The sequence below is a fragment of the Bufo bufo genome, chromosome 4 (genome assembly GCF_905171765.1).
Source record: "Bufo bufo chromosome 4, aBufBuf1.1, whole genome shotgun sequence".
In the NCBI taxonomy this organism is placed as follows: domain Eukaryota; kingdom Metazoa; phylum Chordata; class Amphibia; order Anura; family Bufonidae; genus Bufo; species Bufo bufo.
In genome coordinates this window covers 301190906-301319700 of record NC_053392.1, presented here as the reverse complement: position 1 = coordinate 301319700, position 128795 = coordinate 301190906, and the positions used below count along the sequence as shown (strand labels likewise).

The following is a 128795-nucleotide window of genomic DNA, read 5'->3' as shown; positions in this document are numbered from 1 at the left end:
AACTGATCCGTTTTGGACCGCTTGTGAGAGCCCTGAACGGATCTCACAAACGGAAACCAAACTCCAGTGTGAAAGTAGCCTAATCTGTTTAATGTGTAGATAGAATGATCTTAGACTTAGTTTCTAATACAGTGTAGGGAGAGGGATGTTAAACATTTTAGTATTTTACTTTTAGGGAAAGATGATTATTTTATTTTTTTATATATCTCTCTTAAAAGTGTATCGCCGTGGCTCACCCTGTATGATGCATTTGGTTCGTCTGCTAGACATGTTGATCACTTTATTTTAATTTTAAACCACCAGTTTGGGTGGGTACACATCAAGTTTTTGCCATCTGTTTAACGGATACGTTTAAAAAAATATAAAAATACAAAGGTGTAGCACACTGCTCTTGTATCCTGCAGGGTCCAGTAATAAACGATTTACGTTAATGGAGATATATATATCCATTTTGCAATGGTGACGGATCGCATTACTCGGAGTCTGAATCTGTTAACGTGTACTTTTTTTTTTTTTTGGTATACGTTAAATGGATGGCAAAAAGTAATGTGAACCCACCCTTAGTTGGCTTACTTGGCAGACATTTTAAGACACACTATTCCCATAATTTACACTTTTTAAAAAAGTCACACCTCCCAAGAGTCTAAAATTCTCAAGGTGTGTACGGCAGGGTTTCTTTTTGGCACAAATAGGCCTACAGTTCTGGAGCATTTAGCTTAGTAAGTCTCCCCCATTGCGATTACCATTTCATAATGTCCTCTTCAGATCTCTTGAGATAAAGCTTCTGTTTAGCAAAGAGAAGAATATGAACTCTGCTGTTGTAGTCTACGGGTTATATTGGGCGGAGCCGCTGATATCTTTTACATTACTCTTATTTGGTGGCAGGTTAGGGTAGATAGGGTATGTGGAATGTATATCTGTCATTTATGTAAATGTCAGACACCCCTTATGTTGTCTGTCCACGTGACATTTGTATTTTAGAAGCAGAAATCCAGTAATGTGTGAATAAAAATGCTAGAATATGTAAAGGAATGTGCGCACCATAGGCATACACAGACCCCCCTTGTTGTAGGTGACCCGCTGTTGTAGGCATGCTATTACAAGTGCATTTAGTTTTTTTAAAACATTTTCAGTTGTTCGGTAAATCTTTTGACTCTTATTTGAATGATTAGCTATGCACTGGTGTATGCTAGTTTTGTAGAATGAGGTGTAGTTGTAAAAATAAAATCAGTTTGTGAGCGAACGTAAAGTTTTTAACTTCAAAATATAAAAATGACCAAAGAGAAAAAAAAAAATCCAGATTAGAAAGTTAGTGGCAATCATATTTTAATTGCATGCTTTAATTTCAATATTGTGTTATTCCATGCATGGGTATATGTTTTGTTGATGTTGATCTCTTTAATACTTTTATTATTATTATTATTATTTATTTTTTTACTTTTCAATGTGTTCTATGTCTAATTGATGCCTTTTGTTACCTGGCTAGCAGGGAAAAGGGGTCGAGGCCGGTCCTGACCTGTTACAATGAAGACTGACTTGCTATGTGGGATTACACCGGAAGCTTGCAATGGAGTACTGGTAAGGAAATGAAGAAACCTTTAAAATGTCTGAGATGTATACGAACATTTGTCGCAGAAGACCTTCAAGCAAAAATCATGGATTCTGATATTGGACATTTGAACTAATATGTGGACTTTTGATATGAATTCCTTTAACATTTTTTTGCAGTGCAAGTTATTAAATTTGTTACCCTAAATCTTCACGTGTTCAGCGGAGTTGCTTCATGGCCTCTGGCATGGTATATTGGTAAAATTCTCTTCTATAAGCAAGATTAAAAATTCTGCATATATTATTTTTTAATACAGGGTCCCAATGGTGTGTACTTTGCCATTTTTAAGCAAGTTGTCCATTTTGCTTGCTTTGACCATTTCGATCTGAGCATCTTAATCAACATTTGATTGTGTTTCTAAGCCTGCAGGAATCCTGCCTTCCTTAAGCTTCAATGGTTGCAGCTGTAGGACTACTGTCCAATGTTAAGGTTACATTGGAACCCAGACCCTGCAGTTTTAGGGCTGATGTACTGCAGATATGCAGGTATTTAAAGCTCACGTTTAATGGAACATCTTGATTAAAAATGGCATGGTGACTTTTGCATTTTGATGGTTTAGGATGTTTTGTTTTTGTTCTCTAAAAAAAAAATTAAAAAAAAATGCTTAATTGTGTGGGAAGCAAGGTTAACTACTTATGTATGTATATCGCCATTGGTACCTGTTTTATATACGTTTTTGCTCCCAAAGGTTAATTGTGCCACATGAATTGTGCTGAAATCTTGAAGTTTCGGGTGTAATCATCAGAGCCGGTTAGTCAGGCATTCCAGATAGTGGTTCTTTTCAGAACCTTTTTTTTAAGGGTTGGTTAACTACCTCAGTAGCAGAGGATTGAACTATACCCTGTGTGTACTGTATATAGAAAATCTTTGTTGATGAAAGCCAGGCTTGTTCAGTGTGCCAATGGGGAAGTCATTTTAAAATGTACCAAATGTAATGTTCCCCGGCCTTTAGTGTTAAAGGCCTTGGAGACTTCGCCATGGGCCCCACAACAAGCCTAGCTTTTGTCGTATTTTGTGGCTGAAAAAGCAGCCTTTGCTCTTTCAGATATATTGTAGTTATTTGGCTGTAAAATAGTTTAGCGAGATGTTACTTTTCTAAGACATCAAATGTTCCCAAAAAAAGTACATCAGCAACTTGTCCTAAACACTGCAGTGTCCCCTCAGGTCGGTCAGGCTTTAGCTGAACATGCAGTTGACCTTTTTCTGATGCTATTTAATATGGTTTTCCTAAATGATTAGATAAAGCATATGGGCAGTCACCAAGTCTGGTCAGCACAATGAAGGGTTTCTCTTCACGCACTCCTTCACCTCTCTGCTGACCAGTTTGTGGACAAGCCTTCTGTTTCTCAGAAAATGGGTCATAGATATATTGTGCAGTACAGTTATTTATGTAGCCTTTTTTTTGTTTTTATCTACTTTTTTCTTAAGCACCTTGATAAGGGGAAACATGGCAAATACATCTTTTAATGGAGCACAGTTTCCGCTGTATAAAACACTTCACCTTAAAGGGACACTGCAGTGAAACTACATATTCATTAGGCACCACAATAGTTGATCAATCCTGTTACTCAATAGTAGTTTCTTATTTCCCCAGCAACTGAAATTTTTAAGCAGCATAAATACGGTAGATCTGTCATCTGTTCAAAATGCTCATGACAAACAATCATTTTTTTTGCATTCCTGCAAATAAAATTGTTTTATACTGTAAGCTGGAGGTGAGTGTAACTTATTTTTGTAATAAAAGTTTTTATTTTTTTTAAGTGTCATTAATATAAGTGTATGTTAGTCCAGAGATTCTTTTGCTTTATAGTCTCACTGCAGTATGTTTTCGTGTACTGTTGTTTTTTTTCTCTCTTCATTTTACCATATTGGTTGCCAGTTAGTCTGCAGAATTAAACCTGTTAGGCCAAACAATCAGTAGCACATATGGTTGAGAACAATGGCAAATAAACCTCCACAAGGTTCAACAAACCTGGTTGCAGAACGTTCTACGTGTCAAAAATACTATGTTACTTTTTCTGGCGAAAAATATAAATTCTCACCATCTTTTGATTTTAGCAATATGCTTTAGCTAGAAGTACTTGAGGAAAAAAAAATGTGCAGCCCCATTCCAGTGGGCAGTAGGTTCCTTGAGGTGTAGATCTGCTGCATTTTCCCTTTTTTAAACCACAATCCAAAATGGATCAAGCCATGGAAGGTAAACTAGTGATGAGCAAATTGGCTTGTACAAATCAAATTTGTTCAAACATCAGCCTGATTGAGCAGCAAGGGCCTGTCCCCGTTGCTCAAGACCGCCCCATTGATCAACATGGCCAGACATGTCACCTGGCCCTGTCAATCTCACTCTTGCTTGGAGTAGCTGCACTTCTGGGTGTCTCCAGACATGAGCAGTGCTTGCTAAGCCGGCATCTGCACTGCACAGGTAGCAGCCGAGCAACTGTGCAGGCCTGAGATGTCTGGCTTTAAGGGGAATCTCTTGAGCGGGGCCAGCCCCTCGCTGCTCAGGCTGATTTTTATTTGATTGGTATGAATTTGCTCATCACTACTCTACACATCAAGGAACTACTAGATAAGGAAGGAGAGATTAGCATCCCTCTTTCCCACCCTTTACAGTTTTTGATGGAGAACTTTTTATATTTACGATTTAAGTATTACATTTCAAGTTCTAAAAAAAAAATTCTCACTTTTGTGATATTATATACTGGTTGTGTGATGTGTTTGATGTCAAAGCATGTGTTTGATGTCTGTCTTAATACTGCCACAGCCTCTTCAATGTCAGGTTCTCTTTCTATTGTGCTCATTTCCAGGATATATCTTTTTTTTTTTTTTTTTTTTTTTTTTTTTTACTACAAAATTAATTAAAAGCAGACGACCAGGATTAACTGTGTTGCAAGCAACATTATGGAAATGTATTTTTAAAGTACCTATAGTATTACAAGAAACTATTATGCCTAACTTTTTTAGTAAAAATGATTACAATAAACTGCCAAGTATTCTCCAAAGTTTCAACAAGCAGGGATTTTGACTTTTTTTTTTTTTTTTTAAATATACACTGCCTGTTAACACTTTGGAAAATAAGTGTATGAGCAGGGTAGAGTAATTATAGTTCCCATGAAGCTACTTGTGCTGCAAAACTTGTTGCATTGAAGTTATTTTACTTTGTGAAATTAATTTTTGGTTGCCCTTATTTGTGCTTGCCAGCTTATTCACTTTTGTGCATTTATACCGAAACCACATCATGCTACAATTGGGGAACGAACTCTCGACTAAACTCAGTATTGAAGTTAGTGTTTCACGTTTTCTTCCTGTATCCACCACTACATAAAGCAAGTGTTTGGATCTTGTGGTTTACTTATTTGATAGACAAACATCTGCTGATAAAATGTCCAAGACGAAATCTGTTTCCATTGATATTATACTAAAGCGTTTCTTCTCCCTCTTTTGGGGTGGGTGGTGGGGTTATTGCTCCTAACCCCTCTCCATCTGCTAGAATATATACATAAGAATGGTTTGGCAGAACTTGATGAGAAAATACCAACCTTGAAAGATTTTTATTAGCTGCCTTTTGCCAGTAGGGTTGTATGACTTTATAACATACATTTGGATTTGGGATTGCACCAGTGATTTGCATTTTACTGGCTTTGAATTTTCCATACATATTTTTAAATGTATATAAAATAAAGTGATTTACAAAAACAAGTCATGTTTTCTTGTTTTTTTTTCTCCCCCCCCCCCCCATAAATATGGCATTTAAATGAAAAAATTTAATTGTTGAAATGAAGTTTTTAAGAATTATTTTATTTTAATTTTTTCCATGTCTTTCAGTTTTTGCTCCAGGCCTGGCAATGGGCTGACGCTTTGTTGTGCTGTAGAGATCAATACTCAGCAGTTATGTAATCACAAGTAGGATTACACTGAAAGGGTTTTCTCCACAAGAGGGGACTAAGTGCCAATTTCAGGTGGCTGGGCTTACGGAAACGGCCAGGTGGCTCCCATTGTACTACATGCTGTTCAGGAGTTACTGAAGCAGCATGTTATGCTACACTGGTCATGTAGCTTCCATTCACTGCAATGCCGGTTACGGAAACTGGTTCATCGGCTCGTTTGGCAGGTTCCTTAAGCCCAGCTACTGGGTCAGCGCTTCATCCCATCTTGCCGTAGAAACGGCAAGATGGGACCGCTCCATTAATACTATACATAGCACTGGATCACACCTTTCACAGTAGCTGGTGGTCACAGCTTATTTACTTACCCTTCCTGCACAATGATCTCTACACAGGTCAGACCATAAACACAACAGACATGTTTGCAGATATTTTCTAGGCAGACATGCTCCATGTGGCTGCTTTAAAGTACATCTCTGAATACTGTTAGCAGCTCAGGTAAGATGGCTGCCCCCTTATAATGAACAAAGAAAATGATAAAAAATGGTTTTAATTAATCAAATATAGATGATGCATTCCCTGTATGTATGATACATGTATAGACAGCATAATAGTGCTATCAATGTCTTAGACAAAAAAAGCGCTTAAAGAGAACCCGTCACCACCCCTGACTTGTCTATTTTTAATAACTGCATTCCCTATAATATAAAAACAATTTAGCATCTTTTCCTAAAATTCTGCATTGTGGTGCTCCTCTGTTATTCCTCCTAGATACTTATAAATAAATTCACAGCTGGGCATTACCGTTGCCCTTGTCAGAAGCGGTGTGTCTTTATGGGCAGCATTAGTTGGACAGTGTAAGGACACAGCCCAACAGGAAAAATCCAGTTGTCCAATTTATAAATATTTCTAGGAGGAATAACAGGAACAGCATAACCGTTCTAAGAAAAGATGATCCAAAATGTATTTAATAGGAAATACAAATATCTACTAAAAGGTTTAAATCATAATGCCGTGCCATCCTGTGAAAGGAGCTGTGTCCATAACTGGAAATCACGCTCACACACAGTGTTTTCCCGAACTTGACACATTCGTCTGAAAGAGGCCTTAAAGTGGATTCTCACACAGGTTTTTGGTGGTTTTTTTCCGCAGTTCTGTGTTTTGCTGTAAAAATGCTTCTCTAGGGAGTATAACATCCAATAATATACACCAACCATGGGATGACTACTCATTCAAGTAGTAACCAAGCCTTTGGCAATAATAATAAATGCACAACCTACATAGAAAATGCCAGACCGCTAGTACTAATTAATCTCTATTACAAAAAATCACAATTTAAATACATACATGATTAAAAGAATTGGTGCAGGAGATAAAAAAACGACATCACTGGTGGAAACATACAGTGGACACAGGTCCTTATTCATCCAACATGATTATTCACAAAAGTGCATGTATAAAGATTCAATGAAACCAGGAAAAAAGGACAATTACCCATACTGTGTCTCCTCCAGGATGGCGCCAGTATGGGTGATTGTCCTGTTTTCCTGGTTTTATTGAATCTTTATACATGCACTTTTGTGAATAATCATGTTGGATGAATAAGGACCTGCGTCCACTGTATGTTTCCACCAGTGATGTCGTTTTTATCTCCTGCACCAATTCTTTTAATCATGTATGTATTTAAAAAAATATTTTATTTTATTTTATTTTTTTTGGTAATAAAGAGATTAATTAGTACTAGCGGTCTGGCATTTTCTATGTAGGTTGTGTATAGGGAGTATAATGCTAGAGAAAAACTGCATTTACACAGAGGAGAATAAGTCACTAAAGCAATAAGCACAAGTACCTTAAAATGTTAAAAACAAACATTTGTCGAAGGGGCCTTTAACCTCTGACTTGATGACCAGCTCCATACATGTACAGCGGGCTGATCAGGCGGGTGCAGAATCTGCGCCTGCCCGGTCAGCAGAACGGGCCCGGCAGTCACTGACAGTCGGGCAACTGCTGCATACGCCAGCATCGGTGAAAATACCGATGCCGGCATGTTAACCCCTTGTATGCAGAGGGTTCGCGGAGGGTACGGGTGCCCTCCACTTCCCAATCGGGTCCCCGCGCTGCAGTGGCTAGGACTCGATGGCAGAGAAGGCAAGCCCAATGCCTTCCATAGGCATCGGGGCTTGCCTTCTACGGAATCCTGTGAGATCCAGCCCTTAGGCTGGGTCTCACAGGCAGGCTGTCAGCATAAAAACTGACAGCCAATGCATTACAATTCGGGATGAGCGAATCGACTTCGGATAAAACATCCGAAAAACATTTCCTGAGTTCGGGAAGTGGCTTTTTACAGTATAAATTAATTTCTGAAGTTATGCGAAAACCAGACATATTGGGTATTGCCGCGTCCGTAACGACCAGCTCTACAAAAATATCACATTATCCAGTCCCTCACCTTAAGGCCTCATGCACACGGCCGTGTTCCGCGGCCGAGAGCGGTCCGTGGTAACCCGGCCGGGATTCCTTCTGACAGCAGGAGCGCACGGCGTCATTGGTTGCCATGATGCCGTGTGCTTCATGCCGCCGCTGCTGTAGTGATACACTCGTATGATCTATACCAGTGTATCACTGTACAGCAGCGGCGGCATGAAGCGCACGGCGTCATGGCAACCAATGACGCCGTGCGCTCCTGCTGTCAGAAGGAATCCCGGCCGGGTCACCACGGACCACTCTCGGCCGTGGTAACCCGGCCGTGTGCATGAGGCCTAACAGTAGAAAAAATAAAAACTGCTAAAACAACCATTATTTTTATTTATTTTTTTGTCACCTTACATCATAAAAAGTGCAACACCAAGCGATCAAAAAGGCGTATCCCCTTCCCCCCCAAAATGGTACTGATCAAACCGCCACCTCATCCCACAAAAATTTAACCCCTACATAAAACAATCAGGCAAAAAATAAACAAACTATGCCTCTCAGAATATGGAGACACTAAAACATGATTTTTTTTTTTGTTTCAAGAATGCTTTTGTGTTAAAAATGAAGAATTGATTTTTTTTATGATTGCATTTTTACTCATTTTTGGCAAAAAAATCACTTTCAGTTGGTCTTTATTAAAAATATTGAGCTGTTCTGTGACAAAGGGTTAACTGTCTTGTCAAAACCAGGTGCTGCTCTAAACACAGAACAGGTGCAGATCTTTCCCTTATACCTTATCTCTGTGGAGGCTCCAATCCTGGTTTTGGCTCACAATCACTGATGGAAATCACTGACGTGTGATGCACGTTCGTGTGCATGAGCCCTAAATCAGTGATGTGTGAACGAGGCCTTACGGTCCTAGTACACTGCGCAATTTTTGGGCCAATTATTCGCAACAAGTGTTCATAGGAATGCTCATTCTGTATAACTGACCCGTACAATTGATCAATGTGCATACGCTTGTTTGTCGGCTGTTGGCATCTTTCATTGGGATGAAAAATGTCTATTGGCAGCACGTCTCCCTATGTAATCAGATATGTGCTGAATACAGGAGGAACGAATCTGCAGTGTAAATTGACCTACAGTTACTAAGTCCATAGCATGTCAATTTGTGCTATGGGCCCGCACCACAGACCTCCTGTCTTTGCAGTGCAGAGGGTGAAATCCATGGCTATATCTGCTTACTTTTTCATGCATTTTACATCCCCCTGCGGCCATTTATTTAGGACATGCTTTCTTTGCCTGGTAAACGGTTATTTCCTGGCAAAGCAGGGAAAACTCCTGAAAATGCTACTAGCAGTGGCCACTAGGGGAAGAGCACTACATTTGTAGACCTCAGAGGGAGCTGTAATTATCAGTATCATCTAAGGCTACTTTCACACTCACGTTTGCGGATCCGTCATGGATCTGCACAGACTGATCCGTTCAGAATGGATCCGTTTGTATTATCTTTAATATAGCCAAGACGGATCAGTTTTGAACACCATTTAAAGTCAACAGAGGACGGATCTGTTTTCTATTGTGTCGTAGAAAACTGATCCGTCCCCATTGACTGACTTACATTGTGTGTCAGAACGGATCCATTTGGCTCAGTTTCGTCAGACGGACACCAAAACGCTGCAAGCAGCGTTTTGGTGTCCGGCTCCAAAGCGGAATGGAGATGGAACGGAGGCGAACTGATGCATTCTGAGCGGATCCTTTTCTATTCAGAATGCTTTAGGGCAAAACTGATCCGTTTTGGACCGCTTGTGAGAGCCCTGAACGGATCTCACAAACTGAAAGCCAAAACGCCAGTGGGAAAGTAGCCTAACTTGCAGGCACGATGTTATACCCCAGATTGATATAAAGTTTTAGAATAGATTCAGTATAACTTCTTATTCATTCATTTAAATATCTACTCATTCTGGTCTTAGTCCTGTGGGCAACCCTACTTGGTGAATGACATGTCTATATGCACGCTTATACGTGGAAGCCTGTCGGTCACTGGACTCTTATAGGGGTGTTCCCAGAGTTTTATACTTATTGGGGGGGGGCAGCTGACTCCTGGCACCCCCACTGATCATCCACGGCATCCTCGCAGCTTGACCTAGACACAGCTCGGTCCCATTCAAGTGAATAGGACTGAGCTGCGATACCAAGCCCAGCTGCTATACAATGGACAGTGCTGTGCCTGGTAAGCTGCGAGCCCGCTCAACAGTGTGCCACAACCTCCTCAAACAGCTGATCAGCAGGGATCCCAGGAGTTGGACCCCCCCACCAATCAGATACACCTGGAAAACCCCTTTTAAAGAGGTTGTCTCACTCCAGCAAATGGCATTTATAATGTAGAGAAAGTTAATACAAAATATGTACTAATGTATTGTGATTGTCCATATTGCCTCCTTTACTTGCTAGATTAATTTTTCCATTAGATTATACACTGCTTGTTTCCATGGTTACGACCACCCTACAGTTCAGCAGTGGTGGCCATGCTTTAACACTATAGAAAAAAGTGCTGGACTAGGCGCACTCCCGCAGTTCTAGCCACCAGTTAGGCCTGTGCTTTGCAGGGTGGTCGTAACCCCTGGAAACTAGCATTGTACACTCACCTAAAGAATTATTAGGAACACCTGTTCTATTTCTCATTAATGCATTTATCTAGTCAACCAATCACATGGCAGTTGCTTCAATGCATTTAGGGGGGTGGTCCTGGTCAAGACAATCTCCTGAACTCCAAACTGAATGTCAGAATGGGAAAGAAAGGTGATTTAAGCAATTTTGAGCGTGGCATGGTTGTTGGTGCCAGACGGGCTGGTCTGAGTATTTCACAATCTGCTCAGTTACTGGAATTTTCACGCACAACCATTTCTAGGGTTTACAAAGAATGGTGTGAAAAGGGAAAAACATCCAGTATGCGGCAGTCCTGTGGGCAAAAATGCCTTGTGGATGCTAGAGGTCAGAGGAGAATGGGCCGACTGATTCAAGCTGATAGAAGAGCAACGTTGACTGAAATAACCACTCGTTACAACCGAGGTATGCAGCAAAGCATTTGTGAAGCCACAACACACACAACCTTGAGGCGGATGGGCTACAACAGCAGAAGACCCCACCTGGTACCACTCATCTCCACTACAAATAGGAAAAAGAGGCTACAATTTGCACGAGCTCACCAAAATTGGACTGTTGAAGACTGGAAAAATGTTGCCTGGTCTGATGAGTCTCGATTTCTGTTGAGACATTCAAATGGTAGAGTCCGAATTTGGCATAAACAGAATGAGAACATGTACCCATCCTCTGATGGCTACTTCCAGCAGGATAATGCACCATGTCACAAAGCTCAAATCATTTCAAATTGGTTTCTTGAACATGACAATGAGTTCACTGTACTAAAATGGCCCCCACTGTCACCAGATCTCAACCCAATAGAGCATCTTTGGGATGTGTTGGAACGGGAGCTTCAACACCGTATTAGTATGGTGTTCCTAATAATTCTTTAGGTGAGTGTATAATGTGATAGAAAAATGAATCAAGCCAGGAAAGGAAGCAAAATGGACAATCACAATACATTAGTAAGTGGCTTGTATTAACTTTCTCTACATGATAAATGCCATTTGCTGACGTGAGACAACCCCTTTTAAGCCCAAAAGCTGAGATTAAAATGAATAAATAAAGTTATGTATTGATAGTGCTCTGTAACATGCCTCCTGCAGATTGTACTGCATTTCCAATGCGACAGGTTCTATTTAATTCTATGGCTGTGCAGAGGGAAAAAAAAAAAATCCATCTTAAAGGTTAGGGCTACATGGCGACACTGGTCGCGGATAGGTTCGATGAGTAGTGGTGATCCCATAGAAATAAATGGGATTGCTGCAGCAGCTGCAAGAAATCCAGCCGTGTTGAATTTCTTGCGACTGCCGCAGCAATCCCATTCATTTCTATGGGATAACCGCAACTCACCGATATTGATGACCTGTGATCATTAATAAACCCTAGAAAACCACTTTCGGCTAACTGCAAACGTGGATTACATGCGGAAAAACCACACCATAATACAGTACCAGCAAAGTGAATTAGACAAATTTTGAATGTACACTTTGCGTTGTTTTTTCCTGTGCGGAAATTGACCTACCGTGCGGATTATGATGGAGGGTCCCTGTGGTCTTTGTAAATGACCCCCGATGTTTCTAACCTGAGATTAAAACATGGCGGGTGAGGAGACTCACCAGTCTCTATAAAGACGCCATAATAGTCCTTCCTATAATGTGTAAAACTTACTAAACATAGATAAATAGCCACAGTGAGAGCCCCAGAGAGATAACCGTAAGTGATGTTACAGCCACGGCCAAATCGCCATCCTGGAATCACTGTAGAATTTTTTTTTAAATGAGATGAAAGATGAGTTTAACAATTTAAATAAAAATGCAATTAACGGAATTTCAGAACCAGTCCGATGTTTTACAGAACAAGGCAGAAAGTGCTGATTCTGCAAAAGTATAAAAAAAATATAATAGAGTTTTAAAATGAGCGTCACATCCATGCACTTAAAGGGGTTGTCTGGGTTCAGAGCTGAACCCGGACATACCCCTATTTTCACCCAGACAGCTCCCCTAATATGAGCAAGGGATTTTTTTACCCCCATGCTTCCACAACGGCACTACATGGAGGATATCCCTCCTCCTCAAGGACAGGAAACAACTAAAAATTCGGCACATAAAAGCCTCCTCCCCCTTACCTGCATCAGTTGTTTCTTGTCCCTTAGGGCTCATGCACACGACCGTATGCCCTCTGAGACATACGGTCCGTGAGCGGGCCATATGTCCCGGAGCGGCATACATTGTGTGCACGGGAGCGCACAGCATCATAGGTTACTATGATGCTGTGCGCATCGGGCTGCCCGCAGGACTATTGTCCCGCACTCATATGTTCTTATGAGTCCAGGACAATAGCCCCGCGGGCGGCCCGTTGCTCACAGCATCATAGTAACCTATGATGCTGTGCACTCCCGTGTACATGATGTATGCCGCTTCGGGACATATGGCCTGCTCACGGACCGCATGTATCGGAGGGCATACGGTCATGTGCATGAGCCCTTAGGAAGCATTAGAAGAAAAGGATGCACTGCCTTTTGGGTTTGGGGCAGCTGCAGGAGGGGGATTCTCGGAAGAAAGTGTTTCTGGGGATACTTTTGGACTTCAGTCTGATGTCGTCTTTTCTCCCAGAGGAGAAACAAGTCTCGTTAATTCAGAATTTAAATAGGTTTTGTCATTCAAACAGGTCTTCCATCAGAGACATTATGATGATTCTAGCTCTCATGACAGCTACTATCCCGGTGGTAAAATGGGCCCAGGCTCATATGAGAATCCTTTTCTGCTGAGATCCTGGGACCGGAGTTAGACATACTTGAACAAAAGAGTAAACATTTCATGGAAGGTAATGCAGTCTTTAAACTAGTGGTGTTACCAAAGAAATCTCTCTCGGGATAGAATGGCGCTAATCAGAAACGATAGTCCTATCTATGGATGCAAGCAGGCAAGGTTGGGGAGCCCATCTGGGAGATCTATTAGCCCAGGGAACTTAGCAGAAACAACTCTCCCAGGCATCCTCAAACCTAAGGGAGCTTTCTGCCGTCTGGCAAGCCCTAAAGGCTTTTTCTACCTCCATTCAAAACACCCACGTAAAGATCCTTTCAGACATTACTACTACAGTAGCATACATCAACAAGCAAGGAGGAACAAGAAGTCTTTCTTTGGTTGCAGTATCTCAGAGGATCTTTGCCTGGGGGGGGTGTCTAAAATCCCTGTCAGCAGTCCATGGGAAGGGGAAAGAGAATCACCTGGCAGACTTTCTAAGCAGAGAGAAGTTAAGAGAAGGAGAGTAGAGTCTGAACAGGTCGGTGTTCAATATGATCTGAGCTCGGTGGGGAGTCCCAGCAGTGGATCTGTTTGCATCCAGAAAGAACAAGAAAGTAAACAACTTCTTTTCCCTCTCTGTTCAGGATCAACCAACCCAGGTAGATGCCTTGGCAGTACCTTGGCCCAAGGATCTGTTATACGCATTTCCTTCAGTTTCCCTGATTCCTAGAGTTCTAACCAAGACAATAGAAGAGAGAGCCAGAGTAATTCTGATAGCACCCTGTTGGCCAAGAAGAACTTGGTTTCCCATCCTCAGAAACCTGTCGTCAGAAGATTTCTGGACTCTCCCGCCGCTTCCTGATCTGCTATCCCAGGGTCCAGTAGTGCACCTGAACATTCCCCAGTTTCGACTGACTGCATGGATGTTGAGCGTTCCATCCTGAAGAAGAAGGGACTATCTGATTAATACTTTAATGAACAGTAGGAAGCTTGTTACATCAAAAATCTACTTAAAAAATTGGAAGGCATTTTTACGATCAGTGAGTAATTCCTAAGATCCTTCCCTGCCACTAAAAGTCAGTACAGTTTTACAATTTTTACAGTCTGGTCTACATAAAGGTCTCAGGGTGAGCACTTTAACCCTATAAGGACTTATGACGTACCGGTACGGCATGTTTCCCGAGTCCTTAAGGACCCATGACGTACCGGCACGTCTTGTGTATTTCTGATCACCGCCGCCCGGTGGGCAGTGATCGGAACCCGGTGCCTGCTCAAATCATTGAGCAGGCACCTTGGCTAAATGCGCGGGGGGGGGGGGTCCCGTGACCCCCCCCCCGTGTTGGCGATCGCTGCAAACCGCAGGTCAATTCAGACCTGCGGTTTGCGGCTTTTACCTGTGGTTGCGGCGTGTGGTGCCATCGGGTCCCCATGCGGCTGTAGGGGGGACCTGATGGCTTGGAAGGCAGCGCGTCCTTATCGACCTGCTCTATGAAAATATCACATGACCTAACCCCTCATGAACACCGTAAAAAATGTAAAATAAAAACTGTGCTAAATAAACCATTTTTTGTCACCTTACATCACAAAAAGTGTAATAGCAAGCGATCAAAAAGTCACACGCACCCCAAAATAGTGCAAATAAAACAGTCATCTTATCCCGCAAAAATCATACCCTACCCAAGGTAATCGCCCAAAAACTGAAAAAATTATGGCTCTCAGACTATGGAAACACTAAGGCTGGGTTCACACTTGAGCGCATTTTATATGCGCGTTTAACGCGCGTTTTTATGCGCGTTTTTTGCAATAGTAAACGCGCGTTTGAGTGATTGACTGCAGTGTCCTATGGCCACAAACGCGCGTCAAAACGCCCCAAAGAAGCTCAAGAACTTGTTTGAGCGTAGGGCGTTTTTCAGCGCGTTCAAACGCGCTGTAAAACGCTCAAGTGTGAACCAGGGCCATAGGGAAGCATTGGTTTTCATGTGTTGAGCGTTTTACAGCGCGTTTGAACGCGCTGTAAAACGCTCAAGTGTGAACCCAGCCTAAAACATGATTTTTTTTTGCTTAAAAAAAGAAATCATTGTGTAAAACTTACATAAATAAAAAAAAAGTATACATATTAGGTATCGCCGCATCCGTGACAACCTGGTCTATAAAAATATCACATGATCTAACCTGTCAGATGAATGTTGTAAATAAAAATGGTGCCAAAACAGCTATTGTCACGGCCATGGCTATGACCGTGACTCCTGAACCGCATGCGGTTGTCAGCGGTTTAGTTTGATTGTCAATCACAGGTGAGGGCTATGGTATTTGCCTCACCTGTGGTTGCCGCTGGCAACGGTATGTTGTGGCAGCATAGCACTCTGAGCTGTATTGTGGCAGCTTGCTATGTTGTGCATGCGGTTGCACCTAGCAATCTTTCTGTTAGATGTGTGTGTGTATGTATGTCTGTACACTCTGTGTTATGTGTGGTGTGCACTTACATCTTCCCCTCACTGTGGTTGCCCGTGGCAACGTTTGGTCATTGTGTGTACATGTGGTGGCAGTGTCCCGGCCTTCGGGCTGACTCCCAGGACACGGTTGCCACCCATGTCGTTGCCTGCGGCAACAGCCACAGTGTGGGTGTTGTTTGGACACTTCTCCTTTTAAGTGTGTGTTTCCCTTCTTTGGTGCTGGAAGGGTTAACTCCCTTCCCAGTGTGTTTGTGTTTCACTGGGTGTGTCCGACTGTGGGGTGTGGCTTCTTGGCCTATATAGCCTCACTGTTTTCCCAGGGCTGCAGGTTGCTTCAGCCATGCTTAGCTGTAGCAGCCTCCTGTGTTTTATACCTGCCAGTGAGAGCCACCCCTGTGGTCATAACCATAATGTCACATTTAAGTTTATGTCTAGTTATGTGTGATGTCTATTTGATGTTTCCTTGTGATTTTGTGCAGCTATGGATCTGGGTCCCTGTGTGGGGATGCGTTGTGATCTGCACCCTGCCAGCACAGGGATCCAGTCAGCAAGGCTGTGGCAGGTAGGTGGAACTCCTTGTTCACCTGCCATATCCATAGAGCTGTTCATTTTCCCCCTTTTCCAGCAGCTTGGCCATTGAGACTCCTGCTCCTCCGTGCCTAGGAGGAGTGGGTTGTCTTACCCTGCTCCTTAGCCCAGGGACCGGACGGAGGGTAAGTCAGGGCTCCTAGGTTCCTGCGCATGGGTCCTCCTACCTTTAAGGTCGGCCCATGCAGATAGGAGTTAGGGTCAGGTTAGGGATGCTGTAGGAGGTGACCTGCTCCCTAATCCTGTCTTCCTGGCCGAGCAGCCTAACATCATCTGGCATCGCACGGCTGAGGATTTCCCCCATCCTCAGCCGTGACAGCTATTTCTTGTTATCTTGCCTCACAAAAAGTGTAATATAGATCAACCAAAAATCATATGTACCCTAAACTAGTACCAACAATACTGCCACCCTATCCCGTAGTTTCTAAAATGTGGCCACTTTTTTGGAGTTTCTACTCTAGGAGTGCATCAGGGGGGGCTTCAAATGGGACATGGTGTCAAAAAAACCAGTCCAGCAAAATCTGCCTTCCAAAAACCGTATGGCATTCCTTTCCTTCTGCGCCCTGCCGTGTGCCCGTACAGCTGTTTACGACCACATATGGGGTGTTTCTGTAAACTACAGAATCAGGGCCATAAATATTGAGTTTTGTTTGGCTGTTAACCCTTGCTTTGTTACTGGGAAAAATAGATTAAAATGGAAAATTTGCCCAAAAATTGAAATTCTGAAATTTCATCTCCATTTGCCAATAACTCTTGTGGAACACCTAATGGGTTAACAACGTTTGTAAAATCAGTTTTGAATACCTTGAGGGGTGTAGTTTATTAGATGGGGTCACTTTTATGGAGTTTCTACTCTAGGGGTGCATCAGGGGGGCTTCAAATGTGACATGGTGTAAAAAAAAACAGTCCAACAAAATCTGCCTTCCAAAAACCGTATGGCATTCCTTTCCTTCTGCGCCCTGCCAAGTGCCCGTACAGCGGTTTACGACCACATATGGGGTGTTTCTGTAAACTACAGAATCAGGGCCATAAATATTGTTTGGTTTGGCTGTTAACCCTTGCTTTGTAACTGGAAAAAAAATTATTAAAATGGAATCTGCCAAAAAAGTGAAATTTTGAAATTGGATCTCTATTTTCCATTAATTCTTGTGGAACACCTAAAGAGTTAACAAAGTTTGTAAAATCAGTTTTGAATACCTTGGGGGGTGTAGTTTATAGAATGGGGTCATTTTTGGGTGGTTTCTATTATGTATGCCTCGCAAAGTGACTTCAGATCTGAACTGGTCCCTAAAAATTGGATTTTTGAAAATTTCTGAAAAATTTCAAGATTTGCTTCTAAACTTCTAAGCCTTGTAACATCCCCAAAAAAATTAAATATCATTCCCAAAATGATCCAAACATGAAGTAGACATATGGGGAATGTAAAGTAATAACTATTTTTGGGGATATTACTTTGTATTGTAGAAGTAGAGAAATTGAATTTTTTTCCCCTTCATTTTACCAGTGTCATGAAGTACAATATGTGACGAAAAAACAATCTCAGAATGGCCTGGATAAGTCAAAGCGTTTTAAAGTTATCAGCACTTAAAGTGACACTGGTCAGATTTGCAAAAAATGGCCGGGTCTTTAAGGTGAAATAGGGCTGAGTCCTTAAGGGGTTAAAAGTTCAGGTGGCAGCTCTTAGTGCTTTTACAGGAGTAAGACTGGCAGAGTTAGATCTAGTTAAGAGATTTCGCAAGGGCGCTAGCAGACTGCATCCTTTTATTAGATAATCAGTTCCCCCTTGGGACTTAAATTTAGTCCTTTCGGCCCTTTATGGAATCTCCATTTAAGCCTATTTCGGACATTTCTTTAAGGTTACTAACATTAGCCATCACAACAGTGAGAAGAGTAGGTGAAATTCAGATCTTCTCAGCCTTGCCACCTTACTTGACAGTATTGGAAGATAGAATTGTTCTAAAACACTCTCCTAAATTTCTTCCAAAAGTAGTGTCAAAATGTCAGTCAACAAAAAATATCTCTCCCTTCTTTCTGTTCACAGGCATTATTAGAGAAAGAAAGAAAGACTGTTCCATCACATAGATGTCAGAAGATATGTCTCGCAATATCTAGAAGCCACAAATTCCTTCAGCAAATCTGACCAATTACTAGTCCAGTTTTTCGGTGCTAATAATGGGAAGGAAGCAAGCAAAGCCTCCATAGCACGGTGGATCAAGTCTTGCATTGTCATGTGTTATAACAGCTCATTCCACCCGGGCAGTTACTACTTTCTGGGTGGAGGAGGCCTTAGCCTCATTGGAGGAGATCTGCAGAGCTGCTACCGGGTCCAGTCTTTCAACATTTTTCAAACACAATAAGTTAGATGTTCTTTCTAACAGAGATTTGACTTTTGGCAGAAAGGTCTTGTCTGCTGTGGTCCCGCCCTAATATGTTAAGTTTCTCTTATTCCTCCAGGTAGTGCCGTTGTGAAGGTGTGGGGAAAAGATAAAAATGACTCTTACCGGTAATTGGATTTTCCTTTAGCCTCCACAACGCCAAGGGGATTTCCCACCCTTAAGGAAAAATCTTGCTTCAATTTTTTATTTTATTTTGTAATCTGTTATATGTGAATGTATATATTGGTATGATCCATTTAAATTTCTTTTTTTTTTTGGCTTCTATATCGAGTCCTAGGTTATTAACCGACTCAGGTAAGGAGAAGAAGGCTTTTATGTGCTGAGTTTTTATTTGTTTCCTGTCCCTGAGAAGGCAGGATATCCTCCAGGTAGAGTCGTTGTGGAGGCTAAAGGAAAATCCAATTATCGGTAAGAGTAATTTTCATCTTTTTTAGGAGATACGGTGATGTGCCGGGCTCTCCATGGGTTTAAAGCTAGCCTATAAGTGAGCCAGGTGATGTCATCAGCACTAATGGGCGGGCTTTAGCGCTGCCCTAGCATGTAAAATGGCTAGGGCAATGCTAAAGCTCGCCCATCCGAGCCAGTGACTTCACCGGAAACACTGATAGGCAGAAGCCTCTGCCTAGTAGTGTTAAAAACATAAACAAAAATGCTCTTGCCCTGCACGATCTATTGCAGGGCAAGGGAGAGCATCAGAGCATGAAATGTTATATGTATTGCTCAGAACCAGGACAACCCCTATAACATGAGCAATCAGAGGTATTCCATGATGGTCCAGCAGGTGGTGCTGTGTAAATATGTCAGCTGAACACCAGTGCTGGTTATGAAAAGTGTCCGGCTTCTTATATATCTGTACATGGATTAGAGATCATTTGTGCGGATAGTAAACCTTTTTTCCAGGCAGTATACTCATCATGGGGCCGGTCCCCTGAATCTTTGGATACTACTGCAAGTTTGCAACTAGTAAAAGTTAAGGAGAACGTGTTGCAGCCCACTGCGAGACACCAGTCACAAAGCATCTAGACCAGTAGAATCGGTTGCATTCAGACCCTAGTGTCTTATGATTTGTCCAAACAGCCAAAAAAATCTGCGACGTATTCGCACAGTCCTGCAGATATGCGGCAGATTTCACCCTAAGCATTGCAGTGCACAGAAAAACTGGATTCCCACTGAAAACAACTTGTGTAATACATGTGGATTTTGCCATGGATCCACGTGCAGATTTTAGGCTCCTTAACCACCTCACATCCACCCATAGGATGTAAACGTCCTATGGGTGGATGTTTAACTCTGAATGGACGTTTTGGAACGTTCATTTAGAGATTGCAGAAGGAAGGGCAGGGCAACCCAGAGAGAAGGCAGGGGCTGTTTCCCAGGTGTCCCTGCCTTCTAAAACACTGTGTGTACAGATCAGGAAGCGCTATGTGACCGCCGGGGCCGGGAGAGTGCAGGAGCTGTCGGGAGTTTCACAGACCTTGATCAGCCCTGCACTGAGGCTGTACAGCACAGTATAGTGCTGTACAGCCTCTCTGGGGGTGTATTTCCCCTGTAACTGGGGCTATGTCAGCCCTAGTTACAGGAGAAATCAATAGTGAAAAAATTAAGTCAAATGTCCCCCAGAGGTGTTTTATGACCTTATGGGGGACACAAAGTGTACAATAAAAAAATAGTGTTTTCTAAAAAATAAAATAAAAAAAGTTTCACATGTAAAAAAATTCCCCAATGAAGTAATAAAAATAAAAAAATATTAAAAATAGGAAAAAATAAATAAAATAGACATATTTGGTATTGCCGCGTCCGTGACGGCCGGCTCTATAAATATATTACATGATCCACCGTGTCCGATAAACACCATAAAAAATAAAAACTGTAAAAAAAAAAAAGCCATTTTTGTCACCTTACATCACAAAAAGTGCAATACTAAGTGATCAAAAAGGCGTATATTTCCCACAAAATGGTACCAATAAATCCGTCACCTCATTCCGCAAAAAATGAGCCCCTACATAAGAAAATCGCAAAAAAACAAAACAAAACTATAGCTCTCAGAACATAGAGACATTAAAACATCATTTTTTGTTTCATAGAAACATACAGTGGCGGAAATAATTATTTGACCCCTCACTGATTTTGTAAGTTTGTCCAATGACAAAGAAATGAAAAGTCTCAGAACAGTATCATTTCAATGGTAGGTTTATTGTAACAGTGGCAGATAGCACATCAAAAGGAAAATCGAAAAAATAACTTCAAATAAAAGATAGCAACTGATTTGCATTTCATTGAGTGAAATAAGTATTTGAACCCTCTAACAAAAAAAGACTTAATACTTGGTGGAAAAACCCTTGTTTGCAAGCACAGAGGTCAAACGTTTCTTGTAATTGATGACCAAGTTTGCGCACATTTTAGGAGGAATGTTGGTCCACTCCTCTTTGCAGATCATCTCTAAATCCCTAAGGTTTCGAGGCTGTCTCTGTGCAACTCTGAGCTTTAGCTCCCTCCATAGGTTTTCGATTGGATTAAGGTCCGGAGACTGACTAGGCCACTCCATGACCTTAATGTGCTTCTTCTTGAGCCACTCCTTTGTTGCCTTTGCTGTATGTTTTGGGTCATTGTCGTGCTGGAACACCCATCCACGACCCATTTTCAGTTTCCTGGCAGAGGGAAGGAGGTTGTCGCTCAGGATTTCACGATACATGGCTCCGTCCATTTTCCCGTTTATGCGAATAAGTTGTCCTGTGCCCTTAGCAGAAAAACACCCCCAAAGCAAAATGTTTCCACCCCCATGCTTGACGGTGGGGACGGTGTTTTGGGGGTCATAGGCAGCATTTTTCTTCCTCCAAACACAGCGAGTTGAGTTAATGCCAAAGAGCTCTATTTTGGTCTCATCAGACCACAGCACCTTCTCCCAGTCACTCTCTGAATCATTCAGGGGTTCATTGGCAAACTTCAGACGGGCCTGCACATGTGCCTTCCTGAGCAGGGGGACCTTGCGAGCCCTGCAGGATTTTAATCCATTGCGGTGTAATGTGTTTCCAATGGTTTTCTTGGTGACTGTGGTCCCTGCTAATTTGAGGTCATTAACTAACTCCTCCCGTGTAGTTCTAGGATGCTTTTTCACCTTTCTCAGAACCTTTGACACCCCACGAGGTGAGATCTTGCGTGGAGCCCCAGAGCGAGGTCGATTGATGGTCATTTTGTGCTCCTTCCATTTTCGAACAATCGCACCAACAGTTGTCACCTTCTCTCCCAGCTTCTTGCTAATGGTTTTGTAGCCCATTCCAGCCTTGTGCAGGTCTACAATTTTGTCTCTGACATCCTTGGACAGCTCTTTGGTCTTTCCCATGTTGGAGAGTTTGGAGTCTGCTTGATTGATTGATTCTGTGGACAGGTGTCTTTTATACAGGTGACTAGTTAAGACAGGTGTCCTTAATGAGGGTGACTAATTGAGTAGAAGTGTCTAACCACTCTGTGGGAGCCAGAACTCTTAATGGTTGGTAGGGGTTCAAATACTTATTTCACTCAATGAAATGCAAATCAGTTGCTATCTTTTATTTAAAGTTATTTTTTCGATTTTCCTTTTGATGTGCTATCTGCCACTGTTACAATAAACCTACCATTGAAATGATACTGTTCTGAGACTTTTCATTTCTTTGTCATTGGACAAACTTACAAAATCAGTGAGGGGTCAAATAATTATTTCCGCCACTGTAGAATGTGTCGGCAGATAAGAACCATTTGGCCCATCTAGTCTGCCCAATATACTGAGTACTATGGATAGCCCTTGGCCCTATCTTATATGAAGGATGGCCTTATGCCTATCCCATGCATGCTTAAACTCATTCACTGTATTTGCAGCTGCCACTTCTGCAGGAAGGCTATTCCATGCATCCACTACTCTCTCAGTAAAGTAATACTTCCTGATATTACTTTTAAACCTTTGCCCCTCTAATTTAAAACGATGTCCTCTTGTAGCAGTTTTTCTTCTTTTAAATATTCTTTCCTCTTTTACCTTGTTGATTCCCTTTATGTATTTAAAAGTTTCTATCATATCCTCTCTGTCTCGTCTTTCTTCCAAGCTATACATATTAAGGTCCTTTAATCTTTCCTGGTAAGTTTTATCCTGCAATCCATGTACCAGTTTAGTAGCTCTTCTCTGAACTCTCTCCAAAGTTTCAAAAATGCTATTATTGTGTTAAAGTGAAAAAAAAAAAAAAATAGGCATATTTAGGTATCGTCCCGTCCGTAACAACCAGCTCTATAAAAATATCACGTGACCCAACCCCTCAGGTGAACGCCATAAAAAAAATAAAAAATAGAATTAGTGCTACAAAAAAGACATTTTTTTGTTACCTTACATCACAAAAAGTGTAATAGCAAGCGATCAAAAAGTCATATGTACCCCAAACTAGTGGCAATCAAACCGTCATCTCATCCCGCAAAAAATGAGACCCTACCTAAGACAATCGCCCAAAAAAAAAAAAACTTTGACTCTCAGACCATGGAGACACTAAAAAAATGATTTTTTTGTTTCAAAAATGATATTATTGTGTAAAACTTAAATAAATTAAAAAAGTAGACATATTAGGTATCGCCGCGTCCGTAAGAACCTTCTCTAAAAAAAATACCACATGACATAACCCCTCAGATGAATACCACAAAAAATAAAACAAAAACGGTGTCAAAAGCCATTTTCTGTCACCTTACATCACAAAAAGTGTATTAGCAAGCGATCAAAAAGTCATATGCACCCCAAAATAGTGCCAATCAAATCATCATCTCACAAAAAATAATACCCTTCATAAGACAATTGCCCAAAAAAAAAAAAATATGACTTTCAGACTATGGAGACACTAAAACATGATTTTTTTTGTGTTTCAAAAATGATATTATGTAAAACCTAAATAAATAAAAGAAAGTATACATATTAGGTATTTCCACATCCGTAACAATATAAATATCATATGACCTAACCCCTCAGGTGAACACCGTCAAAAAAATTAAATAAAAACTGGGCTAAAACAACACTTTTTTTGGCACCTTACATCACTAAAAGTGCAACATCAAGCGATCAAAAAGGAGTATGACCCCCAAAATTGTACCAATCTAACAGTCACCTCATCCTGCAAAAAATGAGCCCCTACCTAAGACAATCGCCCAAAAAAAAATATATATATGGCTCTCAGAATATGTAGACAAAAATACTGTTATTGTGTAAAACTTAAGTAAATAAAAAAGTATACATAGGTATCGCCGCGTCCGTAAAAACCTGCTCTATAAAAATATCACATGACCTAACCTCTCAGGTGAACACCGTAAAAAAAATAAAAACAGTGTAAGAAAAAATCAATTTTTTTTGTCACCTTACATCACAAAAAGTGTAATAGCAAGCGATCAAAAAGTCATATGCACCCCAAAACAGTACCAATCAAACCGCCATCTCATCCCGCAAAAATTATATCCTACCTAAGACAATTGGCCAGAAAAAAAAAAAACTATGGCTCTCAGACTATGGAGACACTAAAATGATTTTTTTTTTTTTTCAAAAATGATATTATTGTGTAAAACTTAAATAATTTTTTTAAATAAATATTAGGTATCGCCACGTCAGTAAAAACTTGCTGTCTAAAAATATCACATTACCTGACCCCTCAGATGAACACTGTGAAAAAATTATAATAAATAGTGTCAAAAAAGCCATTTTTTGTCACCTTACATCACATCACAAAAAGTGTAATACCAAGCGATCAAAAAATCATATGCATCCTAAAATAGTACCAATAAATTTGTCTTCTCATACTGAAAAAAATTAGACCCTACCTAAGACAATCGCCCCAAAAAACTATGGCTTTCAGAATGTGGAGATATTTTTTTAAATGCTTTATTATGTAAAACTAAAACAAACAACCCAAAAAAGTAGTCATTTGGTATTGTCGCATCCGTAACAACATGCTCTATAAAAATAGCACATAATCTAACCTGTCAGATGAACATTGTAAATAACAAATAATAAAAACGGTGCCAAAACAGCTATTTTTTGTTACCTTGCCTCACAAAAAGTGTAATATAGAGAAACCAAAAATCATATGTACCCTAAAATACCAACAAAACTGCCACCTTATCCCATAGTTTCCAAAATGGGGTCACTTTTCTGGAGTTTCTACTCTAGGGGTGCATCAGGGGGGCTTCAAATGTCACATGGTGTCAAAAAAAAACACATCTGCGCTCCTTTCCTTCTGCGCCCTGCCGTGTGCACGTACAGCATTTTATGACCACATATGGGGTGTTTCTGTAAACTACAGAATCAGGGCAATAAATATTGAGTTTTGTTTGGCTGTTAACCCTTGCTTTATTACTGGAAAAAATGGATTAAAATGGAAAATTTGCCAAAATATAGAAATTCGGAAATTTAATCTCCGTATTCCATTAACTCTTGTGGAACACCTAAAGGGTTACCAAAGTTTGTAAAATCAGTTTTAAATACCTTGAGGGGTGTATTTTCCAAAATGGGTCACTTTTTGGGAGTTTCTACTCTAGGGGTGCATCGGGGGGGCTTCAAAAGGGACATGGTGTCAAAAAACCAGTCCAGCAAAATCTGCCATCCAAAAACCAAATGGCGTTCCTTTCCTTCTGTGCCCTGCCATGTGGCCATACAGCAGTTTACGACCACATATGGGGTGTTTCTGTAAACTACAGAATCAGGGCAATAAATATTCAGTTTTGTTTGGCTGTTAACCCTATATTTTAAAAAATATTAAAATAGAAAATCTGCCAGAAAAGTAACATTTTGAAATTTCATCTCCATTTTCCATTAATTCTTGTGGAACACCTAAAGGGTTAACAATGTTTGTAAATCAGTTTTGAATACCGAGAGGGGTGTAGTTTCTAAAATGGGGTCATTTTTGGGTGGTTTCTATTATGTAAGCCTCACAAAGTAAGCCTTCCAACGTCCCCAAAAAATAAAATAGCATTCACAAAATGATCCAAACATGAACTAGACATATGGGGAATGTAAAGTAATAACTATTTTTGAAGGTTTTACTATCTATTATAAAAGTAGAGAAATTGAAATTTGCTAACTTTTCCAAATTTTTGGTAAAAATTTGACTCCATTTTACCACTGTCATGAAGTACAATATGTGACGAGAAAACAATCTCAGAATGGCCTGTATAAGTAAAAGCGTTTTAAAGTTATTACCACATAAAGTGACACGTGTCAAATTTGCAAAAAATGGCTCTGTCAGGAAGGGGGAAATGGTCCGGATGTGAAGTGGTTAAGGGAGCCCTCACTCCTATGAAGACATCACGACTAGTGTTGAACGAATCAAGCTTTGGATCAGAGATCTGAAGTCGATTCCGTTCAAACACTTCCCTTGTAATGCTGCGACCTGTCCAGCATTAAAATGTATTGCTTCTGTGTAGGCAAAATTAGTTTCACCCGAAGTTGCAATTAATTCGGTATTCGTATCTGTGTCTTAAAAAACTTTTTAAAATAGCAATCCAAAGTTGGCTTTGGTACCGAGATAACAGCCAGTACGAAACCTGACTTCGGATTCCTATTTTAAAATGCACAGATATGATTACTGAATTGATTCACTAGAGTCTTGCACGACTTTGGATGAATGAATTTTGCCTACACGGAGGCAATACATTTTAATGCTGTAAGTGGAAACAGGTCTTCGTAGGGCATTAAAATTGAAGTGTTTCAACGAATTGACTTCGGATCTCTGATCCACTGTGTGAACATCTTATTCCGAAGATATAAATATAAAGGTTGAAATCTGCAGCAGAATCCCCAGTTTTGGTCTTTTGTATGATGCGGATCCATCCACTCTTTTTTTTTTTTTCCCGCAACACAATCCATACATCAACAACAGTGCAGATTCCTATTGAAAGCAGTAGGGGCAGATTCTCAGAAAGTCAGAGCTGCTTCAAAAAGCGGAAAATCACATTTTTGTACCATAGTTTGTAAATGCTATAACTTTCACCCAAACCATTTTTTTTTTTACCCAAACATTTTTTTTTTTATCAAAGACATGTAGAACAATAAATTTAGAGAAAAATTTAAATAGTGTAACAATCCGCTGTGCAAAGCAGCATAAGACCTCTTGCACACGAGACATATGGTCCGTGAGCGCCATATGTCCCGGAGCGGCATTGATCGTGCGCAAGGGAGCACACAGCATCATAGATTACAATTATGCTGTGCATGTCGGGCCGCCTGCGGGACTATTAATGCCGCTCCGGAACATATAGCCCACTCACGGACCGTATATCTCGGAGGGCATATGGTCGTGTGCGAGAGGCCTAAGGGTATGTTCACAAAGTGTATTTTCCATGCAAATGTTGATGAAAAATTTATATATAGATGTCGTTTTTAAAAAAAAAAATTTACAACTTAGAGTAAAAAATGTCATTTTTTTGAACAAATTTCGATTAATAACAAAAAAAGTAAAAATGTCAGCAGCAATGAAATGCCACCAAATGAAAGCTCTATTAGTGAGAAGAAAAGGAGGTAAAATTCATTTGGGTGGTAAGTTGCATGACCGAGCAATAAACCGTGAAAGTAGTGTAGTGCAGAATTGTAAAAAGTGGTCTGGTCATTAACCCCTTCCCGACTGCAATCTGTATATATACGTGATAGCTGCACATGCCCCGTGCAGCTATCACGTCTATAAACGTCAAGACACTTCTTTAATCCAAGCGCTGCAAAGCGCTTGGAATAAAGCTTCTGCCCCTGCCCTGGTGCTGTCACGGACAGCATACAGTGCAGTAATGCCGGCAAGGGACCAATCAGAGTGGACCCTTGCCGACAATCGATCCGATTGGTTAGTCTGTGCAGACTAACCAATCGGATCGCGGCAGTGGAAAAAATGCCGGTTTCAGGCTGTGATCTGCGCTCTGTCTCTGTGGCCCCCCCGATCTGCCTCCAACACCCCCCTGTCCGCGCTTGCCCCTGATGCAGTAGTTCCCCCGCCCGATCCATATTCATTTAGTCCCTCCTTGATGCGGTCCGCCCCATGCTGTCTCCCCGCCCCTCCTGCCCCAGCCTCCCTCACCCTCAATGTCAGCCGCCGTACCCCAATACCCCCCCCTTTCCAGCGCTGCCCCCGATCCTGTGCCCCCGCTGTGTGTGATGGCGGCGGCTCCATTCCTGAGCCGCCGCCATCAGCAGCGAGTGTCAGCTCTATGCTGACACTCTGCTGTAACCCCATAGATGCCGCGGTTGCGGCATCCATGGGGTTAATAGAGGGAGGGAGCTCCCTCTCTCAACCATCGGGGCTGCAGCGCTGTGATAGCAGCGCCCGATGGTTGCCATGGCAACCGGACGCTTTGCAAAGGCGTCCGGTGCTGCCACCTACAGGGCATCTAATAGTATTATACTTTGCAATGCAAGAGCATTGCAAAGTATAGTACAGCCATCAGCCCCATTTGATCTTCATGATCCAAGAGGGACTTGATAAAAAAAGAAAGTGAAAATAATAAAAATGAAAAATAAAAAAAGAAATAAAAATGTCAATTAAAAAAAGAAATTGCCTTTTCCTATAAAAAAATGAAAAAATAAAATACACATATTAGGTGTCACCGCGTCCGTAACGACTGTCTCTATAAATATATCATATGATAGACCCAGTCCGATAAACACTATTAAAAAAAAAAAAAAAAAAAACTGTGCCAAAAAAGCTATTTTTGGCACCTTACATCACAAATAGTGCAACAGCAAGCGATCAAAAAGGCTTATGACTAGAGTTGAGCGAACACCTGGATGTTCGGGTTCGAGAAGTTCGGCCGAACTTCCGGGAAATGTTCGGGTTCGGGATCCGAACCCGACCCGAACTTCGTCCCGAACCCGACCCGAACTTCGTCCCAAACCCGAACCCCATTGAAGTCAATGGGGACCCGAACTTTTCGGCACTAAAAAGGCTGTAAAACAGCCCAGGAAAGAGCTAGAGGGCTGCAAAAGGCAGCAACATGTAGGTAAATCCCCTGCAAACAAATGTGGATAGGGAAATGAATTAAAATAAAAATAAAATATATAAAAATAAACCAATATCAATTGGAGAGAGGTCCCATAGCATAGAATCTGGCTTCACGTAAGCAGAGAATCAGTCTTCATGCCATAGCAGAGAATCTGGCTTCACGTCACCCACCACTGTAACAGTCCATTGTCATATATTTAGGCCCCGACACCCAGGCAGAGGAGAGAGGTCCCGTAACAGAGAATCTGGCTTCATGTCAGCAGAGAATCAGTCTGCATGTCATAGCAGAGAATCAGGCTTTACGTCACCCAACACTGGAACAGTCCATTGTCAGATATTTAGGCCCAGGCAGAGAAGAGAGGTCCCGTAACAGAGATTCAGTCTTCATGTCAGCAGAGAATCAGTCTTCATGTCATAGCAGAGAATCAGGCTTCACGTCACCCACCACTGGAACAGGCCACTGTCACATATTTAGGCCCAGGCAGAGGAGAGAGGTCCCATAACAGAGATTCAGGCTTCATGTCAGCAGAGAATCAGTCTTCATGTCATAGCAGAGAATCAGGCTTCACGTCACCCACCACTGGAACAGGCCACTGTCACATATTTAGGCCCTGGCACCCAGACAGAGGAGAGAGGTCCCATAACAGAGAATCTGGCTTCATGTCAGCACAGAATCAGTCTTCATGTCATAGCAGAGAATCAGGCTTCACGTCACCCACCACTGGAACAGGCCACTGTCACACATTTAGGCCCCGGCACCCAGACAGAGGAGAGGTTCATTCAACTTTGGGTTGCCCCGCAATATAATGGTAAAATGAAAATAAAAATAGGATTGAATGAGGAAGTGCCCTGGAGTACAATAATATATTGTTAAGGGGAGGTAGTTAATGTCTAATCTGCACAAGGGATGGACAGGTCCTGTGGGATCCATGCCTGGTTCATTTTTATGAACGTCAGCTTGTCCACATTGGCTGTAGACAGGTGGCTGCGTTTGTCTGTAATGACGCCCCCTGCCGTGCTGAATACACGTTCAAATAGAAGTGGTATTGTAACGCTGATAACGGCGTTATCGCCACTGGCCATGTTGGTGGAGTACTCGAAACAGCGCAACAGGGCACACAGGTCTCGCATGGAGGCCCAGTCATTGGTGGTGAAGTGGTGCTGTTCCGCAGTGCGACTGACCCGTGCGTGCTGCAGCTGAAACTCCACTATGGCCTGCTGCTGCTCGCACAGTCTGTCCAGCATGTGCAAGGTGGAGTTCCACCTGGTGGGCACATCGCATATGAGGCGGTGAGCGGGAAGGCCGAAGTTACGCTGTAGCGCAGACAGGCGTGCAGCGGCAGGGTGTGAATGCCGGAAGCGCGAACAGACGGCCCGCACTTTATGCAGCAGCTCTGACATGTCGGGGTAGTTGCGAATGAACTTCTGCACAACCAAATTCAGCACATGCGCCAGGCAAGGGATGTGCGTCAAACCGGCTAGTCCCAGAGCTGCAACGAGATTTCGCCCATTATCGCACACCACCAGGCCGGGCTTGAGGCTCACCGGCAGCAACCACTCGTCGGTCTGTTGTTCTATACCCCGCCACAACTCCTGTGCGGTGTGGGGCCTGTCCCCCAAACATATGAGTTTCAGAACGGCCTGCTGACGTTTACCCCGGGCTGTGCTGAAGTTGGTGGTGAAGGTGTGTGGCTGACTGGATGAGCAGGTGGAAGAAGAGGAGGAGGAAGCTGAGTAGGAGGAGGAGGAGACAGGAGGCAAAGAATGTTGCCCTGCGATCCTTGGCAGCGGAAGGACGTGCGCCAAACAGCTCTCCGCCTGGGGCCCAGCCGCCACTACATTTACCCAGTGTGCAGTTAGGGAGATATAGCGTCCCTGGCCGTGCTTACTGGTCCACGTATCTGTGGTTAGGTGGACCTTGCCACAGATGGCGTTGCGCAGTGCACACTTGATTTTATCGGACACTTGGTTGTGCAGGGAAGGCACGGCTCTCTTGGAGAAGTAGTACTGGCTGGGAACAACATACTGTGGGACAGCAAGCGACATGAGCTGTTTGAAGCTGTCTGTGTCCACCAGCCTAAATGACAGCATTTCATAGGCCAGTAGTTTAGAAATGCTGGCATTCAGGGCCAGGGATCGAGGGTGGCTAGGCGGGAATTTACGCTTTCTCTTAAATGTTTGTGAGATGGAGAGCTGAACGCTGCCGTGTGACATGGTTGAGATGCTTGGTGACGCAGGTGGTGGTGTTGGTGGTACATCCCATGTTTGCTGGGCGGCAGGTACCAACGTTCCTACAGAGGCGGAGGAAGAGGCCGAGGCTGCAGCAGCAGAAGAGGCCGAGGCGGCAGCAGCAGAAGAGGTAGCAGGGGGAGCCTGAGTGACTTCCTTGTTTTTAAGGTGTTTACTCCACTGCAGTTCATGCTTTGCATGCAGGTGCCTGGTCATGCAGGTTGTGCTAAGGTTCAGAACGTTAATGCCTCGCTTCAGGCTCTGATGGCACAGCGTGCAAACCACTCGGGTCTTGTCGTCAGCACATTGTTTGAAGAAGTGCCATGCCAGGGAACTCCTTGAAGCTGCCTTTGGGGTGCTCGGTCCCAGATGGCGGCGGTCAGTAGCAGGCGGAGTCTCTTGGCGGCGGGTGTTCTGATTTTGCCCACTGCTCCCTCTTTTGCTACGCTGTTGGCTCGGTCTCACCACTGCCTCTTCCTCCGAACTGTGAAAGTCAGAGGCACGACCTTCATTCCATGTGGGGTCTAGGACCTCATCGTCCCCTGCATCGTCTTCCACCCAGTCTTGATCCCTGACCTCCTGTTCAGTCTGCACACTGCAGAAAGACGCAGCAGTTGGCACCTGTGTTTCGTCATCATCAGAGACGTGCTGAGGTGGTATTCCCATGTCCTCATCATCAGGAAACATAAGTGGTTGTGCGTTAGTGCATTCATCTCTTCCACCCCTGGGGAAGGGCTAGGTGGATGCCCTTGGGAAACCCTGGCAGCAGAGTCTTCAAACAGCATAAAAGACTGCTGCATAACTTGAGGCTCAGACAGTTTCCCTGATATGCATGGGGGTGATGTGACAGACTGATGGGCTTGGTTTTCATGCGCCATCTGTGCGCTTTCTGCAGAAGACTGGGTGGGAGATAATGTGAACGTGCTGGATGCACTGTCGGCCACCCAATTGACTAATGCCTGTACCTGCTCAGGCCTTACTATCCTTAGAACGGCATTGGGCCCCACCAAATATCCCTGTAAATTCTGGCGGCTACTGGGACCTGAGGTAGTTGGTACACTAGGACATGTGGCTGTGGCAGAACGGCCACGTCCTCTCCCAGCACCAGAGGGTCCACTAACACCACCACGACCATGTCCACGTCCGCGTCCCTTACTAGTTGTTTTCCTCATTGTTACCGTTCACCACAATAAGAAAAATATTATTCGGGCCAATGTATTGAATTAAAATTCAGGCGTTTTTTTACAGACACCTAACACTGTCTGGCTATCTATTTAGGTACCGTATTACACTAATACAGGCACACAAGTAATGACAGATTTGGTTGAATATAAATGTGAGGCCTATTTTTTACGCGCTGTGTGACAGATATACCTTTAATCACAGAATTAGACTTGTATCTGCACGGTAGCGTGTGTGTTAAGTTTTTCAGAATGACACTATCAGCACCTTCAATCTAAGATATCCTTTTTGGGATAGATTTAAAGTAGGCCTGATATAGCAGAAACTACTAATTTTGAGAATGGCAAATTTGGGAATAGTTTTTCAACCCAGAACAAAAACTGTGCTTTTACGGTCACTAAATATAACTTGACCAGCTAAAACTGTACTGATTTGGAGAAATAGAAATGTCAGGCCTATTTTTTAGGTGCTGGGTGACAGGCTCAACTTGCCCCTGATGTAGTATATGGCCAAAAAATAACCACACTATTGATGGTTAAATGCACTTGGGTGACACAGGCTCAGCCTGCACCTGATGTAGTATATGGCCAAAAAATAACCACACTGTTGATGGTTAAATGCACTTGGGTGACACAGGCTCAGTCTGCACCTGATGTAGGATATAGCAAAAAATAACCACACTATTGATGGTTAAATGCACTTGGTGGTAGCTTGTGCTGGCGCACCACAAGCCACAAAATGGCCGCCGATCACCCCAGAAAAAAGTGATATAAAAACGCTCTGGGCAGCCTAAAAAAAGTGAGCAAGTCAATAATAGCACTTCAATGATCCACAGCTGGAGATCGATCACTGAATTAAGTCTTTTGGAGGAGTTAATCTGCCTAATCTCGCCCTAACGTCGCAGCAGCAACCTCTCCCTATGCTTGAATCAGCAGAGTGACGTGCAGCGCTACGTGACCCAAGCTTATATAGAGGCTGGGTCACATGCTGCACTGGCCAATCACAGCCATGCCAATAGTAGGCAAGGCTGTGATGGCCTCTTGGGGCAAGTAGTATGGCGCTTGTTGATTGGCTGCTTTGCAGCCTTTCAAAAAGCGCCAAGAAAGCGCCGAACACCGAACCCGGACTTTTACGAAAATGTTCGGGTCCGTGTCACGGACACCCCAAAATTCGGTACGAACCCGAACTATACAGTTCGGGTTCGCTCATCCCTACTTATGACCCCCAAAATACTACCAATCAAACCGTCACCTCATCCCGCAAAAAATTATACCCTATTTAAGACAATCGCCCCAAAAATATAAAAGCTATGGCTCTCAGACTATGGAGACACTAAAACATAGTTTTTTTTGGTTTCAGAAATTATTGTGTAAAACTTAAATAAATAAGAAAAAGTATACATATTAGGTATTGCCACGTCCGTAACGATCTTCTCTATAAAACTATCACATGACCTAACTCCTCAGATGAACGCTGTAAAAATAAATAAATGAAAGCTGTTCCAAAACAGCCAATTTTTTGGTCACCTTGCCCCATAAAGTGTAATAATGAATGATCAAAAAATCCTATGTACCCAAAAATGGTACAAATTAAAACCTCAGCACTTTCTGAAAAAAACGAGCCCCTGCACAAGACGATCGGCAGAAAAATAAAAAACATATGGCGTTCAGAAAACCAATCCAGCAAAATCTGCCTTCCAAAAACCGTACGGCATTCCTTTACGTGTGCCCGTACAGCAGTTTACGACCACATGTTGGGTGTTTCTGTAAACCGCGGAATCAGGGTAATAAATATTGGCTGTTAACCCTCAATGTTTCAAAGAAAAAAATGCAATAAAATGGAAAATCTGCCAAAAAAGTGAAATTTTGAAATTTCATCTCCATTTTCCTTTAATTCTTGTGGAACACCTAAAGGGTTAAAGAAGTTTGTAAAATCAGTTTTGAGTAACTTGAGGGGTGTAGTTTCTACAATGGGGTCATTTATGGGGGTATCTACTATGTAGGCCCCACAAAGTGACTTCAGACCTGAACTGGTCCTTATAAAGTGGGTTTTGGAAATTTCCTTAAACATTTTAAGAATTGCTTCTAAACTTCTAAGCCTTCTAACGTCCTAAAAGAATAAAATGACATTTCCAAAATGATGCTAACATAAAGTAGACATATAGGAAATGTTAAGTAATAAATATTTTATTAGGTATGACTTTCTGTTTTAGAAGCAGAGAAATTGAAATTTGGAAAATTGTGAATTTTTCAAAATTTTGGGTACATTTCGGATTTTTTCATAGATAAAGGTGAAATATATTGACTCAAATATATGACTATCATGAAGTATAATTTGTCACGAGAAAACAATCTCAGAATGGCTTGGATAAGTAAAAGTGTTCCAAAGCTATTACCACATAAAGTGACGCATGTCAGATTTGTAAATTTTGACCTGGACATTAGGGCATCAATGACCCTTGGTCATGAAAGGGTTAAGAGGGTTTAAGCTAGGGGAGCTGAGGTGGTTAAAGATCCATCTCGTTTCTGATCTTGACATCTCCTTAATATAATCCCCACCTCTACGGTTTTTTCTAACAATCTCTATCCCAGAGAAAGTTGAACCTGCAAATTTTCCTAGGTGCTTATCCCTATAGTGTCGCGATAATGGATGCCCCTCATATTTTCTTTCAATATTATATATATGTTCTCCTATTCTTTTTTTGAGGAGTCTCTTTGTTCGACCAATATAGATTTTTTCGCAGGGACAAGTAATCGCATAGATTACGCCTGAGCTATTGCATGAAATGAAATCTCTTATGTCATGTACATATGAACCTTCAGTATTCTTCACCTGTGTTTGTTTTTTCATTGTTTTTGATTTTTTGCATCCCGGACATTTTTTACAAGGAAAGAAGCCTTTAATAAAAGGGCTTCTGTCACCCCCAAAACCCTTTTTTTTTCTGGGCTTGTTAAAATCCTTATTTAACTACTATTCCCTATATAGGGATCTTACCTTTGTCTGTGGCTTCTTTTCCTTAAAAAAACGATCTTTTAAAATATGCAAATCGCTTTACTACCAGCAAGTAGGGCGTCTACTTGCTGGTAGCCGCCGCAAAAATCCGCCCCCTCCTCCTATTGATTGACAGGGCCAGCGAGCGCTCTCCTCCTCCGACTGGCCCTGTCATCATTTCAAATCCCGCGCCTGTATTCATTTGGCGCGGGATCCAACGGGCTAAAGCGATTTTGGGTTGAAATGTTCGGATGATTAATTGTCACTAATGGTGATATGGGGGGCATAGTGTTAGGGTTCCTCCTAGTGGTTATGGCACTATTCTCGCTATGAGTTGTGAGGATAGATTCATTTATATCCAGACTATTATCCTTTTCTGCTGTATATTCATCTAATGTCTCAAATGCATTAGTGTTTTCCATATTATCTGTGCTCTCTTCATTAAAACTGGCTATTAATTGGGATAGCGTCCCTATAAAATTTCCTCATTTTCTTTTCTTTAATCTCTTCCTCCTTTATTAGCATTCTTCTTCAAATGCTCTCCACTTCACTAATTTTAAAGGGTTTCTACCACCAGAAATACTGTTATGTAGCTGACTGATATAGCGATTCGCTAATGTCAGCGCTACATAACAGTATGTTTCTAACATTAGTCCCTGCAGCCGTTTTAGTAAAAAAAGCACTTTTATAGATATGCTAATGAGCCTCTAGGTGCTATGTGGGCGTAAAATCAGCACCTAGAGGCTCCGTCCACTCACCCATTATGCCGCCCAGGTCCAGTGTTCTGCCCGCCCAGCTCCTCTTGATTGATGCCACTGTTCCCTGCATCGTTGGCGAAATCCCGCGCCTGCGCCGTTCACTTCTGTCTTCGACGCAGTTGCAGTGAGTGAAGGCCGCTCTCCTGATGCCGGCTTCCTCACTGTGACGTAGTCGGCGCAGGCGCAGTGAGGAATCAGGCACCAGGATCGCATCATTTACTCACTGCGCCTGCGCCGAAGACAGAAGTGAACGGCGCAGGCGCAGGATTTCGCCAACGATGCGGTGGACCGTGCCATCAATCAAGAGGAGCTGGGCGGGCAGAACACTGGACCTGGGCGGGATAAAGCGTGAATGGACGGAGCCTCTAGGTGCTGATTTTACGCCCACATAGCACCTAGAGGCTCATTAGCATATAATAAAAGTGCTTTTTTAACAAAAACGGCTGCAGGGACTAATGTTAGAAACATACTGTTATGTAGTACTGGTGGTAGAAGCCCTTTAAAATCTGCTAAAAAAAAGTTAGATTATGAATTTTCATTTAATTCTCATGGGGCACTTAAAGGGTTAACCAAGTTTGTAAAAACAGTTTTGAATACCTTGAGGGGTGTAGTTTCTAAAATGGGGTGATTTATGGGTGGTTTTAATATGTAAGCCACACAAAGTGACTTCATAACTGAACTTGTCCTGAAAAAGTTGGGGTTTGGAAATGTTCTTAAAAATTTTAAGATTTGCTTCTAAACTTCTAAGGCCTCTTTCACACGGGCGTTGCGGGAAAATGTGCGGGTGCGTTGCGGGAATTTTTCCGCGCGAGTGCAAAACATTGTAATGCGTTTTGCACTCGCGGGAGAAAAATCACGCATTTTTGGTACCCAAACCCGAACTTCTTCACAGAAGTTCGTGCTTGGGATCGGTGTTCTGTAGATTGTATTGGGATGGGGACCCGATCATTATTATTTTCCCTTATAACATGGTTATAAGTGAAAATAATAGCATTCTGAATACTTAGTACAATAGGGCTGGAGGGGTTAAAAAATAATAATAATAATTTAACTAACCTTAATCCACTTGATCGCGGAGCCAGCATCTCCTTCTGTCTTCATCTTAGGCTACTTTCACACCTGCGTTAGGTGCGGATCCGTCTGGTATCTGCACAGACGGATCCGCACCTATAATGCAAACGCTTAGATCCGTTCAGAACGGATCTGTTTGCATTACCATGCAAAACGGATCCGTGATAATGCAAACGGATCCGTTTTGACTTTACATTGAAAGTCAATGGGGGACAGATCCGTTTGAAAATGGAGCCATACTGTGTCATCTTCAAACGGATCCGCCCCCATTGACTTACATTGTAAGTCTGGACGGATCTGTTTGCCTCCGCACGGCCAGGCGGACACCCGAACGCTGCAAGCTGCGTTCAGGTGTCCGCCTGCTGAGCGGAGGACAAACGGTGCCAGACTGATGCATTCTGAGCGGATCCGCGTCCACTCAGAATGCATTAGGGCTGGACGGATCCGTTCGGGGCCGCTTGTGAGAGCCTTCAAACGGAACTCGCAAGCGGAGCCCCGAACGCTAGTGTGAAAGTAGCCTTAGCTGTGTGGAGCAACAGGACCTGTGATGATGTCACTCCGGTCATCACATGATCCATCACATGATCTTTTACCATGGTGATGGATCATGTGATGGACCATGTGATGACCGGAGTGACGTCACCACAGGTCCTGTTGCTCCACACAGCTAAGATGAAGACAGAAGCGATGCCGGCTCCGCGATTAAGTGGATTAAGGTGAGTTAAAATATTAATATATTTTTTCTAACCCCTCCAGCGCTTTTTTAGTTTGCATTCTGTATTCAGAATACTAATAATGATCGGGTCTCCATCCCGATCGTCTCCTAGCAACCGTGCGTGAAAATCGCACCGCATCCGCACTTGCTTGCGGATGCTTGCGATTTTCACGCAACCCCATTCACTTCTATGGGGCCTGCGTTGCGTGAAAAACGCACAATATAGAACATGCTGCGATTTTCACGCAACGCACAAGTGATGCATGAAAGTCACCGCTCATGTGAACAGCCACATAGAAATTAATGGGTCGGTATTCAGTGCGGGTGCAATGCGTTCAACTCACACATGGCATCCGCGCGGAATACTCGCCCATGTGAACTCAGCCTTAGGCTCCTTGCAGACGAGCGTGTCTGGATTAGGTTCGGATGCGGCAAACCCGCGTGAGTAGGTACCCAATTGCAGTCAGTTTTGACTGCGATTGCGTTCCGATGTTCAGTTTTTATCGCGCGGGTGCAATGTGTTTTGCACGCACGTGATAAAAAACCGACTGTGGTACCCAGACCCGAACTTCTTTACAGAAGTTCAGGTTTGGGTTAGTTGTAGTGTAGATTGTATTATTTCCCCTTATAACATGGTTATAAGGGAAAATAATAGCATTCTGAATACAGAATGCATAGTACAATAGGGCTGGAGGGGTTAAAAAAATAATAATAATAATTTAACTCACCTTAATCCACTTGTTCGCGCAGCCGGGATCTCTTCTGTCTTCTTCTATGAGGAATAGGACCTTTGATGACGTCACTATGCTCATCACATGGTCCATCACATGATCTTTTACCATGGTGATGGATCATGTGACGGACCATGTGATGAGCGTAGTGACGTCATCAAAGGTCCTATTCCTTACAAAAGAAGACAGAAGAGAAGCCGGGCTGCGCAAACAAGTGGATTAAGGTGAGTTAAAGGGAACCTGTCACCGGGATTTTGGGTATAGAGCTGAGGACATTGGCTGCTAGATGGCCACTAGCACATCCGCAATACCCAGTCCCCATAGCTCTGTGTGCTTTTATTGTGTAAAAAAAAAAGCGATTTGATACATATGCAAATTAACATAAAAGAGTCATATCTTACTTGTGTGACCAGAGAAGAGTCATATTTTCAAGCTCTGACTCATCTCAGGTTAATTTGCATATGTATCAAATCGGTTTTTATACACAATAGAAGCACACAGAGCTATGGGGACTGGATATTGCGGATGTGCTAGCGGCCATCTAGCAACACATGTCCTCAGCTCTATACCCAAAATCTAGGTGACAGGTTCCCTTTAAATTATTATATATATTTTATTTTTAACCCCTCCAGCCCTATTTTACTGTGCATTCTGTATACAGAATGCTATTATTTTCCCTTATAACTATGTTATAAGGGAAAATAATAATGATCGGGTCCCCATCCCGATCGTCTCCTAGCAACCGTGCGTGAAAATCGCACCGCATCCGCACTTGCTTGCGGATGCTTGCGATTTTCACGCAGCCCCATTCCCTTCTATGCGGCCTGCGTTGCGTGGAAAACGCACAATATAGAACGTGCTGCGATTTTCACGCAACGCACAAGTGATGCATGAAAGTCACCGCTCATGTGAACAGCCCCATAGAAATGAATGGATCAGGATTCAGTGCGGGTGCAATGCGTTCACCTCACGTATTGCACCCGCGCGGAAAACTCGCTCGTGTGAAAGGGGCCTAAGACTTGTAACGTCCCATAAAAAATAAAATGTCATTTTCAAAATGATCCAAACATGAAGTAGACATATGGGGAATGTAAAGTAATTACTATTTTTGGAGGTATTACTATCTATTATAAAAGTAGGGAAATTTAAACTTGGTAATTTGCACATTTTTCCAAATTTTTGGTAAATTTGGTATTTTTTTCCTAAATAAAAATGAAATATTTTGACTCCATTTTACCAGTGTCATGAAGTACAATATGTGACGAAAAAACAATCTCAGAACGGCCTGGATAAGTCAAAGCGTTTTAAAGTTATCACCACTTAAAGTGACACTGGTCAGATTTTCAAAAAATGGCCTGGTCCTTAAGGTGAAAATGAGCCCGGTCCTGAAGGGGTTAAAGAGTTTTGATGACCTATCATCAGACTGATGAGGGTCCGACACCTGGGACCCCTCTATCAGCTGTCTCAGTAGGCCCTAGTGCAGTGACCATGGCATCTAGTGATGCCAATCTGCTTGTGTTACAGTTAGGCTAGCGCCCCCTTTTTGGTAATAATAGTCAATGGGGTCGTGCTGTGACCGACAGTCGCACAAAAATCCAACTTGAATTTTTTGCAACTGTCGCGTCTCAGTCACAGCGCGACACCATTGACTATTATTACCAAAAATTTCACGCGACCTTTTCGTCTTGTAACTGTACCGTAAGGCCTAGGCGACACTGTAGCCTGATTGATTGATTGCAGTCCACAAGATTGCAGCTGTAGTTTAATAATTAAAATCTCGCCGTGCAGCCCTAAGTAGAAGAAACCGCAGCAGCTAACGCCATCCTATATGGCAGTACCGCACTCTCTTTCACGCCCCGGAGGCAGCTACGGGCACGTTCACACCCAGCGGCCAGTCAGATGCAGGTCTCAGAGTGGGCGGCGCCTCGGGCAGTGACGTGTGTAGTCACATTCCAGGAAGACGGCCGCTGAGGCTGCAGTCATGTCCGCGGCCTGGAAGATGTGGCAGAATGTGAGGCAGCTGCTGCGGGCTGGTGCTCTGCGGGACACATGCCGCCAGTACCCGCTGCTGTGCTTTATCCTCATCGTCCTCTCACTGTCCACCGTCCTGCTCCTCAGGTAACGCGGTCTGTACTGCGCATGACAGCCCAGGGGTGCCCTCCACGACGGGATCGCTTTCCGGCAGCGGCTGCCTGTCATCTGGACTAACGCTATGGATGTGATACAGAACAGTGATGATCACACTGGGGATGGGACTGCTATCGTATATAGAGATTTATTATATGCATTCATATAGCGCTTTACAGACATTAGCATCTATTTATCACTGCCCTATCTCAATGTGTACATATATATATATATATATATATATATTAGCAGTCATCCAGATAACTCACTAAGGGCTCATGCACACAGCCGTATGTATTCTGACGACCGTGTGCATTCCGTATTTTGCGGAACGGAACAGCTGGCCCTTCATAGAACAGTCCTATCCTTGTCTGTAATGTTTGTTTTCTCAGGAATTGGGTCTCTCACACGGCTGTTTTCACATCTGTTTCACATACCTGGTGTCATTATCTGAAGACACTCTTCGGGTACTTTCACACTTGCATTGCTGGGTTCCGGCAGGCAGTTCCGTCGTCTGATCCGGCAATCTATGCAAACGGAAACCATTTGCAGATGGATGCGGATCCATCTCACAAATGCATTGCAATACCGGATAAGTCTCTCCGGTGTCATCTGGAAAAACGGATCCGGTATTTATTTATTTTTACATTTTTAAAGGTCTGCACATGCGCAAACCGGATCCGTCAATGCGGCAATTTTAATGCTGGATCCGGCACTAATACATTCCAATGGAAAAAAATGCTGGATCCGACATTCAGACAAGTGTACAGGATTTTTGGCCGGAGAGAAAAATGCAGCATGCCGGAAAACTTTGACGCAAGTGTGAAAGTACCCTTAACCAGTCTTGTTTGCCGTAGTAGCTGGTCATTATGTATGACTTTTATGTTAAGTTAACCATGTTCTCATCATTTTCCAGATACCTCCATATTCTTATGATCTTCTGGTCTTTCCTTGCTGGAGTTGTCACATTATATTGCACTCTGGAACCTGAATCACTCCTTCCGAATATTCTTTTCAATATAAAACATAAGCCCAAGGTACAGCATTTAATTACATTGTATTGCCCTTTTGAGCTCCTCTTAAAGGGTTTCTGTCACCAGATTTAACCCTATTAAGCTAGCTGACATTAGCGATGTGCTAATGTCAGCTAAACCTAACTAGCCTATTCCTACTTTTATCTATGCCCCCGTTACTCCAGAAATCTTACTTTTATCATATGCTAATTACCCTCTAGGAGCAGGGGGGGGGGGCATTGTTCCTGCTCCTAGAGGCTCCGTTCTCCCACCTTTGTCGCCTCCCTCCAAGTCCTGATTGACAGGACCAGGCAGCGCTCACATCTGTCTGCCAGCCCTGTGCTCTGGTGAAATCTCGGAGCAGGCGCGGTGAGAGGAACCTGGCAGCCTGCGAGCGTCTTTCCCTCACTGCGCCGAATACTGAACGGCGCGAGATTTCACCAGAGCACAGGGCTGGCAGACAGATGCAAGCGCTGCCTGGTCCTGTCAATCAGGACTTGGAGGGAGGCGACAAAGGTGGGAGAACGGAGCCTCTAGGAGCAGGAACAACGCCCCCCCCCCCTCCTAGAGGCTAATTAGCATATTATAAAAGTTAGATTTCTGGTGTAACGGGGGCATAGATAAAAGTAGGAATAAGCTAGTTAGGGTCAGCTGACATTAGCACATCGCTAATGTCAGCTAGCTTAATAGGGTTAAATCTGGTGAGAGAAACCCTTTAAAAACCATGTGCCATAAGGGACTATTGATGCGGAGAGGCTCAGATCTGGCTCATTGCAGTTCTGACAATTTATTGGGCTTCTATTTGTACACAAACATCTTCTTTTATCTTAGTGTACTTTCACACTTGCGTTTTTCTTTTCCGGCGCGGAGTTCCGTCCTAGGGGCTCTATACCGGAATAGAACTGATCAGTTTTATCCTAATGCATTCTGAATGGAGAGTAATCCGTTCAGAATGCATCAGGATGTCTTCAGTTCAGTCACTGAACGGCGTTTTGGACGGAGGACATACCGCAGCATGCTGCGGTATTATCTCCCTCCAAAATTCCGGCTCAGTTGCCGGAATGCTGGATTCGGCATTAATATACATTGAAATGTATTAGTGACGGATACGGCATTAAAAAAACCGCAATGCCGGATCCGTCCTTCCGGTATGCGCTGACCGGTAAAAATTTGAAAAAAATATATAACTGATCCGTTTCTCTGGATGACGTACGGAGAGACTGATCCGTTCTTGCAATGCATTTGTAAGACAGATCCGCATCTGGATCCGTCTACAAATGCTGTCCGTTTGCATACAGATTTCCGGATCCGGCAGGCAGTTCCGGTGACGGAACTGCTTGCCGGATCACTCTGCTGCAAGTGTGAAAATAGCCTTATTGTCTCTCCACAGGATAGGGGATAACTGTCTTCATGTCTGCTGCTGCTCCTTTGGGATGAGTTGTCTTAATTGGACAACACCTTTTAAAGGGGTTCTCTATGATTTTGATATTTATGGCCTATCCTCTGGATAGGTCATCAGTATCATATTAGTATATTAGTGGAGATCTGACCCCCCTGCACCCCTACTGATCAGCTGTATGACGAAAACCCGTTTCTCCGTGGGCTCTTAGGTCTCTTCCTAGGCCATGTGCCATCAAGTTCATTAGTCACATGGCACAGTGCAGGGCAAGCGCAGCTCAGGCCCATTCAAGTGAATGGGACTGAGTTGCAATAACAATCCAATAGATGGCGCTATGTTTGGTAAGCTGGTAGGAGGCCACAGCTCTCGCCAGAACTCCAGTCAGCGTTGTGGCTTCCACCCAGCTGATCTGCAGGATGCTGGGAGTCGGACTCCTCCTGATCTCATATCAATCACTCTTTTGGTATACACCAGATAAATGAATCCTGTGGATACTTTTGCATGTGCATCAGGTTCGGTGTGTATGTCAGGAAAGTTCCTAACACTGAAATGTTAAAGGGGTTGTCTCACTTAAGCAAATGACATTTATCATGTAGAGAAAGTTAATATAAGGCACTTACTATGATTGTCCATGTTGCCTCCTTTACTGGCTTGATTCATTTCTCCATCACATTATACACTGCTTGTTTCCATGGTTACGACTGCCCTGTGATCCAGCAGCGGTGGCCGTGCTTGCATGCTGTAGGAAATAGTGCTCATAAGGGCTTGTTCACATGAACGTGCCGTATTTTGTGGTCCGCAAATTGCGGATCCGCAAAACACGGATGCCGCCCGTGTGCCTTCCGCAATTACGGAACGGACGGCCCTTTATAGAAATGGCTATTCTTGTCCGCAAAACGGACAAGAATAGGACATGACTCATAATTTTCAGGGGCCACAGAACGGAGCACACTGAGTGCTGGCCGCATCTTTTGCAGCCCCATTGAAGTGAATGGGTCCGCACCCGAGCCGCAAAAAATGCTGCTCTAAAGCGGAGCCAAACCGCGGTCATGTGAATGAGCCCTAATCCAGCACTTTTTTTCTATAGTGTGCAAGCGCGACCACTGCTGGATTACAACCATGGAAATGAGAAGTTTATAAAGTGATGGAAAAACGAATGAAGCCAGCCAAGGAAGCAATATGGACAATCACAATACATTAGTAAGTGGCTTGTAATAACTTTCTCCACATGATAAATGCCATCTGCTGAATTTGGATAACCCCTCTAAATGATCTCAACCTTGTACTTCAAGGTGGCGAAGTAGTCCAATAGCATATGGGCAAAAATGTAAAGTGTCTCTCCCTTTTTTGTGCTAGTAGATCTTGAATGTGATTAAAGCTTCACCCAACTGCATGTCAATGTCTTCTCTCTAGCAGACAGAACTACAAGAGCTCTTCCCACAAGGCCATAGCTGTGCGGTGTGTGGTAAAGTTAAGTGCAAAAGACATAGGTAAGTTTGAAAGGGATGTGAGATGAAGCTGAACCGTACGTGTGTTTTCTACAAGGAAATACTGTCATGATTTCAGACCAACTCTGCAGCTGGAGAACTATCAGCCATGGCTGGACTTGAAGGTTCCTTCCAAAGTTGATGCATCACTCTCTGAGGTATTGCTGTTTTCTGTATACATTTACTTATATCATATAGAGAGTACTTACAAAGGCATTGAGGTCGCCCCAAACAGGGAAATTTTTTAAAATCTTTTTAATTAGCTTTTAGTCACACTGGGTGGAACTAATACACTGTGTTATACCTTGTACTGTGCATGACAGAGATATGTATGTGGGGCTAGGGTTACACCACGACTCGATGTCGTACTGCTAAATTACAACGAATGAATATGATCACGTTGAAATCCAGCAGGTTTGGGTTTCTGACCACTTGCAGGTTGCAGTGCCACCACATTCGCTATCATTAGTTGTAGAGATGAGCGAGTTGATTTGTATGAATTGATTTGTCTCCTCAACCCTAGTTCTACACCCGCGAGGGGGTTGTCCCTGACATTATTGCATCTGCGCCTCTGCTCTGAGTAGCGGCGCAAACACAGAGGCTGTGCTTCCGCTACTGGAGCAGAAACTGGGCAAGTGCTGCAACACTTCCGAGTGGTGACGCAGTAACAGTTGCTACTCTGGAAGTAGAGCCTCTGCTCTCGAGGCGCCAAGATGTCCTGCTCTGCCAGTCAAACATTAAGAACACCCCCTTGGTGGTGTAGAACTTGATGAGGCGAACTGATTAGTTGTAATATAGGAGTGCAACATTGTGATCTTATTGTCGCAAGGATAAAGTCGTCTTGTTCTCCAGGACTTGAGGTTATGTGGTCATGACTGTGTCTAGGTTTATCATCCATTGCTTTTCTTCCTAGGTTTTTGAACTCGTGCTGGAAAACTTTGTTTACCCCTGGTATCGGTAGGTGAATATACCCAATTATCGTATCATTGAGGAAACTGGGGCTTGCTTAATTTATAAATGAGACCTCCAACTGGTACATACATGATCTGCTTAGTTTTAAAGGGAACCTGTCATCAACTTCATGCTGCCCATACTAACAGCAGTATAAAGTAGAGACAGGTGAGTTGATTTCAGCGGTCTGTCATTTAAAAGTTAAAAGTAAGTGGTTGCTGAGAACCAACATCACAATCATTGCAGACTGGGCCTGGAAAAGAGTCCTGACCACCTGAGAAGAGTCCTGGTTATTCATGATCATCTGCTCTCCTGCCCACCTGCTGATGACTGACCGTCTTCTACCTAGTTTTCTCCCTTTCTTTCTAGGAGAGAACTGACAACCATCAGCAGATGGGAGAGAGAGCAGGAGATTATAATAACCATGACTCTTCTCAGGTAGGTTTGACTCTTTTCAAGGCCTGGGCTGCAATGATTATGATGCTGGTTCTCAGCGACCACTTCCTTTTAGCTCATGAGTGACACACCGCTGACATCAGCATTTCTGTCACTATTTCATGTTATCCTCAGTGAGGTCAGAATAATGTTGATGACCGGTTCCCTTTAAGGGTTGATAATCACAGATGTTCACGTTCATGGGTTGTGTTGTTTGCTCCACATTATAGTAAAACCAACACTGATGGCAACATTTATGCACAAAACGGTGCTCTCAGAACACGCAATAATTTTTTCCCTTTATACCCAACTATTCCCTGGCAGTTCCTGATCAGAGTATTCCATGAGCTGGTCTGTGGGTGTGCAGTGACCAGGTGCCCATGTAGCCATCTGTTAGATGCCCTTCTTAAAACCAGCCAGCAAGGTGCTTCTATAACGGCTATTTGATAGGTGCCATTATAACTGCTTGGAGCACAGAAATGGAGGGTGGTCTCGGTCACTCCTTTCTAACATTATTTTTTCCATATGTGAAAGATTTTATTGCAGTTCACAGTATTGACCTTACCTGTTCTAACTCATGGCAGTGACATAACAGAAGATGAATCTTCCGTGGATGAACTGAGGTTGACATTGAGATTCTTTGCATCAGTTCTTGTGCGAAGGATACAGAAGGTGATCACGTGATTTATTTCTATGTGTGTCATTTTATATGTTTAACCTCTTGGCACACTGAAGCTGTTTTTTACCATGATGGAAGGATTGATAGTGTCATAAATGTACAGAGTAGGAATGGAGATAACTGAGCATTGACCTCATTTAGACGCCATGGTCAATAGTGACCCCAACATCTAAGGTGTTCACATCTCCATGGGGCATTCTGTTCTTCTGTTCCATCATAGCAGCTTAAAAATGGACTGGAAGTGAAAAACTGATCCGTCTCAGCAGTGTCCTTTGGACCCCATTGACTCTAAGGTGATCTATTATTTTACCAGGCAAAACATTGCTGCATGTTGCACTATTTTGTCTGCCATTTTTGGCGGAGTCTGTGATGTAGATGTGAACTCAACCTGATGGAGGTGGCTCAGCATCTATGCAAAGGCACCCCGGTCTGCCTTGTACATTTACTGTATCTCAGGCATGGCCTTTTTGGCTTCACAATGCAAATGTGATCCAGCACCAGGAGCCATTAAAAATCAAAAAACGAGATTGGCATTGATGTAAAAAGTTGACTTGTTAAGGTACTTTTACACTTGCGGGAGAGGATTCCGGCAGGCAGTTCCGGCAAACCGTATGCAAACTGATGGCATTTGTCAGACAGTTCTGGATGCGGATTTGTCTGACAAATGCATTGACATGCGGGATCCATCTCTCCGGTGTCATCTGTAAAAACGGATCCGGTATAAATTTGTTTTGCATTTTTTTTTGGTCTGCGCATGCCGGAACATTTGCCGGAACACTTAATGATGGATCCGGCACTAATTCTCTTCAATGTAAATTAATGCCGGATTCGGCATTCCGGCAAGTGTTCTGTCTTTTTGGACGGAGATAAAACCGTAGCATGCTGCAGTATTATCTCCATCCTGATCAGGCAAAATGACTGAACTGAAGACATCCTGATGCATCCTGAACGGATTTCTCTCCATTCAGAATGCATTAGGATAAAACTGATCAGCTCTTTTCCGGTATAGAGCCCCTAGGACGGAACTCAACGCCGGAAAAGAATAACGCAAGTGTGAAAGTACCCGAAGTCCATTTATGGGACTGTGCATAACTATTGAGCGTTGGGCTGGAGCGTGGTCGGAGTCACTGGAGCACACTTCTGGAATCTGGTACTCTGGCTCTGACTCTGTTTCCCTTCATGGCCTAAGGCCTCATGCACACAACCGTTGTGTGCATCCGCGGCCGTTGTTCCGTTTTCCGTTTTTTTTTTCCGCGGACTTATTGACTTTCAATGGGTCCGTGGAAAAATCTGAAAATGCACCGTTTGGCTTCCGCGTCCGTGACCCGTTTTTTCCAGTCCGTGAAAAAAATATGACCTGTCCTATTTTTTTCACGGACCCATTCAAGTCAATGGGTCCGTGAAAAATCACGGATGCACACAAGATAGTCATCCGTGTCCGTTTTTCCTATCATTTTCAATGCAAACTTGACTTAGTTATTCTTTTCACTTTTCATGTCCGTGGATCCTCCAAAAATCAAGGAAGACCCACGGAAGTAAAAACGGTCACAGATCACGGAACAACGGTAATCCGTTTGGCGGACCGCAAAAAAAAAAGTTTGTGTGCATGAGGCCTAATTCATTGGCTGCCTGTCAGTGTGAAACTGATAAGTACAGTAAAATACACTGCGATAGGCCACAAGCATAACAACCTGTACTACAGAATTAATCTATATATCCCACACGATAAAACAATAAAAAAGATACAAAATATATAAAGTAACAAATGGCAGATTTTGGTGATTTTGTTTATTTCTATCTCGCAAAAAAGGAATAAAAGTTAATCTTTCAGTCCTATGTTCCCCCAAAAAGTTACAACTCGTCTTGTTAAAAACCAGTCCTCATAAAGCTACATCAACAGCAGTGCTCACAATGCAAACATAATAAAGCATAAAAAAACTGTCTAAACTTGGTATTGCAGTTTTCATAACAAGCCACAGAATTGGGTCGATATATAGGTGTATCATAACTTTTCAACTAAAAAGGACAGTGTAGCTGTTCATCCATCAGATGACCAGAATTTTATTCAGTAGAATTAAACAATGTAAGTTCCTGTTGGGTGATAGCAAGTGGAGACCTTCATTATACTAATATTTATTTGATGCAACCAGAATGCCCCTTAAACCTTTAAGGCCCCTTGCAGACGAGCGTGCCGGATTCAGTCCGGATGCGTTGCGGGCGGGTTCGCACGCAATTTGTCTGCAGTTGTGGTGTTCAGTTTTTTCCAGCGAGAGTGCAAAGCGTTTTAATGCGTTTTGCACGCGCGTGATAAAAAACTGAATGTTGGTACCCAGACCCGAACCCGGACTTCTTCAATGAAGTTCAGGTTTGGGTTCGGTGTTCTGTAGATTTTATTATTTTCCATTATAACATGGTTATAATGGAAAATAATAGCATTCATTAATACAGAATGCGAAGTAAAATGTCCATTGAGGGTTAAAAAATAATGAAAAAATTACTCACCTCATCCACTTTTTTTAACCCTCAACGGACATTTTACTTCGCATTCTGTATTAAAGAATGCAATTATTTTCCATTATAACCATGTTATAATGGAAAATAATAAAGTAAATGGACTTTAATAGGGTCCTGGGGCTCATCCCTATTTATTAACATTATCTCCTTAGCAAACATCCGTGAAAATCGTATTGTATCGACACTTGCTTGCAGGAGCAATGCGATTTTCATGCAGGCTCATTCACTTCTATGGGGCCTGCTTTGTGTGAAAAACGCAGCATATAGAACATGCTGCGATTTTCACTCAACACACAAGTGTTGCGTGAAAAATATCGCTCATGTACACAGCCCCATTGAAATGAATGGGTCAGGATTCAGTGCGGGTGCAATGCGTTCACGTCACGCATTGCACCCGCGCGGAAAACTCGCCTTGTGAAAGGGACCTAACTGTCACTTTAATATTGAAAAAAAAACATCCCAAAATGTCATTTTTCAATTGCAAATGATGAATTTATGTTTTAAATAAATATAGTTGGTGCTTTAATTTTAGCCTTAAATGGGTAGTCCAGCACTTTCATTTTGACGGGGTATCACTGCCTGATTGACAGGGGGCCAACACCCCCACTGATTAGCTGTTCTGCTATGACTCTGGCACCGCTCCGTCCATTGTGTAGTGGACTGAGGCGGTTGGATAGAACTTTGTAGTGCCACAATGGATGGAGCTATTTTTTTGGAACAGCTTGGTGGAGGTACGGAGTGACTGTCCCCTGCTGATCTGATATTGATGGCCTGCCCTGAGGATTGGATTAAAGTGCTGGAAAGTCCATTTAACGAGGTTGTCCACCTTTTAGATATCAATGACCTATCCTCTGGATAGGTCATCAGTATTAGATTGGTGGAGGTGTGACTCCCAGCACCCCCATTGACCCACTCTGCGCGGAAGCTGGCAGCACCTGAAACCTAACAGTGGACAGAGCAGAAGGCTAAATCTACTGTGTAGTGGCCGTGCCTGTGTACTGCCTGAGCCCGACCATGGTCTTACTCTGCTTGAATGAACGCAGCTCGGGCTAAGACTGCAGATTGTATTATTTATGGTTTTTCATTTATAGGTGGATATTCCATCTATTATAACAAGGAAACTATTGAAAGCTGCTATGAAACATATTGAAATCATTTCAAAAGCCAGACAGAAAGGTAACGTGAGCCTTCTTGCTTTTCACTTTTCCACATGTTCCCAGCAGTCTCGGCCTCTATTTTCTTATACCGTATTGATTAGGACATGTTATATACACATCAAAATGTTTAAAAATCTGTAGGCACCAACTGGGACATAATGCAACTCTCTGCACCGATTTTGGGACTTGCTGTGGAGCTGGCTTTTGGATTTTGTAGAGCAAGTCCTAGATTAGTGCCAGGAGACCGAATCGGAACAGGTGCATTTTAGAAAATTGTTCCCTAAAGGGTTTGTACAGAACCCCCCCGATAGCATTTATTAACTTTTTGAACATAATTTTCTAGATAATTAATAGGTAATTAGGTATCATTTAAACTGGCATTTGTAGCATATCAATAGGATATGCCATAAATGTCTGATAAGAGCAGGTCCTAGAACAGTGGCCCAACGGAGTGAGCTGGGCCTCCATGGCCACCGCTCAGTTCATCACTATGGGAGTTCACACTTGCTCAGCTATTTTTGGATGTTCCGGAGAAGACGACGACCATGTGTGGTATGCTCTCTGTTCACAGTGGGACTCCATTCTGGAGATAGAAGTGAGTCCCAGGGGTGGGACCAGCACCTTTTTTAAAATTGAAATTTATGACATGTCCTATTGATCTGCAGTTAATGTCTCAGATTAGACAACCTCTTTAAGTAAAGGGCATAAGTGACTTTTTCTTTAATACTGCGCTGTGTGAATAAGTCTAGAATACATTGATGAGTCTTGAGCTGTACTTATGGTAACATCTACTGCAAGATTATTATTACTTGTTATACACACCATTATTGTTAGTGGTAATATATAGTAAGACTACGTTGACATCATTGTATTATGTTGTAGCATAGAATACCAGAGTTACCGGATCTGGCACATGCCGGACACTACCGGTGTCCAGCGGAGCCCATTTACTACAATAGGGCCCACTGGGTTTCCGACATAAATACCTGCATTCTCCCTGACAAAATACCACTGAATGCAGCTGTATTTTGTCCAGCAGAATGCCGCTACTCTTGCCAGAAACCCTCATTATCAGTGATTGGTCTCCGGCATATGCCTGATTTGGCTATTTCGGTTTTTCTGCTGGGACAGGATACAAGAATTTCAAACGGTAATGTGAACCTCGTCTAGGCTGTGCCTTTGACCACTGCAGTGTGGAGAAGGACAGTGGTGACCATTCTGTATAGTTACCTGTCAGTGAAACTATTGGTTGAAATCAAATATATATTCTCTTATTATTATTATTATTATTTTTTATGGCATTATTTATTTCCATTTAGTAAAAAACTCTGAGTATCTCCAGCTAGCCGCACTAGAGGAGTATGGACCTGATCTTCATGTTGCATTGAGAAGTCGCAGAGATGAACTTTGCTACCTCCGAAAACTCACTGAACTTCTATTTCCATTTATTCTACCACCAAAAGCAACAGATAGCAGGTGAATTGCACATTTTGCTTTTCAGTTTTATACTACTTGACAACCTTGCATTTTCAGTTTATTGTGATCAAGGATCAGAGCTTCCAGAATCTGTGTTGCAAACGTTTAGTCATTTTCATTGTCAATTCAATAGTCTAGTAAAAACAATCCTTAAAGGGGTTCTGCAGTTTGTTTACACTGATGATCTATCCTCGGGATAGATCATCAGCTTCTGATCGGCGGTGGTCCGACACTCGGGACCCCTGTCGATCAGCTGTTTGAGAAGGCAGTGGTGCTCCAGCAGCGCCGCGGCCTTCTCACTGTTTACCGCAGGCCCAGTGACGTCACGACTAGTATCGCTGGCCTGGGCGCGGCTAAGCTCCATTCAAGTGAACAGAGCTTAGCCCCGCCCAGTGATACTAGTTGTGACGTCACTGGGCCTGCGGTAAACAGTGAGAAGGACGCGGCGCTGCTGGAGCGCCGCTGCCTTCTCAAACAGCTGATCGGGTCCCGGGTGTCGGACCCCCGCCGATCAGATGCTGATGATCTATCCAAAGGATAGATCATCACTTTAAACAAAGTGCAGAACTCCTTTAAGGACAGCCATCTCTAAAACCAGTGGTTTCTCTAAGGGTCTGTGCTCTTGAGACCCCCAACTATCTGATATTATGGCCATGTAAGGCTGCCACTGTATGTGTAGTCAACCATCTGCTGCAAAGATAATTTAATATTGCACGACAGCCATTCATTTGAAAGTAAAGCATGGATGGACCAGTTCATCAGGATGAAGCTGCTCTTAAGTCTCATTCACTCGTCTGTGTTCCATAGACGTGTCCCATACATGTTCTACACGGAACCCATTCATTTTAATGTGTGTATTCACACATCTGCGTTTTAGCACGGAAGCATGCTCTTTTGTCCGTGTCCACAGATCCATCACACCCAATATAGTCTATCGGTCCATGAAAACCACTGATGCCATATGTGTTTCATCCGTGATTCACGGATCATTAGGAAGAGATGCTTTGAAAATTACATTTTCAGCTGCACAGTGTCCATAAAACACGGATGACACACGGACAACTTCACAGAGGCATCACTGACCACCTTTTCATGTATTTGAGCATGGACACAGACGTGTGAATGAGACTTTACTCTCTTGGCTCTTCTAAGACTCCTAATAGGGCATATAGATATCAGACAACACATTTAAACTTCTTTTAATGAGAGTATAATAATTTTGAAGATGTGTCCATTGCTGAAAACACATTTATGTATTTGTATTTTGTATGTTCATTTTTTCAGGCCTCTGACATTGCTTCTGAGAGAGATTCTTTCTGGTTCGTTATTGCTCCCCTCAATGGACTTCTTGGCTGATCCAGTAGGTTTCAATGATTTCTAACCTTGTAGGTGTATAATACAGTATATGCTGACATGCTAGAATTGTTCAGTGCTGCTCCACTTCCACTGACTAGTAAATGCGAGTATCATAGTATGTGGGACGTGTAAGTAAGGACACACTCTTCTGGATAGTCTTAGTTTGCATATGCTGCCTCCTGAAAAAGTATAAACTAAGGACATTTTTCTTCACTTTTTTTTTATATTCACTCTTGTGCTTGGCTAAAAAAAAAACTGCATCAAAACTGAAGCCAGACGTATAGTGCTCAAAAATGTTTAATTGTAGGAAATATACTTTCACCTTAGGACAGTGTGTGTTTCTCTTTTAACCCCATAGTGCACTTGGGCATAGCTGTACATCCATGGTGCTTGAATGGTGTATGAAGTGAAAATATCAGAACTAATAAAATATAAAAATGTTTGTCAGGCACGATGAATGCCATAATGGAAATACAAATAAAAACAGCTGCAATTTTTTTTCATCATGACACCCCCTCACATGGCTGTCTAGAGGAAAAAAAACTGTTATGGGTGTCAGATTATGATTTATTATTTATTTTTTTAAAGTAGAAAAACTACAGTATATAAATGTGTGTATCGCAGTAATTGTACACACCAGCAGGATAAGATTTTCATGTCATTTTTAGCGATCAGTGAATGCTGTAAAACTGAAACCCAAATACCCATGGTGGAATTGCATTTTTATTTCCCAATTTCACCCACAAATAAAAAAAAAAAATTCAGCACAAAAAATCGTTAATGAAATCGGGCCATTACAAAACTCTACTTGTCCCACAAAAAACATCCGTCATATGACTATGCAGACCAAAAAGTAAAAATTGGTTATAGCTCTTGGAAGGTGGGGGGAAAAAAAAATATGAAAGTGCAAAAATGAAAATTGTCCTTGTCCTGAAGGGGTTACTGTAATAGACCCACGGTTGGTCTGGCACTCAGAGCATACTTTGAGTGTGGCTCGGATGAGCTGCGGTCGCTCCAGGAACGTGGCTGTCACACGCAGAAGCTAATTGATATGTTTTTATGTGTCTGAATTATCCATCCTTAAAGTTAAGGAATATCTGTTTTTTCCCTAGGATAATGTTAATCGCTTACTACTCATCTTCATCGATAATAGTCCTGTAAGTACCGTTTCTGTGATACTATTTACTCTTCTAGTCTTCTAAGTCTTTTTTTTTTTTTTAACGAGCGTCCATTTAATTTTGTTTTAGCCTGAAGAAGCCACAGAGCCAACCTCCACTTTGGTACCATTCCTTCAAAAATTTGCAGAGCCTAAAAACAAGAATCCTTCGGTACTTGCCATGCTTAAAATGACCTAAAAAGAACATGATTTATTTAAAGGCTATGGACTCCTTTGATCACATTTGTACTGCATCTGTTAGATTATAAAAACATTTTCCCAATTGCTTTTTATGAAAATTTTTGCAAAGAATCCCATACTGTGCTCAGAGGTTTCCAAGATGTTTTTACTAATGACCTTTCCTCTGGATAGGTCATCAGTAACTGGTCAGTGGGGGTCCAACACCCAGGACCCCTGCCGATCAACTTTTTGAAAAGGCATCAGGCATGTGGCCTTCTCTCAGCGATGCAAATTGTATAGCGGCTTTGCTTGGTATTGCAGCTCAGCCTCATTCACTTCAGTCGGGCTGAGCTGCACCTAGGTCATGTGACCAATGTACAGTGACGTCATATGGCCTAGGCAAATCTGTGAAAAGGCCGGTGCCTTCTCAAACAGCGATTGGCTGGGGTCCCTGGTGTCAGATGCCCACCGATCACATACTGATGACCTATCCAAAGGAAGCTAAATTTGGCTGCCTCCCAGACAAGAAGGGCCAAAAGAAAGGTCCACCAAAGCAGACAACATATCTTGTCTAATGATGTCCTTCATCTCCTCCATGGGTCACCAGTTACCATGTCTAAGGGGAGGACTATAATCGATTTATCATGAACTTGACATCTCTCTCCCTATGTTCAAGTTCTGTGAAATGTTTAGGGGCTGTTCTGTTCCGGATGTGTAGGTTAAGATAAAAAAAAAAGAAGAATCCCTTTAATGTTATTTCAATGATATTATTACGTTATTTCTTGTCTGCTTCAGAATGAGTTTAACATTTTTGCCACATCATTCTTGTTGTGCCTGACTATTATCTTTACTTTATGTATTTTTGGACAAGCTTTCAAATGTTGTAGTGGATTCATTTGTTTTCAAGGTTCTGAAACTAGAATTGAAGGAGATCAGAGCAGAGCAGGATCTTCTTTTCCGCTTTATGAGTTTTCTGAAACAAGAGGGAGCTGTACACGTTTTACAGTTTTGCTTGACAGTCGGTAAGTCGCTGAGGCACCTTAATAAAATATATCATTGGAGGGGCCTTGTTAGCAAGGAGATTTCTTGCAATGTGATGTTAAGTGAAAAATGTGGGAAGTCTTATGCAAAAATAACCTTTAAAATACCTTTTGCTATCATCTCTAATCATTTTTTTTTTTTTGCACAAAAAATATTGTAAAAGAACAAAAAAACATCCATCAGTCATAAAGTTTCAATCACTGTTGAAGCGAATAGCATTAATCTCATGGAAATGGGGTGCACAATATTATACAGGATGGTTTAAGTGTTATGGCTGATCTATGTATGTATACAGACAAATTAACAATGTTAATTTGGTTCAAATTTTATTAGAAGTTTGTAATGAGCCTTTTATTTTTTTCTGTATTATATTCTGTATATTTTAGTGCTGCTCTTCGAAGTTTTTTCCGGGACTAAGACATTAATAACCTGTTTATAGTATATGTGATCAGTATTAGATCGGTGGGGTCCAAGACCTGGCACCATCACCAATCAGCTGTTTTCGACAGCCGCCTCCCCGAAAACCACCCAAGAGTTTTTTTGTTTTTTTATTCCGGTGAAGTGAATGTGAGGTGAGTTGCAGTACCTGAGAACGACCACTACACGGTGCTGTTTCAGCTCTGTACAGTGTTCACTTTCTGGAACTGCGGCTACAGGTAGCAGCTGATCAGTGGGGGTGCTGGATGTGGAACCTCACCAATCTGATATTGATGATACATCCTATAGATAGGTCACCAGTATCTTAGTCTTGCCTCTGCACCTGCGCAGAACATATACCTGAGGCAATAGCTCACAAAAGGAAATGTACTGCGCAAAGCGCAGCAGAGGACACAGGATTTGGAGCCGCATCACTGTGACGTCAGGGGACAGAAGATGAATCCTTGGGCAGTTAGGGCAATGTGCCTAGTATACAGTGAAGAGTCCAAAATGCTCACCAAACACTGTAGCCCTTTCAAACAGCTGTTCAGCATGGCTGCCGGGAGTCAGACCCTCACCAATCTAATATTTATGACATTTCTTAAGACTATGTCTTCTGTAAATAAGCCAGGGAAAGCTCTTTAATAGAATTTTAATAGACCATTTCTTTATAGAGGAGTTTAATGACAAGATTTTAAAGCCTGAGCTGTCTGAGGAGGAATTGCTTGATCTTCATAAAGAAGTTAAGAAGATCTTTCTTACATATTGCTTGGAAGAAAGCATTGATAAAATCAGATTTGACTCTTTCATCGTGGACGAAATCCAAAGAAGTAAGTGTAAACATGTTCCAGCAAGACCTCTAGTCATAGAGGGAGAGATTTGTAGGGTCTGTTGTTCGCAGATTCTCCTCTGAAATCTGTTGCCTACAGTAGGTCAAGACAGAGCATTCCACGGAGCTGACAAGTGTAAAATTTCAGGACCTGATTACAGCGAGACGGCATGACCATTCCCTGAGGTGGACCCACCCAGATGACTTTTCATCTTCCCCATCATTTTACTTGTTTGATGGCTCCCCAATTGTAAAGCTCTGAATTTGTTACTGTTATTAGATGACCAATGGAGGTGCATTCCGGTAACCATCTGGTTGCTTTGTTTTGTATGTTCCTCATGTGTTTTTCAGAGGCACTGTTCAATTGAGCCTTGTGCGTATTGAGAACATGGAAAGTACTTCTTCTTGGTCACAAATATTTTACAGTAGGTTTAATAATCTTCTGGTTCTTTTGCCTTTTCTCATACAAAAATAATGGATAAAAGGCACAATATCTGACATACCTTCCAGCACCTTGATTTGGTTGAGGTCTCAGTCAATTCGCATTTGTGAGATATCCGCCTATCTTTGCTTGCTATATTTTATTCTGTCTTCTGCTGGATCAGTGATGCTGATTGATTACCCAGTTAAATTAGGACATGTTTTTTTATTCCTCATATTCTAGTTGCAGAAGGCCCCTACAAAGAAGTGGTGAAGCTTCAAACTATGAGATGCCTGTTTGAAGCCTATGAGCACGTCCTCTCCCTCCTTGAGAATGTTTTCACGCCTATGTTTTGTCACAGTGATGAGGTAAGTAGTGGTATTTGGTAACAGGTATTTGTTACAGTACCTATGCAACGCAAACATAGGAGCAAACACTGCATATTTCACTAGAGCAGAAGATGACCAGTAGATGCTCAGCACACTGATAAGGTCATCATGGGACCTTTTTCTAGAGCACAGTATTTTTATGGCGCTGTGTGGATCGCGTGCCTCAGGGTGCATTCTTAAAGGAGTTGTCCAGGGTAAGACTAAACATGTTTGTTTTTTTTTTTGTAACAAAAACAGTACCACACCAGTTTACTGGCTGTGTCTGATATTGCAGCTGAGCTCCCACGCTGCAGTACCAGAAACAACCTATGGATAGGTGTGGTGCTGTTTCTGAAAGAATGCAGCCATGTTCTTCTAATCCTAGGCAATGCCTTTAAAGTTGGCCAACATCTTTCTCTTCAGAGGAACATGCTTGTTTATGGCCATTTGCATGCTAACACACCAGCATTGGACATCCATGAAGTTTTGTAATGTGCTTTATTTATTTATTTTTACTAAATCTTTAAAAATGTTTCTGCCCTTTTTTTGCTTAGTATTTTGGACAGTTGCTTGAAGGTGCAGAATCCCCTACACGCAACTCAAAATTCAACAGGTATGTTTTCAATTGACTATACTACTTGTGGAATATTCATTTTGAATATGGGCATAATACTTTAGTTGATTTATAAGTTTGTTATATTGATGACCTATGCTCAGGATAAGTGATCAATATCAGATCAGTGGGGGTCCTATTCCCGGCACCCCCACAATCATCTGTTTGAAGGGGCCGCGGCGCTCGGGAGATTGCTGTTTCCTTTTCATTGCTTACCTGCATGCTGTCTCCCATGTAGCGGCAGTGCACTGTAATTACAGCTTCAGCTCCCATTCAAGTGAGTGGGATGCACGGCTGTAATTACACTGCCCCGCCACTACCATGTAGACTATGTGCAGGTAAGAATTGATGAGGGCACAGCGGCCCGTTCAAACAGCTCATCGGATGGGGTGCTGGAAGTCAGTCCTTCACCGATCTGATATTGGTGACTGGACCTTCACACCCTTGTTGAAACCAGCATGGTCTCCTAGTATGTTAAAAGGGGGCATTTATTGCCAAGAACTGGTAAAAAGGTGTCTAGATTTCCCATAGAAAGACACGAAGAAGCAGCATATCTAACACTGATTGTGAATTATATATACTTATTGCAGAAATAGCCTCTGTTTGGATGATATACGGTGAGTTTCCACACAGCATGTTGGAATTGCTTCACTGTGTAGTCCTGTGGCTGCCTTTTCGTGCTATTTATCCTGTGTGAATTCCTTTGTCCTCAGTGGGAATTGTGTCCTATTTTCTACCTTTCCTAGTTAGTGCATTCGTGATACAAATACCACCAGTGATGAACTTTACAAGTGATGCACCAGGATACACTAGGATATTGGTGGGACGCCCCTCATTACTGGTGGAGTCCAGGAGGTTGGACCTCCATCAACCATAATGTTGTGGCTTATCCTAGCGACATCTTATAATATTATGCAATAGGAACTACCCTTCAAAGCCATTTTTAGCAATACTGTTACTGAACGATCAAACCTGAGTGGACAGATGGCATACAAGAGTTACATCCGGGGACTATATACTATATATAAATTGGTCACTAATTGTATTCATGCTCGGCATTATAAAAACATGATTTTTTCTTGTTTGAAAGAGAGCATAATCTTTTTCAGTATTTTTTATAGCAAAACATATGTCATGTGTGCCACGAAGGGTAAAAATAGGATACAAGTTCCCTTTAAACAGCAATATACTGCCTTTACTTTGAACTGCTCATGATGAAGAGCCTGCAGTGTTTTATAGATCTAAAAAAAGAACCATATTGGCTAGCTAAAAAGAAAATCACAGCACAGCTTTAGTTTTTTTTTGTTTTTTTGAAGACTAGAATACGAAAGGAAAGATGTGCTTTGTTTGGTTGTTGTGAGGACCAAAGACACGTATTTATTTATTTATTATTATTATTATTTTTTTTTTTTTAAACTTTTAGACAGTTTCATAACTCTCCCAGTGTATGTGTCAGTCCACATAGATTCTTCCAAAAACAGCATCACTCCTGTCTATTGTTGAGCGAACTTCTGTTTTAAGTTCGGCGTCTAACGTTCGGCTTCCGGTTAGCGGAGAATCCCGATATGGATTCCGAATTCCGTTGTGGTCCGTGGTAGCGGAATCAATAATCGGCCGTTATTGATTCCGCTACCACGGACCACAACGGAATTCGGAATCCATATCGGGATTCTTCGCTAACTGGACGCCGAACTTAAAACAGAAGTTCGCTCAACACTACTCCTGTCCACAAGTTCTGTGTGGTTTTTCAAATGAGTTAAGCTGCAATACCAGACACAACCTGTGGGCAAGCTTTAGACTCCTCTGTGAAGGCAGTATGTCATTACACAGAATGCATGACCAGTAAGTAAATGGATGGCATGTCCGGTACTGCTCCCTTAATGCATCTTTTTTGTCTTAAAGGGGTTGTCCCATTACAACAACCTATCCCCTATCCACAAAGTCTGATCTGCGGGGGTCCAGTTGCTAGGGCTCCGACAAGCACAAGAACATGGGCCTGTGTTCCCCAGTTTGAATGGAACGGTGGACTTGTATGCATGCTGCTTCTCCATTAACTATCTGCCCGTGGTTAGGGGATAAATTGTTGTATAGGGACAACGCCATTAGCTTGGCTGCCTGGATGACCCAGTTGTCCTATAACATAGCTGTATACACATGCTGCAGATTGTTATTGTGACTGCAATTATTTGTGTCACTTTGGCTGGGTTAATAGATACCGGTTGTCTTCTGCTGTGCCCCTTTTCCTACTAACTACTGGCTTTTTCAGTGCTTATTTTTAATTTTTTTAACCTATTTTTAGCAATGATCATTATACCAGGTAATGTATCTTTCTTCACATGTGTTAAAGGTGCTTACAATGCTAGTCTGTGTGTGTATGTATGTGTGTGTGTGTATGTATGTATGTATGTATATACACTCACCTAAAGAATTAATAGGAACACCTGTTCTATTTCTCATTAATGCAATTATCTAGTCAACCAATCACATGGCAGTTGCTTCAATGCATTTAGGGTTGTGGTCCTGGTCAAGACAATCTCCTGAACTCCAAACTGAATGTCAGAATGGGAAAGAAAGGTGATTTAAGCAATTTTGAGCGTGGCATGGTTGTTGGTGCCAGACGGGCCGGTCTGAGTATTTCACAATCTGCTCAGTTACTGGGATTTTCACGCACAACCATTTCTAGGGTTTACAAAGAATGGTGTGAAAAGGGAAAAACATCCAGTATGCGGCAGTCCTGTGGGCAAAAATGCCTTGTGGATGCTAGAGGTCAGAGGAGAATGGGCCGACTGATTCAAGCTGATAGAAGAGCAACGTTGACTGAAATAACCACTCGTTACAACCGAGGTATGCAGCAAAGCATTTGTGAAGCCACAACATGCACAACCTTGAGGCGGATGGGCTACAACAGCAGAAGACCCCACCGGGTACCACTCATCTCCACTACAAATAGGAAAAAGAGGCTACAATTTGCACGAGCTCACCAAAATTGGACTGTTGAAGACTGGAAAAATGTTGCCTGGTCTGATGAGTCTCGATTTCTGTTGAGACATTCAAATGGTAGAGTCCGAATTTGGCGTAAACAGAATGAGAACATGTATCCATCCTCTGATGGCTACTTCCAGCAGGATAATGCACCATGTCACAAAGCTCGAATCATTTCAAATTGGTTTCTTGAACATGACAATGAGTTCACTGTACTAAAATGGCCCCCACAGTCACCAGATCTCAACCCAATAGAGCATCTTTGGGATGTGGTGGAATGGGAGCTTCGTGCCCTGGATGTGCATCCCTCAAATCTCCATCAACTGCAAGATGCTATCCTATCAATATGGGCCAACATTTCTAAAGAATGCTATCAGCACCTTGTTGAATCAATGCCACGTAGAATTAAGGCAGTTCTGAAGGCAAAAGGGGGTCCAACACCGTATTAGTATGGTGTTCCTAATAATTCTTTAGGTGAGTGTATATGTATGTGTGTATATGTGTGTGTATATATATATATATATATATATATATACTGCATATTAGCAATGCTAGCTCTATATATAATTATAAAAACAGTGGAGCGCTTAAAGGGTTTCTGTCACCCCGCAAAACTCATTTTTTTTTTTTTTGGATAGTTAGATTCCTCATAGTGCGATATAGCAGAATATAATGCTCTTACTTACTTTCATGCGGCCGATTCTTTATAAAACGAACTTTTATAATATGTAAATGAGGGCTCTACCAGCAAGTAGGGCGTCTACTTGCTGGTAGCTGCTGCAGAAATCCGCCCCCTCGCCGTGTTGATTGACAGGGCCAGCCGTGATCTCCTCCTCCGGCCGGCCCTGTCAGTAATTCAAAAATCGCGCGCCTCGCGTCATTCGGCGCAGGCGCTCTGAGATGAGGATACGAGCCTCCTCATCTCAGAGCGCCTGCGCCGAATGACGCGAGGCGCGCGATTTTTGAATTACTGACAGGGCCGGCCGGAGGAGGAGATCACGGCTGGCCCTGTCAATCAACACGGCGAGGGGGCGGATTTCTGCAGCAGCTACCAGCAAGTAGACGCCCTACTTGCTGGTAGAGCCCTCATTTACATATTATAAAAGTTCGTTTTATAAAGAATCGGCCGCATGAAAGTAAGTAAGAGCATTATATTCTGCTATATCGCACTATGAGGAATCTAACTATCCAAAAAAAAAAAAATGAGTTTTGCGGGGTGACAGAAACCCTTTAAAGGGATTTTCCAAGACCTTATAACTGATGATCTATTCTCCGGATAGGTCATCAGCATCTGATCGGTGGGGGTCCGACTCCCGGGACCTCTGCCGATTACCCCTTAGAAAAGGCACTGGTGCTCCTGTGAGCATCGCAGCCTTAACACAGCTTTTCCTTGGCCAGTTCATCGGTCACGTGGCCTAGGAGCAGCTCAGCCCCATAGAAGTGAATGGGGCTGACCTGTGATACCAAGCACAGCCTCTATACAACGGTGATTGCAGTGCTAGTGTGTGTGTATGTGTGTGTATATATATATATATATATATATATATATATATATATATATATAGTATATTAGCAGTGCTAGATATAATATATATTCTGTGTGTATGTGTATATGTATGTGTGTGTGTGTGTGTGTGTATATATATAATATATATATATTATATTTAACTGATGATCTGTGAGCGCCGCGGCCTTCTCCGTTGTACATTGTATAGAGGCTGTGTTTGGTATTGCGCTCCGCTCAACCCCATTCACGTCTATGGGGTTGCGCTGCACCTAGGCCACGTGACCTATGAACATGACGTCACTGGCCTAGGAAAAGCAGTGAGAAGTCTGTGGTGCTCACAGGACCCCCCGCCGATCAGATACTGATGACCTGTCCGAAAGATAGGTCATCAGTTATCAAATCTTGGAAAACCTCTTTAAAAACAGATTCCATAAAACAAGCCCTTAAAAAAAAATAAAAAATCAGGAGCTGTGAAAAATTAGATGGAATCTCATTGGTTCCTATGGAAAACGTTCATTATCACCCGGTCAGTATTTTTCATCAGTATTTGTAAAAGGCTACTTTCACACTCACGTTTTGTGCGGATCCGTCATGGTTCAGAACGGATCCGTTTGTATTATCTTTAACATAGCCAAGACGGATCCGTCTTTAACACCATTGAAAGTCAATGGAGGGCGGATCAGTTTTCTATTGTGTCAATGAAAACGGATCCGTCCCCATTGACTTACATTGTGTGTCAGGACGGATCCGTTTGGCTCATTTTCGTCAGACGGACATCAAAACGCTGCAAGCAGCATTTTGGTGTCCGCCTCCAAAGCGGAACGGAGGCAAACTGATGCATTCTGAGCGGATCCTTTTCCATTCAGAATACATTAGAATGCAAACTGATCCGTTTTGGACCACTTGTGAGAGCCCTGAACGGATCTCCCAAACAGAAAGCCAAAACGCCAGTGTGAAAGTGGACTAAGCTAGAACCAGGAGTGGGTCCAAAATATAGAAGAGGCACAAATGTTTCCGTTGTACTTTTACTCTATAGGTACCACTCCTGGTTTTGGCTTGCTTATAGAGAATTTAGATTGTGAGCCCCAGTGGGACAGTGAGTGATGTCGTTAAAGTGCTGCGGTTTAGGTCAGCACTATATAAGTGAGCAAAATAAATAAATGAATATAAATACTGACCGTGTGAAAGCGGCCTTTCACTAGTTTTGAGAAGCAGTTGCATTTAACATTTTTCACAAATTACATCTTGCATTTTAAAGGGTTCTCCAGTGCCCAGTGAAGGCTTATAGAATAGTGCCCGGTATATTTTTAGGATTTGTAATATAGTATGACTTTTATTGTCTATATGTCGTATAGTCGGCCATCACGTGTTGTTTATGCATGTTCCCAGCTCTCACATTGTAAAGGTTTCTCAGATACCATTAATATATATTATCCAAGTGACCACCCTCTCTATTACTCCAAGTCCAGTATAGTCAGCCATATACTGGGTGATTCAAAAAGGGTTGCTATGGGCAACAGTCAATTTTTTAGCCAATTTTCATGAATCTGCCCCTTTGTGTGTAGTTACGAATACTGTATTACCTACCTCTCCTTATGTAGAGGTCAGTGGGTGGGTATATGCCACTAAGCCTCTCCCCCAGTGATACATATTTAAAACTGGATATAAAATGAGGTAATTATTAATTTTATCTTCATCCAAGCCTCATCATAACTGGTGGGTCACCACAGCACTGCGCTGTTATGGCAGCACAGGCTTCACCAGGGGTCTCTGTAATGGCACCATTCAGGTGAATGAAGCTTTTGAAGCATGTGTGGCTCCATGACTTTGGCCAAAGGTTTGAATTTTTTTGTTAAGGGGTTGTCCAGCCTTTTAACAAATTTTGTCTACCTCCTCTCGTTGCCAGACCTGTGGAGGGAAGCAATACCCGCCTCCTGATGATCGGTTTTGGCTTCCTCCGCCCACCGCTGCTCCCGTTGTGTGCTGGTCCCCATATGTAACCTTCCAGTGCAGACGTGCCCGCACTTAAAGGGAGACCACCACTGTGGCCAGTCACTTGTTGTGGGGCACGCATGACCCCCATCCGTGACTGAAGTTCAAAAGTGGGGAACGGCACACAGCAGATGCAGCGGTGGACCGAAAGCATCGGAGTCAAGCAGCAGGTAAGTGTGCTTCCCTCCACAGGTTAGGGGGGAGGGCAGCCAAAATGTGCTGGGTTACTGGAGAACCCTTTTAATTATATGTCTGAAGTAGATTTGGAGGTCTGATGTGAAAGCTCATAAGCTTTGTGTGTGTGATTTTCTATTTTATATCAGGACAACAAAGAGAGGAGGCGAGTCCTCAGGAATTGGGAGGATTGGCAGCAGGATAAAAGGCGTATTTAAGAGCACAACGATGGAGGGAGCAATGTTGCCTAATTATGGGATGGCAGAGGGAGATGAGAATGCAGTACGTAAAGGCTTTTTCACTTTTTGTCGTTTTTTCTTTACTGTAATGTAGCTAGGTGTAGAACACATCATAATGTACTACATATATTAGAATTGTGTCCTGTATGAGAAGTAATGATACTCAAGAAGTGTTGGAACAAGAGCTACATTTCCCATCTTATCTTATGGAACGGCTCTGTAGTATTCACTTGATCAGACAGAGCCGTCCCATAGAAGTGAATGGGGACACCGTACTTGTAATTACACCTCCTCACCACTGCAATTGCTGTGGCGAGCAAGTAAACTGAAGAGAAGGCTTTTCTGCTCTAACAGCTGATTGGTGGAGGTGCCGGGAGTCGGACCTCTGCCAATCAATAAAGGGGACAACTGGACCTGGGTCTCAGCGAGACTTGCAGCATATGTTGGTCTTTATCCAGTCCGTTATCCTTTCTCTATATTATGCTCTACGCCCCAGTATGTGAGTGATGGCTGTGGTGGTGTCCTGATTGGGCTGTCACTGAGGGGTGGGACTGCGGAGTGTTCAGCACAGGGCACTGCGCACCAAGGGACTTCCTCCTGGGCACCAGCAGTTCCAGGGCATACAAATCTGAACGTCTTGGCCAAGCAATCTGTATAATGTGCATGTGAGAGAATTACTAATCTGCAGCAAACTCCGACTCCACAGAGCTGCACGTCAACTCTGATATGCATTTTTTTTTTTTTTTAAACTGGATTTCTCGCCCAATTTCCTTGGGGGACACAGAAGACCTTGGGTATAGCTCATCTCCCTAGGAGGCGTGACACTAAGTGAAGACTGTTAAGCCCCTCCTCCACAGCTATACCCTCAGCCTGGAGAGAGAGACTGCCAGTTTTTTGCTTAGTGTCCAAGGAGGCAAGACACTCCCTGCTCTGCAGGGCTGCTTTCTCCTTGTTTCAATTTTAGATTTTTACTTTTTTATTTTCTTTTTGTTCCAGATCATCAGGGATAACAGAGACGCACTAGACCTCTCTGTTCTCCCGGGGTTGAGCTGCGCCAGTGCCGGTCACCCGCACTGCTGCCTCCCCCACAGAAGGCAAGGTGGACCAGGGCAGCCCAGCTCCCCTGCATCCCGCCAGCGCAAGGGTCGCCCGCACGCCAAGTCCCTCCCCCGGCGTCCTGCCACTACGGTGCCAGTAGCTGAAGGGGCGACCCTGCTGGAACGGACCGAGGGTGAAGACGGCTATGGTGAGAGATTGGCTTCTCCAGCCCTACGTCCCCCCCCTCCCCCCTCGGTCTCCTGCGTGCCTGACCCTTACCTGGGCCTATGGACCCTTCTGTCCCTGCTAGACCTAGGCTGGCCCTGGGCTGCCGCAGGTCGACATCTGCTCCCTCTCTCCTGGCCTCCAGGACATTGGCACCCTTGTTCCTACAAGAGGAATGCCTAGGGAGCTGCGGAGGTCCGCACCTAGCTGCCCCTGACGGAGGGGTCATGCAGGCGTCCCACCCTCACAGACCCGGTCTCAGGGTCCCCCTCCCTCTTACCGGCCACTACTTCAGGGCCAGAGGGCCCGCGCCTTGCTGCCACTGACCCTCCCTGCTCTCACCGGTCCAGGGGAAAGGTGGTTGTAGCTGCCGGCAGGGGTGAAATCATATGGAGCGCTGTTCTAGGCCAAGGGCCCGCTCCAGGGGTAAAATGGCTGCCGGGTGCAGGGTCCTGACTTCCGGACACCTGGGTGGGCACCGCGGCCTGCAAAGGAGCGCTTCAACAGCCCCGGCTGACCGTCGGAACCTTCCGGTCGGCCGGGCGCCGAAGTCTTGTGTTCCACTTCAAGACGATCCCGCTCTATCCGGGTCCCCGGCTCGCGGGGTGGGCACCCGCGGCCGGTATGTGCCGCTCCGTAGGCCCGGCTGGTACTTTAGGTACTTGCGGCCCCGGTCAGCCGGGCGCCGCTAAAAATTTAGGCCCCGGCTCTTCCGGCCCGCGGGGTGGGCACCCGCGGCCGGTATGTGCCGCTCCGTAGGCCCGGACGCTACTTTAAATACTGTGCGGCCCCGGTTCGCCGGGCGCCGCTAAAATTTAGGCCCCAGCTTCACGGCCTACTAGGCCGCAAAAATTCAGGCCTCTGTTGGAGGGGGCTGGAACTTCTCCAGGCGCGAATTTTTCCCGCCTGGAGGTTCCCCCGCCCACAGAGGATAGGCCTGTATGGGTGGATCTGTGCCCTGTAGGTGGCATCTGCCTCAGTGAGGCTGTGTGTTTAAAAAAAAAAAAAAAAAAAAAAATATTTATTATATATATGACTTGTGGGCTGCGCAGGACGCTGCAGCCTCATCTCAGAGTGCTGCCTGTATACATGCCCCCCTTCCATAGGCGGCATGGTGTCGCGCTCCCCGGCTGCGGCGCTGCCAGGTTCTTTTTTCCCCTTCTGGGGTTTTTTTTGCCCTCCCCGCGCTACGGCGCTGGTCAAGGTGCATGCTTTTTTCTGTAGGCAACATTCGTCACCCTCTCCAGTTATGGTGCCTGCCATGTGCAGGACCCCCCTCCTGGGCGGGATACTGCACTCTCCCTAACTGCGGGTTGGCCTTGTGCATGATCCCCCTTTCTTTGGCGGCCTACTGCAGTTTCTCCGGATACAATGCTGGCCATGTGCACGACCCCCTTACATAGGTGGAACACGGCACTCTTACTGGATTCGCTGCTGGCCATGTGCGTGCCCCCCTTCCATAGGCGGAACGCTACACTCTCACTGGATTCGTTGCCGATCATGTGCATGACCCCCCTTTTTTAGGCGGAATACTGCATTTTCACCGGATACGGTGCTGGCCATGTGCACGACCCCCTTCCTTAGGCGGAACGCTGCACTCTCTCTGGATTCGCTGCCTGCCATAGGCATGACTCCCTTCTGTGGACGGCATTCGGCACTCTCACTGGATTCACTGCCAGCCATGTGCATGACCACCTTCCATAGGCGATATGATGTACTCTCATTGGATTCACTACCGGCCTTGGGCATGCCTCCTTCCCGGGTGGCGGCATACATACACTCCCTCGGTCGGTGGTTGTTCTCTCGCCTGTACATTGTTGGCCATGTGCATGACCCCTATACATGCACTCTCTCTCTGGATCCACCGTCGGCCACATCATGACCCCCCTTCCGTGGGCGGTGTACGCACTCTCACTGGATTCGCTGCCGGCCATGGGCATGCCTCCTTCTGGTGGCATACACACATTCTCACCGACTGCTCGCATTCTCCCTGAATGCGATGCTGGCCTTGTGCATGATTCCCCCCCCCCCCTTCCTTTTCTGGGCGGCATACTACGCTCACCAGATACGTTGCTGGCCTTGAGCATGGCCTCTAACATGGGCGGAACGCTTGCGCTCCCCTTGGATACGGTGCTGGCCTTGGCGTGACCACCCCTCATTCCATGGGTGGAATTTTGCACGCTCACAAGATTCAAGGCTGTCCTTGTATGTGCTGTACTGGACTTGCACATGTTCCCCTTCATTGGCGGAGTAGTTACACTCTCACGAAATTTCGGTGTTGGGTGAATTGTCGCACACTCACTTAATGCTAGGATAGCCCTATGCATGTCCCCCTTTTCCCTAGGTGGACCTCCTGCGTTTCCGCTGGATACTGTGTGGCCATGTGCATGGCGCCTTTCTGGGCGAAGTATGGTATGCCCTACTTCTCTGACGTAGGTCCGGCCTTGGGCATCTCCCCCTTTTTGGGGCAGGCCTTTGCATTCTTGCCCACTGCAGTTTGCCAGGTACATTTCCTCCCTTTCGGGGCGGTCAGTTTGCGTTCCATCGCATTCCATATTAGTCTTGTGCATAACTCCTTTCAGTTTGCACTCCCGTAGATACTGTGGCACTCTGTGGCTGGCCCTCTTCGCGGTGTTATATTTTTGCAGTGAGCGGACGTTCTTGTGCGTTGTTTGGGCCGTGTATGCCTTCTCGTCCTGTAGGTGGGTTGGCCTTCTCACTGCTTACGGGGCTACTCGTACGTAGCCTCCTTCCTCCTGCGACATTCTTTTTCTCTTGGGATACGATGATTGCCGCAAGCCTTGCACTATTCTCTAAGGAGATCATTCTGGTGCAGTGTGGTATGATTCTTTCCGGATTGGCGCCCTCGGTGCTTCAGTCTGATCTGCTACCAGGTTCGGGCGCTCTTCTTGGGGAGGTCACCCAACTTCTCTTGGGTGCTCGCTTATACAGGTCCGGGGGACCTCCACCTTGGGTTCTTCAGGGTATTCGCCTTCTGCGTGGCGGTGAACCGGGCGTCTCTGTGTAGCGGTGTTCTGCTTTTGAGCTGTCCTATGGCCTCTCTGTTGCCCACCCCCCCCTTTTTTTGTTGGAGGGTGTTATACCGGCCTCTGTCTCGCCTGCCTTTTCTCGCCGGCTCTGTTTGACTCCCACTCGGTACAGATCATTCCGATGTGGCGTCTGTTCCGGCCACGCTTCAGAGGCTGTTCCTTCACTGCCCTTCCCTCTGGGGAGAGCATGTTTGTTCATTTGGATGGTTATGGTGTTCCTTTTCAGTCTCCCTTGTCCACACTGGCTGTACTAGCTGTGTGCCTAGTTACCGGGTCTACCGCTTTCTGTCCTCCCGCTGGGTGCAGATTGCGTTTTTTCCATTCTAGGCAATGTTTCGGCTTTGGATTCACCTTCTCGGTAACTTGGGAGGACTACCATTTGGTCAGGATTGTCTTTTGATCTCCCACACCGGAACTGTAGTCTGTCTTCCTGTGGTGGCTACATTGGCTTCGGCTTTAGCCTGTCTTGTCCTGGCGGTTGCTGGGCAGACCCTTCGGTTCCTGTCCGTTTGTCCTTCTGCTTCCCCACTCTGGGGGGATACGGGACAACCTTGCTCGGGGGCCGACGGGACCAGTTCTACCGACTGTTCTACCCGTGTTACTGGTCCGCGCCTGATCATTGGGTTTTCACCCGCTTGCCCAGGCGACTCTAGTGGGCTCGCTAGTGTTCGCTTCTAGCCGAGTTTTCGTCCAGGATCTGTGGTAGGACTTAGGGCTTTACCTGGGGTTCTGTGGGAAGCTGGGCGTTCCCCCACTCTGCCTTTCTCCATGGTTCTGTCTTTCTCCAGTCCGGCCTGGACCTGGGGCTGGGACTCTGTTGCTTGAAGTATCAAGTGTCATTCCTGTCCTTCCTCTTTCAGCGTTCCCCGTCCCTCTGGGCCTGTCAGGAACTTCTTCCATGGAGCGGCTCTTGGGTTCCTTTGTACTGCCCTCCGGTACCGTCCTGGGAACTACATACTGGGCTCTTGGCGCTCCAATTTTTCCTTGGAGCCGTTACAGAAGTTCTCTCTACTCCTTCTGTCCTGTACGGTTGGGTTTTCTGTAGCCATCGTGTCTCTGACGGGTGCCTGAGTGGCGGCCCTTCTTGTTCCGAGCCTTCTGTCTTCCCCCAGGACAGGATTGTTCTCCATTCCGTCTCTTCCTTCCTTCTGAAGGTGGTATTTGTCCTTCATTTCATTGAGGCAGTCGTCCTCCCCTTCCCCCCCCCCCCCCCCCCCCCCCCGGGAACGGACACTTCACCGATTTGGACGTTGTTTGGGCCTTGCAGTTTTTACTTGGAGATCTCCGACTCTTGTCGAGTTCGGTCTCTTATGTTCCCAGGAGGTCCGAGCAAAGGGTTGACGGCCTCCAGGGTGGCTTTCTTCCGCTTTCTCAGAGTGGCTCTTGTTGTGGTTGCCGCACCAAGGGCAGGGTCCTGCTTTTGGTGTCACCATTCATTTGGCCAGGGCCGTCTGTTTTTTCCTGGGCCGGAGGCTTTAGGCTTCGGCCATCCATTTGTGCAAGGCGGTCACTGGTCTTCCTTGCACACCTTACCGAGTTCTACAGGGTGCATACGCGGGCTTCGGCGTATGCTGCCTTGGGCCGCCTGGTCTGCAGGCGGCGGGTTTTTTTGATGCCTTCGGGTGCTTCGCCTTGGTGCTGTGGTCCCTCCCCCTTTGGACTGCTTTTGAACGTCCCAAGGTCTTCTGTGTCCCCCAAGGAAATTGGGCGAGAAAACGAGATTTTTGTATAACTTACCAGTAAAATCTCTTTCTCGCTCTTTCCTTGGGGGACACAGCACCCACCCATTCTTTGTTCTTCTCTGACTGTTTCCGAGTTTGTTTTACCCTTAGGGTAGTTGGCTTGTTGGTTCCAATTTTTTTTTTTGGGCTTTGCCTTTTCTCACTACTTGGACACGCAACTGGCAGTCTCTCTCTCCAGGCTGAGGGTATAGCTGTGGAGGAGGGGCTTAACAGTCTTCACTTAGTGTCACGCCTCCTAGGGAGATGAGCTATACCCAAGGTCTTCTGTGTCCCCCAAGGAAAGAGCGAGAAAGAGATTTTACTGGTAAGTTATACAAAATCTCGTTATTTAACCCTTAGCAAAGGACAGGCTAGAATATGCTGTAAAGTCTACTAACAAAGAACTCTGCAGCATTGGGACTTAGCCTTTGGACACTTGCCTCAAAATACAGCGGAAAAGTCTGGCTCTTGACCCAAAGGACAAAAAACACATGTATTAGGCCTCTTTCACACGAGCGTGACGGATTACATCCAGATGCGTTCATGGTGCGTTCAGCGAAACTCGCACTATTTTGCAAGCAAGTTCAGTCAGTTTTTTTCTGCGATCGCGTTCAGTTTTTTCCGCGCGGGTGCAATGCGTTTTGATGTGTTTTTCACTCGCGTGATCAAAAACTGAAGGTTTACAAACAACATCTCCTAGCAACCATCAGTGAAAAACGCATCGCACCCGCACCTGCTTGCGGATGCAATGTGTTTTTCACTGAAGCCCCATTCACTTCTATGGGGCCAGGGCTGCGTGAAAAACGCAGAATATGGAACATGCTGCGTATTTCACGCATCAGTTCACGCTCATGTGCACAGACCCATTGATATGAATGGGTCAGGATTCAGTGTGGGTGCTATGCGTTCACGTCACGCATTGCACCCGCGCGGAAAACTTGCTCGTCTCAAAGGGGCCTTACTTGCGTATTTTGCCCTGCAGATGGCTGCAAACTTCACCCATTACACTGCACAGGGTGAAATCTACAGGGGAGATCCACAGCATAAATTGATATGTTGCAAATTTCCAATCCACATCACAGGTCAGTTTAAGCTGCGTTTTTTGTATGCAGTGTGTTTCTTAAACTGTAACCCACCTTGCGGGTACTGTACAGTGCTGCAGATTTGCCGCACAAAAATCTGTGACTGCAAGTCCACAGCGTTTCAATCATGTGCGCACATAGTGCAAAGCTAGTTTGACAATCATTTTATTGGGTACATTTATACACCCGTGTTTCAGATTAGTATCCCGGCCTAAGTGCAGGTCTACAGCATCAGAGATCTCCGCGATGCTGTCATTTGCAGTCGGCTCATCCATAATATGGCTGCAGTAATGTTCCCATAATACTCTCTTCTGAAACTGACTACAATTGAAATGTAAAGTTTAATGATGGTTACTTAGGGTGGAGATGGGCTAGAAACCTATTATACAACTTTGGATCTCCACTGAATGTGTATTTCTTCTCTCAGATTGAAGAAGGCATCATGGTATTAGAAGATGATTCTCCTGTGGAGGTTCTCACCGCAACCACTCCGAACACACCTCGTAATCTCTCTGCATGGAATATCAGCATTCCATTTGTAGATTTCTTTGAAGATGCGTGTCCTGAAAAGAGAGATAAAAAAGAGAGAATTCCAGTGTTTTGTATAGACGTAGAGAGAAATGACAGAAAAGCAGGTATTGAGCACTGTGAAGGTGTATTATTCTGTAAAAAGCCCATATAACAACTTCATCTTTTGCCGTTATTTTTTTTTTATAATTGAAATTGCTCTTTTTTTTTTATAGTTGGACATGACACTGAACGCTGGTCCGTCTACAGGAAATATATAGAATTTTATGTTTTAGAGTCAAAACTCACAGAGTTTCATGGTATGTTATGTTCTTAAAGGGTTATTCCCATCTGGGACATTTATGACCTATCTAGAGGATATGTAATAAATGTCCTACCTCGAGAACAAGGGTCTATCGAGTAAGATTACTCGGCTATTCTTGGAACTTCCATGGAAGTTAATGGCTGTGTGGTCAACTCTCCATTGACATCAGCCACAAGTGGGTGTTTGGGAACCCACATTCTGGAGATAGGTGCAGGGCTGGCAAGTGGAACCTGCATCTGTCAGACATTTTATAGTATATTGTCTGTGTGTGTGTATACCATAAGTGTCAGAAATAGGAATACCTCTTTCACACTTGCGTTGTGAGGGTCCGGCAGGCAGTTCAGTCGCCGAAACTGCCTGCCGGATCCAGAAATCTGTATGCAAACGGATATCATTTGTAGACTGATCCGGATGCAGATCAGTCTGACAAATGCATTGAAATACTGGATCCCTCTCGCCGATGTCATCCGGAAAAACACATCAGGTATTTATTATTTTCACATTTTTAATACAGATTTTAATACATTTCAATGGAAATTAATGCCAGCAAGTGTTCCAGAATTTTGGACGGAGAAAATACTGCAGAATGCTGCAGTATTTTCTCCGGCCAAATACCGTAAGAGGGACTGAACTGAAGACATCCTGATGCATCCTGAACGGTTTGCTCTCCATTCAGAATGCATTAGGATTAAACTGATCATTTTTTTCCCCCGGTATTGACCCCCCTGGGACAGAACTCAATGCCGGAAAAGAATAATGCTAGTGTGAAAGTACCCTAAGCCTCCTATTTAGAGGATATGCCTGTTAAAATATCATGACTGCCTTGCTTATGTCTACTCACTGCACTTTAAGCAAAGTTTTTGTTTTTTTTTGCACTCCTTGCTCTGTTTGATAAACGTTTTGAACTACACTGTCTAAACTAAGGCCAATGAAAGTGTACAATAGACGGTCTAAAATATGTGCCATATACATTTAACACTGCCCTTGAAATCTTTTAGCGATAGTGGCGAAAATAGATAGGAAGGCGCTCATAGGGTAATAGGTTTAATTATAGATATGAAATCAAGACATCGAAATTTATGCTCACCTTCTGGTGTTGTGCATACGTAGGCACAACACTCGTGAGAACAAGGGGTCGGTGCAGCCGGTATCTTCTCAGTCCGCGTCGGTGGAGTAGCCTAAGCTCCAGAGGAGTGATATATATTGCAAACAGAAAAAGATTGATGGTGCACTGGTGTGGTGCACCAATTGATACCTTCTGGCGCAAAAACACGACCTCGGTGGATAGATAAGGGGGTCTTTTATTGATGATAGTCTATCTTGAAATCTTTTAGAAAGGGGTGCTTACAGAATACATGACCTGCTAATATGCAAACCATAGTGCCTTTATTATCATGTTAACATACAAACCACAAACAATTCCTCCTGAGCGCTGCAAAATTTCCCAGAATTCTGCATTTGTCTAGTGGCATTTGGGTACGCTAGTTACGCTAATTTATTGGAACACTAGTTGGCGGCTTTTTAGCTTTTGTCATCCACAAACAATGGAAACCTCCGTTCTGAAGAGAGATTCATATACAAGTGGACTAATATTTAAAGTATTTGTTATAATGAACCTTGCTGACTGTAGCAATATTCTGTAGCTTTTGGGGTCTTAACTTTTCCTTGCGTAGGGACAGCAGATTGCAGTCCATTTGCATACTTTATAGAACTGGGCCCATGAAGACAGGTATGCTTTCTGTCCCTTCATTCAGAGTATAAGCACTTGGCGATCTCCCGCGAACCCCACCTATCAGATACTTATCCCCTATCCTCTCTGTAGGGAAATAGTTGTTGTAGTGACACAACCCCTTAAATGGATGCCAAAAATATGTAAACATGGATACTTTCAGCACCCCTTAAAATTATTTTTTGTTGAGGCACACAGAAAAAGTTAAACCTCCCTTTTTTTTTTTTTTAGCGAAGATGTTTTTAACTTTTTCTATTTGTTTCAAGACTTAATAAAGAGGAAAGAATTTTAACAGGCGCTGAACTTATCTGTGTTGTATCGCTATTTTCTGTGACTGGGCACCGTGCCTGTGTAGTATAGAGGTGAGCTGATCTAATTGCTTTCTTACCTTTTAGACTAATTTTTCTGTTTCCTATGTAACTTTGTGTAGGGACCTTTCCAGATACCCAACTTCCATCAAAAAGGATCATTGGGCCCAAAAACTATGAATTTCTAAAATCCAAAAGGGAAGAATTTCAGGAATATTTACAGGTATTAATTTTTTTTCATATCAATTAATAATATCGTCATTGAGGTGTTGGTATACAAGAAAAATAATGCTGCGTCCTGATGTTGTATTAGGTTATGTACATACTGTAGCATTGCAGTCTACATGTGCTGAAGAAGCTTTCCCACTGCTGGCCCGGTGATCAACCACAGGTCCAGGTTTTTTTTGGACATCTTATTCATAAACAGCTAACATTTTATAGACAAACTGTGCATCTGGCAGGGCATGTAGCATTACATGCCAGCAATTAAAGAGGACCTTCTTGAATTCCCAATGTAATAATTCAGGAACATCATCTATTCTATGATTCTTTGCGGTCTCATTCCTCTATTATTCCTTCTAGAGTTTATGAATGAATCGCCAGCAGTCTGGCATGAAGATCCATCTAGATATTACCAGTTTGAAAATAATTGGTGGGGTGCTGGGTGTCCAACATACTAGACAATCCCTTTAAAGAAGGCCTGTCACCCCTCTTGACATGTCTGCTATTATTGTGTAACTGTATAATGGACTGTAGCGCTGCTCCCATTCACTTAAATGGAAGCAGTGCTGCAGTTACCAGCTCAATTCACTACACTTTGACCAGAACTGTGTGATCGTGGGGGTGCCGGGTGTCAGACACCGCTAATCTGATATTGGTGGTCAATCCTGAGCAGAGGCCTGGGCAACCCCCTTAAAGTGAATGGCTGACCATGTAATGCACAGATGTGCTAGGTCAAGGGCAATTTCTTTGTAGACCGTTTTGTATAAATCTGTCCCAAAGAGAATTATTTGATTTATAAAAATGTATATATTTTGTGTTCTTTTGTTATAGAAACTGCTGCAGCATCCGGAGCTGAGTAATAGCCAATTATTAGCAGATTTTTTGTCACCTAACAGTTTGGAAACTCAGTTTCATGACAAAATCCTTCCAGATGTCAACTTAGGTATGGGATGCTCTGTTGTCAGCATTATATGTACTTAAAGAGCATCTGTCAGCATGATCAGTCCTATTAAACCAGGCATATTGCCCGGTGGATTGATCCCGCTGAATAAAACAATATATTTATTTTCTCTATAGGGATAACAGTTGATGACATGTTCATTTTGATATTTATCTAAATTACCTATTTTTAGCACTACGGGGCTGGCCATAGCACTAGGAGCACCGCTAGTGCAATGCTGCATTAGCCTCTGTGCTACCCCCTTCCCTTTAAGTGACAAGGCTAGACATCTCTTCCAACCCAGTGTTCTCATAGTAGTGACTCAACACTTGCACAGTGAATCAGATGCTGCTTTCTAAGCTTGAGACGGAACAGAAGAACCATTGCAGAAGCACCAGGTCAACTTGGTGGCTGCACAGTGGATCTGGATTAGCGCTGCTTCCAAAGCATATCACATCCACTGCGCAGGCACCGAGTCACTTAGCACTGGCACATGAACACAGGGCTGGATGAGATGTCTACCCCTGTCACTCAAACTGGATGGGGGAGTAGAGAGAGGGGGTGTTGTACTATAAAAATGTATATATCTCAGAAACTGTTACCCCTATAGAGAAAAGAAATATGTAGTTTTACTCAGCATCAACCCTACCAGACAATGTGCCTGGTTTAATAGAGTAGATCATGCCGATAGATGCTCCTTAAAGGGATTATCCGACACTAATAAATGCTTCCCCAAATGCCGGGCCCCTCACACTGATTCTACTTACCTGGCTCCCCGCACCACCCCTGCTGCTTCTCCACGTGCGTGGATGACAACATCCGGTGTCGGGTGGGGTTCAGTCAATAGCAGGAGGTGCTAGGGGATGCTAGTGACACCGGATGTTTTCATCTGCTCACAGGGAAAAGCAGCAGCGGCTACGCGGGAACCAGGAGCTAGGTAAGTAGAATCAGTGTGTAGGGCCCGGCATATGGGGGAGCATTTGTTAGTGTTGAATAACCCCTTTAAGAAGTCATAATCACGATCTTACTCCACTGAAACCTCACATAAGAATTGTTTGGACTTCAAAGTCCAAAAGATGTCAGGGGAGTAAAACCATTGAATATTTGTAATTAAAGCACACGGTAATATAGATTTTTTTTTTTTGTGCAGTTTGTCCGTAGTGCTTTTCAGATATTTCATCCTATCATTAGTATAATGGGCTGGGGGTTTAAGAACTTTAAGGAAGATAATATTTGAGACAGATTTCAGGAAAATGACTTTGTTTTAAATGTTACTGTAGTAATGTAAATGTTTCTTTGTATTCTAACTTTCAGGCAAAATGATCAAGTCGGTTCCTGGCAAATTAATTAAAGAGGTGATTTTATATTTATTTTGTAGGGATATAAGTTTTTTTCTTCCAAGTTCCTAAGTCATAACATGTTTGTCTTGCAGAAAGGGCAACATCTGGAGCCCTTCATCATGAATTTCATCAACTCTTGTGAATCTCCAAAACCCAAACCAAGCAGACCTGAATTAACAATACTTAGTCCTACTTCAGAAAATGCCAAAAAGGTTTGCCACAAGACTGAGACGTGTATTGAATAATTTGTGAACGCAACATGTGTTATTTGTACATCACGTCTCTTATTTTTTTCCCATGTAGCTTTTCAATGATTTGTTCAAGAACAACGCCAACCGCTCTGAAAATATAGAGAGAAGGCATAACCAGAATTGTTTCATGGAGGTTATGACTGTTGAGGGTGTCTATGACTATCTAATGTATGTAGGTAAGTAAGGAGCAATGTTATGGTGTACACTTTATAGCTTTAAAAGCAACCTGTCACTATTATGAAATTTGTGAAGCAACCATTTTCCTGGAATCTCCTTGGGTCTCTGAACATCCTGCAGTTTTTCTATTCTATTCAAGTTTCCCCCTTTCTCTCGTTCCTGAGATATGGCCCCTTCTTTTCCCACCCTGACAAGGGCTTCAAAGTCCAATGGGACAGTTACAATGCCTTTCCTCCAAAGGTAGAATCTGTTTCTACAACGTGACACTGTCCATTCAGCGGGGGCGGCTAGAGAGTCGCCTCTTCCCACCTAGAGTCAGTCTGCAGAGAGTGTGGTCTCAAGAGGTCAGGCATATCTCGCAAGATCACGCTCTCTGGGTACTGAAGAACTGTTTCACTGCCATATAGACCAGTGGAGACAAGAGTATGGCAGCACGGGAGTGCTGAAGGGAGAGTAATCCTTTTTTTTTTTTTTTTTTTTTTTTTAACCCATTTTGACCTTTATTTTTAAAGAGCATCTGTCACCATAATCAGCCTTATTAAACCAGTCATTTTGTCTGGTAAGGTTGATCATGGTCAATTAAATGATCCCTCTAATGCTGGAGTCTGATGTATCATTGCCGCATAATTAATATTTTTATAGATCACACTAGATCAGACCCTCGGTGCTTTGAGCACCTAATTTGCATAGTAAAGATTTGCTATAAAATAAACCTTTTGTGTCAACCATACATCAGGTTGCAGCAATTGAGGGCTCATTTATTTAACCATGATCAGTCCTACCAAGCTGTATGCCTGGTTTAACCCTTTTAAGGACACATGACATAGCTGTACGTCATGGGTCCGATCCCTAAACATGACGCCCGCTCGCACGTGCAGCAGGTGCCTTAGCCGCTGGGTTTCTGCTATTTTAAATAGCAGAGACCCGCGGCACATGTATGCGATCAGCCATAAGGCTGATCGCATACATCTTACCCTTCAGATGCCGGGGTCAAATGTGACCACGGCATATGCGCAGACCGGAACTGGAAGTCGCGCGCTTCTGGTCCGGTAACCGCTTTCCCCGGCTGAGATCGGGGAACCTGTTACCTTGCGCTAATTGACCGAAGCCTCAAGCATGCTTCAGAGTCAATTAGATGTATATATCAATACAGGCCACTAGGTGGTAGCCTTGTATTGATACAGTGCACATAAAGTCTTCAATGATGGCTATTTAGCCATCACTGAATACTATGGGCAATTGAATGATTGCCAGTTATTGTCACCCAAGGGGACTTAAAAAAAGGGAAAAAAAGTTTTTACAGATATATATAAAAAAAAAAAGTTCAAATCACCCCCTTTCCTTAAAATAAAAATAATTAACGAATAAAAAAAATAAACATCATGGGCATGGCCGCGTGCAAAAATGCCCATACTATTAAAATATAACCATATTAATGGCATACGGCAAATGGCCTAGCAGGAAAAAATATATAAACAGCCAATTCTAATGGTGCCATTAGAAAGTACAACTTGTCCCGCAAAAAATAAGCCCTCATAAGACTATGTGAATGGAAAAATGTCACCCCTTTTTTCATCTGTATTGAAAATCAGCTAAAATTTGGATTAAAATAAGAATGTATAATTTATATGCAGAATGCAGTACAGTACTCATAATGTGGTATACATTACAAATTTGCATCCCATATTTGGGACACTAGGATAGCTTTAAGCTGGCATTAAAGTGGTTATCCCATCATATGTGCAATGAATAGGGCTTTTTATGTGCATTACATTTCCTGTCTGGCAGCTCCCCCTGCTGTTTATCCTTCTTATCCACCTTCCCCTGCGTTCAGTTGTGGACTAACATGCTTAGTAGCTTTCCTGGTCTCTTTCTCTCTCCCTCAGTGCTAGCGTACTGATCTCATAGAGGAGGAGGGTAAGAGACCCAGACACATTTCATTCATTCATCCCTACTTCTAAATTCTTAGAACTATTTAGCTATATACATATACAGTGGGGAAAATAAGTACTTGATACACTGGCAATTTTGCAAATTTTCCCACCTACAAAGAATAGAGAGGTCTGTAATTTTTATCGTAGGTACACTTCAACTGTGAGAGACAGAATCTAAAAAAAATCCAGAAAATCACATTGTATGATTTTTAAGTAAGGAATTAGCATTTTATTGCATGAAATAAGTATTTGGTACAGAAACCTTTGTTTGCAGTTACAGAGGTCAGACGTTTCCTGTAGTTCTTGACCAAGTTTGCACGCACTGCAGCAGGGATTTTGGCCTACTCCTCCATACAGATCTTCTCCAGATCTTTCAAGTTTTCGAGGCTCTCGCTGGGCTACATTGGATTTCAGCTCGGGTCTGAAAACTGGCTAGGCCACTCCAGGACCTTGAAATTCTTCTTGCGGAGCCACTCCTTAGTTGCCCTGGCTGTGTATTTCGGGTCATTGTCATGCTGGAAGACCCAGCCACGACCCGTCTTTAATGCTCTTACTGAGGGGAGGAGATTGTTGGCCAAAATCTCGCAATATATGGCCCCATCCATCCTCCCTTCAATATAGTGCAGTCGTCCTGTCCCCTTTGCAAAAAAGCACCCCCAAAGTATGATGTTTCCACCCCCATGCTTCACAGTTGGGACTTTCTTTGGGTTGTACTCATCCTTCTTCTTCCTCCAAACACGGCGAGTGTTGATACCAAAAAGTTCTAGTTTGGTCTCATCTGACCACATGACCTTTTCTCATGCCTCCTCTGGATCATCCAGATGGTCATTGGCGAACTTCAAACAGGCCTGGACATGTGCTGGCGTGAGCAGGGGGACCTTACATGCCCTGCGTTTTTTTAATCCATGATGGCGTAGTGTGTTACTGACGGTAATCTTTGAGACTGTGGTCCCAGCTGTATTCAGGTAATTGACCATGTCCTCCGGTGTAGTTCTGGGCTGATTCTTGATCTTTCTCAGAATCCTCCTTACCTCGTGAGGCGAGATCTTGCATGGAGCCCCAAACCGAGGAAGATTGACAGTCATCTTGTGTTTCTTCCATTTTCTAATAATTGCGCCAACAGTTGCCTTCTGACCAAGCTGCTTGCCAATTGTCCTGTAGCCCATCCCAGCCTTGTGCAGGTGTATAATTTTGTCCCTGGTGTCCTTAGACAGCTCTTTGGCCTTGGCTAGGGATGAGCGAATCGACTTTGCATGCTTCATCCGAAGTTGATTTGCATAAAACTTTGTTTCTCGTGCATGGCATTGGGGGACACAGCACCATGGGTATATGTCCAACTACCACTAGGAGGCGACACTAGACATAAAAAAGTGTTGGCTCCTCCCCTTTGGGCTATACCCTCTCCACAGACACTAGGCAGCTCAGTTTTGTTCTAGTGTCCATAGGAGGCAGACCTGACCTGCTTTTTTGTGCAGGTCATCCTGCTACTTTTTTATTTTATTTTTTCTTTAATCATTTTTTCTTTCTCTGCAGGTTTCGGCCTGCGGCAGGGGTGGCTCCATCGTGTTCCACTTTAGTTGCCCCCCTGCGGGCGCGTACTCAGGTACCTGGCAGCCACCCAGTCCCCAAATCTGCTTCCGCAGTGGAATTCCGGCAGTCCCACGGTTCCCGTGTTGAGTCCGCCGAGGGGGTGGTTACTGCTGCGCCTGAAGACGTCTGAGGGTGAGTATGTTAGATTAGGGATCCCACCCTCCTTCCCACGCCTGGACGCGTTCCCCCCTCATGTTCCCTTCCCGGATACATGATACAGCTTTATTGCTGTGTGGGACAATGACTTGCCTCTGATAAGCAGCCTCTGCTACATAGCTTGTGGGTTTTCTCTCTCAACTGTATCCTGGCCCCTGAAGCCCCTGGCCTTCCGTTTTTTCTCTCCCTGGGGGTCTCTTCCTCAGCTCTCTCCCCCACCTGGCCGCCGTTCGTCACGGCAATTCTGGGGCACTATCGCGGTCGCGGCCGTTCGCTCCCGGCCGCGCTCCATTACTTTAGTCCCCGGCTTTTCGGGCCTACTAGGCCGCAACTCCCCGCCCACTTTTTCTCTTCCCGGGCTTTCTCACGTCTCCTCCCCTCCGTGGGGGGAGCCTGGGAGGGGCCTCTTCTGCCTGCCAAGCCGGCCCCAGGTTCTCTGCTCTCTCTCTGAGAGGCGGTTCTTTCTCCGGCTGTCGGCTCCTTCTTTCTGCGGTCGCCGGCTCCTGCTATCTCCGGTCGCCATATTCTGCGCTCGGTGCGCTGCACAACTCCTGGGGTCCGGTAGGCAGCCTCTGGCTGATTGCTCCACAGGCCCCTTCCCTCTCTCCCCTCTCCATTGCTGCATTCTGCTGCAGCCCTGCCACCTGAATGAGGTTTCCTGCCTACTATATAGCTGCTGCAGCACCTCTTGGGAAATGTTGTTTCCGGGGTTAGATAGGTCAGCCCTGCTGCTCTATGGGGCCCTCCTCTCCCGGCCTCCGTATCGGATCGCCACGATTTTCGTGCGTCCGTTGTCTACGGAGGTTTCCACGTGGTAGGGCCCCCTCCCGCGCGAATGGGCTCCCTCCATGGCGATCCTTCAGTCCCTGGCGGATTCGCTGAAGCGCTACCTACAAATTGCGGTCTCCTTCCCCCCCTGTGCCACGCGCACGCTAAGATACAGGGTCCCGCAAAGAGTAGCCCATGGACCACCCTTGGGTGGTCTCAACTAGCTTCCACCCCTCCCCGGCATCCTCGGGTCCCCCAGGACAGGCCGGAGGCTGGTGACAAAGCCTTCTCTGTCAGTTGCCTCTGGGGACACCTCTGCACCGATTCCCTCGGAACAGAGCATCAGGCGGTCTTCCACCATGCAGAATCCTCTGCGTGGTCAAGTCAAACGTGCATGGTGGTTCCTACCCTACCAGGTTTGGTGCCCCTCTAGTGGACTTTCAGATGGCGCCCTCCTGCCTGCACAGGTAATTACCGCACAGGTAAGGCAGCCGTCACCGTGCTTAGCAGCTGGGACACCTACGCGGTGTCTCTGGTATGTACGCCCTCCTAGGCTGTGCACGACAGACCTTCCTGGCCCCTATCCAGGGGCTATGTTCTAGGCAAGCTGATAGTTCAGGCAAACGCCACTTGTAGGGTTGGCTCCCCTTCTCGGCCTCTAAGGGTTCTTTTGTAGTGCCTGTACCAGAGAATACAGGCCGGCCTTTATGCCGTGGCGATTACATCTGTCTGTTTCCAGCTGCCTTGTTACTTTCATAGGTAGAGTTCCTGCTGACTGGTTAGGTGTCCCATGCGGCACTATTTCCCCCTACCGGGCGAGATACACAGGCCGCCTTCAATTGCTGTAGCAATTGCACCTGTCTGTTTCCAGCCACCTTGCTCCCTTCATGGGTAGAGTCCCTACACCATCTCCTGATGCTGTATCCAGTATCCCTGGCGGGCTCTATTGTTCCGTGCGGCACTATTTCTCCCTTTCCGGCGAGATATAGAGGCTACTCTGAATTGCTGTGCAATTGCCTCTGTTTGGTTCTAGTGGGCACCAGGCTACCACCTTGTGCCCTTCATTTTTATTTAACCTCTCTATCTCCAGGAGCTGTAGCCGTTGCTTCTGTTTGGCCTTATGGTGTACCTTGCGGCACTATTGCTCCCTTACTGGACGAGATATTGAGGCCACTTTGTAGTGCCGTTGCCACTGCAACCTCATCTAGAGTGCACCAAACAGCCATCTTACTCCCTTCTTAGGTGAGTTTCTGCACCGTCTCTGATGCTGCAGCCGTTACACCTGTCGGGCTCTATGATGTGCCATGCGGCCCTATTTCCCTCTATTTAGGTGAAATAGAGGGCATTCTTCAGTTGCCATTGCACTTACCTTGTTGTGGTGTGCACCTGTCATTCCTTGTGGTACCGTGTGGCCCTATTTTTCCCTTCCCGAGCGAAATATAGGTGCCATAGCTAACGTGGCAGCCGTTGCACTTCTCTGGTCCTAGGGTGCTCCATGTGGACCCATCGCTCTAATCTTAGACCTAGTACCTCGGCCATCTCCAGATGCCGTACCCATTGCACCGGTCTGGTCGTATCTCTACACTACACAGCCTCATTTCTACCTTACAGGTTGAGGACCTGTACCCTCCAAATGCGGTTGCATTCCTGGATGCTGTGGCTATGTTTCCACCCTCCTTTGTGTGCAACATGCAGCCACTTTACCTCGGTTTTCGGCGTGTATTTTTAGTGTCCCTGTCACCGTTCAACCCACGTGCTGGGCCCTATGGTGCAATCTGTGGCCCATACGGCTTCTGTATTACTGGGTGCTTCCTTCCCCGGGCACTAATCTGTGCTGCGGATGTTGGTTACTTCACTTTTCGGCATCCTGGTTCAGCTCGAATATGGTGGCCATATCTGGCAGGGGTGGGCCTGCCCAACCTCCTCCTTGTCGGTCTATTTCTACTTCTGGTGTACCCAGTACATGACTGATCTGTTCTGATCTGGTGGGTGGTCCACATACAACCACGCTCCCTACACCATGGCCTGGTGGTTGTTGGTTTTTGTGCTAGGGTTGCTATTGCCATCCTTATCAAATACTACTTTCGGCTGCACTCCGCGTTCCACATATTATAAAGGAGTATCCGCGTTTCCTATTACAGGGCGGACCATTCCTCGTGGAGTACAGTGATCTCCACTGGATCTTCTCCTTGTTGGGGTACGTAGCTTGCTGAGCTCCGGCCGCTGCGGTAGTTTTTCGGCCATCACTTGATGTCCTCCGCCACACGGAATCCTCCTGGGGTCAGCGACATTTCCTCGCTGGACGTCCTCCCTGATGAGTCAGGGACAGAACCACTGAGCGTCACACACCTGCCTGGTAGGTGAATTTTCTGCTGATTGCTCTGACATAGGACAGGGTTCCGTAGTTCCTTCTGGGTCCGGGTGTTCCCTTATTTCTATGCTTAGTTGTACTATCTAACAGAGGGCAGTCCTTTGGGACCTTGTTATTGTCCTCGCCCATCCGGTACTCTCTCCCCCTGGGAGCCTTCTGTATGTCGGTCGCAGCTGGTTTCTACATTTCGTGTAGTCACTCCCGCTTCTTTTATAGCGACTTCACCATTCCTTATGCATATGGGCGTCTGTTTTAGTGGTACAACCCAAGCCGCTGTATTTGCCCTCCCCGGGACAATGTATGCTGATTGCTAGCCACTATTTTTTGAATGGCTAGTTGTCCATGGCCAATTCCTTCCCATAGGGTGGTTCTTTTCATTTTTTCTTGGATATTCTGGTTTTTGTTGTCCTCTGGTGGTTCAGTTCCTGGTTCCTTGTGAGCCCATTGCGGGTACTCCTTTCTGGAGTCCCTGTCACCGTTCATTTGATCACTCAGATTCTGTAGGATTATCGTTGTTTGGGAAGGGACCTGGGTTGATTGTTCCCCTTGCGGGTTCCAATAGCCTTTTGGACCTCATGGGATTCATGTCTGTCTTCCCATCCTCCCACTTCAAGTACCTGGTGTTGAGTGGTTTAGTGCTACGGTTTGCATTTCCACCTTATGGTATCCTTCGGGAGGGACCCCTCGTGTTTGTAGAGCCTTCCTCCTTAGACTTTTGGGAGTACTCTCCTTCTCCTCCCATGTCTCTCAGTCCAGTGTATCCCTGCTGAGATTTCCTTGCCCTGCATCTCCCTGATACTTCATTTGGCCGGAGTTTCTCCGGTCTTGCGCTTCTCAGCGATTATTTTATTTTCAGGGGCTCGTTCCTCGTCTCCTGGTTTTGGGATGCAGGTCTTCTCTTATTTTTTTCTTTTTACCTGGCCTTTACTTCCTACCTCCTCCCTTTCCAAGGGTTGGCGGTTTTCCTTAGCGCCTTTGGGAGTTTTCTCTTTCCAATAGGACGTTTATCTTCATCACCTGCTTCGCGGTGGGGGGAGTCCTGCTCCCTTCATATGTGAGCCTTGCTATGGCTTCCCTCACTCCAGTGTGCCCCTGCTGAGATTTCCTGGGCTTGCATCTGGTTCCCTTCTTCCCTGATAATGAGTTTCGCCAGAGTTTCTCCGGTCTTGCGCTTCTCAGCGATATTTTGTTTTCAGAGGCTCGTTCCTCGTCTCCTGGTTGGGGATGCAGGTCTTGTCTTTTCTCTTTTCCTGGTTTTTACCTACAACCCCCTCCCCTTCCAGGGGTTGGCGGTTTCCCTTAGCGCCTTTTAGGATCTTTTCCTTTCAATAGGGCGCTTAACTTTTTCACCTGCTTTGCGGTGAGAGGAGACCTGCTCCACTCACATGTGAGCCTTGCTATAGCTTCACTCTCTCGTTTGGCCTTCAGTGATTCCAATTTCCCTTGCTCCCCTGGCCCTTCAGGGGTTGACCTCAGGGTGTTTGTGCTTTCGACTGAGACAATTGGGATGTTGGGTAGATCCGATACGCGATGCTGTCCTACTTTCCCTCCAGCCTTCGGCTGAGCTGGGTGTTCCTTTGCCTTCTTCTTGCATTTGGGACCTTCTCCCAGGCATTTGTCCTGGGGTGCTGGCAGTCGTCACTGTGGCCTCCTTGGAGTTTCTCCCTTGTTATGAGGCTTCCTGCCTATTCCGTGCTTTTCTCCTGTTGGGTCACATGGTTCTCCCGCACCTGTATGCCCACAGGTGGCATGGTTGTTCTTCCCACCCTTGGGGACTGCTTTGGGACGTCCCATGGTGCTGTGTCCCCCAATGCCATGCACGAGAAAATTGGATTTTTTGTACTCACCGTAAAATCCTTTTCTCGTAGTAGGCATTGGGGGACACAGATCCCTCCCTATGTTGTTTTACTTCAGCTTCTCCGGGCTGGTCTCTTGATCTTTCCCGGTACGGGAGTTGTTGGTTCCTTGCCTTTCTTCTCTCTCCTACTGCTTTTGGTACAAACTGAGCTGCCTAGTGTCTGTGGAGAGGGTATAGCCCAAAGGGGAGGAGCCAACACTTTTTTATGTCTAGTGTCGCCTCCTAGTGGTAGTTGGACATATACCCATGGTGCTGTGTCCCCCAATGCCTACTACGAGAAAAGGATTTTACGGTGAGTACAAAAAATCCAATTTTTAATACTGTACGGAGCGGGAGCTCTGTACAGTATTAGAATGTATTGGCTCCGATGAGCCGAAGTTATTACTTCGCGAAGTCTCGGAAGACTTCGTGTAATAACTTCGGAATTAATTTTTACTGTAAAAAAAACCTTCATACAGAACTGTTTTGGTTCCGAGTGGTACCTTGGAACCGAAACCAAGTTCTTTATTAAGGAGTTTTTATGGTAAAAATTAATTCCGAACTTATTACATGAAGTCTCGCAAGAGCCGTACAGTATTAAAACGAAGTTTTGTGCGAATCGACTTCGGATGAAGCATCCGAAGTCGATTCGCTCATCCCTAGTCTTGGCCATGATGGAGAGGTTGGAGTGTGATTGATTGTGTGGACAGGTGTCTTTTATACAGGTAATGAGTTCAAACAGGTGCAATTAATACAAGTAATGAGTGCAGAGTAGGAGGGTTTCTTAAAGAAAAACTAATAGATCTGTGAGAGACAGAATTCTTGCTGGATGGTAGGTGATCAAATACTTATGCAATAAAATGCAAATTAATTTTAAAATAAAATCATACAATGTAATTTTGTGGATTTAAAAAAAAAAAAATTTTGATGGTCTCTCACAGTTGAAGTGTATCTACCAAAAAAATTATAGACCTCTTTATCAAATACTTATTTTCCCCACTGTATATGTATACATACTATATGAATCTCTGAGACTTTCTTGTATGTAGAAGAGGAAGGGGTTAACAAAAGCTAATTGCAAAGCATAGTGGGAGATGCAGGTGGTTGTCACCTCGTCTCATTTGATGAGCTGCTGCCCACTCGCAGAAAGGGGAGAAAGTCCTCCAGATAAGTGAGTAAAAATAGTTTTAAATTTGTGGCATAACCATTTTAAACACTTTTTTGTTGTTTTTTCCATATACATTTTCTTAGGATAGTAATGTTTTTTCTTCTCTCTGTCCCTCTTTGAATTATAAACCAATAAATTATTATTTTTTCATGCTTATTGTAAATTACTTTCAGGACGTGTTGTCTTCCACATTTCTGATTGGTTTCATCACCTTTTAATGGGAGGTCGAATCCTTTTTAAAAACACCCTTGAGACCTACACAGACCACTACTTGCAATGTAAACTTGAACATCTTTGTCAGGAACATCGGCTGGTTTCACTAATTACACGTCTTAGAGGTATGTGTACGTGAATCGTTTCTCTGCTTATGGCATTCAAGACAACCAGCAAATTGTTCTAAATTCTCTTTTGTAAATCTCTTTCTACTGCTGTTAAGGCCTAATGTCCAGTGCTAGCTTCTTGCGTTTCATATGCATATGTGTTATTGCCTTGTCAGCTTCAATGTTCATCGTTTATTACAATATATGTATTTCTCGCCCAGTTTCCTTGGGGGACACAGAAGACCTTGGGTATAGCTCATCTCCCTAGGAGGCGTGACACTAAGTGAAGACTGTTAAGCCCCTCCTCCACAGCTATACCCTCAGCCTGGAGAGAGAGACTGCCAGTTTTTGCTTAGTGTCCAAGGAGGCAAGACACTCCCTGCTCTGCAGGGCTGTTTTCTCCTTGTTTAAATTTTGTATTTTTACTTTTTTCTTTTCTTTTTGTTCCAGATCATCAGGGACAACAGAGACGCACTAGACCTCTCTGTTCTCCCGGGGTTGAGCTGCGCCAGTGCCGGTCACCCGCACTGCTGCCTCCCCCACAGAAGACAAGGTGGATCAGGGCAGCCCAGCTCCCCTACATCCCACCAGCGCAAGGGTCGCCCGCACGCCAAGTCCCTCTTCCAGCTTCCTGCCACTACGGTGCCAGTAGCTGAACGGGCGACCCTGCTGGAATGGACCGAGGGTGAAGACGGCTGTGGTAAGAGAGAGGCTTCTCCAGCCCTACGTCCCCCACCCTGGTCTCCTGCGTGCCTGACCCCCATGCTGGGCCTCTGGACCCTTCCCCTGCTGGACCTAGGCTGGCCCCTGGGGTGCCGCAGAGCGACAATCTGCTCCCTGCCCCCCCCCCCCCCCTTTCCTGGCCTTCAGGACATGCAGCTAGTGGCTGTCTACCCACAGCTAGCTGCAGAAGCTGCTCCTCCATCCGCACTGGCACCCCATCTCTGGGTCCCCCCATCTCCTTACTGGAGTGTTGCTCAGGCCTGAGGCTGTGGAGTAAGACCTCGCCTCCGGCCGGCATTAATATTCCTGTGCGGCCGGGCGCCGCAAAAATTTTATCCCAGGCTCCGCGGCCTGCTAGGCTGCCATTCCGGGCTCCTGACTCTTCCGGCCGGCGGGGTGGGCTCCCGCGGCTGGCATTGGGCTTGACTAGGCCCCAGCAGGCCCCGTCCGACCGTTGGTGCCGGTCGGCGGGGCTCCGCAAATTTTATCCCAGGCTTCGCGGCCTGCTGGGCCGCAATTCCGACCGGCCCGCGGGGTGGGCACCCGCGGCCGGTTTGAATCGCCACTCCACCTTAGGTCCCGGCGGTACATAACGGGCCGGGCGCCGCAAATTTAGACCCCGGCTTCGCGGCCTACTAGGCCGCAAAATTTCCGGCCTCTGGTGGAGGGGGCGGGAACTTCTCCAGGCGCGAATTCTTCCCGCCTGGGGGTTCCTCCGCCCCCAGGGGATCGCAGCGCCGCCCTCCTGGCCGGATCCCTGTTAACCCTTTGGGTACAGGCCGGCTCTCAATGGGCCTGTATGGTTGGCCCCCTTTTTCCTGTCTCTCAGACAAATATATGGTGGCTCCCCTTTAGCCTCAGAGAGGCAGTGTTTAACATAAATAATTGAAAAAAAAAAAGAAAAATAATAATAGATAACTGATTTCTATTGGACTGCGCAGGACGCTGCAGCCTCATCAGTAGTGCTGCATGTCTGCATGACCTCTTTCTACAGGCGGCATGGTGTTGCGCTCCCAGCCTGCATCGCTGCTAGGGCATTTCCCCTTTTTAAGCGGTTTTCTTGCTCTCTTCCAGGATACGGCGTTGGCCAAGTGCATACGGCCCTTCCGTAGGCAGCATTCATCATCTCTCCAGTTATGGTGCCTCCCATGTGCATCCCCCCCCCCCTCCTAGGCGGGATACTGCACTCTCCCTGGCTGCCGGCTGACCATGTGCACGACCCCCTTCCATAGGCGGAACGCAGCACTCACTGGATTCGCTGCCGGCCATGTGCGTGACCCCCTTCTCTAGGCGGAACGCTGCACTCTTACTGGATCTGTTGCCGATCATGTGCATGACCCCCTTTTTAGGCGGAATACTGCACTCTCACCGGATACGGTACTGGCTATGTGCACGACCCCCTTCCATAGGCGGAATGCTGCACTCTCACTGATGTGCTATGATGTACTTATGTACTATGTTATGTACTATGTTACTATGCTGCACTCTCACTGGTTTCGCTGCCGGCCATAGGCATGACCCCCTTTCATAGGCGGTATGCTGCACTCTCATTGGATTCGCTGCCGGCCTTGGATATGCCTCATTCCCTCAGGCAGCATACATACATCCCTCTGTCTGTGGTTGTTTTCTCGCAGGTACGTTGCTGGCCATGTGCATGTACCCCATACATGGCAGGGTGCTTGCACTCTCGCTGGATCCGCTGTCGGCCATATGCATGACCCCTCTTCCGTGGGCGGTGTACGCACTCTTGCTGGATTCGCTGCCAGCCAGGGGCATGCCTTCCTTCCTCAGGCGACATACACACATTCTCACTGACTGTGTTTGTCTCTCGCCGGTACGTTGCTGGCCATGTATATGACTCCCATACATGGCGGGGTGCTCGCACTCTCCCTGGATGAGATGCTGGCTATGTGCATTACCCCCCTGGGCGGCATGCTACACTCTCACCGGATACATTGCTGGCCATGAGAATGGCCCTCTAACATGGGTGGAACGCTTGCACTTCCATTGGATACGGTGCTGGCCTTGTGCGTGACCACCCCTCATTCCACGGGCAGAATTTGGCATGCTCATGAGATTCACAGCTGTCCTTGTATGGCTGTGCTGGACTTGTACATGTCCCCCTTCATTGGCAGAGTAGTTGCACTCTCGCTGAGTTCAGTGTTGGGTGTATTATTGCACACTCACTTAATGCTAGGATAACCCTGTGCATGTTCCCCTTTCACTAGGTGGACCTCCTGCGTTCCTGCTGGATTATAGGGTATGTCCTGCTTCTCTGAAGTAGGTACGGCCTTAGGCATCACTCCCTTTTGGGACGGGCCTTTGCACTCTTGCCGACTGCAGTTTGCCAGGTTCAATTTCCCCCCTTTCGGGGCGGACTGATTGCGTTCCATCGCATGCTATACTAGGCTTGTGCATAACTCCCTTTCAAGTTGCACTTTGCAATTCCGTACATGCTGTGGCACGCCCCCTTTTTCGCTGAGTAACCTTTTTGCAGTGAGCGGACGTTCTTGTGCGTTGTTTGGGCCGTGTATGCCTTCTCCTCCTGTAGGTGGGTTGGCCTTCTCACTGCTTACGGGGCTGCTCGTACGTATGCCTCACCTGCTTCCTGCGGCATACTTTTGTTTTTCTTGGGATTCGATGCTTGCCGCAAGCCTTGCACTCTAAGGAGTTCATTCTGTCCACCTGACCCGGACAGGCTCTATTGCTCTCTGCTGCACCGAGCTGGGTGGTACTCATTCATTTAGTTGGCCTTTCATCCCAGGGAGTGTTCGTGGGTCCTAGATGCGTGCCCATTCCTCCTTCCGCGGCATTGCTTCCCTGCGCTAGTGGTCACATGGTCGAGAGTGCTGTTGTCTGCAGCGCCCCTCGAATTCTTCGTTGGCTCTGGCAGGACTGCGGTTCCCTTGCCTGCTGCAATTTCCTCCTCTTCGGATGCAGTGTGGTATGAGTCCTTCCTCTTGGCGCCTCTACGCTTCAGTCTGATCTGCTACCAGGTTCGGGCCGCTCTTCTCGGGAAGGTCACCCAACTTCTCTTGGGTGCTCGATTACCCAGGTCCGGAGGACCTCCGCCTTGGGTTCTTCAGGGTATTCGCCTTCTGCGATGCGGTGAACCGGGCGTCTCACAGTGTAGCGGGGTTCTGCTTTTGAGCTGTCCTATGGCTTCCCTGTTGCCCACTCCTCCCCCTTTCGGTTGGAGGGTGTTATGCCGACCTCTGTCTCGACTACCTTATCTCGCCGGCTCTGTTTGGCTCCCGCTCGGTACAGATCACTCCGATGTGGCTTCTGCCCCGCCAGACTTCAGAGGCTGTTCTTTCACTGTCCTCCCCTCTGGGGAGAGCATGGTTGTTCATGTGGATGGTTCCGGTGTTCCTTTTGGCCTCGTACTGTCTCCCTTGTTCACACTGGCTGTATTAGCTGTGTGCCTATTTACCGAGTCTACCGCGTTCTGTCCTCCCGCTGAGTGCAGATTGCGTGGTCCATTCTAAGACAATGGTCCTGCTGTAGACTTACCTTCTCGGTAACTTGGGGGACTACCTTTCGGTCCAGATTGTCCTTTGATCTCCCACACCGGGACTGTACAACGTGGCTACATCAGCATGGACTTTAGCCTGTCTTGTCCTGGCATCTGGCGGATCCTTTGGTTCCTTTCCGTCTGTCCTTCTGCTCCCCCACTCGGGTGGATACGGGACAACGTTGCTCGAGGGCCGACGGGACCAGTTTTTGTCGACCCTTCTGCCCGTGTTACTGGTCTGCGCCTGATCACATTGGGTTTTCGCCCGCTTGCCAGGCGACTCCAGCGGGTTCGCTACTGTCCGCTCCTGGCTGTGTTTCGTCCAGGATCTGTCGTAAGACTTAGGGTTTTTGTCTGGGGTTCTGTGGGAAGCTGTGCATTCCCCACTCTGAATTTCTCTCCCCATGGTTCTGTCTTTTTTTCCAGTCCGGCCTGGACCTGGGACTGGGACTCCTTTTACTTGAGGTGTCAAGTGTCGGCGCTGTTCTTCCTCTTCCAGTGTTCCCCGGCCCTCTGGGCCTGTCAAGACCATCTTCCTCGGAGTGGCTCTTTGGTTCCTCTGTACTGTCCTTCGGTACCGCCCTGGGGACTACATACTGAGCTCTCGGCGCTCCAATCTTGTCCTTGGAGCCATTACAGAAGTTCTCTCTACCCCTTCTGTCCTGTACGGTTGTGTTTCCGTATCAGTCGTGTCTGACGGGTGCCTGAATGGCCCCTTTTTGTTCCGAGCCTTCTGTCTTTTCCCAGGACAGGGCTGTTCTACATCCCGTTTCTTCCTTCCTTCCTTCTGAAGGTGGTGTTTGCCTTTCGCTTCAACACTTCACCGATTTGGACGTTGTTTGGGCCTTGCCGTTTTTACTTGGAGATCTCCGACTCTTGTCGACGTTCGGCCTCTTGGGTTTCCAGAAGGTCCGTGCATAGGGTTGACGGACTCCAGGGTGGTTTTTCCTCCGCTTTATCAGATTGGCTATTGCTGAGGTTACTGCACCAAGGGCAGGGTTCTGCCTTTGGTGTCACCGTTCATTTCACCAGAGCGGTCGGTGCCTCCTGGGCCGGAGGCATTGGGTTTCGGCCATGCATTTGGGCAAGGCGGCCACAGGTCTACCTTGCACGCCTTACCGTGTTCTACAGGGTGCATACTCTGGCTTTGGCAGATGCTGCCTTGGCCCGCCTGGGTCTGCAGGCGGCGGTTCATTGATGCCTTTCGGGTGCTTCACCTTGGAACTGTGGTCCCTCCCCTTTTGGACTGCTTTTGAACATCCCAAGGTCTTCTGTGTCCCCCAAGGAAACTGGGCGAGAAAACGAGATTTTTGTATAACTTACCAGTAAAATCTCTTTCTCGCTCTTTCCTTGGGGGACACAGCACCCACCCATTCATTGTTTTCTCTGCACGGTTTCCGAGTTTTTGTTACCCGTTGGGTAGTTGGCTTGTTGGTTCCTTGTTGGACTTTGCCTTTTCTCACTACTTGGACACGCAACTGGCAGTCTCTCTCTCCAGGCTGAGGGTATAGCTGTGGAGGAGGGGCTTAACAGTTTTCACTTAGTGTCACGCCTCCTATGGAGATGAGCTATACCCAAGGTCTTCTGTGTCCCCCAAGGAAAGAGCGAGAAAGAGATTTTACTGGTAAGTTATACAAAAATCTTGTTTTAACAGTTCTGTGACATGCTTTAATACTGCCCTGCAGTAACATTTCCATATTATAATCCCTTCCCCTCCCCCCCCCCCAACACTCTGGACAGTACAGGAAAGGAAAATAAAAAAACGTGTCTTTTTACTATCATCCCCTTTTTCCCTTCAAACATAATAAATAATCATTTTCCCTTTTTATTCCCCTTCTCCCCCTTTTTACACCAAAACCTTTTTTATACTTAGAGATTATAAAGTTCTCCCAGGCCTTCCATAATACCTTTTTGTTTCTGTATTTTATTTTGTCTATTATACCACCACTTCTCCATAGATCTATTCATATTCTTAACAGATTCCATTTCTGAATTGTTGGAATCTCAGGCAGCATCCATCTTTTGGCCATAAGCAAGCGGGCATAGAAAAAACATTTATATATCATTTGTGCTTTTATCCCTTCAACCTTTTGTGGTATATCTCCTAATATGCATAACATGATACATTTTTCTAACTTACATTGATATATATCGCCTATAATCTCGGTTAAATTATCCCAGAATGGTGAGATCTTTGGGCACCACATATAGGTAATATCTGCTTCTAAAATTCCACATCTGGGACAGACCATAGGTGTAGTAGTATTCAACTTATCCACCCATCTAGGTGTGAGATGGAATCGATGGAGCGCCATAAATTGGGTTACTCAGTCTATATGATGGATTTGAGTAAATTTAGAGTTTTTGCAGAGTCTGTAAACATTTCCATATTTACTTGGTATATACAGGATCCAAAACACAGACTATAACTATTGCGTCTTTAATATATTAATTTTCTAGTGAATCTTACAAAATCTGGTAAAGAACCGTGGGGAAAAAGGAGGGTGAAATTTAGTACCAACCTTTAACTGTATGTCAAACTTCTAGTTGTGTTGGCTGAAAAGGACTGGACGCTAGTCCATGCTTCATTCATTTGTCACAGGCTAAATTCCCTCTTATAGACAGACATATACAGCTGTGTGACTATGCAACATGCATCTGCAATTTGAGTACAATTAACCTCTTAGCGATAAATGAACGTACGTGTATGTCATTGGTCGCTAGAGAATGTATGGCTCTGTACACAGTGGAAGCCAGCTGTGTTACATAGCTAATAGCCGGGATTAGAGATGACTCCAATCCTAACCACTGAAACCATCAGATGCCCTGGTCATTAGCAACTGTGGCATCTGAGTGTTTAATAGGGGTAGAAGAAATTGGGAGGACCGGTGGGTATGGGTAACCCCTCGAATCCGCCTTTTTCTGGAAACCCGTTGTGAGCGCCAATTGTAATAGGTCGGTGGGAAGGTATGTGTTTTGATATAAAGTAGGGATCGTCCAATTATCGGTTTTACCGATATTATCGGCCGATATTCGGTATTTTGACCGTTATCGGTATCTGCATCTATTTTGCCGATATTCCGATAACGTATTGGTAACACAGATCGCGCTGCTGACAGCGCTCTCTGTGTTCCCTCAGCAGCACAGGGGAGAAGGAAGCAGTGTCTCCCTCCCCCTGTGCTGCTGCTGCCGCCGCCAATGAGAGGAAGGAGGACAAGAGAAGGGGAGGGGTTATGGCCACTGCGCCACCAATGAAGAGAAATCTCTCATTCATTCATATACAGGAGGCGGGAGCCGGCTGCAGAATCACATAGCCGGCTCCCGACCTCTATTCGCAATAGCTGCGATCTGCGGTAGTTAACCCCTCAGGTGCCGTGGATCGCAGCTACCGCTCATAGAGGTCGGGAGCCGGCTATGTGATTTTGCAGCCAGCTCCCGCCTCCTGTATATGAATGAGAGATTTCTCTTCATTGGTGGCGTAGTGCGCCCCCCCAAGCCCCCCAGTATTAATCATTGGTGGCGCAGTGCGCCCCCCACCCCAGTATTAAAAACATTGGTAGCGCAGTGCGCCCCCCCACCCAAGCCCCCCCAGTTTTAATCATTGGTGGCAGTGGCCACAGGATCCCCCCTCCCCTGCTCCTCCGATCGGAGCCCCAGCAGTGTAAGCCTGGGGCTCCGATCGGTTACCAGGGCAGCCAGGACGCTATTGAAGCTCTGGCTGCCATGATGAGCTCCATGCTGCTGTGTGCACAAAGCACAGGTCAGCAGGGACAGTGTGAGCTCCTATTCACCCTGATAGAGCTCTATCAGGGTGAATAGGACAGGGGTTCTAGTCCCTAAGGGGGCTAAAAGTTAGTAAAAAAAACCCACCAAAATATTAAGTATAAATTAAAAATAAATTTAAAATAAAGATTTACAAAAAAAACACTACACGTTAACAATAAACATTAATTTTTAGCAGATTTGTGTAGGAATTTTTTTTTTTTCAAAATTGAAAATTCCCAGAATATCGGTATAAATTATCAGCTATCGGCCTGAAAATTCACAAATTATCGGTATCGGCCCTAAAAAATCTATATCGGTCGATCCCTAATATAAAGTAGCAAAAAACAACAATTGAAGAAAAAACTGAAGGTCCAGCTTCTAAAAATCTAATTTCTTTATTCCCGCGGATTAAAAGTTTTCCATACACAGGACCGTAGTATACAATCTACGCGTTCCGGACTCACAAATTACAGTCCTTAGTCATGAGTAAGGACTGTAATTTGTGAGTCTGAAACGCGTAGATTGTATACTACTGTCCTGTGTATGGAAAACTTTTAAACCGCTGGAATAAAGAAATTGGATTTTTAGAAGCTGGACCTTCCATTTTTTTCTTCATAATTCAAGTCAGCAGCTGATCCAGTCGTTTTTTAGGTGAGCGCTGCTACCTTTTGTATGCAAAAAACAACCATGTACTACACTGGGTCTCAGGTGCCTAAGAGACTGTTAGCTGTAGTATCATACAAGCCAATGTGTGGTCAATGGATAGAGCGAACAAGCGGAAACATAAGGGTAAAATACGTATAAAAAGATACATGTATCACAAAAATACTAAAGTATCGTATACTTCTTACTTCATGAGGGGGGTGGTTTACCAGGATAAGCATAATACACCTGTAAACCAAACACCCCCTCCCCAGCCTGGATCGCTTCTAGGATTTTACAAGATGAAGGCAGCCAAACACACGGGTGCTTCTGTTCACTTGTCTTCATTAGGGTAGATATCCTGCTCAACGCGTTTCGGGACAGGCACGTCCCTTTATCAGGAGAAATGGTTTATTGTATGAAATAGCAGGGTATTTATACCCTGGTGGTAGTGGCAAAAGACCGCCAAACAAACACAAAAAGACCGCCAAAATACAAAAAAGATCGCCAACCTGTTGTGGGCGGATCGTCTGTCAAGTTCCTCAGCCTGCCAGAAGCAGAAATGCCCCGCCGTGATGTTGCACATGGCTGAAAGCCGATGCGTGTCAAGGTGGAACGCATCGCGATGTCTTGCGCATGCCCAGTAGTACTTGTATCCGTAGCGGCTAGGCGGCCTATGCGCCGGTCCGGAAGTTGAATTTCTATGGCGGTGTGTTCCAAGCTGGAATGCAAGTTCTTATTCCGGCTCCTGCGATTCACCTGGTTATTCGGTCTTCGTTTCTTCTGTGTTTATCGGGGTCATGTTATTTAGGAGTCCTTAGTAGGCCATGTATAAGAGGCCATTTTATAAAAAAAAAAGTCATTATAATGTCTGTTTGTTGTTCGGTATAAAATGAGGAATAAAAAGAGGAATAAAAAAATGGGAATAAAAATCTAGATAATGGGGATTGGAATGTATTGAATCGATAGATTAAAAAATAATAATAATAAATCGTAATCGCTGTTCACTTTTTTGTTGCTCATATCTTTTGTGTTTTTTTTGTATCTTTTGGATATATGGGGTTGTCTATGCAACTGTTAGTCATTGGGTCTGAACATAGTGAAGTGGGGATGTGTTATAATCGGGATAAGTAGGGAGATATGTAGTGGGATATATAATGGATTGGGGGTTTGTTTTAGAAGTAGACCTATTCAATGGGATTGGGGTCTCATGTGGTGTCGGGTAGCTGTATTGGGGCGAATACACATACATAGCGCATATGTACATGCATATAGGAGGGTTTGCCTTAGGATATTGTACCTAAAATACGTAGAATATATAAAATATTTAAGATATTTAAAGAAATGTGTCTATTATTTAAATGTGTCTGAAATATTTGTATGCCTATATGTATACATATCTGCATGTCACAAACACATAGCTGGGTCATGCGAAAGTGTATCTAGAATCTATAGATAGGTAGAGGGGTCTCGGCCGGAAGGAAAGGGGGGCATTGGTAGTGGTATTGGCATCTTATTAAGATCTGGATTTTGTTGTAACTGCAGGTGGTTAATAGTTGGCGTGTTCTAGTGTTTCGTTTAAACCAAACGGGGTGATGGTGTTCAGCTGATGTATCCAGAACATTTCCTTCCGACAAAGTTGTTGGAAGGAAGGGGATTGTTCCAATCGGATTACTTTCAGATCCAGAGGATTGCCCTTGTGTAGCAAGGAGAAATGGCGTGAAACACTGTGTTAGAATTTTTCTTTTTATGTTTGATCTGTGTTCATTCATCTGCTCTCTAAGGGTTTGGGTGGTGCCGCCTGCGTAGTACAGATTACTAGGGCATTGAAGCAAATAGATTATATTTCTCGCCCAGTTTCCTTGGGGGACACAGAAGACCTTGGGTATAGCTCATCTCCATAGGAGGCGTGACACTAAGTGAAGACTGTTAAGCCCCTCCTCCACAGCTATACCCTCAGCCTGGAGAGAGAGACTGCCAGTTTTTGCTTAGTGTCCAAGGAGGCAAGACACTCCCTGCTCTGCAGGGCTGGTTTCTCCTTGTTTAAATTTTAGATTTTTACTTTTTTCTTTTCTTTTTGTTCCAGATCATCAGGGATAACAGAGACGCACTAGACCTCTCTGTTCTCCCGGGGTTGAGCTGCGCCAGTGCCGGTCACCCGCACTGCTGCCTCCCCCACAGAAGACAAGGTGGATCAGGGCAGCCCAGCTCCCCTACATCCCGCCAGCGCAAGGGTCGCCCGCACGCCAAATCCCTCTTCCAGCGTCCTGCCACTACGGTGCCAGTAGCTGAAGGGGCGACCCTGCTGGAATGGACCGAGGGTGAAGACGGCTGTGGTAAGAGAGAGGCTTCTCCAGCCCTACGTCCCCCACCCCCCCACCCTCTGACCCCCATACTGGGCCTCTAGTCCCCTGCTGGATCTATGCTGGCCCCTGGGGTGCCGCAGAGCGGCAATCTCCTTCTGCCCCCCCCCCCCCCCCCCCCCTGCCTGGCTCCCATAGACATGCAGCCAGTGGCTGTCTCCACAGCCAGCTACAGAAGCGGCAACATAGAGAAATAAACTATCAGCACAGGCACCCGGTCTCTGGGTCCCCCCCTAAATCTCCTACCGGAGTGTTGCTCCAGGCCTGAGGCTCCTGACGGCTGTGGAGTAAGGCCTCGCCTCCGGCCGACACTGGTATTCCGGTGCGGCCGGGCGCCTCAAAAATCTTAGCCCAGGCTCCGCGGCCTGCTAGGCCGCCATTCCGGGTCCCTGACTTTTCCGGCGGGGTGGGCTCCCGCGGCCGGCAAGCCGCCATTCCGAGCCCCTGACTCTTCCGGCCGGCGGGGTGGGCTCCCGCGGCCGGCAAGCCGCCATTCTGGGCCCCTGACTCTTCCGGCCGGCGGGGTGGGCTCCCGCGGCCGGCAGGCCGCCATTCTGGGCCCCTGACTCTTCCGGCCGGCGGGGTGGGCTCCCGCGGCCAGCAAGCCGCCATTCTGGGCCCCTGACTCTTCCGGCCGGCGGGGTGGGCTCCCGCGGCCAGCAAGCCGCCATTCTGGGCCCCTGACTCTTCCGGCCGGCGGGGTGGGCTCCCGCGGCCAGCAAGCCGCCATTCTGGGCACCTGACTCTTCCGGCCGGCGGGGTGGGCTCCCGCGGCCGGCTTTGGGCTTGACTTGCAGGCCCCGGCCGACCGTCGGTGCCGGTCGGTGGGGCTCCGCAAATTTTGGCCCAGGCTTCGCGGCCTGCTGGGCCGCAATTCCGACCGGCCCGCGGGGTGGGCACCCGCGGCCGGTTTGATGCGCCGCTCCGCCTCAGGTCCCGGCGGTACATACCGGGCGCCGCAAAATTCAGACCCCGGCTTCACGGCCTACTAGGCCGCAAAATTCCGGCCTCTGGTGGAGGGGGCGGGAACTTCTCCAGGCGCGAATTCTTCCCGCCGGGAGGTTCCTCCGCCACCAGGGGATCGCAGCGCCGCCCTCCAGGCCGGATCCATGTTAACCCTTTGGGTACAGGCCGGATCCCAATGGGCCTGTATGGCTGGCCCCCCTTTTTCCTGACTACTGTGCCCCTATATGGTGGCCCCCTTTAGCCTCAGAGAGGCTGTGTTTTAAAAAAAAAAAAATAAAAATAATAATAAATACATATATATATATATATATAATATAATAGATTTCTTTTGGACTGCGCAGGACGATGCAGCCTCATCAGTAGTGCTGCATGTCTGCATGCCCTCTTTCCACAGGCGGCATAGTGTTGCGCTCCCAACCTGCGTCGCTGCTAGGGCATTTCCCCTTTTAGGTGGTTTTCCTGCCCTCTTCCAGGATACGGCGCTGGCCAAGTGCATGCGGCCCTTCCGTAGGCAGCATTCATCATCTCTCCAGTTATGGTGCCTGCCATGTGCATCCCCCCCTCCTAGGCGGGATACTGCACTCTCCCTGGCTGCCGGCTGGCCATGTGCATGACCCCCTTTTAGGCGGAATACTGCACCTTCACCGGATACGGTGCTGGCCATGTGCACGACCCCCTTCCATAGGCGGAATGCTGCACTCTCTATGGATTTGCTGCCGGCCATGTGCACGACCCCCTTCTCTAGGCGGAACGCTGCACTCTCACTGGATTCACTGCCGGCCATGTGCGTGACCCCCTTCCATGGGCGGAACGCAGCGCTCTCACTGGATTAGTTGCCGATCATGTGCATGACCCCCCTTTTTAGGCGGAATACTGCACTCTCACCGGATACGGTACTGGCTATGTGCACGACCCCCCTCCATAGGCGGAACGCTGCACTCTCTCTGATGGGCTATGATGTACTTATGTACTATGTTATGTACTATGTTACTATGCTGCACTCTCACTGGTTTCTCTGCCGGCCATAGGCATGACTCAGGCAGCATACATTCATCCCTCTGTCTGTGGTTGTTTTCTCGCAGGTACGTTACTGGCCATGTGCATGTACCCCATACATGGCGGGGTGCTTGCACTCTCGCTGGATCCGCTGTCGGCCATATGCATGACCCCTCTTCCGTGGGCGGTGTACACACTCTCGCTGGATTCGCTGCCTGCCATGGGCATGCCTTCCTTCCTCAGGTGACATACACACATTCTCACTGACTGTGTTTGTCTCTCACCAGTACGTTGCTGGCCATGTGTATGACTCCCATACATGGCGGGTGCACGCACTCTCCCTGGATGGGATGCTGGCCATGTGCATTACCCCCCCTTTTTTTCTGGGCGAAATGCTACACTCTCACCGGATACCTTGCTGGTCATGAGCATGGCCCTCTAACATGGGTGGAACGCTTGCACTCCCATTGGATACGGTGCTGGCCTTGTGCGTGACCACCCCACATTCCATGGGCAGAATTTGGCACGCTCATGAGATTCACGGCTGTCCTTGTATGGCTGTGCTGGACTTGTACATGTCCCCCTTCATTGGCAGAGTAGTTGCACTCTCGCTAAGTCAGTGTTGGGTGTATTATTGCACACTCACTTAATGCTAGGATAACCCTGTGCATGTTCCCCTTTCACTAGGTGGACCTCCTGCGTTCCTGCTGGATTATAGGGTATGTCCTGCTTCTCTGAAGTAGGTACGGCCTTAGGCATCACTCCCTTTTGGGACCGGCCTTTGCACTCTTGCCGACTGCAGTTTGCCAGATACAATTTCCCCCCTTTCGGGGCGGACTGCTTGCGTTCCATCGCATGCTATACTAGGCTTGTGCATAACTCCCTTGCAGGTTGCACTTTGCAATTACGTACATGCTGTGGCACTCTGTGGCGAGCCCCCTTTTTCGCTGAATTGACCTTTTTGCAGTGAGCGGACGTTCTTGTGCGTTGTTTGGGCCGTGTATGCCTTCTCCTCCTGTAGGTGGGTTGGCCTTCTCACTGCTTACGGGCTGCTCGTACGTATGCCTCGTCTGCTTCCTGCGGCATACTTTTGTTTTCTTGGGATACGATGCTTGCCGCAAGCCTTGCACTCGTCTCTAAGGAGTTCATTCTGTCCACCTGACCCGGACGGGCTCTACTTGCTCCCTGCTGCACGGAGCTGGGTGGTACTCATTCATTTAGTTGGCCCTTCATCCCAGGGAGTGTTCGGGTTCCTAGATGCGTGCCCATTCGTCCTTCCGCGGTATTGCTTCTCTGCGCTAGTGGTCACATGGTCGAGAGTGCTGTTGTCTGGAGCGCCCCTCGAATTCTTCGTTGGCTCTGGCAGGACTGCGGTTCCCTTGCCTGCTGCAATTTCCTCCTCTTCGGATGTAGTGTGGTATGAGTCCTTCCTCTTGGCGCCTCTACGCTTCAGTCTGATCTGCTACCAGGTGCGGGCCGCTTTTCTCGGGAAGGTCACCCAAATTCGCTTGGGTGCTCGATTACCCAGGTCGGAGGACCTCCACCTTGGGTTCTTCAGGGTATTCGCCTTCTGCGAGGCGGTGAACCGGGCATCTCACAGTGTAGCAGGGTTCTGCTTTTGAGCTGTCCTATGGCTTCCCTGTTGCCCACTCCTCCGTTCGGTTGGAGGGGGTTATGCCGGCCTCTGTCTCGACTACCTTATCTCGCCGGCTCTGTTTGGCTCCCGCTCGGTACAGATCACTCCGATGTGGCTTCTGTCCCGCCAGACTTCAGAGGCTGTTCCTTCACTGTCCTCCCCTCTGGGGAGAGCATGGTTGTTCATGTGGATGGTTCCGGTGTTCCTTTTGGCCTCGTACTGTCTCCCTTGTTCACACTGGCTGTATTAGCTGTGCCTATTTACCGAGTCTACCGCGTTCTGTCCTCCCGCTGAGTGCAGATTGCGTGGTCCATTCTAAGACAATGGTCCTGCTGTAGACTTACCTTCTCGGTAACTTGGGGGGACTACCTTTCGGTCCAGATTGTCCTTTGATCTCCCACACCGGGACTGTAGAACATGGCTACATCAGCATGGACTTTAGCCTGTCTTGTCCTGGCATCTGGCGGATACTGGGCCCCCAATGTCCTTCTGCTCCCCCACTCGGGTGGATACGGGACAACGTTGCTCGGGGGCCAACGGGACCAGTTTTGTCGACTTCTGCCCGTGTTACTGGTCTGCGCCTGATCACATTGGGTTTTCACCCGCTTGCCAGGCGACTCCAGCGGGTTCGCTACTGTCCGCTCCTGGCTGTATTTCGTCCAGGATCTGTCGTAAGACTTATGGTTTTTTTGTCTGGGGTTCTGTGGGAAGCTGTGCATTCCCCACTCTGACTTTTTCTCTCCCCATGGTTCTGTCTTTTTTCCAGTCCGGCCTGGACCTGGGACTGGGATTCCTTTACTTGAGGTGTCAAGTGTCAGCGCTGTTCTTCCTCTTCCAGCGTTCCCCGGCCCTCTGGGCCTGTCAAGACCTTCTTACTCGAAATGGCTCTTTGGTTCCTCTGTACTGTCCTTCGGTACCGCCCTGGGAACTACATACTGAGCTCTCGGCGCTCCAATCTTTTCCTTGGAGCCGTTACAGAAGTTCTCTCTACCCCGCCTGTCCTGTACGGTTGTGTTTCCGTATCAGTCGTGTCTCTGACGGGTGCCTGAATGGCCCCTTTTTGTTCTGAGCCTTCTGTCTTTTCCCAGGACAAGGCTGTTTCTACATCCCGTTCCTTCCTTCTGAAGGTGGTGTTGCCTTTCGCTTCAACACTTCACCGATTTGGACGTTGTTTGGGCCTTGCTGGTTTTACTTGGAGATCTCCGACTCTTGTCGACGTTCGGTCTCTTGGGTTTCCTGGAGGTCCGCGCTTAGAGTTGACGGACTCCAGGGTGGTTTTCCTCCGCTTTATCAGATTGGCTATTACTGAGGTTACCGCACCGAGGGCAGGATTCTGCCTTTGCTGTCACCGTTCATTTCACCAGAGCGGTCGGTGCCTCCTGGGCCGGAGGCATTGGGCTTCGGCCATGCATTTGAGCAAGGCGGCCACAGGTCTTCCTTGCACGCTTTACAGAGTTCTACAGGGTGCATACTCTGGCTTCGGCGTATGCTGCCTTGGTCCGCCTGGGTCTGCAGGCGGCGGTTCCTTGATGCCTTCGGGTGCTTCGCCTTGGAGCTGTGGTCCCTCCCCTTTTGGACTGCTTTTGAACGTCCCAAGGTCTTCTGTGTCCCCCAAGGAAACTGGGCGAGAAAACGAGATTTTTGTATAACTTACCAGTAAAATCTCTTTCTCGCTCTTTCCTTGGGGGACACAGCACCCACCCATTCATTGTTTTTCTCTACACGGTTTCCGAGTTTGTGTTACCCGTTGGGTAGTTGGCTTGTTGGTTCCTTGTTGGACTTTGCCTTTTCTCACTGCTTGGACACGCAACTGGCAGTCTCTCTCTCCAGGCTGAGGGTATAGCTGTGGAGGAGGGGCTTAACAGTCTTCACTTAGTGTCACGCCTCCTATGGAGATGAGCTATACCCAAGGTCTTCTGTGTCCCCCAAGGAAAGAGCGAGAAAGAGATTTTACTGGTAAGTTATACAAAAATCTCGTTTTTTGCTTGCGTATGTCATTGGTTGTTGAAATGTTAGTTTCCCTATGGGGTGTGGAATCTCAATTTCTCTGTCTGCAGCATTTGCATTTTTTTTGTGCCACATTTGGAGGATCCCTTGAATTCTGGTGTTTTTTTTGTCTGTATGTTCTGTTTTTTTGGGGGCTTGTTTCTTTGGGCATGATGGGGCCAAGATATTTTTTAGGGTTTTTGCTCTCCGAAAAGTAAGTCTGGGCATTTTTGGTATTTCTTTGCCTAGTATAGGCACCTGAGACCCAGTGTAGTACATTGTTGTTTTTTGGTACTTTATATCAAACACATACCTTCCCACCGACCTATTACGATTGGCGCTCACAACGGGTTTCCAGAAATAGGCGGATTCGAGGGGTTACCCATACCCACCGGTCCTCCCAATTTCTTCTACCCCAATTATCCTACACAAGCAAGACGCACTAGTCTGCTTGACAAACCCCGAGCAGCTTATCTACCTACTCTTTCTCCTCCACATTACTCCTCTAAACCCCTGGTTTTTCAGATCAAGTGGAGTCCTTTCCATCAGATCTGACTAACCCTCAAACCTTCTTTCTCCTTTTATATCTGAATGGTTAGACAGAGGGAGCTCCCTCTGTCTTCTGACGCAGTTGGAGGATGCCGATCAGTTGCTGTGGCAGCTTGGGACCTGCCATCTTACTGCTCCTATTATGCCTGCCTCTGGTAGGGTGTAATAGAATGCTGGTAAAATTGATGTTCACAGCAAGACAGAAGTATTGCTGTGAAGGATATGGGACTAAGAAAAGAAGATTAAAAACGGTAAATAAGGTTTTTAAAATAAGTAAAAAAAAAAAAATCTACTATAAAAAAAAGTATATTAATAATAATACTCCCCTATGCTGGCATTGTCATTTTGTTTTGGTCACCTCGCTTCCCAAAAAACTAATAAAATTATCAAATTATTGCCATAGTAGCTTTCACACTAGCGTTTTCAATTCCGCTATTGAGATCAGTCATAGGATCTCAATAGCGGAAGGAAACGCTTTCGTTTTGTCCCCATTTATTGTCAATGGGGACAAACTGAACTGAACGAAACTGAATGCTTTCCGTTTGGTTGCGTCCCCATCGCGGACACAATGTAAGTCAATGGGGACGGATCCATTTTCTCTGACAGAATAGAAAACAGATCCGTCATGGCTATATAAGACATAATACAATCGGGTCCGTTCATGACGGATGCAGGCGGTTGCATTATTGTAACGGAAGCGGTTTTGCAGATCATGACAGATCCACAAAAACCCTTATGTGAAAGTAGTCTAAAATGGTATCAATAAAAACTACAGCTTGCCTTGCAAACAATGAGCACTCTCACAACTCCATCGGCAGGAAAGTAAAAGTTATAGTTGTCAGAATATAACGACACAAGCAATTTTTTTGCACATAAAATTGGTACCATTGTAATCACATTGACAAGCACAATAAAGGTAAAGTCATCTTTACTGCACCATGAATGCCATAAAAGCAAAACTCAATAAAGAAAGGCAAAATATTTTATTTTTATTTTCATTTCCATCCCACAAATGATTTTTTACAATTGTTTAATACATTATAAAAAACTGTTAAATGGTTCTTGCAGCCTTGTCAACATAAAAGTAAAAAAGTTGACTATTTGAATTTGCTTTGTCCTTAAAGGTTACGCTAACACACTGCATTTTTTTTTTCTATAGTTTTATTTAAAAGCTTTTAAGTACTGTTGGTGGAATGGATAGTAATGTGTCCTGGCTAAATGTATGCCAATAAACAGTTTGTCTGGTAACATTTGTTCAGAAGGGGTCAGAATACCTGTCACTCCTGTTCCAACGCTTCCTAAGTCCTTATTGAGGACTCCTTTCCTGTCCCCCTCAACACAAAGGAAATGACTGCCAATCAACAGTTGCTCACATAACATAGCTCATAGATTGCATAGAATTTTTAAAAATTTTATTGTACAGAGCATCACTGGTACTTGTCTTCTTTGTAGATGCTGTGTTTTGTGAAACCACTGAACCACGATCTACAGCGGCAAAGCAGAAACGGGCAAAACAGACCTTTGAGGAAATGATGGTGTACATTCCAGGTTTGTGACATTTACAAGAACATTTACCAAAAACAAAGTTAAGGACATGACTTCTGCCGATTGGACATTGATGACCTATCCGAGGATAGAAAAATGCAGACTGTATCAGCAGCATCTCACATTATCGAGTTTATTCGGACTTCAAAGCAGAAATACAAATGGCAATGTTTCGGCTGATACACTGCCTTTGTCAAGCCTATTCACATTGTGTTACATACATCAATTTATAGTAAAAAAAATAAAACAACAAGTGCGCCACCCCCATCCAGACTATCTAATTGCAGGCAATAGCACAAATGGATAGGTCATCAGTATTAAAATACCGAAAAACCCATTTAAGGCTACTTTCACACTCGCGTTTGGTGCGGATCTGTCTTGGATCTGCACAGATGGATCCACACCGATAATACAACCGCATGCATCCGTTCAGAACGGATCCATTTGTATCATCGTTAACATTGCAAAAACTGATCCGTCTTGAACACCATTGAAAGTCAATGGGGGGCGGATCCGTTTTGCATTGTGTCAGTGAAAATGGATCCGTCCCCATTGATCCGTTTGGCTCAGTTTTGGCAGACGGAATGGAGACAGAACTGATGCATTCTGAGCGGATCCTTTTCCATTCAGAATGCATTAGGGCAAAACTGATCTGTTTTGGACCGCTTGTGAGAGCCCTGAACGGATCTCACAAACGGAAACTAAAACGCCAATGTGAAAGTAGCCTAATAAAGCTAACTGGATAATTGCCTTGAAAACAGGTGCACAAAAACTGGACTAGCCATCACAAATTAGAAAATTGATGAATAAGGTTTGGCACCTGCTTTCCTTTATTAGAGATGGTCTTTGCACCATTTATTTTTATATTTGTTTAACCCCCTGCTCTCTTTTCTGCAGGAGTGTACAGCTCCTTCTCTATAACTCAGTAATATGGCGATGAATATAGATATATCTGTAAATCTTTTAGATGATATTTTACAGCAATGAGATCGTTCATTGTATGCAGATGAAAAATTTGTACGGAAACTTTTTCATGTGGATTTGCATTTGGAAGTCAAGTTCAGTGTTTTGGGGGCTATAGAAACATAGAATGTGTCGGCAGATAAGAACCATTTGGCCCATCTAGTCTGCCCAATATATCTGAATACTATGGATAGCCCCTGGCCCTATCTTATATGAAGGATAGCCATATGCCTATCCCATGCACGCTTAAACCCCTTCACTGTATTTGCAGCTACCACTTCTGCAGGAAGGCTATTCCATGCATCCACTACTCTCTCAGTAAAGTAATACTTCCTTATATTACTTTTAAACCTTTGCCCCTCTAATTTAAAACCGTGTCCTCTTGTGGTAGTTTTTCTTCTTTTAAATATGCTCTCCTCCTTTACCGAGTTGATTCCCTTTATGTATTTAAAAGTTTCTATCATATCCCCTCTGTCTCTTCTTTCTTCCAAGCTATACATGTTAAGGTCCTTTAACCTTTCCTGGTAAGTTTTATCCTGCAATCCATGTACTAGTTTAGTAGCTCTTCTCTGAACTCTCTCTAGAGTATCTATATCCTTCTGGAGATATGGCCTCCAGTACTGCGCACAATACTCCAAGTGAGGTCTCACCAGTGTTCTGTACAGCGGCATAAGCACTTCACTCTTTCTACTGCTTATACCTCTCCCTATACATCCAAGCATTCTGCTGGCATTTCGTGCTGCCCTATTACATTGTCTTCCCACCTTTAAGTCTTCTGAAATAATTACTCCTAAATCCCTTTCCTCAGATATTGAGGTCAGGACTGTGTCAAATATTCTATATTCTGCCCTTGGGTTTTTACGCCCTAGGTGCATTATCTTGCACTTATCCACATTAAATTTCAGTTGCCAGAGTTCTGACCATTCTTCTAGTTTTCCTAAATCCTTTTCCATTTGGCGTTTCCCTCCAGGAACATCAACCCTGTTACATATCTTTGTGTCATCAGCAAAAAGACACACCTTCCCATCGAGCCCTTTTGCAATATCACTTATGAAGATATTAAACAAAATTGGTCCCAGTACAGATCCCTGTGGAACCCCACTGGTAACATGACCTTGTTTTGAATGTTCTCCATTGACTACAACCCTCTGCTGTCTGTCACTCAGCCACTGCCTAATCCCCTCAACAATATGGGAGTCCATGCTCAATGACTGCAGTTTATTGCTAAGTCTTCTATGTGGGACAGTGTCAAAAGCCTTACTAAAATCTAGATATGCGATGTCTACTGCACCTCCACCGTCTATTATTTTAGTCACCCAGTCAAAAAAATCTATAAGATTTGTTTGACATGATCTCCCTGAAGTAAACCCATGTTGTTTTTCATCTTGCAATCCATGGGATTTTAGATGTTCCACAATCCTATCCTTTAATAGGGTTTCCATTAATTTGCCTACTATTGATGTCAGACTCACTGGTCTATAGTTGCTCGATTCCTCCCTACTACCTTTCTTGTGAATGGGCACGACATTTGCCAATTTCCAATCTTCCGGGACGACTCCTGTTACTAATGATTGGTTAAATAAATCTGTTAACGGTTTTGCCAGCTCACCACTAAGCTCTTTTAATAATTTTGGGTGTATCTCATCAGGCCCCTGTGACTTATTTGTCTTCACCTTAGACAGCAAACTTAGAACATCTTCCTCTGTAAAGATACATGCATCAAATGATTTATTAGTCATCCTTTCTAGTGGAGGTCCTTCTCCTTTTTCTTTTGTAAAAACTGAACAGAAGTATTCATTAAGGCAGTCGGCTAGCCCTTTATTCTCTTCTACATACCTTCCGTCCTTTGTTTTTAATTTAGTTATTCCTTGTTTTAATTTCTTTTTTTCATTTATATATCTGAAGAATGTCTTATCCCCTTTTTTCATAGACTGAGCTAGTTTTTCTTCTGCCTGCGCTTTAGAAGTTCTTATAACTTGCTTGGCCTCTCTCTGCCTAATCTTGTAGATTTCCTTATCTTCATTGCTCTGGTTTTTTTATAATTACAAAATGCTAGCTTTTTATTTTTAATGATTTGGGCCACTTCTGCTGAGTACCACAGTGGTCTCTTCCTTTTTTTGCTTTTACTGACAAGTCTAATGCAATTTTCTGTTGCCTTCAATAATGCACCTTTTAAGTAGTCCCATTTCTCCTGGACTCCATGTAATCCGTTCCAGTCTGATAAGGACTCATTTATGACTAATTTCATTTTTGAAAAGTCTGTTTTTCTAAAATCTAAAACTTTTGTTTTTGTGTGGTGGGACTCTTTCACAGTTCTTATATTAAACCACACTGACTGGTGATCACTAGATCCCAAGGTTTCGCCTACAATGACATCATATACCGAATCCCCATTTGTGAATACCAAATCCAAAATGGCCTCCCTCCGGGTTGGCTCCTCAACCACTTGTTGTAGAGATAACCCCAGTAGGGAATTTAGAATATCTGTACTCCTGGTAGAACTTGCTATTTTGGTTTTCCAGTTTATATCTGGAAGATTGATATCTCCCATAATGATAACTTCTCCTTTCATTGTCATTTTAGCTATTTCTTCAACTAGTAGATCATCTAGTTCTTTAACTTAACCAGGTGGTCTATATATCACACCTACACGAGTTACTGCATGGTTAGCAAACTGCAACGTAACCCAAACTGACTCTATGTTGGCCTCACCAACTTGTATTAGGTTAGATTTAATGCTATCTTTCACATACAGGGCCACTCCTCCTCCTTTCTTGCCTTCTCTGTCTCTTCTGTATAAAGAGTACCCTGGTATGGTTATGTCCCAGTCATTTCTTTCATTAAACCATGTCTCCGTAACAGCCACTAAATCTACATTCTCAGATGCCATTATTGACCCAAGTTCATTGATTTTTTTTACCTAAACTGCGAGCATTTGTAGACAGGACTCTGAGCTTATCATTTCTTAACCTCTGTGCTTCTGACCTGTTCTGGCATTGTTTCGGGGGGCAATTGGACTCTTTTATTTTCACTCTTTTGCCCCCCCTTTCTAGTTTAAATACTCTTCCGCAAATTCTTGGAGTTCACTAAGTACATTTGTTCCTTTGAGAGAAAGATGCAAACCATCTTTTTTGTACAGTTCCTTTCTATTCCAAGTAGAGCTATCATGAGAAACAAAGCCAAATCCTTGCTCTTGACACCATTTACCAAGCCATATGTTGAACTCCTTTATGCGCCTCTGCCTATCATTCTGAACATTATGCACAGGCAGAACTTCAGAAAATGAAATGGTGGATGCAAAATCCTGTACGTCATTACCAAGTGTGATAAAAGATTTTTTCACCTCTGACACTTCATTGCAAGCCAGGTCATTTGTCCCTAGATGGACAAGAACATCCACGTCCCCTTCCTGCTTTGCTTGCTTAACAATATTAATAATACGTCTTCTATCTCTTCTAGCAGTAGCCCCAGGGAGACATCTCACAAAACCATTTTCTTTAAGCTCCACACTTCTTATGATTGAATCACCCAGCAACAGCTGCTTCCTTTGAGACTTCACTTTATCTTTTTTGTTGCATACATTAGACATAGGAGTCGATGGTTTATCACCCTCTGTGCTTGAGTCCATATCCATGTTGTCCTTACATTCTGAGAGTGCTGCAAATGAATTATGGAGAACCACCGACTGTGGGACATGTCTTCTATCCACCACTCTAAGTCTTCCAGAACCTACATTAACCCATCTGCCATTTCTGGGGGTCCTCTGTGGCAGTGGCATTGCAGCAGTCCTAGCTGGAGTTTGTTTAACAGATAATTTAAATATTTCAGATTTCAAAAATGCAATTTCCTGCTGCATTAAGGAGAACTGTCTACAGATCTGACAGCATCTGAATCTCCAAAGAGTGGAACATGAAATAAATGCACAACAATTCCTGCACTGAACCAAGTCTGCCATTTTAAAGAGGAGAAAAAAAAAATAATTGTAAATTTAAAGCTACTTTCACACTAGCGTTCGGGGCTCCGCTTGTGAGTTCCGTTTGAAGGCTCTCACAAGCGGCCCCGAACGGATCCGTCCAGTCCTAATGCATTCTGAGTGGAGGCGGATCCGCTCAGAATGCATCAGTCTGGCAGCGTTTGTCCTCCGCTCCGCTCAGCAGACGGACACCTGAACGCTGCTTGCAGCGTTCGGGTGTCCGCCTGGCCGTGCGGAGGCGAACGGATCCGTCCAGACTTACAATGTAAGTAAATGGGGACGGATCCGTTTGAAGTTGACACAGTATGGCTCAATTTTCAAACGGATCCGTCTCCCATTGACTTTCAATGTAAAGTCAAAACGGATCCGTTTGCATTATCATGAACAAAAAAAAATAATAATTTTTTTTTTTTGTTCATGGTAATGCAAACGGATCCGTTCTGAACGGATTTAAGCGTTTGCATTATAGATGCGGATCCGTCTGGGCACATACCAGACGGATCCGACCTAAACGCAGGTGTGAAAGTAGCCTTAATCAAACAAATGTTACCTTTTTTTTTTTTTGTATTGTTTCCACCTTCCAGCCTACCTCCTGACTGTCTCCTGCAATATCTCTTTACTGTACTTAATGTAGTACTTGAAGGTAGTACTTGCAGCTAATGAATTAGGCCAGCTAATGAGTCTGTCTCTATATATACACACACTGCTTTCCAAACTCCTCCCCCAGCAACAAATGTAACACCTTAGTGAGCTAGGCTCATTAGCAAACGCACAATAGCAAACAGCTGACCAAATTCCTTACCTCTTTTCAAGCAATGGTCAGAAAAAAAACAACACAGATGAGCCAGATGCAGACTCTAAGCCAATCTCTTGCAGTATGTCTTCAGTCTCCTGCAATATCTCTTTACTGTACTTAATGTAGTACTTGAAGGTAGTACTTGCAGTACTTTGCTATAGAGGAAGGGATCTGGCTGGGTGGTACTTGGGGAGTAGGGTCAAGTTATTAGTTTGCTTTGTTGTAATTAAACTTGTATTGTGTCTTGTTATTTAGTACTTTTTCACTCATCACCATCTAATTCTTCCTTCCATTTTTTTAATAGATTTAATAAGCAAATGTATCGGGGAAGAAGCCAAGTTTGAAGGCATTCGATTATTATTTGATGGCTTACAGCATCCTGTCCTCAACAAGCAGGTAATTTTGTGTGTGTTTTCACATCCTAAAGTAATCGTACATGTATTTGCAGTCCTGCATAATCAGATTGTCACCCCCCCATTTCTCCATATTAGTAGAGGTAGAAGTTAAATGAGGGTTAGAACAAAAAAAAGCAAACCTCTGAAAGATTGGAATGGGCAGTCGGTCAGTGCTGTACTGTTCTTATTGGACTACTAATTTTTCTTACTGTCCTGTTAGCCATTGGTTTTCACAGAATGGATGAATGAAAAAAAGTAAACAATAAAATAGTAATAGATGTTCACACTATCATTTAGAATATACTGGAATTGAATGGTGTCATTTGTGTGTAATTAAGTTTGCATACCTGTTGACTTTGCATTAACACCGAGTCATGTCATTTCAGCTGTCTTATGTTCTACTAGATATTGTTCTGCTTGAGATATTCCCAGAGCTTGGAAAGGTACAATGTCTTTTTTATGTTTGTACTGTTATAAATCTAGTTATTTATTTTCATTGAAATAAACTGAGAATAAATAGCACACATGTATGGCAGTAGCAATATGAGGCGCGCAGACCTCCGCAATCCAGGACAATGTTCCAGCACAACCGCTAAATACAGTGGACCTTGCTTATAGAAAATTGCTGCTATTACACAAACAAATAAGAAAGTGCTTGCCTTGATAAACATAAAATAAGGTAGTGCAAGGAGACTGAATGGAAGTTTATATTAAATGTAGAAAAGGTCTCATCAGGAGCATTAAATGTCAGAGGTGAGTCAGGAACTAGATTTACTTGCGGATATTACATGATAACTTTATTCTCTCGGTCAGTACAATTACAGCAATATCAAATAGATATAGGGGGTCATTTACTATTCTGAAATACGCCTAAATTAGGCAGATTTCAGGTGCAGATGGCGGAGCAACTGTTAGTTTTGGAAGCTGTCTTACATTTAGAACTGGCGCAGCATGCTCCGAAGTTATGGAGAGGCCTGCGGTGGGCCTTTATTAACCACCTCAGGACCGCCGTACGCAGGATTGCGTCTTTGCGGCGGCCCTGCTCTTCTGGGTGGACGCGCCGGTGCGTCCTCTCGCGAGACGCGAGATTTCCTGTGAACGCGCGCACACAGGCGCGCGCGCTCACAGGAACGGAAGGTAAGAGAGTTGATCTCCAGCCTGCCAGCGGCGATCGTTCGCTGGCAGGCTGGAGATGTGTTTTTTTTAACCCCTAACAGGTATATTAGACGCTGTTTTGATAACAGCGTCTAATATACCTGCTACCTGGTCCTCTGGTGGTCCCCTTTGTTTGGATCGACCACCAGAGGACACAGGTAGCTCAGTAAAGTCCCACCAAGCACCACTACACTACACTACACCCCCCCCCCCGTCACTTATTAACCCCTTATTAGCCCCTGATCACCCCATATAGACTCCCTGATCACCCCCCTGTCATTGATTACACCCCTGTCATTGATCAACCCCCTGTAAAGCTCCATTCAGATGTCCGCATGATTTTTACGGATCCACTGATGGATGGATCGGATCCGCAAAACGCATACGGGCGTCTGAATGAAGCCTTACAGGGGCGTGATCAATGACTGTGGTGATCACCCCATATAGACTCCCTGATCACCCCCCTGTCATTGATTACCCCCCTGTCATTGATTACCCCCCTGTAAAGCTCCATTCAGATGTCCGCATGATTTTTACGGATGCACTGATAGATGGATCGGATCCGCAAAATGCATCCGGACGTCTGAATGAAGCCTTACAGGGGCATGATCAATGACTGTGGTTATCACCCCATATAGACTCCCTGATCACCCCCCTGTCATTGATCACCCCCCTGTAAAGCTCCATTCAGATGTCCGCATGATTTTTACGGATGCACTGATAGATGGATCGGATCCGCAAAACGCATCCGGACGTCTGAATGAAGCCTTACAGGGGCGTGATCAATGACTGTGGTGATCACCCCATATAGACTCCCTGATCACCCCCCTGTCATTGATTACACCCCTGTCATTGATTACCCCCCTGTAAAGCTCCATTCAGATGTCCGCATGATTTTTACGGATGCACTGATAGATGGATCGGATCCGCAAAACGCATCCGGACGTCTGAATGAAGCCTTACAGGGGCGTGATCAATGACTGTGGTGATCACCCCATATAGACTCCCTGATCACCCCCCTGTCATTGATTACACCCCTGTCATTGATCACCCCCCTGTAAAGCTCCATTCAGACGTCCGCATGATTTTTACGGATCCACTGATAGATGGATCGGATCCGCAAAACGCATCCGGACGTCTGAATGAAGCCTTACAGGGGCATGATCAATGACTGTGGTTATCACCCCATATAGACTCCCTGATCACCCCCCTGTCATTGATCAACCCCCTGTCATTGATCACCCCCCCCTGTCATTGATCACCCCCCTGTCATTGATCACCCCCCTGTCATTGATCACCCCTCTGTAAGGCTCCATTCAGACATTTTTTTGGCCCAAGTTAGCAGAATTTTTATTTATTTTTCTTACAAAGTCTCATATTCCACTAACTTGTGTCAAAAAATAAAATCTCACATGAACTCACCATACCCCTCACGGAATCCAAATGCGTAAAATTTTTTAGACATGTATATTCCAGACTTCTTCTCACGCTTTAGGGCCCCTAGAATGCCAGGGCAGTATAAATACGCCACATGTGACCCCATTTCGGAAAGAAGACACCCCCAGGTATTCCGTGAGGGGCATATTGAGTCCATGAAAGATTGAAATTTTTGTCCCAAGTTAGCGGAACGGGAGACTTTGTGAGAAAAAAATAAAAAATATCAATTTCCGCTAACTTGTGCCAAAAAAAAAAAATTTCTATGAACTCGCCATGCCCCTCATTGAATACCTTGGGGTGTCTTCTTTCCAAAATGGGGTCACATGTGGGGTATTTATACTGCCCTGGCATTCTAGGGGCCCCAAAGCGTGAGAAGAAGTCTGGTATCCAAATGTCTAAAAATGCCCTCATAAAATGAATGTGGGCCCCTTTGCGCATCTAGGCTGCAAAAAAGTGTCACACATGTGGTATCGCCGTACTCAGGAGAAGTTGGGGAATGTGTTTTGGGGTGTCATTTTACATATACCCATGCTGGGTGAGAGAAATATCTTGGTCAAATGCCAACTTTGTATAAAAAAATGGGAAAAGTTGTCTTTTGCCAAGATATTTCTCTCACCCAGCAAGGGTATATGTAAAATGACACCCCAAAACACATTCCCCAACTTCTCCTGAATACGGCGATACCACATGTGTGACACTTTTTTGCAGCCTAGGTGGGCAAAGGGGCCCATATTCCAAAGAGCACCTTTAGGATTTCACAGGTCATTTACCTACCTAACACACATTAGGGCCCCTGGAAAATGCCAGGGCAGTATAACTACCACACAAGTGACCCCATTTTGGAAAGAAGACACCCCAAGGTATTCCGTGAGGGGCATGGCGAGTTCCTAGAATTTTTTATTTTTTGTCACAAGTTAGTGGAAAATGCTGATTTTTTTTTTTTTTTTTTTTTTTTTTTATACAAAGTCTCATATTCCACTAACTTGTGACAAAAAATAAAAACTTCCATGAACTCACTATGCCCATCAGCGAATACCTTGGGGTCTCTTCTTTCCAAAATGGGGTCACTTGTGGGGTAGTTATACTGCCCTGGCATTCTAGGGGCCCAAATGTGTGGTAAGGAGTTTGAAATCAAATTCTGTAAAAAATGACAAGTGAAATCCGAAAGGTGCTCTTTGGAATATGGGCCCCTTTGCCCACCTAGGCTGCAAAAAAGTGTCACACATCTGGTATCTCCGTACTCAGGAGAAGGTGGGGAATGTGTTTTGGGGTGTCATTTTATATATACCCATGCTGGGTGAGAGAAATATCTTGGCAAACGACAACTTTTCCCATTTTTTTTATACAAAGTTGGCATTTGACCAAGATATTTATCTCACCCAGCATGGGTATATGTAAAAAGACACCCCAAAACACATTCCTCAACTTCTCCTGAATACAGAGATACCAGATGTGTGACACTTTTTTGCAGCCTAGGTGGGCAAAGGGGCCCATATGCCAAAGAGCACCTTTCGGATTTCACAGGTCAATTTTTACAGAATTTGATTTCAAACTCCTTACCACACATTTGGGCCCCTAGAATGCCAGGGCAGTATAACTACCCCACAAGTGACCCCATTTTGGAAAGAAGAGACCCCAAGGTATTCGCTGATGGGCATAGTGAGTTCATAGAACTTTTTATTTTTTGTCACAAGTTAGTGGAATATGAGACTTTGTAAGAAAAAAAAAAAAAAAAAAATCATCATTTTCCGCTAACTTGTGACAAAAAATAAAAAGTTCTATGAACTCACTATGCCCATCAGCGAATACCTTAGGGTGTGTACTTTCAGAAATGGGGTCATTTGTGGGGTGTTTGTACTGTCTGGGCATTGTAGAACCTCAGGAAACATGACAGGTGCTCAGAAAGTCAGAGCTGCTGCAAAAAGCGGAAATTCACATTTTTGTACCATAGTTTGTAAACGCTATAACTTTTACCCAAACCATTTTTTTTCTACCCAAACATTTTTTTTTTATCAAAGACATGTAGAACTATAAATTTAGAGCAAAATTTCTATATGGATGTCGTTTTTTTTGCAAAATTTTACAACTGAAAGTGAAAAATGTCATTTTTTTGCAAAAAAATCGTTAAATTTCGATTAATAACAAAAAAAGTAAAAATGTCAGCAGCAATGAAATACCACCAAATGAAAGCTCTATTAGTGAGAAGAAAAGGAGGTAAAATTCATTTGGGTGGTAAGTTGCATGACCGAGCAATAAACGGTGAAAGTAGTGTAGGTCAGAAGTGTAAAAAGTGGCCTGGTCTTTCAGGGTGTTTAAGCACTGGGGGCTGAGGTGGTTAAGACCGGCGTCTAAAACGCTGGTCTTAATAAATGTGCCCCATAGTTTTTTTAAGTTTTACGACTTTTGCACAGTAAGCGCATCGAGGCCTGATGGGTAAGACTGCGTGTACACAAGACTATACATCATCATCATCATCATCATCAAAAACCTTTTACTGTTTTTTCTTTTTCATTGCACAGAAATGTGTGAGGGCTTGATTTTTGTGGGAAAATTTGTAGTTTTGGGGTACAAAACACTTTTTGATTACTTTTTTTATAACTTTTTTTTGTGGTAAATATGCAAATCATTTTCTTTTTTTCTTTTTTTTTACACTGCATTCACCATGCAGGATCATTTACATGATAAATGCATAATGCAGTTCCTTACTGATGCGGAGATGCCAAATGTGTGGATGGGTTTTTTTTTTTGCCATTTTTCCATTGAAATGCATTTTGTGAATGGAAAGCCGCACAAGCTACTGATAAGCAACATCAGGCATCGCTTCTGGCACAGCCTAAGGCTACTTTCACACCTGCGTTAGGTGCGGATCCATCTGGTATCTACACAGACGGATCCGCACCTATAATGCAAACGCTTAGATCCATTCAGAACGCATCCGTTTGCATTACCATGAACAAAAAACAAAACAAAAAAAGAAATTTTTTTTATTTTTTTTGTTCATGATAATGCAAACGGATCCGTTTTGACTTTACATTGAAAGTCAATGGGGGACGGATCCGTTTGAAAATTGAGCCATACTGTGTCATCTTCAAACGGATCCGTCCCCATTGACTTACATTGTAAGTCTGGACGGATCCGTTTGCCTCCGCACGGCCAGGCGGACACCCGAACGCTGCAAGCTGCGTTCAGGGGTCCGCCTGCTGAGCGGAGCGGAGGACAAACGGTGCCAAACTGATGCATTCTGAGCGCATCCGCATCAACTCAGAATGCATTAGGGCTGGACGGATCCTTTCGGGGCCGCTTGTGAGAGCCTTCAAACGGAACTCAAAAGCGGAGCCCTGAACGCTAGTGTGAAAGTAGCCTAACAGGCATACGCTACAGGCTGGTCTTGGGTCCTTCATTAGGCTCCTGGCTACAATTTGCAGACATTGGCACCCAGTGATCTTATTTGTGGTGTGCGGATGCCTGAGAGACGAAGCTCCCTCACTCTAAACCTCTTAGATTCTGTGGTCGCTGTTGACTGAAGCAACTAAGGGATTAAATGGCTTGGATTGCCGTTTCTCCTGATCCATGCTGTTAGAGCAGGAGCCCAGCTATCATGAGAGAGCCGAGCTCCTGCTTTCCACTACACAGGAGACCCATGCAGGGCTTATTCTAAGACGCAGTCAAAAGGCTGTCAGTGGTCATTAAGGGGTTAAGTACAACCCATTGTCTTTCTGTAACACAGAGAGATAAAACACCTATATAGATAGGTGATCCAGGATAATCCTCATTAAAATAGTAGATGTAGAATTCTGTCCAAATACCTCAAATCCACCCCTAAATTCATGCAGTGCCCAAATCAAACCCCAAATTTATATAGATCTCAAATCAGACTGCAGCCACCCCCGTAACCCCCACTCAAACCCTCCATCCCCTAAAAAAAAAAAAAAAAAAAAAAAAAAAAAAAACAACTCTCCTACGGATGCCTCCACCACTCTGGCTCTTCTGCAGTGCAGTACTGTGTCCTGGTGTCAGCACTGCACTGCGTCCTTATGTCACACAGCATCAGGTCATGTGCACTTTCAGGACATAGAGCAGCGGCTGACGGTAGATGAAGAGGACTAGGTAGCGGTTAAGCGGTTAGCAATGCCAGCTTAGCTCTAGCGTGGCCATACTCGCTGCTCCCTGGGCCTCCGTCTCCTGTACTAATGAGCGCTTTCAGACTGGAAGTGCTAATTAGTTAATAGAACTTTCCCTTGAGGTATCGCAGGCCACGGAAATCTTCCTCAGGTACTGTCTTTGAGACCCCCAATCTATATTATGGTGCTGCGCTACAACTTGTTTTAGTTTCCTTTTTTCATTTATGTATCTGAAGAATGCCTTATCGCCTTTTTTCCCTGACCGAGCTAATTTCTCTTCAGCACAGGCAGAAGAGAAATTAGCTCAGTCAGGGAAAAAAGGCCAGAAGGCATTCTTCAGATACATAAATGAAAAAAGGAAACTAAAACAAGGAATTCCAAAATTAAAAACAAAAGACGGAAGGTATATGGAAGACGATAAAGAACTAGCTGACTGCCTCAATGAATACTTCTGTTCAGTCTTTACGAAGGAAAATGAAGGAAAAGGACCTCAGTTAGGAAAGAAGACTAATGAATCTTTTGATGCATGTGTCTTTACAGAGGAAGAGGTCCTAAGTCAGCTGTCTTAAATCAATACAAATAAGTTACAGGGGCCTGATGGGATACACCGAAAGCTATTAAAAGAGCTCAGCGGTGAACTAGCAAAACCATTAACAGATTTATTTAACCAATCACTGGCAACAGGAGTCGTCCCAGAAGATTGGAAATTAGCAAATGTTGTGGCCATTCACAAGAAAGGTAGTAGGGAGGAATCGGGCAACTTTAGGCCAGTAAGCCTGACATCAATAGTGGGGAAATTAATGGAAACCATACTTAAGGAGAGGATTGTGGAACATCTAAAATCCCATGGATTGAAAGATGAAAAACAGCATGGGTTTATTTCAGGGAGATCATGTCAAACTAATCTTATTCATTTTTTTGATTGGGTGACTAAAATAATAGATGGTGGAGGTGCAGTAGACATCGCTTATCTAGACTTCATTAAGGCCTTCGATACTGTCCCACACAGAAGGCTTATCAATAAATTGCAGTCTTTGGGCTTGGACTCCCATATTGTTGAATGGATTAAGCAGTGGCTGAGGGACAGGCAACAGAGGGTTGTAGTCAATGGAGTATATTCAGACCATGGTCTTGTTACCAGTGGGGTACCTCAGGGATCTGTTCTGGGACCCATATTGTTTAATATCTTTATCAGCGAAATTGCAGAAGGCCTCGATGGTAAGGTGTGTCTTTTTGCTGATGACACAAAGATTTGTAACAGGGTTGATGTTCCTGGAGGGATACACCAAATGGAAAAGGATTTAGGAAAACTAGAGGAATGGTCAAAAATCTGGCAACTAAAATTTAATGTGGATAAGTGCAAAATAATGCACCTGGGGCGTAAAAACCCAAGAGCAGAATATAAAATCAGTGATACAGTCCTAACCTCAGTATCTGAGGAAAGGGATTTAGGGGTCATTATTTCAGAAGACTTAAAGGTAGGCAGACAATGTCATAGAGCAGCAGGAAATGCTAGCAGACTGCTTGGGTGTATAGGGAGAGACATTACCAGTAGAAAGAGGGAGGTGCTCATGCCGCTCTACAGAGCACTAGTGAGACCTCATTTGGAGTATTGTGCGCAGTACTGGAGACCATATCTCCAGAAGGATATAGATACTTTGGAGAGAGTTCAGAGAAGAGCTACTAAACTAGTACATGGATTGCAGGATAAAACTTACCAGGAAAGGTTAAAGGACCTTAACATGTATAGCTTGGAAGAAAGACGAGACAGAGAGGATATGATAGAAACTTTTAAATACATAAAGGGAATCAACAAGGTAAAAGAGGAGAGAATATTTAAAAGAAGAAAAACTGCTACAAGAGGACATAGATTTAAATTAGAGGGGCAAAGGTTTAAAAGTAATATAAGGAAGTATTACTTTACTGAGAGAGTAGTGGATGCATGGAATAGCCTTCCTGCAGAAATGGTAGCTGCAAATACAGTGGAGGAGTTTAAGCATGCATGGGATAGGCATAAGGCCATCCTTCATATAAGATAGGGCCAGGGGCTATCCATAGTACTCAGTATATTGGGCAGACTAGATGGGCCAAATGGTTCTTATCTGCAGACACATTCTATGTTTCTTTATTCAAAATATTACATTCAGGAAAAAATACAGTTTACACTATTGTATGCCATACAGTTCCATATTGTATATTGCTCTCAAACCTTATTGTAAAAAGTGGAATACCCTTATTGCAGCTGTCACTTTTGGTACAGAGGGGAAAAAGTAAATCTGACATATACCAGTATATGACAGTATTTTGGCATTAGTCAGACATGTTTGGCATGTAGGTTGCAAGCATTTCTTGGTGTATGAGTGCATTCCTCAAATATATTGTGAACATAGTCTAAATCTTTGCCACTTCATTGTACTATGGTTTTTGACACCCAAATGTAGTTAGTCAAGCAGGTCAAGAGCAGAGATGCATGCTGCAAGGAATGATGATGCCTTGCAAAGTTTACCTTTGATGTTCAAGCAACATTTGTATGCCATACTTTATTATATCCTGTATTCACACATAGAAATGTCTTGTTTTTATCTTAGCCTCAGAAGGAGCTGTCCTCTTTGCCCGCGTGGATGTGACACATTTGGAACTTCTTACACTTCCCTTTGGTTGTTTTTTTGGCTGGGAATCCAAAAACCTCAGCTTTTTCCTACCACTTGACCTAGACCAGCACAATGAGTTAATAAGTATTGAGGTCAGTCAAAACTCAGAAAATGTAACAAGCGCAGCCTGGCGGTTGATCTATCAGTGAAAGAAGTTTGATTCCCGCTTTTAAAATGAAACAAACTGTGAAAAGTTAAGAAAACACTCCAATAATGTGCCTCGCAAAGAAATACCACCACAATTCAGATTTCATAAAAGTCTGTAAAGGCTAAAACCCAGCTAAGGTAAAGATATTTAATAATGTGTAATAATAGTAATAATAGAAAACCACAAAGATTAAATTAAATAGGCAACTACACAGCCCATTAGGCATCAGACATACCAGCCTTTTGTGGGAAGGGGGGGGGTTTCGATTACTTTTAACCCTTGCTGACCTTCTTTATGCACTTTGGCCTATAAGCTGTGATGTTTCTTAAAGAGGCCTGTTATAAGAGTGTTTTAGGGGGGTTTGGGTCGGTTTCTGTGCTGGAGTTTGAGAGTCAGACAATCAGCGTTTGATCAGTGGTTGTGAGCCAAAACCAGGAGTGGAGCTACACAGAGGCAATGGAAAGATTTCCACCTAGTCAGTGTTTGATCCGCACCTTGTTTTGGCTCACAGTCATTGATCAAACACCGACTTCACCTTCAGGTGAAGCAGGCGATTGTCAGGAGGGAAGCGTTTCTTCCCGGCAATCGCCTGCTCGCTAACGGAGGAGACTGCTGCTATTACATGCAGCGATCTCCTCCACAGTATGGGGACGAGCGATCACTAATGCCATCCCCATACTGAATCACTGTTTGCTGGCAGCAGATTGTGATTACAAGGCACGATCTGCCGCCGACAACGAGGATTTTAAAACCTGCTAAAACCTCGTTCATCGGGTAATCGACGGCAGTATTACACTGCCAGATCATGGCTAACGAGTGTTTATACGAAAGCTTATTAGCGATGATCTGCACGACTATCTTCAGATGTAATAGGGCCTTAAGTTGTCATGTGGTGTGTTAATGTGAATTGTTCCTGTACATTAGGTTGTAAATATTTGCACTGTATATTAACACTCCTCAAACGAATAAATCTTTTAACAAGTAATTTGTTTTGTCTGGCTATAATACATGTTCAGTTTTCTCATAAAGACAAGCTCCTTTCAGACTGATGTCAGTGATCAACTGATCTCCTTGGGTCTGACGTCTCTCATAGAGCTTACGTTGCTGGTGAAGTTACCACAGAAGCCACTGCAAGGGAAAGGGGAACCGGATGCAGCAATTTAGATGAAAGGACCTCCAGGTAACACGTGGATGGCTTAAAGGGTGTAGTGCAAGAATAGTGGGGGGGAAATAGCCGTGCGTCTTATAAAGCGGATACTTCCCTGGCCGCTATGCTGCACAGCGCGACCAGCGAAGTATCAGTGTGGAGGGAGGAGGCGGGGACACTCATGGCGGGGCCCGGTGCAGTGACTCTAATACACCGGGCCCCGCAGCTGTTAAGTACATTCAATCCGATCCATATCTTAATGTATACTGCACTGTTCTGTACTGACTGTAGTACCGTATGTATAGCATTAAGACGGCGCAGAACGGCAGCTCCCTCGGTCATGCGCCACCTGCCGCAGCTCCCTCCTCATGCGCCGCCTGCCTGTTCATTCATAAAGTGAGATAAGCAGGCAGGCGGCGCATGACGAGGGAGCTGCGGTAGGCGGCACATGACCGAGAGAGCTGCCGGTCTGCGCCGTCTTACTGTAGTACCGTATGTATAGCATTAAGTACAGAACAGTGCGGTATACATTAAGTTATGGATCGGATTGAATGTAATTAACAGCTGCGGGGCCCGGTGTATTAGAGTAGAATCACTGCACCGGGCCCCGCCATGAGTGTCTCCGCCTCCTCCCTCCACACTGATGCATCTGATGGGGGATCTGTGGATGACACTGATGGGGGATCTGTGGATGACACTGATGGGGGATCTGTGGATGACATAAGTTTCTAGGTGTCCCTGCCTTCTAGATCGCTGTATACTCAGCGCTCAACGAGCACTGTGTATACAGATCAGGAAGCGCTATGCGCTTCCTGTCCCGGCACGGTGGTCATGTGACCGCCGGGGCCGGGAGAGTGCAGGAGCTGTCAGGTCTTCTACAGACCTCGATCAGCCCTGCACTGAGGCTGTACGGCGTTGTATTCTGCTGTACAGCCTCTCTGGGGGTTGTATTTCTCCTGCAACTGGGGCTACTATGTCAGCCCCAGTTATAGGAGAAATCAATGGTGAAAAAAAAAAAAAAGTGAAGGTAAATGTCCCCCATAGGTCTTGTATGACCTTATGGGGGATGCAAAGTGTAAAATAAAACTTTAAAGTGTTTTAAAAATAAAAATAAAAATCCCCAATTAAGTAATTTTAAAAAATAACATATTTGGTATTGCCGCGTCCGTGACGACCAGCTCTATAAATATATCACATGATCCACCCCGTCCGAAAAACACCATAAAAAAAATAATAAAGCCGAGCTCGTCGTCTTGCTTCTTCTTGCAGGACCTTGCTGGAAAAAGACCTTCGGTGACGTCATCGCACTCACCAAGTGGTGAGCGCGGTGACGTCAGCGCAGGTCCTGCTGAATGAAGATAGAAGGTTCTTCTATCTTCATTCAGCAGGACATGCGATGATGTCACCGAAGGTCCTTTTCCAGTCAGGTCCTCCAAGAAGAAGAAAGAAGACGAGCCTGGCTGCGCGTTCAAGTGGATGAGGTGAGTTTTTTTTTTTTTTGTTTTGTTTTTTTTACCCCACAATGGACCTTTTACTTAGCATTTTTTAATACAGAATGCTATTATTTTCCATTATAACCATGTTATAATGTAAAATAATAAAGTAAATGGGTTCCCGGGTAACTCCTCCCTCGTCTCCTTAGCAACCATGCGTGAAAATCGCACTGCATCCGCACTTGCTTGCGGATGCTTGCGATTTTGACGCATCCCCATTCATTTCTATGGGGCCTGCGTTGCGTGAAAAACGCTGAATATAGTACATGCTGCGATTTTCACACAACGCACAAGTGATGCGTGAAAATCACCGCCCATGTGCACAGCCCCATTGAAGTGAAAGGGTCCGGATTCAGTGCGGGTGCAATGCGTTCAACTCATGCATTGCACCCGCGCAAAATTCTCGTCCATGTGAAAGGAGCCTTAGGTATTGCCATGTCCGTAACAATCTGCTCTATAAAAATGTAACATGACCTAACCCCTCAGATGAACGCTGTAAAAATAAATAAAAACTGTGCTAAAACAACAATTTTTTTTTTTGTCATCTTGCCCATAAAGAGAAATAATGAATGATCAAAAAATTATATGAATGTACCCCAAAATAGTAACAATAAAACTGGCACCTTATCCCCTAGTTTCCAAAATGGGGTCACTTTTTGGGAGTTTCTACTGTAAGGGTGCATCAGGAGGGCTTCAAATGGGACATGGCATCTAAAAACCAGTTCAGGTAAATCTCCCTTCCAAAAACCAAACGGCGCTCCTTTCCTTCGGCGCCCTGCCGTGTGCCCTTACATCAGTTTACAAACACATGTGGGGTGTTTCTGTAAACCGCAGAATCAGGGTAATAAATATTGAGTCTTTTTTGGCTGTTAACCCTCGATGTGTTAAAGAAAAAAAATTGATTAAAATGGAAAATCTGCCAAAAAAGTGAAATTTAGAAATGTCATCTCCATTTTCCTTCAATTCTTGTGGGACACCTAAAGGGTTAACAAAGTTTGTAAAATCCGTTTTGAGTAACTTGAGGGGTGTATTTTCTACAATGGGGTCATTTATGGGGGGTTTCCACTATGTAAACCCCACAAAGTGACTTCAGACATGAACTGGTCCTTAAAAAGTGGGTTTTGGAAATTTTAAATTTTAAATTTTTTGATTCTACAATTCTAAGCCTTCTAACATCCTAAAAAAAAAAAAATTACAGTTCCAAAATGATGCCAACATAAAGTAGACATATGGGGAATGTTAAGTAATAAATATTTTGAGGTATCAATTTCTGTTTTAAAAGCAGAGAAATTTGTGAATTTAAAAAAAACATTTTGGTACATTTTGGATTATTTTATAAATAAAGGTGAAATATATTGACTCAAATTTACCACTGTCATGAAGTACAATGTGTCACGAGAAAAGAGTCTCAGAATGGCTTGGAGAAGTAAAAGCGTTCCAAAGTTATTACCACATGAAGTGACACATGTTGGATTTGCAAAATTAGGCTCTGTCAGGAAGGGGGAAATGGCCCGGATGTGAAGTGGTTAAATGGCTTGTTTCGCCATAGCAGCTTATCACCTTTTAATAGGATTGGTGATGCATATCTAGCTACCAGTGGGGGCCCAACTGCTGGAACCAGTCATGAAAACGGGTCCCTGAGTTCCCTGACTGAACGGAGTGACAGTCATGCATGCACGCTGCTGCTCCTCTATTCATGTCTATGGGACTGCTGAGTACTGTACCCGGCTTCTCTTCTACAGTCCCATAGAGTTGAGTAGAGTGTCGGCACAGGTGCATGACTTGGGGACGCATTCTCGAGGTCCCAAACCACCCCTATTGAGCCATATGGACAATGGTCCCTTTATGAAACAGCCCCTTTAATCTTGTAGTAGAGGATGCTATGTAGACAACATAATTCTGAGCATTAATTAATGCTCAGGATTATGTTTTCTACATAACATTTTCATATTGTCTGCATATTCTTGACAGGTATAATCTATAAACATTTGCACTACAAAGAACAGAACGAGTTGCAGCACTCCCATTGTGATACATGATCCTTTCTTCACATAGTCATATGAATAAAGGATTATCCATCAGAGTGGGATTGCTGTGGCTTGTTCCGTTCTTTGCATCTGTGGTCTATTGAACTAGGATGTCCCAGCCATGAATCATCACAAGAAAGTTTGGGGGCAGCTTTGACATAACCCAAAGCTGGTCATATCCCATCCTCTCTGACTAGTAGATCATTAGAATTACTTATTTTATATCCAGCTGTTCATAGCTACAAAATAAATACAATTAACAACAAATAGAAAAATTCAGAATTATTTTACCCCTTTGGGACCTGGCCAATTTTCATTTTTTTGTGTTTTCATTTTTAACAATGCACTTTCCAGGAGCCATAACTTTTGTTACTCATCCATTCACATACGGTAAGTGGCACCATTTAGTTTATCAACATCTTGTACTGAAAAATGAGAAAAATTTGTTGTGGGGCACCATTGATTTTTGGATTTTGTTTTTACAGCATTTACCATTCACTAAGGATTTTGTTTTTACAACATTCATCGTGCACTAAAACTTATATATTTTTCATTTTATTAGACACACTTTTTAACAAGAAAAAAATCCTGCTAAAAGTGCCTGTGTCTTTTACACGGCAGTCAGGGAGATCCAGCATGGCTAGACCCCGGACTGCTTCTTTAATGATCCGGCAGAGTGCGAATACAGTGATTTGCCGAATCAGTGGGATATCTGTTTATCTGCACACACCTCTCTCTCCCTGCCAACTCTGATCTGTATGATCAGCGGCAGCAGGGGGAGGAAGGTCCTACAGCTGTACTGAAAGTAAATAAAAATTCCAAGTACAGCTTAAAGGGGTTCCCAGGGCATTAAGAAAATGAAAATACTTAAATATTACTTTATTATAAATATATTCCCAAATACCTTTCATTAGTTATAATGGCTCATTTTGTCTGGTAAGCAATCATCAGGAGAAATAAAATGGCCACTGTCTTATTAGTACACACAAAACCTGTCCTAATCACACAGGAGGACAAGTTACTTCACAACACTTGGCTAAAGAGATGCCTCATCCTCCTCTCTGCTCTGCTTTTCAGGGATTATGATCCTGAATACAGCTGATATCTTCAGCTGAATCTCTGTAGGAATGGAGTTCATGAGGAGGTGAGGATGAGGCTAATGAGCAGCAGCGCTTGTATGCAGTCTCCATTACCACAGTCTGTCCTGTCCATCCTTTCTGCACTTCATGTCTTCTCATGAACGCCATTCCTACAGAGATTCAGCTAAATATAATCTGTATTCAGGATCATAATCCCTGACGAGCAGAGAGGAGGATGAGGCAGCTCTTTAGCTCAGTGCTATGAAGTAACTTGTCCTCCTGTGTGATTAGGACAGGTTTTGTGTCTACTATTAGGACGGCGGACAATTTATTCCTCCAAATCTGTGCTCCCTAGACAAAAGGAGCCATTATAACTAATTAAAAGTGTTTGGGAATATATTTAAGGGTAACAGGAGCTTACCAAAATAATCCAATCCCCCCAATGCTACACCCTAAAGTTACTGACCTTGACCCCTCCACTTCAGTAAAACACCAGTAAACCACATTTCCTTTAAAGAGGACCTAGAAAATATTTTTAAAAGACCAATCTGAATCTAGTGTAACTACACCATTGCAATCTTTGTGTTAGTATTAGGGATGAGTGAGTGGTACCTTGGAACCAAACCTGAGTTTTTTTTACAGTACAAATGAATTTATGAAGTTATTACCCGAAGTCTCACGAGACTTCGCAAAGCAATAACTTCAGCTCATCTGAGCCAATACTTTCTAATACTGTACGAAGTTTTATGCGAATTGACTTCAGATGTTTA

The 128795-nt window shown here is 44.6% G+C and overlaps 2 protein-coding genes and 1 long non-coding RNA gene across 12 annotated transcripts in view; 2 read left to right on the top strand and 1 right to left on the bottom strand.

Annotated features, from left to right (window-relative positions):
- LOC120998164 (synaptotagmin binding cytoplasmic RNA interacting protein) overlaps window positions 1-4422 on the top strand; it is a 28443-nt gene extending 24021 nt beyond the window's left edge. For 3 of the 6 annotated variants that reach the window (XM_040428731.1, XM_040428733.1, XM_040428736.1), the window contains exon 12: window positions 1490-4422. In XM_040428731.1, the coding sequence (XP_040284665.1) occupies window positions 1490-1515 (26 nt within the window). In that variant the 3' untranslated portion in view covers window positions 1516-4422. Of the gene's footprint in view, window positions 1-1486 lie in introns of all 6 variants that reach the window. The other 3 variants (XM_040428730.1, XM_040428732.1, XM_040428735.1) reach the window with 1 other exon arrangement.
- Window positions 3662-5302, bottom strand: LOC120998166. The gene is made up of 2 exons (XR_005778307.1): window positions 4457-5302; window positions 3662-4423 (listed from the first exon to the last, which is right to left on the bottom strand). It is a non-coding gene; the product is annotated as an uncharacterized LOC120998166 (long non-coding RNA).
- Window positions 5303-40316: 35014 nt separating this feature from the next.
- Window positions 40317-122349, top strand: SNX14 (sorting nexin 14). Of its 5 annotated transcripts, none has more exons than XM_040428725.1 (29): window positions 40317-40501; window positions 41427-41547; window positions 44339-44412; window positions 44489-44567; window positions 45323-45366; window positions 46380-46467; window positions 50080-50164; window positions 51465-51621; window positions 52906-52981; window positions 54090-54134; window positions 54225-54305; window positions 55221-55335; window positions 56446-56601; window positions 57265-57389; window positions 57944-58002; window positions 58593-58619; window positions 64807-64939; window positions 72440-72647; window positions 72756-72839; window positions 75004-75104; window positions 75935-76046; window positions 77358-77398; window positions 77476-77595; window positions 77687-77810; window positions 87809-87973; window positions 106548-106643; window positions 112677-112768; window positions 113154-113210; window positions 122069-122349. In XM_040428725.1, the coding sequence occupies exons 1-29, from the start codon at window positions 40365-40367 to the stop codon at window positions 122105-122107; spliced, it is 2841 nt and encodes a 946-aa protein (XP_040284659.1). In that variant the 5' UTR covers window positions 40317-40364; the 3' UTR covers window positions 122108-122349. The 5 variants fall into 5 exon arrangements, with proteins under 5 accessions (XP_040284659.1, XP_040284658.1, XP_040284661.1 ...); XM_040428724.1 differs by having other exon boundaries at window positions 44336-44412; XM_040428727.1 differs by lacking the exon at window positions 58593-58619.
- The last annotated feature ends 6446 nt before the right edge of the window (window positions 122350-128795 follow it).

Coding starts and splice junctions, on each gene's coding strand:
- SNX14 (XM_040428724.1), top strand. CDS start 40,365: ATGTCCGCGGCCTGGAAGATGTGGCAGAATGTGAGGCAGCTGCTGCGG. Junction 44,413..44,488: donor GTTAAGTGCAAAAGACATAG/GTAAGTTTGAAA, acceptor TCATGATTTCAG/ACCAACTCTGCAGCTGGAGA. Junction 106,644..112,676: donor AATGATGGTGTACATTCCAG/GTTTGTGACATT, acceptor TTTTTTTAATAG/ATTTAATAAGCAAATGTATC.